The sequence below is a fragment of the Pleuronectes platessa genome, chromosome 19 (genome assembly GCF_947347685.1).
Source record: "Pleuronectes platessa chromosome 19, fPlePla1.1, whole genome shotgun sequence".
In the NCBI taxonomy this organism is placed as follows: domain Eukaryota; kingdom Metazoa; phylum Chordata; class Actinopteri; order Pleuronectiformes; family Pleuronectidae; genus Pleuronectes; species Pleuronectes platessa.
Window position 1 is genome coordinate 5,693,610 of NC_070644.1, and position 143,682 is coordinate 5,837,291.

Here is a 143,682-nt window from a genome sequence, read left to right on the forward strand (position 1 = left end):
CACTGTAAATTCCTAGATTAACTTCAGTCACCTCCGTTGCAATGTCCCTGGTCTCTACCTGATTTGTGGACACACATTTGTTTTCTTTTGAAGGTTTAGGCAACGTGGCGTCTTCATCAATTCCAACTAGGACTGTATTTTCATGAGCAGAGGTATGGCCTTGTCCTAGCCTAGCGTGCAAATGTCCACCCTTGAGGCTTCTTTCCAGTGCCTGCATCTCTTTAGTCAGTTTCTTGAATTCACTTAGGTTGTTTGGGTCACTCTGCACTGTGTGTCCCTCTTCTGTATGCACCTTAATATCAGACCTTTCCATGCTATCAGCTCTCCTACAGATCCCATCGTTCATGTCCTCATTGTCACTCTGGTTCTTGAGCTGAGAGTGGAGTTGCCTCTTTTCCTCCTGAAGGACTGATATTTTTACCTGGAGGATAGGGATGATTTTCACCTGCTCTTCCAATTCCTTCAGCCTCTGCAGAGCTACCACCATCTGGTCACGGACATGCTGCAGGTGCATGGAGCCGGGACTCGGAACTGGAGTTGTTCTACCAGAGCTCTGTGGGCTAAATGTCAGGCTCCCTGTGCTGCCTCTGGTGCCAAGGGATGAGCTAAGGTGAACATTCATGTCACTCCCTGTTCCAGTAGACTTGTTTCCACTGTTGTTCTGATTATATGCCACAAGGCCAGTGAAGGGGGAAAGTGACCCAGGGGAGCTTACCCCTCCAAAGCTGGCCAGTCGTCGCCGAGGTTGGGGCTGAGGTGGAGGCTGAGGTGGAGGCTGGCTGGTCACCGCCTGCTCCAGGTGCTTGTGGGTCTCCATAGCAGGTCTTTTTATAGATCTTACAGTAGGTTGAGGCTTTGACTCAGTAAGTATTTGAGAGTTTCCTAGTCCCTCATTCTTTGTCAGCTTAGTATCCAAGGAGGGACCATGTGGCGGAGGAAGTGGTGGTCGACCTCTCGCTGTGGCAGATAAACCCAATTGTCTTGTATCATCTGTGCTTGATGATTTGAAGGATTCTTCAGAATACCACTGACTGGATGAAACACCACTCTGCGTTTTTTCTGCATTATTGACAGCCGCTCTGGGCCGCCTCTTAAGGCTTAGCCGCTTAATGATGGTGCAGTTTTGGAAACTGTCCACAAACTTGAGGTTTCCCACGTCAGACTGATGAATGTAGTCAATCCCAAAGTAGTTAGGAACACACTCTTCAGTTCTTTGACCTATTAGAATAGTGATAGATTATTTTTTTGTAATTGTCTGAACACAGGGCTAGAGAGAAGAAACTCTAAAATACGTGTCTCTCTGAATGCATGTAATAAAAACACAAGTTATCATTACTTTACGGAATTTTTAACAATAAAATTAGACAACAAATTCGCAACACTATTTGTATTGATCATTTCAAGAATTTTGAAATCTTCATAATAACTGCAACATGCCATGCTATATCCTCGATACCCTTACAGGTTTTTTTTCCCTTACCTCAGTGTTACACGCTCATCAGGAACCATCTATTTGAGTCTAGAGTCTTTCGTCTGTCACCTCGAAAGTTGTTTTCTGACTACAATCTCTTTCTCTCTCTTTCTCTCAACAAGAAGAGGAGGGATGGAGGAGGATTTTCCAATCGTGTAGACAGTCTGTTTTCAGTAGTCACTTCTCTGCAAATGGTATGTCTCAACATAGACTGAACCCACTCTATAATTACTTTGCAACTTTCCCTCTAAATGCCCAGCCATACTCTTGGCAGGTTTTCTCAACCACAGACCATCTTCCAAGTATTTTCGCCAGTGAATAAACAAAAAGTAACAGAGATCTTACACATTCAAGAAACACTTGACACAATAAATATTGTAATTCACTAAAAAACAGGTATAACTGCACTCGTATGGCTAGAGTCAAACAACACATGTTGATGGAGGCACTCATTTCTTGGCAATGTTAAGTTTTAATTTACATTTGAATACATTTTGTGAATCACACAACACAAAATGTACAATTAATGTCAAAATGATTACAAATTTCAGAAATTAAACTATTGTAATAGTAGACATTGAAGTACCTGACACAGTTCTTAAGATGTCCTGGCCTTGATCCATGAATCCGTTTCAAAAGGAGCCAATTAAAGAGCAACCCTGTACATCCAGTTAACTGAATAGATATGGAAACATAACTTAAATGCTTCCCATCTTGATTATTAGCTTTTCTTTGTAAGGTATCATTATACCTTACATAGAAAAGCTCTCTCTCTCTCTCTCTCTCTCTCTCTCTCTCTCTCTCTCTCTCTCTCTCTCTCTCTCTCTCTCTCTCTCTCTCTCTCTCTCTCTTTCTCTCTCTCTCTCTCTCTCTCTCTCTCTGCCCAGGTTCAGCAGTCTATATTCTAACCTTGCAGTGCTTACACAAAGGAAATAGTATACCAGGCCATTAGATCTTATGGTTAATGCTGCAAAAGTCACAGTGGGCAAAAGCCTATAAGCCTCAGCGCACTACAGTGACTCACATCATTGCATTGCCATATCATGTTCTCATCAGTAAGCACCTTCTGTTTTCAGCATGCAGAGGTTTAATCTCGCAAATAATGCACATAGGCTCCAGTTCTGTCTTATTCAGCACTTGTGAACAAATCCCTAACAAAGCCTCAGTTACAGAATGTAATGTAATGTTATGTTATGTTATATTATGCTATGCTATGTTATTTCATGTTATGTTATTTCATGCTATGCTATGTTATGACATTCTATCATATGCTATGCTATGTTATGGTATACTATGTTAGGCAATGTTAAGCAATGTCATGCTTTTTTAATTATGAGTAACATCATTTTGAAACGTCGGCTAAAAAGTTACCACTGATCATTAATAATATGTTGGAGGTGTATATACTACGTCGTTTATTCTGCCCACTATGTAGCATTAAGTGTAAGTTTTATGTGTTTATATGTATGTAAGCATTTATTGTTTATAAAATGAATTCTCATTGTGCATTAAAATGCACATAGACGTAACCCAGCCCTCACTCTGACACTCATCTAGATTCTGTGTGTACATGTGGCCATGACATCAGCAAATTGTCTTTAGATTCAGCTACAGTGACCCTAAGTGTATTTCTGCTGTTGTCAGATTAATGTTACAGAGACATTTAAACATCTGACTGACAGGAGAAATGCATCATAAACTCAAAGTGGAAAAAACAGAAACCATTTGAAATGGGTTAGAAAGACGAGCATGAAAATATTAAAAAAAACTATTAAAAAAGCAACTCACATATCCTCTACAATCATTCTGTCACTAACTTGCACAGTAGTGACAGCAGACTGACCCATGGGGACCATTGCACGTGTCCCCTCTAATGCCCCTGTTAGAATAACACATAACCAAATACAATTTGCGTCATTTATTTCTTTGCATCTACCAATAGCCTGGGATAAAATAGGTTTTACATGAACTTGGTTATCATCTATATTAGATTATTAAGAAATGCATTTTTTTTAACTAATTGCATGTAAGGAAAAACATAGCCTTTGATCAGTAGGAAGACAAATTGTTCGATTACTGGATTTGGCCCAGAGGCTGTTACCAGTCCGTATTGGCTGTTTTTCACTGAGCAATAAAGATCCTGGAAAATTAGCTCAACTTTTGCTAAATATGTCAGGTCGTCATCCTCAGTAGAATCACATTGTGATGCAGGTCTGGGGCTGTTGGTCTTAATTTAGACAAAATTTATTGTAGAAATACAGATAAAGTTTTTGTTTTCAACACTTATCTCTAAAATTCCTCCAGATTTTTCCAAGTCAAAGTATGATTAAAGTAAAACAGAAACCTGGTACTAACTGATAAACAAATGCACCTATAACAGAGGGTCACAAGTAGGCGCTGTTTTATCCAAAAGGGTCACAAGCTGAAATTACTTTGTGTGAGTTTTAAGAATTTGCCTGATTATTATTTAACTTGTCAGATACAACGAAGCAAAGAATCGCCCTTACATTTAAATAAAAGTTCTGTTTTGTATATTTGTATTTATAACTTCGTTTGCATTTTGAGTTTATTATTTGCTGTTTTACTTTGAAGCTTCTTTCCTTTACTTCCTATCTTTGTCTGGTTTCCCTCCTTCTTGATTTTCTGCACCTGAATCGATGAGTCACACTTGAGCTCTGGTGTCTTGTCTCCTTTACACTCCTGGATTTCCTTGCACTTCAGTTTTGCTGGTTTGTCTCTTGTTTTTTTCATTGTGTTTCAGTTTTTGCTCCCTGTATTGCTTGTTTGTTTTCTTTTACCTCTTGTCGTAGTTTGAGTTGGTTCTTTTGCTTTGCGTGTTTTCATTTATTTCCACACATTATGGGCTTCCTGTTTTGAGTCTGTACAAAATCCCTAGACCTAAACATTCAGTCAATGCTAACTTCTTTAGATTGTTATAATGCAATTTCAAAATGCTGTCATCATCAAGTCCATCCTCATCTCGTAAAAAACATTTAATTACCATTACTCGTAACACAAACATCATGATCATATGTCCCACATTTAAAAAAGAGTGGTACTCTATATTTTGACTCTTTTATAAATGATAGCCCATCACCTACAAGTTTAAACTTAGGTTATTATTTATATAGTTTTCGAAGAATACTCTATTTTGCTCCACATCCCCATTCGTCAATTGCTCACTGGAGGCCAAACATTTTTATTGACAAAAAGGATAAATAAGAATAAATAAAGTTAGTTTATAATTTATAATAAAGTTTGTTTTAGGTTTTACTAAGTTTGATCTGCCAGAGATTCCACAGCTTACGTTAATATTAATTTGACAGGTCAGTCAGGTACAATTATTGATGATCTTAAAACAGTTAAACAGCACAAAAACGATATGATTTTTGTCTATTTACTCCAAAGCCATTAGTCATCTGACAAAACACCATATAACATGTGAACTGGCATGCAGCCTTAAACAATTGTTTGATTTGTCATAGGACATATTTTACTTGGTGAATGAATTTTTTTCAACAAATATCCTTCTAGCGCATTTTTAAACCCCCCAAAAAGCTGATCAAATATCACTGTCAATTTGTTAATGTTGTTAAAAGTCTCAGGATCCCAGATTAAAACTAAATGGATCATGGATTTCTGGTTTGAACTCTGACACTGTCAAACAAACTCCCCTTCAAAATCAGATCAGCAGAGTGAGTAGCTCAGTTTAAAAAGCGGTTACAAAGCTATTCTGCAGTTCAAGTTTTCCTTTTATATTCTAGTATTTACTATTATTTCATTGTGCTTCCATCTGCACCTTGTAACTCTGGTTTTGAAAGTGCTATAGAAATATAGTTTATTTTTATTTAGATAAAAAAACTCTAAACAACAATTTACCCCAGTGACATATGAGCTACACCTTCCTAGAGCTGAGTGATACTACATGTTTTTTTTTTTTTTATTCTGTAGCTATTTGTAGGATGTTTCTTATGGACCTGACCTGCTCTAATGCTGCGGGTTCCAGTTACAAGCAGCAGGAAGTGCCACGCTCCTTCGAATTTAGTCTTTTCCTGAACCTCCTTCATATCCAGCAGCTTGTAAATTGCACAGTGACATCATGTGGACACAGTGGAGAATTGCATTTTACACATTTGTCATACCAGAGCAAGATTATCTAAATACTAATTCAGAGTTTCGAGCAGCAGTTGCAGAAGCATTTTAACTGCACTTGTACCATTTACCATCAACAACAAGAGGAGCGTGTGTGTCAGCATCACACATGACCTCATAGTAACGGCTGTTGTTTTTCCTGGTGCCTTGCTCAAAGTTCAAAGTTCATCTTCAGCTTCGTGTTGTGAAATGGGTCCTGCAGGTTTACAGTGTGTTGTAATTCCAGTCACTTCACAAGCCCCTGTCTTTTAACCTTATCATGTTTGTGTCCCACACAGAGCCAACGGATTACATGCACACACTGCGGTGACACAGTAGCTCGGAGACGACACTCGGCAACGAGCTGAATGTTTATCACAACGAGGAACTATCAGCACAAGTGAAATTAAAGGGATTATACAAAACCAGAGTAAAGAAGGACAATGAGCCCCATTACTTGGACTTTGCCCTGGATCATGCAGGGAAGGCATGTTTTTAATAGTTAACCATGCTGAGTGCTAAATCCTTCATGTCCAGTACAAGCTGTGATGACACTTGGTAAAAAGAAAACAAAAACAGTTTGAGTGAAGGAATTTATTTTGCAAGCAAATGGTGTTTAATGTTACTAAACCAATTTAGTAAATCTCAGAATTGGTTGGCCCTAATGGATGATTATCTACCCACTAATTCCACTAAGATCTGTCTGTATGTGGAATGTGAAAAAAGCTTTATCTAATAGGTTTAACACTTTAAACCTGCCCAGGAAAGTGCACTGTCAAACTTGTTGTGATTTGGACACACAATATGTTTAATATAAATAAGAACTTAATATACAAGTGACCAGAGCTCTGTAGCAGTCAATGTGGGCCGGGAAGTGAGCCTCCATTCTGTGGACCAAGTTGAAAATGTTTTCTTCTACTGTAGCAACTGGCAGTTTGCGGCAAATGACATGTTATTTTTATTTCACCAAATCAAACTGACATGGACATTCATGGGAGTCACGGTCCTGATCTCAGTCATGGCAACAATATTCACAGAATCACTTACTCTAGACTAATCTTCAAAGTAGAAGCACAACATTCATTTTGTTGTTCCGATGTAAAAAAAAAATCTTTGTAGCTGGATTACAGAGCTTTTATTTTGTAAAGTTGTGAATTCGCTTAACAGACCTGAGTCAACATGCAATGAATGAAAAAAATAAGAGTAAATGATTCAAACTTGTATACAAACTTTGACTATAAAACCTTGGACTGTGTATAGAAAACTCTGCACACAAACAATGAAAAGTGTCAGGATATATCGTAGAACTGTTTGATGAGGACTCACTAATGACAAGGAATAATTCTGAAGTCGCTCCGGAGCATTAACACAGACAAAGACAACATAACATTTCAATAAGGCAGGTTTACAACAGGCACTGCACTAGAATTAGAAAACAGGGATAAGGCTATAGTTGAATCATGCAGTGCTGCGTTGCAAACCCTGCACACAATGTTCCAAGAGTCAAGTGTGATGGTTGAGACCGATTGCTATTTCAACTCTAACCTCACACAATTTTTTACCTCTGCCAAGGATGTTATGTTTTCACCCCTGTCTGTTTGTTTGTTAGCAAGATTACGTGAAACTTGATGGTATGGGTCAGGGGAGAGCCCATGCCATTTGGATGTGGATCTGCATTAAGGGCCTGATCCAGGAATGTTTTTTTTCAATTTCTTTAACATTACAAGATGGATTCTCTTAAAAAAATAAGAATTCATGGATCTTGATGAAGAATCAGGCACATTTAAGGAGCTGACATCTGTGAGTGTGTAATCTTTGGTGCAGCTTGACTGAATCTAAGCTGACTGCTGGGCCTTGGCAGAGGTATGAACCCAACTGAGTGCCATTGAAATGATTAATAGTTCATTTTGAATTCTAAACTTTGCTTACAACTTGTAATTAGCTTAGTTTAAAGTGCAGACTGATACTATCTCGATCAGATGGATTCAGACTACAGGTTAACACAAGAAATTACCACTATCTTTGAACTTTGCTCTCGTAGTAACAGAAGCGATCAAACCATTCCCTAGACTGGGAGAACAGATGCTTGTGATTGGTTGGAAGAGCTGCACACCCCTGCCCCTGCCCCTATCTCTGTTCCACGGTCTACTTTTTAACTTGGGGCCAACGCTCACCTGTTTCACTTGAGGCATTAAGGTCCCGGTCCCACGCCTGACAGCAACATGTCTGACAAGGGAGTCTTCGATACCAACGTGTTGACCCTCACCAGGTTTGTCCTGGAGCAGGGCAGGAAGGCACAGGGAACAGGGGAGTTCACCAACCTGCTAAACTCCATCTGCACAGCCGTCAAAGCCATTTCCACCGCCGTCAGGAAGGCTGGGATCGCTAACCTGTGAGTAGTGTTTCATTTCAAATGTGGCAATGAAAACATAACAGTGTATCTGACTATGAAGCTGAGGGAAATGAATGAGGGAAAACTATGAACTGATGTCCATGACTTTGACTGTGACACGTTATCTTGTGTTATTTGTAACTTATGACAAATAACAGGCTAAGTGTACTTTGGACAATCCAGCTCTAGTGTTTAGCGTGTTGCAAATCTCTCCCCTGGTGCTTTTTTTATATATCTTATTTTTTAAATTTATACCACAGCAAATTCCTTGTATGTATAAACCTGCTCTGCAATAAGACCTGATTCTGATGATTTGCACAATATTAAACCTTTACAAATTGATTTTTACTTCATGATTTTCATTTTAACATTTCTTTGCTTCCCGCTCTATTCTATGTCGAGACATTTATTTGTCTTACATTTAATTGTCTGTAAAGCAGGACATGTAGCATACAGTCTGGAGTAGTACATGAGAACCAGTTTTGACTGAGGCCCTGGCCAAAGGTAAACTCTGCACATGTTGTGCATTATCCCCCAGGGCAGAGGTCGTCAAGATAAAGGGCTTTTCAGACCTTCCTCACAGTGTGGAAAAAAATCTATTAACAAGCATAAGAGGACAGTTTGTAAATGGATTTTTCATCACACTATCTTACCTGTGATTTAGATTTACCTAGAAATCCATACTTTTAACCGTAAAGCTCTAAAATCTTTAATCTTGATATCTCTCCTACCTTTGAAGATATGGGATTGCTGGAAGCACCAATGTGACGGGGGACCAGGTGAAGAAGCTGGACGTCCTGTCCAATGACCTGGTCATCAACATGATCAAGTCCTCCTTCTCCTCCTGTGTGCTCGTGTCGGAGGAAGATGAGAAGGCCATCATCGTGGACCCAGACAACAGAGTATGTGCATCTGTACAGTATACACATGCATGGCTGCTCTCTTTCTTTATGGAGAGTTTTATTTTGCCAGTATTATGACACTTTATTATTTGTCTCCTCCGACAGGGAAAATACATTGTGTGCTTCGATCCACTGGATGGTTCCTCAAACATTGACTGTCTTGTTTCCATTGGAACAATTTTTGCTATCTACAAAAAGGTAAGTAATGATCCTGCATGTTGAAACCATAAAGTTATTAAATCAGCCTATTGTTACCAAGGTGATAAATTCTTTACTCATATCTTTGTCTATTAATGTGTCAGCACATCTAATCAAAAGGGTTAGCGCACATTGATTCATACAGTGCATTGATGTTAAGCACTTTCTCTATCACACATCACTCACACTGCCGGCAAAGCCATCAGGGGAAATTTGGGTTTCAATATCTGGCCCAAGGACACTTCGGCAAGCGGAACGGGAGAGACTGGAGTTGAACCTCTGGTTATTTAACAACACAATTTAAATTTTAGTGAAATATCTTGCCAACTGTCATGCTGAATGACAGTTGAATTCCAATAACTTTCATTGCTTTACTTTCCTTAAATGTCTCAAATGTATTTTCCTGTGGTGATATTTTCCACATCTTGTTCTGTAGAGCACGGACGATGAGCCTTGTGAGAATGATGCTTTGCAACCTGGAAGAAACATGGTTGCTGCAGGTTATGCTCTGTATGGCAGTGCCACCATGATGGTCCTCACCACTGGACAGGGAGTGGACTGCTTCATGCTCGACCCCGTAAGATGGCGTCCAAGACATTACCATTACCTGTTTATCTGCTGTATACATAAACTTTTTGCTGCTGTGATCACGTTTGATGATGTGAGATTTCTCTGCAGGCAATCGGTGAGTTCATCTTGGTGGATCGAGATGTGAAGATTAAGAAAAAGGGAAAAATCTACAGTTTGAATGAAGGATATGCGCAGCACTTTTACCCAGATGTGACCGAGTACCTGCAAAAGAAGAAATACCCAGAGGTACTAGCAATAGATGAACTGTTAGTCATTCTGATTTTACAAAGGACAAATGTTAAACTGGCTTCCAGTAGCCATCTTTATTGAATTGGGTAAAAGTTTAAAATCACGAAACTGACTAATAAATTCTCCACATTCTGTTTTCCAGGATGGTTCTGCTGCATATGGCAGTCGATATGTTGGCTCAATGGTAGCTGATGTTCATCGTACTCTGGTTTACGGAGGAATCTTTTTATACCCTGCTAATGTCAAGAGTCCAAAGGGCAAGGTGAGCAGACAGAGCTTCGAAAAATGTCAATCACATGACATTTGTTTTAAGTCGCTGTGAAATGCATGTTATTTGATATATACGTTCACATCGAGTCTGTCTGCCCCTCATTTTCAGCTGAGACTGCTGTACGAATGCAACCCCATGGCCTTCATCATGGAGCAGGCAGGAGGCATGGCCACCACAGGATCCATGAACGTTCTGGACATCCAGCCCACCAATATCCACCAGCGAGTCCCTGTGGTCCTCGGATCCCCTGATGATGTGCAGGAATACATTTCCATTTACAAGAAGCATAACAAATGAGGTGCTCAGAACTGCTAAGTATAAAAGTAACACACAAGACAGAATAATATCAGTGTAAATTGGCAAAACGTCTGGGTTATTAAGTTATGGTTTCCTCTTTTAACCCAGCAGGCAGAGTCTGGTGCTGAGCAGACACAAGACTCAATCAGGACATTTTCTTTCTACTCATTCCATCGCTGCACTGATGAAGGAACCTGGAGCCTCAATGGACTTATGACCACCTCACACTGTCGTCAATACAAACATTTATTTAAATAAACACAAATTAAAACAATTCTCATGTTCTTCACTGAGTTTCCAAAGTTGAATATTTATGTCTGTATTGAGGATTATGTCTCTATGTTAGAACATTTGTATTCTTACATACCACAAAAACTGTTGGTTGGTATAACGTTTACTTATTAAGTGCAAGTGACTGTAGGTGTGTAGGATCCTGTGATATCCTCTCTCAGTGAAGAGCGCCCCCTTCTGCCACAAATACTTTTTTGAAGTGCAGGGTCTTCGTTGTTACAGATTGGACAGAAGTATAAACGTTAATTTTGTGTGAGACAATGGAGGACATTAATAGTGTGTTCATTCCATAGACTGCCTATAAAGATAGATATCATCTCATAACATGACAGCTCCTCAAAAGCAAATTCAACACTTGGTCGCCACCTGGAGGCCGGTTGCAGTATAGGTCAAAATCCTACCTCCTCTGCGTTTGAGGAAGAGACATGGGCCAAACTAAAGTCTCTATTTTAATATAAAATAGTAAAAAGTCCACAGACTATCCTGAGGAGCAGATATGAGAACACAGCAGGAAATCCTTCGCATAATTCACTGTGAGCATGTGGGTGTGTTCATGTTTCTAACATGAGACAGATGCAAAAATAAAAAAATAAAAGAATACAAATATCTCAGGATGAAAACGTGGTGCCATACATGTAGAAGACACAAATATTTAGAGGACAAGAGCCGACATATCCCCCAATCACTCAAGTCCAAAAGTGTTCCACCACGAAAAAGCTTTTTACTCTTTGGTTTTTGGATGGATTAAACAAGAAAGAAATATGATAACGTCTTTTATCTTGCGTGTTTAATCTGTACAATGATCCAAGAGCAACTCAAAAGTGAGCTGTCAAGCTAACTTGGTTCTGGCTCCAGCTTCATATTTAATGGACATATATATATATATATATATATATATAAGAGGTATTGAGCTTTGTATTTGACTGTCTCCAAGAGAGAATATTATATCTCTCAGAATATTGAACCGTTCATCTTTCTTTGTTGGAACCTTTTGTCCATTCGCAGCTTTCATTTCTCTCAGACTCTGTGTTGACAGATCTGATGGTTTCTAGTATCAGCAGGAAACCCTGACAGGCCTCAGCGGCGGCAGAAAGGTTTTGGCTGTGGCTCTGCGCTAATGAGCCGAAGAAAGTCACTGAGAAAAACCAAAAGATCCAGCAGTGTGCTCGCACTCTAGCCTCATTCACTCAATCAAGTTTATTTAGGAAAGCAGTCATTATGGTGCGTAGAACAACAACAACTGCAAAGACCAGTGTGCATCTCTCCCAATATGGTCCTGTGGCTTCCAGCAAAGGAAAACATTAGATTGGAAGTCTGATTTGAAGCTGAATCAGATTTTAATAATGTTGAAACACAATAATAATAACCCAGCTGTGTTGCTCACTGGCTGTGTCACTTGGAAACTTGGCAGCGTGGAGCCGAGTGGAATTTTTATTGCTTTTTTTAACTCACATCTTGGCAATTTAAAGCCTCTTAATGTCAGAATATTGTAAGTCATATGAAAGTTAAATCATGTGAACTGAAAGCAGATGTTTGATCAGACATGGAAGGTTTGGTCGAATTTGAAAGGAGTCCTTTGTATATAAAGCACACGCAAAATAACTTGTGTTGCTCCAGTGTGCTGGATGGAATCCATATTGTCTGGTGTTCACAGAAAACTGAACCACTTCCCGTACTTTATGTGTGTTTGTCAGTGTCAGCACTCAAGGGTCCCGGTGCCCATGAGACTCACAAACACTTACACATTACAGGCGCACATGTTTATTTCGATTCTGTTCAGACTGCGTATGATTATAGGTTACTGAGTCAATATTTAGATGTGCAGGAAAAGCAAAACCCAGGCTGTTTATTTTACCCCTGCTACTGTGTGTGGTGAGTGTGTTTGTGCTGCGTGTACATGCGTTTACTCGGTTCTAAAGGATTCGAGAAGAAAAAAGACGAGATGACGTATCTCACTTTGAATTAGTCTTACTGTAGGAATAACTATTTAAAACTAGGATGGCGCTCAGTAGTGCACATACCTCTGCCAAGGCTCAACAGTCACTTATGAAACCCCAGTTAATGGTTGAATAAATGTCGGATCTCAGAGAGCAAAATCACGAGTGAATAGCTCCTCATCCTGTGCCCGTCTCAACTTAATACAATTCAAAGTACTGCATAGAATGCACTTCAGCAAAGCAAAACTAGCTAAGATTTTTCCTGGCAGTAGTGAAGCTTGCAATAGATGTGCCTTTGTTCCAGCTTACTTAGCCCATACTTTCTGGTCATGCTCGAAGCTAACAGGGTTCTGGAAGAGCTTTTTCAAGATCATGTCGGAGGTTTTAGGTGTAGCTATCGCTCCCTGCCCGCTCACTGCTATTTTTGGAGTTCCCTCAAACTATTCAGAATTCAGTAAGCAGAAATTAAATGCTTTAGCATTTGCCTCTCTGATTGTCCGCAGGCGTATTCTTCTACAGTGGAAACTGCCCAAACCGCCGGCAGAACAATCATGGCAGACTGACCTAATGTCATTCCTTAAATTAGAAAAAATCTAATTTTCACTTCGAGGGTCAACGGAGAAATTTTTTACTATATGGCAACCCCTCATCTCATATTTCGATAATGTAGCTACAACTCCTACGGTGTAGAGGTGAACAACACATTATGTTTTGTTTTTTGTCCAGCTGTGCTCTTACATCAATGTGAATGTACAAATGCCGCGACCTTCCACGAGATTTGATTTAAATTGTCTGAGTAGTTTTTCTAACATATGAATGCAGATAAAAACATAACAGAGGTAATACGGTGGAGACTATAACGGCCATTGTTGAGTGTGTTAGGCTGGACTTTATTCTTTGCCATACTTTTCAGAGTGGCATTTCTTTGTTCTGTTTTTCTATCCGCGTCACTTTCTGTCTATTAAATTGTCCTGTGAACAACAGAGGCTTGAGACGATGGCAGTATAATTTAGCCAGATAATTGTGAATGTGGATTCATAACATGATGAAATGTACCTGATCCTTGTCTTTCTGTTATTTAATTTGGTTTATGTAGCTCTGTCTTTCCTTCTAACAATGACTGGTCAGTACCAGCTGTTTCCTGCTGTCACCCTCACCGTGTGTCTGATATCCGCCCCGTGTCCAGACAGGCTCTGTTTACTTTGCACTCTGATGAAGACTGTGTTATTGCTGTGTGTCTGTGGTGTGTCTTTGCGGTTGACAGCTTACTCAGTCAACAACCGCCTTTTCCTTGTTGGCCCATCTCCGTGTTTCAGACACTAGACTTAAGAGAAGATCCCGAAAGGCAACAGGTCTTGATCCTCTTCATGTTCCAGAAATGCAGGAGTATAAGAGATTATCCTGAAACAAAAGTAAAGGATGGCTTAATCAGTTGGTCAATTATTTTGGTCAGAAATTAATTGTTCTGATTCACCTCAAGGTCCAAGCCGATACAGAAATTGGCCCACAAAGCCCCACATCTCACTTCCACCAGCTCACAGTGGTGGAAAATTTTCATGGATTTTTAGGAAATCTGTATCAGACATTCGTGGTCCCCAGTGGATCACTCATACTAACTTTGAAATGGGGAGCTTATCCTTCAGCATTATAAGGTTTTGGTCTCAACAAAAGGACCCTTATAAAAAAAGTTGGTAAAGAAATGATATTCCCCTCATTCTCTCTTCATCCACTTTTCCTCTGACGCCACCATTAGGTTAAAAAATGTAACGTATCCACTCTGGTATGTTGGTTTGGTTTGGTAGCCACAGAACAAATTGCCTTTGCTCTTAGTGGTAATTTTGCTAACATGCTTAATAAGAGGATGGTAAACATGGCTGCTGAACATCAGCATGAAACAAACATCTTAACATGCTGGTAGCACTTAAGACAAAGCAGTAAAATTGTGTTTGGAGCCACTTTTTCTTTATTAGACAGTAGACAGCAGACAGTAGAGAGCTGACAGGAAACAAGAGGAGAAACCTGGGAAGGAGCAGTTCGTCTTAACCAGGGCCACCAGGGCACCAATAAACATCTTATTCTCTGGTGGTCCATCTCCATCTTGTACCAAGTGAAGGAAGATATATGCACAGATGGACCCGGAGGAGCTGGCACACCATATTTGGTTAGATTTATACGAGCTGTTTCGGTTGTGGCCCCTGAATCTACAGTGATGTCATCCTCTGTCAAGACTGATACATTATTTAGTAGTCGGGGGGGGGTTGTTCTGGAATAAGTTAAATGCAATGAGCACAATTCACCAAAAAAAAGGAAAGGTCTGTAAAACAGCTGATTGCGCAACTGTGGTAAACTGTAGTTCACAAGCAAAAGGTGGACAACTTTTTAGCCATTGACTTCCACAAAAAAACTGATTCTCTGTCTGGCAACCTCAGTAACATCTTTCACCAGCCTTCATATGTGAGCTGCACATCTCTTGTTTAAATGATAAGTTCCTCTCAGCGCAGTGACGGTACGCAGACCCGGAGAGCCTCTGTTTAAATTAAACATAAACTCTGTATGCCAGACCACCCTGATGCACCCAGGAGTTCACTCCAAACTCTGTCTCAACCCCTTTCCAAGAAGGATGATTTCCCTTGGTAGTGTTACACACCACATCTCAAATTCAACCTGACTTCTGATTGACTTTTGTAGCATTTGAAAACCCTTTTGTCTTAGACGAGGGGGGTTTTAGTAGAGTCTGATGACTTCAACCTGGAATAAAAAATAAACATTACTAAAGTCTAGAACACGGGTTTTCAACTGGTTTTGTCCCAGGGACCACCATTCTGACTAGAAAGTAATCCGCGGCCCACTGATGTGCCCACGCGCGCACGTGTGTGTGTGCGTGCATGTGGCTAGAAGGAAGTTTTAACATTTGGTTTTCCATGATGGTTTTATTTAAAAACCTCAAACAAATCTAGAAAAATCTGTGTAAAAAAACAACAAAAACGGTTGATTTTCGGTGCTTAAGATTTGAAAACAAAATTAAAATGCAGTTTGTTGTACTGCATCTCAGAACCATATGTACATCAATATGTAACGTTCATGACTTAAATGTACAGACATGTAGCTGACATGTTGAGAGAACATTAAAGTAACGGTGATCAATAACAATCAACATAAACTGGGGCTACAACTGAAGAGGGAAGATGACAAAGTAATGCAGAATATGTCACAAATGATAATCATACAATATCGCATGAACAATTGAGGCCTATTTAAGTTTAACCTTATGATCACCAGCAGCAAATCCCACCTACTGCTAGTGTTGGGGGTGAGGGTGGTGGGTGAGTAGTACTTCTGTGTGTGTGTGTCTTAGAGCTCTGCTAAGAAATTGTTTCTCAACCAGTGAACGTGGTAAAGTTGACTGTTATGGCAGGTAATTGTTTTGCCAATTTATTCTTCTTATTACAAAGTATTTGTTTTTCGCTCTTTTGTTTTATTTAATATTTTCATTATTAATTCTGTCCATTTGGGCCTTATTTTGGGGAAAATAAAAATTCCCATCATACAAACTACATCTCCAAGACCTCCTGAAAGTTTTTCTACCTAGCTCAACCGCTCTTCTACATCTACCTTTAACACGCATGCACAGGGGAAAACTACTGGCAGTTTCTAGCCCCAAGCCGGTTTCAAGGTTCCCCTCATCACCTTAATATCATTTTAGACATATTTTTCTTATTTTATATATTTTTCACGATATTCCAGAGTAATCTGGAAATGTGTTGAAATATCAAAGCGAATTTCGCGGACCCCCTGCAATGCCGTCGCGGACCACCAGGGGGCCGCGGACCCCTGGTTGAAAACCCCTGGTCTAGATGACGAAGAAGTAAAATACGTTACACAAAGTTGCGCTACTAGGCAAGTCTAATGTTTGCAGTGTGCTGAGCTGGTCCTGTAACTTCCTCTAATAGCAGATTTGAAATGTCTCTGGGTTCATGTATGTGTCGTTAGCAGTGACGCTACACTACACTACATTCTGTACTTTACAAAGCTTAGAAAATTGTAATGTATCTTAACAAACTGTTTTGTTTACTGTTAGTATTGTTTGTAAGTGGTGGCTATTTTCTTTCAGAATATTGACAGGACAGGGGCACTGTTGGGGCCAATCAGATTTCAGATGGAGCCAGTGCCCCCCTGGCCCCACCCCAGGATCTGCCCCTGGTACTTAGCAAGTTTATCGTCTCCCTCTCTCTCTCTTTATTTGTTGTGGTTACAATTCAGTCTTTTTGTGGTATGTATGCATAGAAATTGGAAAAAGTCCCTGCAGATGATCTTGATTTATTCGATGGCGTCATGGATGGGGAAAGTTGGACCAGACCACCGCTGCTGCCGCGCCTTACAGAGGGTGGTGTGCTTGGATTAAAAGCATGCATGTGGTTACTGTCATTGAAGACAGTCTCATCCCAGCCCTGATCACCAGAAGCGAGTCCCTATGTCTTTGCTTGTAGCTTATGTGTATAGTAACTAGCAACAACGACTTTAACCACATAGCCACCAAAGAGCGAGGCCTTTTCAGCCACAATAAAAAAAAAATTACAATATAGGATCTTTTGGAGTATGTCTTCATTTGTATTATTTGCACGAGGGATTTGTCACCCCTTCCGTGTACCCATCTTCCCTAACATACAGTTCTGCAGTCTTTGGCAACTTGGGCCTCATTCAAGAGTCAGCCGTACAGACGGATTCATTTTTAAGTGGCATGTATGAGTAATTTAAGTAAATTCAGGGCATTCATCTGTTTTCTAGTTCTCAGAAATCTCTCTTAGCCAGTAGCGAATTAAAGTTGGTAATGGCCCCCTAGGCTACTCTTTTTGTGGGGCCCCCTCACTCGTTATGCTTTAGCAGAAACAAAACTGCAATTTAGTAGCAGCGCTAGAAATATTACACAGCGCACTGAGGTGCACTGACACACACACACAAATTGTTGAAGCCGGAGCTGCCAAAAGCTTTAAGGTAAGTAAACCAACAGGTGCAACATAACAAAAGCAAAAGCGACTCTCCTGAATGACTGAATAGGCGGAAACCTGACTAAATACTCTTTGATGGAACCATCAGGTGAAACAAATAAATGTTATGTCATTGATGAGAGGTATGATAGTTGTCCCTTGTCAGCGATGCCATATTTTTCAATATGCGCTTTCAAGAAAGGATCAAACTCTCTGATAATGTCCAGCACTCCCATGGAGTTCCCATTGTGGGCGGCTGTGGCTGAGGGGTAGAGAGGTCGTCCTCCAACTTGAAGGACAGCGGTTGAATCCCCAGTCTGACCCATCTGCATGCCGAAGTGTCCTTGGGCAAGATGCTGAACCCCGAATGGCCCCTCCATAGAATAACAAAGTGCTGCGAATAGATGCACTGTATGAATGTGTGTGTGAATGTAAATCTGTACTATAAAGCGCTTTGAGTGGTCATCAAGACTAGAAAAGCGCTATATAAATACAAAACCATTTACCATTATAAGATCGGCCTAAAATCCAACCGTGTCGCCTGAAATGCAGTCCTCACTCCAATAAAAACTTCACCAACCGCAACCGCCCTCTTCAAAACTTTAGTCTCGTACTCCCTGTCAATTTGTGTTTTTAGTTCCGGATCTATACTACTGGCATCAGCACAGCGCATACACTTTGCAGTTAAGAGAGTTTGGTGAATCCAACTTGGATCATTTATGAACTTTAGGACGAGAAATACGAAAATGTCCTTTCATGAGGACAGGAAGAGACACATGTTTATCATCTTTATCAACTGTGCATCAGCAACAGCAAAATGCCATGAATCAGTCCACATGATTCCCAAGTCTTGTCTGACGTTCTATGAAAACCACGACTCAGAGAGCGCTGTGATTACTTGGGTAAATGTCTGGGAAGCATTGGGTCATCTTCTGTCTCCTGTAACAGCAGCTACGCTTTAAAGACTGAGCTTGTGTGCCCCACATTGGCAGGACGCCAGGGGGTCTGAATTACAGGATGTACAATTGAAATGTGAAAACTAGCACCCTCATATCATGCTTCTGCAACTTATACTGTGGGACTGTATATGTTTATGTGCATGCAGAGTATCATTCCCACAGTAATAAGCAGCCACTTAGACTAGCTTAGCTTAGCACGGATGGCTTTGATGGAAGGTAAAGAGCAGTCTCTCTATTTAGCAGAGTTCAAGGCCCTTTCCCATTTCACCCCTTTGCTCCACCACTTGCTCCTACCCCTTCATTTTGCTTGAAGTGTTTTCCCATTTCTCTATGTGATGTAGGGGTAGTGGCCATTTAGCCCTTTAAATACCCCTTCAACCGAAGTGTATTCAGGACCCCCCTCAAAAAGGCTTTACAAACAGAGGAAGCTAATTATCCACTGCGGGTAAAATGTAAACTTGCTAAATAACCAATACATTTGTATTAATCCCTGCGATATATTTTAATCCAGTAGCAAATGATTATGTAATTGATTTGTTTGTGTTTCAGGAAAATTTGATATTTACGCTATCAAAACAAGCCTGTAAATAGTCTCAGTGAGAGTAATGAGTAAGGTTTGTTACTCCCTTGTCCCGTGTATGAAGTTTAAAAAATAGAAAATCCCTGTCATGTTATAATGTTTTCACTGCGGGGTCAAAGTTTCTATGGACAGGACTAACATTACATTGAAATAGCCGATGTAAAAATGTTGACTGCGTATGTATTGATCAATAGATTAATCTGTTCCGTCTGTCCTGCAGTTGTCAGATATGTCACTGTTATAATGTTGGTTGATAACGGTTATTTATATGAAAAAGTTGATATTGTATGTCTCTGTAATAACGTTGGTTGGCTGCTGATGATCCGAGGAGAAATTGTCTAGCCCTCTCCCTTGTGGCTCCTTCCCAGTGAAACACGCTTCATATCTATGGGTAGCGCCAAGGAAGAGGATTTAGGACAGGGCCTAATTAAAAAAACTAACACTATATCTCATCTGATGAGCCTAAACAAAAACTGAAGTGTAAAATGTTCCTCTTCCTCTCTGGTGTCTTCTAAAGCCTGAAATCATAAACAATGACTTCTCTGTTCGGAGGTCGTGTTGGCATTTGTGTTTTCCTGAGCAGCTCTTTCCTCTTGGAGAGATTCGTGATCACTGTTTGAAGAGGAGAGGTCACATTTCAAACAAAAACTAAACCTCCTGTCTGTCCCAGAGTTGTGTTTTCGTCTGTAGCGGTGCGCGCTTCCTTCTTTAGGCACAGATACTGAGTGGTATCACCTCAGGGGGCGTTTGCGTCGCTTCATTGTCCTCCCCTGCTTTATACTGAAGGGAAATGACTCCATTATCTTATCCTTACCTGACCTGTGTAATAGAGTACCTCTGTACTGAAGGCCTTTGCAACCCTGGGAGGTCTTCATTGTTCCTCATAACTCTGATTTTACTGCAGGTGTCATTAATCCAGCACAGCACCCAATATCAGTTACACTTATCTGTGATGGCAAAACCAACGTCTACCTCTCTGTCTGGACTGAAGCCTCCTCTTCCAATCCTTTTAACAGCCCCGTCTGCTTTCCTATGAAACCTTATGTGAAAAGGTGCATCTTTTTGTCACGTTATCCAGCTTTACCCCCTGTCGTAGTATCTGTTCCATCCCATAAACCAAAGGAATCTGAAAGTCTTATTAATGGGAAACCAGTAACAACTGTCTATCGGCTGAACCATATCATTGTATACAATAATATTGTCTTTTGCACACTCTGTCTACATATACTTACACTCATAGTATATTATATTATCTATTGTATAGTCAAATACTTATATTTATACCTCTACCTCTATATCATATCATATTATATCATACTCTTTGTATATTCTTTGTATATATAAAAGTCTATATACACATATTTATACATGTGTACATGTTATTATTATTATATTTACTATTATTATTATATATACTGTTGCTGCCATTATTACTATATGCTGCTATTATATTGGTATAATTACTATCATATATAAATATATATTATGTTATATTATATACTATATATACTGTACTATTTTTATATACTGTCTAACAATAACATTACCATCATATCATCAGTACTATTACCATCATCTTGCCACTGCACCTTATCTACCTATTTATCTTGTGTTTCTGTTTTTATTCTTTCTACCTCAATATTTTTTATTTTATTCTATTGTATTGTATTTTATTGTATTCAAATATACCGGCTGCTATGTCGACTTAATTTCCCTTCGGGGATGAATAAAGTAATCTATCTCTCATCATACCGTGTTCTACACTTTTCACTTAGACGATTCAAACTTTGAGTACTTTCAGTTAATTTACAGCCGGAGTGACCCGTGTTTGAACCTTTGGCTCTGTAATCCTAGGTGAGAGCAAAGTCAACTCATTTTCCTGCTGTGGTGTAAGGCTTCCCCCAGAGAGATGCACTTAGTCTCCGAACACGAGGTGCCATCCCAAAACATCTCTGGTTTGACAAAGTTATGGAGCGCATTGCTTGCGTTGAAGCCTGATTGTGTCACAGGCCCTGTTCGGATATGATATTAACATCCATCCTGAGAGAGTCCAATCACAAGTGGCCAGTGTTAGGTTTCTTGGTTTACACTTTACATTCAAATGCGTCCTTAATGTGTCTCCTGTAACTTATTGTGGTTGGATCTCCACTCCAAAGCTCTATATGCAAATGAGACCGTTGTTTGTAATCACAAAGACCAATAGTCTTATGTTTATATGTGTCTGTTTGCGAAAAAGAGACAGATAGGGAGATAGTGGTAGCAGGAGGGACTGAATGAGTGAATACCCATAACTAGGATGAAGTATTATACCAATTTGAGAAAAATGTTCATGTGGTGCTCAGTGTTGATATTGTAGCTACAAATAAATGAAAATATGGACACTGAGAAGAGTGAAGTTCTGTTTACACTACAGCGTCAACTGAGTAGTTGGTCCTTTGCATGTGGTCCAGGCTAATATTTGTGTTCCTACAGTAAAAAAGAATGTAGCTACATGTGTCCCAGACCACCTCCCAATGTGGTTTGAGTGATCAGATCCTAGGATACGTCAGTCAAGCGATGGAAACACAAATTTTGACCACAAGTCAGAATTCATGTTCTGGGAACCAAGAAGGTTAGTATGAAACCTTGTGCCAATTATTCTAGTCAATGTTGAAATATTTAATCACATAAATGGAAACTTTTACCTCCGGGAAAAACACGATGAAAGGTCAGGAGATAAACAACATTATTAAGTTTCATCCCCTGGGGATCATGCATCTGAACCAAATTCCATGGCAATAGGTTTAATAGTTGATGTGATATATTTCACTGAAAAACAAAAACCTCCACTTCATGGGGGCATTTAAGGAAAAACCAGGACACCATAGTAATTAAGCTTTATCATCTGGGGATCATGAATACAAATGTGACAATCCGCCCAGTAGTTGTTGACTTATCGACCAACATTATGCCACAAGGATAAATAACCTTTATCCAGCAGTGCTGGTCCGTACTGTTTGATATTTCAGTGATGTTGACTGGATAAATAATAATGGCACTCATATTCATAGTCATGTTAAAGTTAAATTCTTGTTTTCACTAAAGGATTCTTCTTTTGTCTGAAAAGCGTGGAGAAACACATGAACATATCTTTAATAGAAGTTTCCATTGGCCACAAAGAAGTGCAAAAAAGAAGGCAGAAAAACATTTGGCAACTTTTGAATATTGACTTCTCCCCCCTCCTCTGTGTGTGTGTGTGTGTGTGTGTGCGTGTGTGTGTGTGTGTGTCTGTGTGTGTGTGTGTGTGTCTGTGTGTGTGTGTGTGTGTGTCTGGGCTTGGAAGCACTTGAATACAAAGTTCAGTGAATTGTTCTGGCAGGGCAGCTCGTGTGTAACGACTTCTGACAGCAGTGGAGACAAACTGAAGAGCATGTCTGTCTCTGCACGAGTATTTACAAATACACTCTCGGGAACAACATTCCATTTCTGGAAACCCTATTACATTGGTCAAAGTCGCAATGAACAGCCGCACGAACAGGATGCATATCGGAACGTAAACTCTTTTTGAAATGAATGGACGACAAGACTGTAAAGGAAACTGAAAAGACCTCATACTTGCCCCTAGTAAAGGCTGAGACATTTGGTATAAAAGGAAAAAAGTGCAAGTGATGTATTAGAGTAATTTAAGAGGTCCAGTAAGGGGGGAGAGCAGCTGCCTGCTCCATCATACAGAGCTGCTGGCTCCACTGAATCTGGCCCTTGTTTTTATCTGGCTGACGTCCAGCACTGATGGGATTTTGGTTCTGCTAGGCATTATGAAAAGCCAAAATCAAGTGTGGCCAGGGTTTGTGCTTTAGTTTGTCCTCGGTTGTTGAAAAGAAAACTTTGTACAGACTTGTGTTTCACTGTAGCTCTACAGAAAAAAACCAGACTAAGCAAAAGGTACAAAATATGTAGACACAGCAGCCTTATTTATACATATATCTCTATGTTGAGTACTGTCTTTGGTCTCGGCTGACGTCAGCTTCTTTGCAGTTAATGGGGAGCATAGAGCAGTTCCCCATTTGGGCTTTCTCTATCCACCACTTTGATGTTGCTCTAAATTGAGTCTGCAGTCACCCTGTTGCTCTGGTATGCCAGCTGTACGCGAGGGAGTGAGGTGGGTGTTTCGTTTGTTTGGCTAAGAAACTCTTCGGCACTTGTCCCGACTCTTCTCTAATCTCTCTAATTGGAATCGGGGGCGTCCGAGGGTCCCCCGCGAGAGCTGCCAGCTCTTTGTGGGTCATGGCACAGTGATGTGCCGGGGGTCAGGAGAACCAAGTGGTTTTCTTTCTTGGTTCTGTTGGCCTCAAATGATCCATTCTACGTCCTTCCCTGCTGGCCTCATGCTCGATGTTTGTTTACACGGCGTGCCTGTGATTGCAGTTGCTATTCACACTTCTTTTTCTTGTTAAGTGTTATTCTTAGGCAATAGGAAATACCCTACACCAAAAGGTAAAGCGCTTGGTCATTTTCACACCACAGCTTTCTCACACTCGTAAAGAAAATACCAAATGTGTAAGTGTGAAGGCCTCTGGTGCTTTCCCAGCTCCCCATGTGGAGACGATGGCTCTTTCAGCTGGAATGCCTTTATTGGTGTGTGTTAATGTTCCTGTGCACCGTCGATACGTATGTTGTAGCAGAGCGAGAAGACTTGTCATGTTTCATGGGGGAAAGTGTAAAACAGGAGCCCTGCGTGTGTTCTAACAGATGCTGTTGCTCCCTGCGGACAGGAAGACCACACAATTCAAGGGATTTATACACACAATTATTACAAACACAATTTTAAGAATCACACCACTGTAGTTGAGCTGTGTTGTAAATCAAAATTCATGATACAGATATTATAACTCCAGAACAGTTTTTGGATAATTTGGACTATGGGCTGGGAGGTATGTCCCAAAACGAGTCAGTCGATACAATTATAATAATCATGATAAATGTCACTGACTTTTACTGCTGAGCGAAAGCTGTGGTTTTAAAGTCTTTACGAGCAGAGAATGACAAACACAAATCTGAGATACCTCCTCACTGTGCTCATACGATGCATAAGCATTATATTAAATGGTCTATATATAATACAACTTTATTGTGATAATTATGAATTGGCATAGGGTTAGTTCATTTTATTTTTTATTCTTAATTATACTTTTACATGTTCTCTTGATTTTGACGTTGAGGAAATAAAAAAGTAAGGCAGGAGAAATCCCCTGTTGCCTCACTTTAAATAAGGTGTTTTTTTCTAACTTTATTTACAAATGTGTATAAATAAAGATGTTGCAGTAATTAACAAACGGCCATTCAGATAAATAAATAAAACAGTACCTACATTATATCAAATGGTTATATTTAATATGATACAAAGGAGACCAAATAAAAATAAAAGGGGAAACAGTTTCTTATAGGTCATTGAAAAGTTCATTGCACATTTGGACAGTTTTGTAACTTTTTTAGTGTCTATACATTTTCTATAGTCTTGATATTTTCTCTAAATTCGATAAGAAATCCTGGAAATTTGTTAATCATCTGCAAACAATGGATGTGAAATTAACCCAACAGTACCATGACGTTTAAAATGACGTCCGTGTTCTCATCTTTCAAATGTGTAATAATAATTTGAACAGTCAAATTACCCACTAAGAATAGATTCACACAATATACAATCCAGTCTGGAAAGTAATTTAATTAAATTATTTTTAAATGATTAGGTCAATGATTCGATATCATCGTTTAAAATGTTATATTTGTTTTCAGTATGAAACAATTTGGAGAGATATAGATCAGTTGGATATGTATTGTGTTCAACTTTTGAGGTGCACTTCTTATGTCTAATCTTATTGGCTAACCTTCAGAACTACAGCCTCTGCCAGTTCAATAAACTGTCCCTATACTGTTTGTATTTCTTCTCTCATTAAATACATATGTTTATAGTTGCATTTAGTGTTTAGGACATCAACACCACTCATCCTCAAGAGCCACTCTATTCTACTTGATGGGTTGAACCATCAGGAGGAAATCTTCCTGTTGTACCTCAGTTTAAAAACAGTAGCTTGCGTCACTGGCCCTGTGTGACGAGCGAATCACAACAGTGTGACGGACCAATGGGACGTGGTGGTTGCAGTAATCATCCCATCACTACGCAGCCCTCATCACAAAGCGGCGGGGCTCGGGGTAAAGAGGAGGAGGAGGAGTGCAGCAGGGAGCGGATGAGTGACTTCGGGACACTTCTGGAGGACTTATAAGTCTTTTTTGCAGGACATGTTGAAGTTTGGACAAGTTTGCTCGTCTTTGCGGTTCCTCAACGACACATAGACGATCTGAAGCGATCGGCCCTGGACATGACCGGCTCCGTGCAGCCCTCCGGGATGAGCTGCTGCTTACTTTGTGGCCCCTCGGTCGCTCCGAGCCACCAACGGAGTCATGATAACAATCCAGGAGAAACGCGTTTTTTACGCAGCGTCGTGGAGTTACAGAAGTCCATATGAAGTTGGACCGTTTTAATATTCATTCTTCCTGGAAATGGCAGGTCGTGCCATTTTGATGGAGCGGGCAGCGGTGTTGATCTGCAGCGTGTTCATCCTGACCGTCGGTCTCTGTGTCGGATCTCCCAGCCACAGCCGCCGGCTGGTCTGCTGGAAAGCCATCCTCAAGTGCCATGGAGAGCCGGAGTGCCATTACGCGTATGACCAGTACCTCTACGCCTGCGCTTCTGTCCTCACCGGGGAGCGCAAGAAGTGCCCCAGCCACTGCATCTCATCCCTGATCCAGCTCAACCTCACCCACAGCGGTCCGGCTCTGGAGGACTGCGACTGCGCCCTGGACCCGGTGTGCAGGGGCACCAAGCAAGCCATCGAGCCGTGCCTGCCCCGGACCAGCACCCTGGGCTGCACCGAGGCCCGGCGGCAGTGCGAGACCGACCCGGCCTGCAGCTCCGCCATGAGGGATTATTTATTTCACTGTCGGAAACTTTTCGGAGGGGAGAGGTGCACGGACGGCTGCCGCAGGGTGATCGCCAACATGCGCTCCATATCCAAGGCGCAGCAGCTGGACACATGCGTGTGCGACGGCGCGGAGAGGAACGTCTGCGAGTACATAAAGGTCAGCATGAAAACTTTCTGCTACGACCCCGACGACAGGTTCGCGGGAAGCGGCTTCTCGGACACTGAGGACGATTCGGAGGACGATTACGCGGACCAGGCGGATTATCAATATGTGGAAGACTCCGGTGTCTCCATACCATGTCGGAGTGTGCTGCAAGTCCTGACCACCATCTTGGTTTTAACCATATTATTGTGAAAAGCTGCAGCCATCCAGGGCAACTACAGTCAGTGGTGTTGTTCTTTGTGAAGTCAACCCACCTCTCTGGCATCTGCTTTGTTGGAACCAAACACTTTTGTCACTAAACTTAAAATCCGCACAAATTTATATAATTCTAGACATTTGCTGTTTAACTGCTCATGTCAGGATCATGCAGATGACAGTTTGTGGGTTATAGCACATAAAGCCTTGTTATATTATCAGTTGGAAATTCATAGATGTTAGTCATCTTGTAAAGTTGGAGGAGCCTATTTTTGTATGTAGTCAATAAAAGGATATATTGTACAGTATATTGTGTAAAATTATTTTTGGTCAAAAATGTTTGTATATGTGATTTAAGATTTGCACTGTAGGCGAAGAGCCGAGTCCCAGCCTTACTGCATTATAACCACAGAGGCAGGGGGAAATGATTTGTGTAAAAGTGCCTAAACGTCTTAATGTTGGTTTTTTATTCACCATTAAGTGAGCGGCTGTGAAAGCAGCTCTCTCCACAACCCATTCATTAAATAACCAAAGGTGACGTGCAGCCAGTAAAACCCTGTGGATATCTTACATCTGGATAAAAGAAGCTCTTGAGAGGCATTGACTTGACCCTGTAAACATTGGTGTTTGCAGAAGGTATTATCTGTTTGTTCCTGGAAACTGTTCAAACGTGAGAGAAAGGAAAAAAACTCCTCCTCTCAAATGGAGCTTTTGGTAACTTTCTTTATCTTCACCCTGTGTATCTGTTAGAAGTCGTCACTTTATGAAGACACTCCTCTGAATGTACGTGCACATTAAATAAATACGTTTTAAAATCATGTTAAACTTTCAATCTGTCTTGATTCCTTTTTGAAAAATCCAAACTTCACAGTTTCGGGTTAATGTCAGTTCATTTACACACACTTTAGTGCTTGATGGGTTCAGCTACTTCTTAAAGTAATTATTTACCATGTGTCATTTCAACTCCAGCAATTTCAGAGCCTTACAGTGGTTTTCAAAATATTTTCATGCAGCAGCCTTATTTTTGTATCTGTACCATGTGTGCCAGTGTGCATGTTGAACATCTGGCAGGAGTCCTTACCCACAATGACTCTGGCTACATCCATCAAATATGTTTTCATTTTAAAACATCAATTTAAATCTAAAGTATTCTCATCCACATGTGCGTTACAGCTCTGCATAAAATCCTCGTCCATATTAACCCACCTTTATCATGTGGACTGGATATGTGCGTAAACAGGAAGCAGATTGCCTTTACTCTGCAGTTGGTGGCTTGGTTACAGAAAATACAGCAAATGAGAAACCAAAAAATGAAAAGTGAGATGAGGGATTCATTTTTTTCTCAGACTGACGATTGGCTGGAACTGAAGCTGACAGTAGGTGTTTACAAATAATGTTATTCATTCCAATAAGAACTAATCAGAAAGTGGATGTGCGTGACTGTGTCATCTCTGTATAATGTAGTAGTGTGGATGTAGCCTTTGAGTCACAGCTCCTCTGATATTCTTGGTAAGCCGATTTGCCAACATTACCTAAGTGCTCGTACTACTCAGAACAGGTAATAGTCCTCGGACCAACTCAGAATCCAATGTTACCAACTTGAAATGTTATAATTCACCAGTTTAAGGGCTCACTAGGTTCACCACGGCTGTGATAATATGTTTGGTTATTCCAACAAGCAGTACAGGCCTGATTTGTGGTGACAGCCTGTGGTTGTCAAGAAAAATCAACTGTTACACATTTCATTGAGGTTTTTGTAACATTTGGATAATCTGTAACAGTAGTGATAATGTAGGGAACATGCATTTATTCTATGTTATGAGTCAGTCGGCTCTAAAAAAAAAACACAAAAAATGGTGTCCACTCCTTCATTTGTGATGATGGGTCTTGAAAGCATTGATGGCAGCCATATTGCTTTTCAAGGCAAAGCGATGGGCCCTCCAGCCCATTGATTGGAAGAGAAGTCGAGTGGCACCTCTATTATGGAGATGCAAAACACACAATGGTGCTGCTGCACAATGTGGGGGCACTTCATTCACACTGTTCCTCTGTCCCCCTCTTCAGGGAGTGGGGGAGTGCGGGAGGAGGCGGCCGGCCACGAGGAGGACGGAGTGTTGTGAGAAAGTTCTGGTTTATTGCTTCGTCTAGTATTCTCCCCACAACTTTCATTTGTGCAACAGGTAGTTCTTTCTCATCTGTATGTTTAGTTGTGTTATCTTCTCCCTGCGGCCGTTCGGGTTAACTCACGTCATCGTAGTTTGGCTTTCGGTTTTGACTTGACTCTGAAAAACCAATAGGCTTAAAAAGAATGACCCCAAATAATAAATCCTACGATGACAGTGAGTGTTAGAAAAAACAGACAAACGAAGTGATGTGATGGAGCCATTTCTGGGCCCTTTGTTGTGAGAAGCAAAATAGCCTGCCACTGTCCCTTTAAGAGAGAAGGCCTCTCTCTGCTCCAGCCATTAATAATTGTAATGCCTTTTTATTATTGTTAGGGATAATGAAGGGATGAGAGTCATATGGGGGCCCCAGACCATACTTTACCCTGAAATGTTTTCAATTAACTTTTGGCACCATAGAAAAATAGGAATGCTGTGTGTTTTTTCCATGCTGAAATAGAAAAGAGTCAACTGGGGCTTTTGGTGCCGGGACTAGAAGCTCATTAAAATTGCCTCATCATTACTCACTCTGTTGCTGGGCCGACCTCCCCTCTCTCACGCCTGAATCCTCCGTCCTCTAGGTTTCACTGAGGAAAAGCTAACAGGGCTGCGACTTAAACTTTAGACAATATTAAATCAGACCAGTGATGTTCTCACTTAAATATTTTTTAATTGACTACTGGTGTTAATCACCATCTTAAACTCAACATAATGTTTGGGCTGTAAAATGATCTTGTCAGACACTGCTCCTCAGTTCCATTGGCATCACAGGCAACAAAATAACTCCCTTCCTCTCAAAGTCCCAGTGGAACGTTGCAAGACATTTTAAAAACAGCTCGGCCACCAGACCGACTTATTCTTGGTGAGGACATTTGGAAACTCCCGCTCCTGATATATAGAGAACTGCTTCTAATTCAGTTCTGCTCATGTGAACCCAAAGAGACGTGCAGGGTGAACAAAGAGGACAAAGTTAGATTTACACGGTGAAATCAAACACATTTTCTCCACAACCTGATATATGCTGACATACAGCTTAGAGAAACTTGTAACTCGGTCAGAAGGCCGTTTTCATCCAAACAGCAGAATAGTAATGTCTTACATTTTGCAGATGTTGTGATGTGCGATCTTAGCTTTTGATTTCTCTAGCTGCACTCATTCAGAAAGCTAAAACAATCAACTGATTTATCTATTTTACCATCATTGATGTTTCTTTGAGTTATTGTCAAGGAGATATCCAGTCTTTGCTGATCCCGTTTTCTAATGCCACATCCACGTTAATACGTTTTCTTTCGAAAACACAGGAACTCTCTAGAGTTGCTAAAATAGAAAAGTTTGGAATTGCTGCTGGATCGGTTTTAGTTTGAAAACTCTGCCTCTATTTTTTTGTCTTGCCGAGCAAAAACTGAGATGTTTGGGAATGATGACGTAGACACTCATAACCTTCACTGATTCGTCAGGTTCCTATCACATGACCCCTTCCAGAACAACCAAATACTTCCTGTTTACACTCGCACGCGCATGCTCAGTGTATGTGAGTGGTCACGTAATATGAATTTTTCAAGCGTATTGGTATGAACAGGGAATAAAACGGATACGGAGCCAAACCGCTCACGTGGACTGAGATAAATATTGTTTGTAATTGCCATTTTCAAACAAGGAATTTGTTTTTTTATCTTTTAGTTAATAATTGTTCATCCAATATCTTCCAGGTATTTGACTTTTAGTTGGAACATGCAATGAGCATTTTCCCTTTCTTTTTTATCTCATAAACAAAATGGTCAGTCCAATAATCCAAAAACACACTGAATAAACATTAGACAATAATAAAATAAGTTTTTGTTGCAGCTCTACTATATCTTGATTGGGCAAATGCACCTGTCGGCAGCTGTAAGGGAGAACATTCATTCATTGTCATTCATTAAAACTAAATACCTTAAAGTTATAGAATTTAAAAAGAATAAATGCTTGTAACGCTGAATTTCACTTTCCCTTTCTTCTTTCCAAGGTTTTCTTGCTTATTTAATTATTGTGATAATAACCATTTAGGTAAAGTGCTTCTCTGATGTAGTAGTAAAAAGAGGAGTCACATAAAGTAAGTTACATTTATATCTATATGTATAAACTAATATTATCTATCCACAAAGCTGCTGGCCTCATCACACCAACTGAGGCTGTTGCAGCAAAACATCCAAGTTTAAAATTCTTTCAGGCTGTGTTTTGTTGCTCATACATTTTTTCTTTTCTTTTCTAAAGGGAGGTTTGCTTTACTACTGTTTTCAAATGCTAAGTAGTTCCTTATCACGTCACTAGTTTGGGCGACCAGAGCTCAGGTTTGACTATAAGTAAACAAACTTGAGCAAGAGCAAAGTGCAACGCATGAACCCCAGAGACTCACAATAATTGTAAGGTTGGGGGTTGGATTTGAAGTGGGTATTTGTATCCAGAGCTTTTCGAGAGGTGGGAAAGGTGGAGGAGGGGCTGATTTATGATTGGGGGTTAATGGGGGAAGGGTCTGGTTTGGGAGAAGGGCTGCGCTGGGCCTGAATGTCAGGGATTTCAAGGCTGTCTGATTAATGATGCAAAGAGGGGAATACTTAATCGGCCAATCAGAGCAGGTTCTCTCCATCTGCAAAGGCTGGACAGCGATTGTCCTTTAGTGGCCTCCTCTGTTTCCCCCCTGCAGGCCAACCAAAGAGCAGTGGTGCACAGTTTTCATGGAGTGAGAGACGAGGAGGAGGAGGAGGTGGAGAAGGAGGACACAAAACATAGCTGACGAGGGGCATAACTTCATTTCCACGGTGCTGGGACAGCTGTGTGGAGTAATCTGCCGTGGCAGCCCTCTGAAACTTCAATGCCTTTAGTGACCCGGGGAAGTGGGGAGGGGGCAGCTCCTACTGTGAGCAGGCATTTAGTAGTGCGAAGGGGCTCCTTTCACACCCTTCTAAGGGCTTTTGTTAACAAAAATATCCCTTACCTCTTCCTCGCTGAAAGCAGGGACTATATGTTTATGAGATGAGGCGACAATGGGCTGCACTTTGAAAGCAAATGCAGTTTCCTACAGACTGTGAGAAACAAGTCTCAAAGTGAGGAATTCTGGGACTTAAGTTATTACTTAGTGGAATGAACTGCGTTTTCTCTATTTATGTTTCTCGCAACGTGCTTCATTAAAGTGTGAAGAGCTTATCTTTGAATACTTTTAAGGCAGAACAAAATCAAGATGAAGTAATGTGCAGTCTAAGTTGCTTCTTCTAAGCACATATAGGGTAAATTATTTGTTTTGGATTGGTAGATTTTTCAAATTGATTTCAGATGAAATGGAAAATGTGCTCTCTCAGTGTTTAAATTGAAATAAGAACCTGTTATATGCCAGCATCTCCAGTATCTTGGACATTAAGGCTTCAAATCTCCCCTTGTTCCTCAGTTGAGTGTGAACTAATATTAGTAAAAGACAATCAGGCAGTCAATCGATGAAGAGGGGTTCATTATTTCGCGCTAACTGTTCCGTTGAAGGCTTGAGGAAGAACAAAACATTTTAGGCTAAGATAATGGCCCGAGCCTGGGTTTCTTTCTGGAGTGAATGGGGTCTTCCCAGAGCTCAATAAGGTTCCAAAGTTTTACTCCATTATGCTGACATCCCAAAGGCCAGGGGCCACCACCCCCAGTGGTTACTTCTCAAGCATGCATTTATCACCCCCCACAACACACACACATGCATCTGTAGGACTTCATCTCCACGCCATTTAAGAGGTGTTGTTCCCAGAAAACTTGCTGAAAGAGGAATAAGTGATAAATGAATCAGAATGACCAAAACTGATGAGGTCATTTTAAGCTATTGTTTATTGAAAATAGTTAATTTAACAAAGCCCAACTCAATGATACACACTATACAAAGACCCTACACTCAGACCTGGTGCATTATATGTTACTACCTCTCAGTCTCTCTTTTATTAAAGTCTGTTGAGGATTTTTTAAATCCATCCCCTCATCCATACTGCTTATCCAGCAGGGTTGGGGGCGAGGGCAAATCCAGCAGACTTTGGTGAAAGGCGGGTGGATTTTATTTTATATTAAAGATCACAAAGAATTCGTAGTCTCATTTTACATAGGGAAAATGTCACACTTTTTATAACATGGACATTTCCTCTTTATTCCCAAATACTGTGCCAGGCTGTAGTAGTAGTAGTAACCTGGCTGCTGGGTCACTTAATGCTGTTTACTTTACGGGGCCTCCTCTGACACAAGGATCTGCAGTCATGCCTGCAGTGTTGGTGCTAAATGACTGAGTCTAAGTCCGAGAGCAAACACAAAATCAAAGGCCATTAAGTTGAGCAAATATGCCAGGCAGCCTTTTTTGCCCATTGTGATGGCAAATCAATGAGCATTAGAGCAAATACCCAGTGGTAAGTATTCTTACCAGTAATGATTAGAAGAGGTTAAACACACTTCTACAAAAAGAGAAGAAATCAATATGACAAGAAAGAAAAGATCAAGTGGGTTGTAGCACAGGACGAGGGCGAACAGTCCCTTGGAGACTCGTTTATAAAGCTGCTTTCAGAACAGCATGAAGGTCCAGACATTTTCCTGGAACTTTCTGAAGCTTTTTTTTAAGTGTGAATCAGTGGCTGCAGACACACAGAATGTCTGAATGAGCCTGTGTAAGAATAGCAAGAGATTATCTGGAGATTTCACCTTGAGCAAATGGACGTGTTGATGACGATTCCAACACACGACTGACACAGAAGTGAACCGCAAAAGAAACCCAATAATTCAGAATGACAAACGCCCGTCATACCGATGCAACCTGCAACCATTACATGTAGAAGAGGCAAAGACGTCAACCTCAGAAAGACAATTAGATTAGAGAGCTTTGGCAATGAGGGCGATGCACCTCCTGCATGCTCTACCCAGGCTCCACCCCTTTTTCCTGTTATGAACGCGTTTGACTCAGACTCTCTCCTGCTGTGTTTTTCATAAGTGAAAGACAAGCTCATTTTTCCAGAGTAAAAAGTGTTCTAATGGCAGCGTGAAAGTGAGCCGCCATGCAAATTAATATGATGCATTACTTATGATGAATGAGAAATAATTAACTTTACCAATATTTCCTACTTTGCCTGCTCCTTTCAAAAGCCTATGTATTATTGACAATGTGGGCTGCCATGTTACACGGCCTATTCACCAGTAGAGGGAGCAGAAAGTTCTGCAAAAAGCAATAATCTGCATATTATGTATTATTATTTTCAATGTCTGAGTTCCAGACTTCCAAAAGTGTCTTTCTGTTCCCATATTTCACCATTTGCACCATATATTCAAATTGTTGCCGCCTTTATGAATAACATGTGTTCAAACACACGTACATGTGTGGAGGAGTTTTCAGCGACACCCAACAAAGGGAAACAAAACACACACATAAACTGTCTTCATATAATGTGATCTATATGTCGAGTTTACGTCTAACACCTTAATCTCTGATCTCTGTCCTCCAGTTATCCACTTCTCCCTCCACCCAGTCAGCGTCTGCTCATCTGGTTCTTGTTTGCACGGCACATCCAGATGGAATGTGTCTGTGCTTTTAAAGATGAGTTATTAGCCCATTAATACACACTGCAGCCTGCGCCGTGTTCAGAGTGCTACAGCTGAAAGACACCCAGTTCTGTTTCGGCGTGAAAAAGCCAAAGTTTAATTGATTAATGAGTGATCAGGACACACTGTTTTCTTTCCGTCCAGGTTACTAGTGTCGACTGTAAAAGCCAGCGCTGAACCTTGAATGAAAAAGAGAAATTGCTCTTGAATTCATTTATTGTATTATTATTGAGCCATGAAGTTGCTAACTATACAGGTGTGAGAAGAGCTTAAATGACACAGGAACTGAAATCAGCACTTTTATTAAATTTGTGTAATTTCTACTAAAAACAGACAGCTTGTGTTTTTAAGTTGACTGGATCATCTAGTTTGATTGTTTTTTCAAACCAATCCATGTGTGAACATATTTACATCTTATATTGCATACTGACACTTCACATTTAAATCACAAAAGAACATGAACTACTAAAAATAACAAAGACAGCATTATAGGAACTGCATTATCTATTAACAACCTCAAGGCGGTACTGTTCTCCAAATTCTCCTTAGAGAGAGAGTGAGTGAGTGTGTGTGTGTGTGTGTGTGTGTGTGTGTGTGTGTGTGTGTGTGTGTTTGTGTGTGTGTGTGTGTGTTCATGTACTTATATGTGTGTTAGGACCATTGTCAGGATAGACCCTACAGAGTGAGGATATTTTTGGAAAGTGAGGATATTTTGTTTGAGGGCTTAGACTTGATTTTAGGGTTAAAGTTGTGTGTGTGTGTGTGTGTGTGTGTTTATGTGTGTGTGTGTGTTTATGTGTGTGTAAGAGATCGTGACAAACTGATCATCTTTCTGTTCAGCAGAATTCGTCACTGTTGGTGTCGCCCCTGCACACAGCGCCCGGGAGCCCGTCTGCATTGCAGCTGCGGGTCCTGGAGCGTTTCCCTCCGTTACAACTGGACCAGGCCGACCAGCACGACCAGTTACCTTCCTGATTAACAGTTGGTCTCGTACCTGCGAAAACATTTTCCAAATCAACTCAGAAGAAGAAAAAGCTTTATGAGTGGCCTTGTTGGGATGTTGGCACACTGTATTCTTTGATTTATTCTCTTCTTACCTGGGTGTTGAGCTTTATCGCCCTTGAAATTCTGGCAGCTCATGCCCTCAAACAGGTGAGGGCATAGACACATGCACTTTCCATCGAGCAGAGCGAGGGTACCTCCGTTATGGCAGGGCTTACACTTGCACACGCTGTACTCTGCTACATACTCTGCTGTGGCCTGCTTCAGGTTTGCTATCCTGGAGTTAGCACCAGGCATGTCCAACGGGATCAACATGTAGATGGGCTCTGGCTGCCAGGTACAAGAGAATATGGGCTTTAATTCACTTGCCATTACACTGTGACAGAAAAAACATATAACATCAAAACAAAATTGTATGATTTTAATAAGACTTAAGCCGTTTTCAGCCTTGAACACCAGAGAATTGGTTCAATTAAAGCGCTGTGAGGCTGTGCTATGAGGAGATGTGAGTCAACCCAGAGCTTTACAAGTTACCTCTGAGCAAGACATGACTATCTGTATTACATTTTATGGAATTCTTAGCTCATGGGAAATTTCAATAAAAACCTAAAATATGAGTTTCATCAAAGTCATTACGATCTATCCTCTGGAAACCAGGAATACTGATACATTTCCTAAACAACCAATCAGTTGTTGAAGTGTTTCCCTCTGGACCAAAGCGGTGGACTGACACAACATTGCGTGATCAACAGTTCCTACCTCACTGTATAGCAGCGCTGGGGCCTCAGCGACAGTCCGTGCCCAGTTCTGATAGGTAGCGAGGTCCATCACCCCATCCCGGTTTAATTTAGCTCTCATTGAGACTGCACTTTCTAGAGTGCCTCCTTTGACCGATGTCATCACCTTGTCCACCACTGCTTTGCCATGAATACTTCCTGTATGCCAGGAGCAGAGCATCTTTTAGTGTCTTCGAACTATTGATACATTTGTGTAAAACTGTAGATAAACTCATCACAGTGTCTGCGCTGAGGAAAGTAGATTTTAAAAAGTCTATCTTTTAACCAGCGTACCAAAGTTACAAAATTCCATCTTGGTGTTCTCCTGACAGATATTTTTAAGTCAATGTTAAGGTCTATCAGCAGATAGATCACTGACAGAGCAAAACCTGTGGTTTGCGAGATCTTTCTTTAGAGTGCACATTTGGTCAGCAAGTATTGTACTAAGACAGGCTTGAAAAATCCTGTGATATAATCCAGCGTGTAATCGTGAAGAACAGGGAAAGCAGACCTTCTTCTTTCTTGGTCACGTCACCACACTTGTCGTGGTTAAGGTTTCCTTTCGTATCTTCTCCCAAATCCGCTGAGATGCCTATTTTGACGCACTCTTGAATCGTTCTCTCCGTCAGATCTGCAGGGATTCAAAAAGCAAAGACGAGCACTCATGACATTTTTATCACTTTATCAAGTTTCACAACATGAAAAAGAGCTGAGGATTTGAAAACACACTTACTTTTTGCCTTGATGGTGTCCTGGTTGAGGACGTAGATCAACTCGTATTCACCGCCAGCCTTCCCGTTTTTTGTGTAGTGGGTGCCGTAGTCTTCCATGAAGGCAAAGTAAATACCCTTCTCATACTCCAAGGGTAAAGACTCGACGTGCGCAAGGAATTCATCGGCCACTTTGAAGTCACGAGAGCGCAGCCTGTAGGTGCTCAGCTGTACTCGGCCTTTCACCCGCATGAAGCTCTTGTTCTGAGCGTGTAGGACAGAGTTATTCATGAATACAGATGTTTTTGAAGCCTTCTTGCCTCAAGCATTGTGTCCTTCTCTAGTTTGGTTAATGGTGCTGAACTGCTATATACTGCTCTGTGAATTATTTCATTTACCTTAATGGTGCTGTACTCTGTGACCTCCTTTATCATAGTCTTCTTCTCGTAATGGTAATCTAAATTCAACTTTGCAGGCGTTTTGGACATGGACTCCTCACTCGCACTGAATTTGAAGGAAAGTCCAGCATCCAATTTCACCGTCATCTCTTTCAGTATTTCCCTCAGAAGGCTATGTGTGTCTTCGTAGATTTCTCTCGAAACAGTCTCCTCAGCCAGAGTCTGGAAAAACAGTTTTAGAACCATCACTGCCATTATATTCATCCCCATTTAAAGCACACAGATGTGGTTAACACATCCCCATTGGAAAAATAGTTGCGGCTCACCTGATAGTCCAGCACACCAACATTCCATGGAAGCCTGTCATACAGCTGAGTGTTTGGATTCCTCACTACATCACATCTTCCATTGAAGTTGTCATTGTTGAAGGGGTTCATACGAGGATCTGCACCCAAGATGTTGATTCTGGATTATGGACAGAACAGACACTTTCAGACGGTTTAAGTTTGAGGAGCAGGCATTCTTTTACTTGTACTCAAAGGAATAGTTAGATTTTTTACCTCCGCTAAGGAGGTTATGTTTTAACCCCTGCCTGCTTTCTTTTAAGCAAGATTATGCAAATGCTATTTGTCAGATTACCACTAAAATGTGTGGATGTGGTATGTGTCAGGAAAGAACCCATCAAATTATGGTGCAGATCCGGATCAGAGTTTTTTTTTCACTTTCTCAATTAAAAAAATAGGTCACGTTAAGGTGACAAATATTTATGATTATGTACAATTTCTTTGCCATCAGAATACAAATCTGGATCTCGTGTATTGAATGTGGTCTCATAATGGGACTGTTGGGACTTGGCGGAGATATGAACTCCACTGAGTTCCATTCTAGTAGAGAAATTAATATATTTTCTTTTATTAACTGATTCTTGCTAGATCCTAAATAACAATAGCTCGCTCTTACCCATATCCTGCAGTTCTGCCTTGCTCATTGTTTTCAACAACCCTCGTCCCACATGGTTTGCGAACAGGATCACAGTCCTCATCTGATCCATCCTCACAGTCATAGTCTCCATTACACATTAGTCTCTTCTTAATGCAAGGACCTGTTCAGATGAGATCAGATTGGGGGTTCAATTGCTGGAGTTTAATATCACAAAGAGATATCTACTGTAGGTGGAGCACAAGTACCTGTCTCACACTGGAACTCTGAGTCCAAGCACTGAGGGGGCGGTGGTCGAGCACATTCAGTATCTGGTATACAGTGCTCCCTGTCCCCGATTGAACCCTGGCACGAGTCACCTCCGAACTGGCCAAACACTTCAATGGTTCGAGAACGTCTCTGCGGAGAAGAAAGGTTTGAAATATGACAAACTGTATAACAGATGTTGTGAACCTTGATTTTATGCATTTTCTATTTTTGATCATTGTTACAGGTTTTTTACAAAGGGCCCAGAGAAAACACTATTGGTTGTTTTTTCTTTAGCTTTCTCGTCCAGATTGTTAGGGAAATCTTGCTGGCGGAAGGACTGAAGTATTTTCTGAAGTATTTATTCTCGATTCCAGATGTATCAGGGAGACCAGGCTGATGAGGTGGAAAGAAAGTTAACAAGTTCATAGTTGTATTGTCACGACCAAATCTGACCTGTCGGTGCCACGTTGGCCAGACTGGCTACATACCATTAGGCTTTAAGTGGAGCTACTCTATTGGACCAATTAAACCAAATAAACCATTATTGTGTCTTCTCTATTCGTCTCCCAGGAAGTCAGAGTGCCCACTCAAAGGAATGTTATTATTTATAGCCTTTTATTCACTCATTTGTTATGTATCTAGCTTATCAACCAAACCTTGGTTCATACAAATACTGCAATAGAGAACAGGGTATTATAACATAAATATTATATGGCTTTAGATAACCTTCCTTTCACTTCACTCTATGCTATAAGACATACTACGTGAAAGGGAAGAACACTCTAATATTTAAATACAATTTTATTAAAAATCAAGATTTAAATGTAATTTAACCTTAAGTTAAGATTTCACTTCTGCCTTATTTATGTGGCATAACATACAGAAATACTAAGCTGTTAAAACATTAACATTTATTTATTTGTGTTGCAATACTTGACCAGGTTTCCCTTGTCAAAGAGATATTTATACTCCAATAGCACTAACCTGGTTGAATGAAGGCTAGTAAATAAATAAATAAATATAGATATTTTTCAGGTTTATGCGAGTATGTAACAAACTAACCAGTTTGTTACATACTCGCTGGTAGACTTCTCTGATTAGACTAAGTTCAGACTTGAGTTTTGCAATCACTGGCATCCAAAGAGTTTCAAATGGTCTCACCCTGGTTTTTGTGCACGGATCACATGCAATCCAAGGTGACCAGATGCCCCATCTACAATTCACTGCTGGGGGGTCAGGAAGCTCCACTGCCCTGAAATACACACATTAGATACAAAGAACTAAGATTCACAGTTTGAATAAAAAACAACATCCTCATATGTCTCGTATGTTCAGGCTCAAATGAAGCAGGACGCATACATACATTCCTTCTCCAAGAAGAGCCAGAGTCAGACACAGGCCACAGAAGCCCAGCTGGAGGGCGACCTCAGTCCTCATGATGAACCTTTGAAAGATAATTGGTGTTGAGCGTCTGTTCTCTTTTAAGCTGCGTGTCTGTCAATGATTATCAAACTGTCGAAGGACCACACTGTTGTCAGGAAAGTCAATAGTTTGGATTTCAGCCGCAGTGACATTGAGTCAGTGTTTGTTTGAAGCAAAAACGTTTTACTCATCCAGTCTCTATGTTTTGTTCTTCACAGCGAAGCCTCTTCATAAACTTAACGTTTCGTAAAAGTGATGATTCATCTGTTATCATTGACACTGCAAGTTCTTTTAAATTACATTTATCTGCAGGAAAATAAGAAAATTGTTGGACATAATTAAATAAATTACTTATACTTCAATTAGTAACACACAAGTGAATTCAGTTTGCTCAACTTAAAGTTATATCAACACGATTGCTTACTTTAATTTAGAAAAACCCAAACCTTTTGTGTTAAAGTACCTTTATTTATTTTAACATTCAGTTACATTCATCCAAACTAAACTGAGTATACCAATAACAAATGAAATATTAACTTTCTCTTCTCCCTAATCAATTAGCACTATTGCAAAAAACTTGGACATTAACTACTGAAACTCTTAAAACAAATTAAGACACTGAAACCACTCAAAATTTAAAGTATTTTGAGGGCATATAACAAATATATATAATAGACTGGTTTTCTAGTTTTCTTATATAAAACTAAATCTATTTTGATCAACTTGATAATACTATTTGACAGTATAGGTTATAATAATTAGAATTTGTGTTAAAAGGCTTCAACTTGAGTGAGTTTGAAGAAGTTTGATCAATGGTACTTGCAATCTTTGGCAGTAAATATCCTGGTAAATATTATTGGAGTTTTTGGAAAGTATTATTTGAGTATTATGTATTTTTATGTATTATATTTGTATGCATTCAGTCTTCCTCAGAGTCAGGGGAAGTTGGAAAGCATCCCAGCATGCACAGGGTGAAATGCAGGGAGACGCTGGTCTCACAAAAGCTGACAAACATTTGGGGTTCCTTTTAAATAATACACACAGTTCATACACAGAGACAAAGCTCATGTAATGTTTTAGTGTTTTTAGTTGAAGAACACTCATCCTGATTGCAGACAATTTGTTCATTTCTGTGTTCCCCAGATGATGCAATTGTTTTGGCTAGTTTATCGCACAGCAGAGCAAATATTTGCAGGAAAAGGGAGTTTTTGACTGTTGTAATACATTGACAAGATTTGTCCATGGTGCATAGAGGTCATCATCAGAAGTTCGGAAAGTGAATGACAGGACCCTCAGAACTCGAGCTGGTACTTAACTGATCTATCTGCCAACGTTAATGATATTAAAGAAACTGTTACGTGCATGACAGGGGTTTTGGACACTGATCAGGAGTGCACGTACTGAAGTGCTACGCTCTGTCCACAAGATGGCGACATTGAACCGAACATTAGTATTTTTGTTTTGTGTCCACGTCTTCCTGTTTATGTATCTTGAAAGAAGCAAAACACAGACACTATAATTACTACATGTAGTGGACTGCGTGTTTGCACTAATGCAGTTCTGTACCAGGTCCAACACACACTTTTCTTATGTAAATAATATATCAACACAAGCCTCGAGTCATTTACCGGAAGTTTTAAACCGTTGCACCTAATGATCTGTCATGTGATCTCGGAGGCTGTTGCTGAGTCTGCACTTGTTGGTTCTTCAAGAGGAAGGAGTGCAGTGTGTGTAAATGACACAAAAAAAGGGAAAGGACGTCTTCTCAGCATAGGCATTACTGGATTTGTTTTTAAGGTTATGATCAAACTAGCTAATTGTTCATGATCAGGTGAGTCTTGATCCGTGGACACAGGACCGCAGCAGCGTGGACAGGCCGACGAATGTCCACTTTTATCCATCTGAGAGAGTGTGAAGCTGAGAATACTCTTGACCCGTATTTTCTGCTGACTTAAATAAACACAGTTGGACTATTCCCTGACGTCTATGAAAGTCAATGTGGGGCCTGCCCTGTCCTCTTTCTTTCGCTCTATCTGCGAGCAGAAATGGGGTAGTTCTGGGGGCTATGTGGTCATGGCCCGCTGGAGGGGCACAAATATGTGCTGAAGTCACCACTTTTAAGACGCTCTGCAGTTTCCTCCCAGCTTTCTCAGGAAACCAGAGGGTAGGTAAGGTGCTTGGCCAATATTTCTCCTGACTAGAAAGACTTCCTGTTTTTTGGGGGGGAGGAGGGGGTGGCTGGAACTGTGTGGAAACACTCACAGAGCCTCTCTTTTTACTGTGATTTACGGTAACATCCCGACGAATCTTTTCAGAATATCAGAATATGATGACGTTGCTTCCTGCACCGCCACTTGCGCTCCTGCTTCATGCTGTATTTTTAGACTGAATCGGACAAGAGCCTTGATGGCAGCTGAGAGTTAAAAAAACCGAGAGGATAAAAATCTAAGACTACCTCAATTATGGACTGGAGATAAGTGGCTATCTTAGGTTCTGGCTGTGGTGGCAGCTGGTTCCAGGAATCACGCCCCGAATGCTGTATGTTTGGATTGTGTCCTTCCTGTCATAAACGAGGGAAAGGACACTTCCCATTAGATTGTCTCTGTCAGCGTTCTGTCATAATAATAAGTCCTCTCATGTGCCATCTGTAATCTGACTCTTGATGAAGGGAGTCCCAAACTTCTCCCCGTCCTCCCAGAATCCACACTCAAGTCCGTACTCAAATTCCACATGAGTAAGTAGAACATGTCCGACATGTCCTCCTGTGTCCACATCTGCAGTTTTGCTGGAAGTTGCGCGGATCTAAACAGACGATGAATCACATTCAGAAGAACAAGGAACCAAGGGACCTCAGGATCATCGGACAGTCATGCAACGGAACAGAGATACACATCGCTGAAAGGAAGATTTCAACATTCTCCAAATCTGACTAATAGAAAGCACATTTTGTTATTGTCATTAGTATATGATGACCCCTACTCACAGTGAATAATAAATATATGATGAATAAACACATGCTAAACAACTGAATTTCCAAAGAACACCATAAAAGGCTGTGTAAAAGACAGTTCCCTTGGTTGGTGATTGTAGGGGAAAACAGACTCTCTCATCTAGTGAATTATCTGGTTTCTGTGGGGCTCATCTCCAGCAAAACCAGCCTCTGTCAGCAGAAGGCAGGATGCAAAGCCAGGAAGAACGTCCTTCCTCTGTCCCAATCCCTCTGGCTTCTTAACTCTCATCCCGCTACACACTGCTCATCTCTTTAACATCACACATTAAGGGGTTTTGTTTGCCCGAAGAAAATCATCACGCTGCCGTCTGCGAGGTGCCAGAACTATGTAACTATGACGAGGATCTGGGTTGAAGATGTGATTGTCACATCTTGCTGCTGTCAAGTTGTGGATGGCCGGCTCTGTGGCAGTTTCAGTTCCACGGCATCAACAGGTTGACACATGGTGGCAGAGATATCGTCTGTGAAATAAAAACCTTCATGTTCATTTCTCATAATTATTGGTTAAATACTAAGAGGTACAGAGCTTGTGAGATGATTTTGATAGCTGCCTTTAAATCCAAGCTCAAAACTTACATTTATCCTACCGCCTCCCATGATTTGACCTAATTACGGTTTAATCATGTGTTGGTCGGTCGTGCTTAAATTTCTGTCTCACGCTTAATGTTTTTTTCTTCTTTTAAAAATATTCGTATGTATTTTAACTTGTGTTTTTATTTTAGAGGCTGTGTCACTTTCTTTTGAGAAGTGCTCTATAAATAAATATAATATTACTGTATTATTATTGTTGTTTTTATTATTATAGATTCAAATAAATATACATAGGTACAATAAATAAAATCATAAATCTGAGTATAAGAGAAGAAGAAGTTAAAGCCTTATATCTTTTGGTCTTATGAAGGATTCTGTGGCTCCTCATGATGTCAGTAATAATATACACACATTTCATTAATTGAACAAAACACACCACAGCATCAGCTGGCATCATGGGATTAAGTTAGCATCAGTGATTTTAAAGTCCCCTGTGATTCATTGTGATACACGCACATTTAGAGAAGTGAAACCAGATCACAGGAAGAGGCCACATTGACATCACTACTCATGTCGCTGCACATCTCAGTGTTTATGTTTACTCTAGCTTTTACATACGGGTCTTGTGTGTGTTCTTTTGTATTTTCTGTCCACAGAGCGTGCCAACCCCTGCTGACACAAACCACACACTTCATCTCATCATTATCCTGAATAAACATCCATTGGTGCTTCAGCAAACGCGACACAAAACACTTCCTGTGTGACCTGAGGATTTTTTCCTCCTGGGAAAGTCATTATTAAAAGGCACCTGGTGTTTAGAGCAGCAAATATAAAAACTGTCATTACATGGGCCATTCATTTCACGGCGTGGTGAGTGGTAAAATGGACGTTTATATTGAGGAAGTTGATGACCCATTTTCAGCCGTCAGTTGACTGTGGCAGGACGAGTTCACGGCAGAGGAAATGTAGAGCCTGCTCTTTCAAAAAGAGATGTGTCAGCAAAAGTGGAGCTTTCCTCCCTCGCTTAGGTCCTTCTATCCCCTTACTCCTGCATTTCATTTTAAGATACTTGTTGAACTCTGTGTTTAGCTGTTTACCCTTGTTATAGTTTTATAATTTGAATGTCACCCGGTGTTGTGGAGGAGGAAGGATAAAGTCATAGATTTACATTTATTACTGACAGTAGAATATTTGGCTACACTCATTGAGCAACAAAGGATCTTTGCTTCATCTCAGTCAAGCCCATTTTCTACCTTCTGCAGCTTTCGCAGACGACAACCACATGTTTCAAATGAAGTCTCATATTTCACTTTTAATAAAATTTATGCTGAAAGATATTTTGTTTCAGCAAACAATAACAATGCAAGCTGACAACTTTCACCGTATACTTCCATTTGGCCTGTGAGAAGGGACTTGATTAATTGAAAATTAAAGCTGCAGTAAATACATTTTTGGCCAATTGAGAGCAGCAGTGACAAAAATATATGAGGGAAATATCTGTCTGGCTTACTATTTTCTAACTAATCTCTGTATTGCCAAAAATCTACTATTCTATTCAGACACAGCCCACCACTAATATGTTGGATTACCAAACTTCATAACAAGCAAATTCTACTGGAGAAAGAAAACACCCAAACTCAAATTGATCACACTACCACACTGTCACCCAGTCCACATATCACATGGAGTGATGAGACTTGGGCGGTCTGCTCCTGTTTGCCAGATCTGGGCCACAAGAAGGCCATGGCAATACCGCATGTTAACCACAAAGGTGCCAAAGGTGGCCCATATTTGTTTTGTGCTATTTGGGCCATTCACCATTTACCACATGGCCCACCTATTTGGTGGGAAGTAACGAAGGGCAAATACTTTGTTAGAGTGCTCAAGTACATTTTTCAGGTATCTGTTATTTAACTGAGTATTTCTTTTTCTGCGAGCTTTTCATGTTTACTCCCTAAAAATACACACATTTTACATAATGGAGCTCGGGCTTTCAGATATCAAGACAGATTTCTACCTGAATGGAATATAACACTTGTTCTGTATCTATCAAACACAACATATGTTACACGGCGTAAAGAAGAGGGAGACTCATGCACAGAGAAGAGGCACAAATATGTCCGTGAAGTACATGGAAGAAAGTAAAGAATTGGCCCACATTAGTGATAATGTCCATAACATCTCAATGTGAAGCAGAGCAACACATTTCCGTCCCCGGCCTTATTTACATTTAGAATACTTCATTAAGTGACATTTGCTTTGCACAGATACAGCACGAAAACCTTAACGTAAAGAGGTACTTGGGATTACTTATAGGATATAGATAATTTAACATCTCTGCAAAAAAAAGAAAACTTAGCCACATTTGCTATTTAACAAGTGGGGCACGTAAGTCCGGTGATTCAAATTGGACTCCAAACGGTATCATCCACACCACGTTTGGAGTTATAGGCTGAAAACATGGGGTGGGCTTCCGGACACTTGGATGACACCACATGACCAACAGTTTGTTTCTGGTGTTTTTTTTACTTTTTAAGAAGTGGTCCCCATTTACTTCAGCTGTATTGGATTTTGCTGCAACTCTGTTCCCACCTCAAACTCCCAAAAGTGGGTTTGGGACTCACACCCTTCGCCCCACCCTCCATCGGCACAGCAGTGGGTAGATGATCAGTGAATTTTCATTTTTGGGTGAACCATCCCTGTCGGGCTAACATTCATTTTGCACAGGAACCCCACTTCTTTACCTGAAGTGGCCCGTATCTCCGGTGACAAGTCAACAACTGCAAACCTTACATCACCCAGTGGAGTCATCCAAACCAAAGGAACGACTCCTGGCCCCCAAAGAAAAATTCATTCTGTGGTGTGTGTGTGTGTGTGTGTGTGTGATGTAGAGTATAGAGAACAGACCACTATTGTCAAAGAGTGTGCTGTATGTTTTTTGGGGGAAATGTTCATGACCCACTTAAATTGAGCAGGACTGGTGATGTTTTCTTCCACGTGAAGAGACCGCCCCTCTCCCAGTGGAAATGTGCGGACTGTGAGTTGGTCTGTGTGCGTCAGGGAGGGAAGGGGTTAACCCGGGCAGCTCTCAGCAGCAGTCCCTGCTTTCTGTCCGCTGCATTGAGCGGAAAACATCTGACTCCTGCTTCGTTTTCCCGAAGCTGGCTTTGATTCCTTTTTTTTTGTGTTACTGCTCACTTCGCACCGGGGGCCGCGGAGGCATCACGGGAACCACACGCGAAAAAAATCAAGCCACAAGCAGCGAGTCCCACAAGACGGACAGCAGGAGCCCACCATCCCTCCTCTGCGCGCATTCACACAGGTACCGTGTTTGTGTTGTGTTTTACCATCCGTGCGTAAACTTGGGATTCGTTCGTGGTGCGCGTGCGAGATCCGCGGTGTGACTCGCACGTAAGTTTGAGAAAGTTGAGTTTCAGCCCTCGAACCGACTTCACCGCGGCGCATCATTCCAACTTTATTCGCTGTTTCTGTCTCATCAGTGACTCAGATCCTGGGTCTGTTCCTGTCTCCGCTGCAGAAATAACAAACACTTTCCCAGTGGGTTTGCCCTTTTTCAAATCACTGCTTAAGCCAAATAACGTTTTTTCCCCCTTTAAAATCTATTCTACACTTGTGAGTTTGAATGTGCATCTGATCTGATATTCCAGTTGTGTTCAGTGTGAAAGTGCTGGCATGCTCCCTGTCCACAGTGGGCCTGTGGTATTTCACCATCTCATTCACTCGCAGACTGAGTCATTCCCTGATTTCCTCCAGATGTGCACTAGTTTACGTTTCCTGACGGCCCTGGATTGTGACATTTCTGCCTCTTGCTCTGCAGCCGTTCTGCTGACAAAGAAGAATTCCCACTTGTTCCTGTAGCCTAAGGTTTTCTTTCTTTTTTCTGACACTGGCTGGATTGCTGTTAAACAAACAAACCTTAATGCGGGAGCTGGGAAGGCCTCTTGTTAAAAAAAGTAACCCTTTAACTAAAATCTGCAATGAAGTGCTAACGCTTTGCAGATTTTTATTATCCCTTTCCCCCCAGTGAGTGGGACTCGGACACCACTGCCCTGACTGGACGAGTGCAGTCATGTGTCCTGATCGTGTAAATGGAGCATCAACAAGTGTTTACGGTCTTGTTTTTTCACGCTTGCTTACACTGCTTCTCTCCCTCAAATTAAAACTGCCACCAAAATATAAAATGAAGCTTTTATTGTTTTACAACTCAGCTGTACAATAGCTGCAATCCAAAAAAAGGTGATTTCTCCATTACAAAAACATTTCCAGAAACACTATCTCCTCAGCCTTGGTTTTGATTTTACAGTTCCTGCATAATTGTATAATCCTAGTATGCAACCTAACTGGGAAGCCCTCGTTGACCTGGACGTTCACACGTGTTATCTCATCCTGTTCAGCTCTCATTTCCTTTATAACTCAAATTAATGGCCTGCTGGATTCATCCATCATGAACAACCGCAGTGTTTTTGACAGTTGTTCTGTCTTTTCGAGGAAAACAATCCAGAATTTGCACGATCACACAGGTGCATTTGCACTTTCTCATGATTCCACGTCGCCATTGTGTCCAGTACAATGAGAGCTCGTATAGGCGTCTTCATAATGACAACATTATGAGTAAATTATCATTCCCGAGGCTCCAATTTCTGTTTATAGTTAGCTGGGCATCACGGGACCTCTTGCTTCGCTAGCGTAAGATTAACCTCAGGTAATTGCTCAACCTTTGCCCACTGACAACCTTTGGTCTCGTCCCACACTACTCACAACCTCATTCCACCGGTAGTTGAGCCAGGGTAGCCGGTGGATGTGGTGTTGAAGGTATGTACGTCCCTTGTGCAGAGCAGGACTCGTTTGTGGCTTATTTTTCCCAGTCTGAATTTGTGTGATTGTCAGCATTTTCTTGTGATGGTTTTATTTATGAAGTGAGCAAATGGTGATATTGAAATATCAATATTGTTGAGTTTTATCGTAGCTAGGAAGAAGTAGGTGAATCTGTGACCCATGCCTTGACTTCCCTGCACATTCTTTTGTGGCCGTCACTTAAATTGATGATATTATTGTGGATGTGCAGATACATATGATTAGCATGTCGCTTGTTCGAGCCGCAGCTTTGCACAGCTCACTGGATTTTTACGGGGTAATGCATCACATGATGTGGCCGTATGATTTGCATAATGTGTTTTCCTTTGTTCATCCCTCGCATCTGCAGTGATACTGACTTATTCCATGTGAGATAAATAAAGAGTTCAGTGATGTGATTCATGTACATTTATGAGGAGGTCAGCGTATTTCGGGAAGTTTACTCCTTTACGAGGCTGAACAACTTGCCCAGCTTGTATAAAGCTGGGTTAAAGTGTGGGTTTTCTGTGCTTGTGTCCGCATGAGGCCATGATGTTTTATTGGTCATGTGTTCTGTTATGCATCTCCCTCTGAAGGATGTTTCTGAGGTTGTAAATGTTTACTGTGGATTATTAAAGGAATATGATTCTGAGAAAATTAGCTGCACATCACAAAAAAAGTATTTTAATTCTAGTTATTTACAGTCCAACACCAGGAATTATTGCGTATTCTCCCTTTTCTTCCTCACTTCCCATACTGTCCCCACTTCACTTTTTTCTCCAGCAGACAAATAAAAAAGAGAAGCATGTGTGGGTGTTGAGTCATCTGCTCCCTTTGACCTCACTGCCGCTGAGAACGCCTCTGTCCGCTCTACCTTGCCTGACCGTCCACTCGTCCAGTGAGGCTCACTCCCCGCCATGTCAGCCGAGGTGGCGAACAGCGTGCCCGTCCCTGCCGATGCCGGCGCCACCTCCCCATACGCAGGCTCGACCTCCAGCACTCCGCCGGCCTCCCCTGCTTCGGCCACATCCAAGGTCCCGTTCAAGAGAGAGAAGAAGAAAGGTGAATGGTGAAAGAAATCACACTCATGATCATACCTTCTTCTATTTTAAACTAAGATCCGACAAAAATCCCACTTGTCTTGATTTTTTCTTTTTAACAGCTCCAGAGAAGACAGATGAGTACCTGCTGGGCAGGTTTCAAGGGGATGGCGTGAGGTACAAGGCCAAACTGATCGGCATTGATGACGTCCCAGAGGCCCGGGGAGATAAGATGTGCCAGGACTCCATGATGAAACTTAAGGTGCAGCCTGAGACATTGCTCTACTAGCTTTAAGAATCCTAAAAGTATGAGGAGAATGGATATATAAAGGTGGTGTCTGTGATGTTTTCAGTTAATCGTGACATCCGTTTGGAGGGTATCATAGTCAATTAGAAAAACATGCACATATCCTACTGTTACCTGCATTTGAAAAATGTTGCTGATTCAATTCCAAGCCTGCTTCCCACATTTGGAACCATGTTTGCTGATGATGTGGTCTTCCTGCAGAGGGCGACATTGTGCAGGAACTTGCAGCACTTCAAATCTTCTCATGCTTGGTTTGCTTATATGTCTTTTAAAAACCCTTTTTATTCCAGGGCATGGCAGTAGCTGCCCGGACCCAGGGTAAACACAAACAGAGGATCTGGGTCAACATTTCCATGTCGGGAATAAAGATCATCGATGAGAAGTCTGGGGTGAGTCTGACCGTTTCCCTCCACGTCTCTCAGATCAAACACTGGAGATCCTGAGATTTTGTTTTCAGTGTTAATTTACACTATAACCTCCTCACACAGGTGATTGAACAAGAACACGTGGTGAACAAGATCTCCTTCATCGCCAGAGATGTGACGGACAATAGGGCGTTTGGATATGTGTGTGGTGCCGAGGGACAGCATCAGTTCTTCGCCATCAAGACTGGACAACAGGTAACACTCAGTGCCAAACACACAGCCGATAAACTCTGCTGACCTGGGACACCGCAACACCGCTCTGACAGGACTCTTGTGAATATTATGAGAAAAGATCGGGGAAGGAAGAAGGAAAAATGGGGGGAAATGGAAAAGGAAAAGGAAACAAAAGGGGGGGGAAACCGCACTTACGCCTGTGCACACACATAAATGAATTCGCAAAACGAAATTCCTAAAATAACCGCAAAGTAATGTATGAAAAAAATAACAGCCCACCAAAACAACAACAAAAAGTGAACGTTTAATGTTGAACTGTTTTAAAAAGGATTCAACATAGTTTCTCATGATAAACACCACAGCACAATATCATGTATTCCCACTCTGTTACAGGCGTTTGACTCTGTGCTGTCTGTTATTTTCAACCCCAACAGGCAGAGCCGCTGGTGATTGATCTGAAAGATCTCTTCCAGGTCATTTTCAACGTCAGGAAGAAGGAGGCAGAGGCCTCACAGAAGGTGAGCGGCTCAGGAGCTTTTCACTTCACACTGGAAAAAGTTGCTTTTTTTCTTTTTTCAAGAGTTGGACAGTGAGAACATTTTCTTTCTGAAAAGCTTTTATGTGTTCATGTGGGAGGACTGACGGGAAACACTGTATATACCTCAACACTGCCTCTCTGTGCTCTCTCAGGGAATCACATCTTCCCATGAGACGACATGAATGACACACGGCTCAGGAAATTACGAAAATAAGTACAATCATTAACAGTCTACTTGTGTTTACAGGGTGAAAATGGCACTGGGGTGGTTGAGGTAAGCTCTTGGAAGAACTTGATTTTCTTCAAATAGTTCGCTCCCTTAATTCAACCTTAATTTCATTTCTGTTTTGTTTCAGAATGGAAACGATGCCTTGTTAAATATGGAAAGTCAAGTAAAAACTACCCAAGTAAGAGTTCCTGCTCTGTTTTAAAGCCCAGTATGGATGAACGTATCACTGTTATGGTGGTTTTAGTAGCTGGATAAATACAGTATGTTTCTGTTTCTTTTTGACATCCAGCCAGTGGAGCAGCTTGACCTTTTTGGAGACATGTCAACCCCCCCAGACATCCAGGCTCCAAATGTAAGTGTGGTGCCTGCCACAGTGTCAAATGTCCCCTATATCCACCACGTACTGGAATTATACTGTATAAACAGTCTTATACTTACTGTGTGTTCTTTTAACACATCTGAATCATTACAATAGGGTTTTTATCCAGTGTTTTCTCTATAGCAAGAGTTTTTAGCCAGCAGAAAATAAGTGATAATATTGATACAGTAGGTGCAATGGTAGAAATCAGTTTTGCTATGTGCTCCACTAAATAATCTCAGCAGATCATTCTTTTGTTTGTGTCTGTGTGAGTAAACTCAATTCTTAAAAGATCTAAGTTTTGTGTTCAATATCATTCTTATGTATAAATTGGCAATTTTAGGATTAGGGCAAACAACTTTCTTAAGAATTGAGTTTATTCTTCATGTTTACCAATCTCATTGTTGTTCATCAAACCTTTTAAAGCTGCTACAAGTTGAATTTAAAGATGTTTTCAGACATGATATCTGGAGAAGGTCTTCCAAAAAGGGGTCCGGACTTTCTCCGGTGTTCAGCGTTTGTCTGAAAGCAACTTAAAACTGAATATTTTTGTTGAATTTGGGGACCCCCTCAGGTCAATACTGGTATTGCTTTTGCAGCACTGTTGTGACAGCACTCCTTCTTGAGTTTTAAAGGGATAGTTCAGTTGTTAAATAGCATACGTGGCCCAGTTTTCTTTTTTCAGAGTTGTTAAGTATACTATTTACTTCATTTGTATTGGATTTGGCTTCCATGCTGTTTTGTGGACTCAAACACTCCACCCCTCTATTGGCATAGTGGTGATTTTCATTTTTGGGTGAACTATCCCTTTAAGGTCAAGTTGCTAGTGCTGACTACCTTGCTGTTTTCGACAGTATTCGGTCACTTAAATTTCCAAGCTGGAAGAAAGTAAATTCCATTCCATCAATTTCAAATTAAGACTTATAAGAAATATTCAGGTAGCAGGTTTAAATCTTAACATCCTCTCACACCATGTGATTCGCTTTTCATTGTGATAACACATATGTTTACCTCCTTTTTGCAGACATGATTTATAAATCCTTTTTTTTCTCTCCCACTGTCCCTCACATGTTAACCAGGACTCAAATGATATTCTCTTGCTGGACTTTTCCGCTGAAGTTGACAGCAATCAGAATTGCATAAAGGGGAGCTCCTTTGTAACGTCCTATGATCCTGACCATGGGCTGTATTCCCACACAGAGAATCCATTTTCCTCCACCTTTGGTTATTTCCCAACTCCAGTCAGTGACCCTTTCAAAGACGACCCCCTCTCTAAATCACCTGATAATCCCCAGGTATTCCTCTCCAGCAGTCACCTAAACGGCACTGCTGGCGACACTAGTCAGGCAATTATTAACGGTCCTTCGAATGGAAACTCTGAACACCTTAGTCAGCAGATGAATGGGTTAACCAGCAAGAATATGATCCTTGCTCTCAGTAACGGACAATGGCCACTAGGGGGCAAAATATCTCAAGGCAGCACCACTACCATGATGGACGGAAATGACTCTGGAGTCCTCTCGACCAAAAACCCCTTTTTTGACTCATCTTCGGACACGTTGCCCGTTACTAATGGCGTAACTCCTCACCCGCAACCCCCTGTGACCCATAGCAAGGACTCAGTTGTCATAAGCCCCCCTCCGCAGAGCTCTAAGGCCGGACGAGGTCGACGGAGTGGAAAGGTGAAATTTCATAGATGAAGTATAGCTGCATGTGCAATGCCTGAAAATGGAGTGTCTGTACGTATTTTTTTTTTTTCAAGAGAACAAAAATAGTAGTTGCTAACATCTCTCACTGAGCAATTGGGTGATGCACTGATGTCAGACAGGGCGTGTTATGCTGGAGAATGCATTGGCAAGGCCTGTAATTTCGACCTGCGGTTAGGGGCCTCGTTGTTTGGATCCGTTCTGTCTTCATGCATGCTCAGGTGGTCACGTGCTTCTCTAACTGGCTTTGGTGAATGACACTTTAACTTTTAATCAACTTCTCTCTGTTTCCTCTGCTCACAATCCCTTTTCTAACATTCATGCTACAGTGAAAAAAACAATGGTGAGTGAAAAAGCATGCGTTTGTATCAGTTTTCAGGTAGATAGTATATATTTCTGACATATACATATTTATAGTAAAGTATTTGTTACTGCGGTTTATGAGTAACCATGTATATTTGCCATGTTGCTTCATATTTGTGTTGTATTTTATGGGACTAGTCTGCATCCAGTGACCTGTTTGGAGCAGAGCTGTTTGCTGCTCCTGCTCCATCTGAGGGTTCATCTGGCCCAAGTGACTTTTTCAGCAGTGCACCTGCCAACTCCGCTCCCTCCTCCTTAGCTGCCCTGGGTAACACACAAGAGGGCAACTTATGCAAATGTATTTCCCAGGCTATATTTTTCATTCCCTCTTAATTTCTATATTCGGTTCTTTCCTCATTCAGGGAATCTTCATCTAAGTCCTCCAGCTACCACAAGTATCCCTGCTGCAGGCATGTGGGGAGCCCCCACTACAGCGCCCTCCATGTTCCAAATGCCAGGAATGACCGCTCCAGGCCCTCTGCCTAACTTCCCACAGCCGTCGGCCTTCGGCGGTCTACCCATACCACCCACAGCCTGGGGCCAGCCAGTGCCATCACAGTTTGGCGTCCCGCCCCACGCCTGGGGCCAGCCTCCACCACCTGGCCAACTCGGAGCTCCAGGTTGGGGTCAGCCTGCAATGACCAATCCTTTCCACGCAGGCCAGTTCTCTGCGATGGGCGAGCAGCAAGGTCCGTCGCGCCCCCCTCCCAGGCCACCAGTAAAAGAGGCCCCTCCAAAGGTAGAGAACAGCGCCTTCACAGCTTTGGACCCTCTCGGCGATAAAGAGAAGAAGTGTGGAAAGGACATGTTCAAGGACTTCCAGATTGCCAAGCCTCCAGCCATCCCAGCGAGGAAAGGGGAGCTCGGGACCAACTCTGCTCCGGCCCCCATCAGCAGTGAGCCAGGGTCTTTCGATCAATACTTTTCCAATAAAGTGGGCCTGGCTCAGGATGTTGCAGATCATGATGACTTTGATATCCAACAAATGTCAGCAATTAATGGTAAACCAGTGGACTAACACATGGAGATCAACTGTACCAGTTGGTGTTTGAATGACCCTTAGATTTGTCTCTAATTTTGTCCTCTGTTGTATTGTGTTTGCTCAGATGTCCCCAAACCCGCTCCTGCTCCTGCTCCTGCTGCAGCTCCAGCTCCAAGCTTTAATGCTGGGCTCCTCGATGCCTTCTCCTCGGCCTCCATCTCAAATAACTCAGCACCAGCCCAGGGACAAGGCCTCAATCAGGACATGTTCGATGAAGCATTTGGGTCTCCAAACCCGAGTCTGTTCGGGGGGCCGCCTGTAACTTTGGTACGGAGATATTCACCTAGAGTCATATTTATACAATAACAAGCAGCTTGTAGTAATTATGTTTTCATGTGTCATGTTTTACTTTATCTTACAACAGATGGCCACTGTTGGTCAGACATCTGGTTCAACGGCTGCTTTCGGGGATCCCTTTGGAAACCCCTTTGCTTGACCGCAACTTTATTGCCAGGTAGGTGTTTTCCTAACTTCTTATCTCACTTCGTCTGCTTTAGTTGGTGACAATTTTCACAGTTTTCTTTTCTTTTCTCACAGAGGATTAAATGGAAAACGGAGATCTTCACGTCCCACCTTTGGGACAATCAGCCCGAGACAATGCCCGAGACAATCCAACAAACTCTTTTCCCTGATGTTTTATTTCTATCCAATCAGTAGTGCCCTTATTTTTGAAGACCACTGATCTGAGAAGTAAATGTTGTGTCATGATCTGCTGAAGATAGAAACAAGGTGTGTGTGTGTGTGTATGTGTGTGTGTGAATATATGTCAAAAGAGGCTCACTGCTGAAGCTGTGTGTATTAAAGAAATAAAATAATTCAACCATGATGCTGCAAAGTGGTGACAACTTCCTTGTTTCCCTCAGATTGAGAAAGTGACTCAGCAGCTAATTGCTTTCCAATTGGCTTCAGCTATCAGGCAGATATACTGCTAATGTAAGGGAGAAAAACAATTACGCCCCTACATGGTATCAGCAGGTGGAATGTAAGTGACAGTGTAAAACAATTAGCAAAATTTAATTCAATTTGTATTAAACTTGCGCAGAAATGTGTCAAACACATTTACGTTCATATACAATTGAAATGAGGACCTGGCATGAGCTGAATACATGGAACCTGGTATGATTACTGGAAATGATGTGTGTTATATTAGATCAATTGGTCAGATGGGGGTGCCGTAAATAAGGATCCAACATTTTTATTTTTTAAATGGCTATGCCCCTCTCCCTGTGTCTGGCTGGCTTGAAATTTGACAGATAATCCAACTCAATGTTCTGTACAAAAAAGCTTCTTGGACAATAAAAGTACTCTAATAATCCAAATATCATCGAAAAGGCAAGGTTTGAAAATTGTTGGCCATAACTTACCTTCTCTTCAACAAATCTTGGTAACTACAGGCTTTGGTTGGGAATACACCTTTTCAATTCAAGGATTGAAGAAATTATTTTTGTCACATGCACAGATAGACAAGGTACAAAATACTGCGAGATGTGGGGGTTGCTCTGTTTCTGTTTCAATGTGGCCATATCAAGGGATAAAAAAATAATAGATTAAATAAATAAGATTAGAAAATAAATTATTATAGATTACTCGTGCAGGGGAATATGTATATATGTATATATCTTTGTAAGTAAATTAGGATAAACATTTTTTTCATACAAAGATCAAATGGGATCTTCTCATTAAATGTTATGGATTATCAGCAAAGCTGCCCGATCCACATTAATTCCCGGAGACATAATGAAAAAACTTGCATGCATGTTTTATTTTTTTCTCAGTATGCTTGTTATTATTTCCATAAGAAATACACCAAACTGAACCAAAGCAGATATGGTAAAGTGTACTTATTAAAATAAGTAAAATAAATGACGTACAGCATAATAAAAGCCGAAAAGTACTCCAAGAACAGAACTAGCAAACAAATACATTGTTCATATATAACGATTGAACAAAAAATGTAAATAAGAATAAAATACACAAAAAAATACAATAAAATACATACTCTAACAAATTTAATGTTATTTTAAATTAAATATCGGAATATGTCTCTAATGCAACGCTCCTATAGACAGTGAGGACCAGTCTTACTCATGAACTGAGCAATCTTGCCTCATGTGGCTCTTTACAGCCAACCTGACTACATTTCCCACAACCCCCTTCACACACGAGTGTAGCGCGTCATATAATTAAACATGGCGCTGGGATGTGTGCGTGAAGTCCGCGGTTTGTCACTCCTCGTTGAATGAAAGCGCATTTCTCGCCGCGGAGGACATATCGCGGAGCTGCTCCGTTATCGTAAGTCACACTACACATGTAGACGTGGTTTAGAGGGGAATATGGCCGCCACAGCTGTCTCCACGTTGACACGAGCTCAGTGGGACTGTGGACTCGCAGCAGCAGCAGCAGCTCGGGTCGTGTGTGTGTGTTTGTACTTGTTTAGTTCAGAATGAGTCCGTTCACTGCGTCTCGCCCTCGTTGGAACAGCCTGCGTCTCTTTGTTCAACTTGCTGATGGTTCCTGCTGATTGTTTTCTGTGCAGCCGGAGGTGACGGCTGTCAGCCCCTCTCGTCCTGTCAGAGGTCTGCACCACGTAACGTAAATAACGTACTCTGGCTGGGGCGCCACGCATGAACCGTTGTTCTGGCTAACGTCACAATCACAGGGTGAAAACTTCTCTAGCACTTCTTTTACTGTGTGTGTGTGGGTGTGGGTGCTAGTTAGGTATCAGGTCGATTTTGGACCATTAAAGATCATTGAGGACATTCTGTCTCGTCCTCATAATTGAAGCTTAAGACTTGGTTGCAGGGTTAGGGTAAGAATTAGGTTAGGGTTAGGAATTTAGTTGTGATTTTTTTAAAGGGAACCTTCACCCCTACATTAAAATCCACTGATCATCTACTCGCCACTCTGCTGAGCGAGGGGTGGGTGAAGTATTTGAGTCCACAAATCGCTTTTCGAGTTTCAGGGGTAAACAGTGTTGCATACGAATCCAATACAATTGATGTAAATGGTGACCTTATTCTCTGGAATTTCCTTCTTTATCGTGCAATTTACTCTCATAATATTACTCAGGTTAGGGTCTTTGGTGCAGGAAACAGAAGTTTTAAAGTCCATGAAATTTCATTCCCTCTGAAAACCTACATACCTGAAAGCTGCAAACAGATGTGATCAACACATGCAGGCACTCAATGGACAGGATGGATGTTTAAACATTATGAAGACAGCGAGGGCCTTAATCCACAGAAGAACTGTGGCAACGCCTCTAAGAGGCTTAAAACAACTTGCCTGACGATTACCTTGAAAAACTGTGCCAGTGTAACTATAGGATAATTGGTGCTGCTATGAATAAAACAGGTTGACACTCTTAATGATGACCTGATTGAGTTCTTTCTCGGTCTATAATACATGTATAGAGTTATTTGACTTGTAGAAATTATGGTACAAAAAAACAGCACTGTAAGCCAGACAATTCAAAATAGTGAGAGCAACTTGTACTTCAGGAGGAAATTGTTTTTATTTCTGGAATACTAATGCAGCTTTTTTATTTTTAGGTCAAAATGTTTCGTCGATCAAGGTTTAGTATTCGGCCTAATGTCGGTACGGCAGGCAGAACAGCAGCAACACCTCAGGAAGCACCTTCGTCAAACCAGGAGTCCAGTGAGACCCCCAAAGACATCAGTGAGAGCAGCACTCCCATTGCTGTGACAGATGTCAAATCTGACGGGACCCCATCTGAAAAAACAACAGCCCCTGTGTGAGTAACAGACATTAAAGGACTTCTGAATGCAATTACTCACATTATGTATAACTAAATCAACTTCTCTCCCTGCTGTTTAGGGATGGCAATGACCAAAATGCGGAAGGGGCCAGCTCCTCGGCTGCAGTCCAGAGAAGGAAGCGGTTTTCTGTCAAGCCTAAAGTGGCTCCTGGCCGCCCCTCCACCCTCGCTCGGACATCGAGGTCCCTCGCCAAGGCAGATACTGAAACTCCTGTTGAAACCCCCGGCTCAGACCTTGAAAAGCCATCAACATCCATCCAAACTGGGACAACGGCTGCCCCTCAAGGACTCCAGTCCCCAAGGCGAAGAAGGCGTTCAGAGGAGAGCAAGCAGCCCAAAGCGCAGCCTAAACCAGCCCCTGACTCCTCTGAGCCCTCAGCTGTCCTTCTGCCTGAGGATTCACTAGAACAAACAGATCAGCCCGTGGACAGTGGCCTACAACTGGAAAGCAAGTCAGGCAGTCAAGTTGAAGAAGTTCCTCCCAGACCACCTGATAAAGTGCTCTTCTCTATACCAGACAGAGAAGCAGTTGAGTTATCTGAGAGGGCCAAGTCTCTTGTGTCATCTAAGAGTGGAAATTCATTGTCCCAATCAGCGCTCTCTTTGAGTAGACTCCTAAATGACCCATCCGATCTACAGAGGCTCGCCAAGGCCCAAAAACTTAGAGAGCTACTCAGACAAGAGAAGCACAAAGAAAAGGTGAGTTCACATTGTTCTTCACTTATCCTCACTGTCAGTTGATAACAAATGTATTCAAAATCGTCACCCTCTTCAACTAATTTAGATAATAATAATTTTGTCAATATTTTCAGAAAACACAATTTTTTTTTACAAAATATTTAAAATATGATATTTATTAACAATTTCACTCAAAAATTTTAAGACAATAGATAACTATTGACATACTAATAACAATGTCTGTCAATTATGTAACATAAGAGGAATAAATGACTTAGGCACATTTTTTAACATGCGTTTGTGACTTAAGCAATTTTAAACCTTTAACTCTGTCAACAATAAAGCATAACTAACTAAACATATTGCTGGGGAGGCATGTGTATCTCCTGTTCTAAAGAGGATCCTTTGTGATTTTTTAGTTATACACATGATTTCTAGCTGTTAGATTACAATACGGTATTCAAATCATTCTTAATTAGATCATGTAATGTGGAAAAAATGAAATAAAAAATGTAGATGAAATATTGTTTGAAAAGAGTTAGTAGAAAGCCATCACTTGTAACAGCCACATTCTGGAGCTTTTCCTCTCTTTGTTAAATGCTAGCTATACTGACCTAGCTATTTTGCTGACTAAAGTGCTTACTAAAAAAAGACTATATATATTGTCTGTTGCAGAAACTCAAGAAAATGAAGCCGCATGTAAAGGAATATACTTTAGATCCCACCAAAATGACCATGAGGGACCTTATCCATTATCTACCGCTGTCCAACCCCATGACGTAGGTCTCTTCAGTGTCTCTATTGTTTATTTTTGATTAACATTTAATCCAATTATTTGGAAAAATAACATTTGTGGTTCCTCATCTTGTGTGAATATAATTTGCTTTTTTTCCAGATCGACTGTAGAAGACATTACTCAGGAAAATGAGACTGTGCTCCCACCCTCGCCAGCAAGAGAACCGTAAGGATATCTCATCCTCTTATAAATACCTGTCATTTTATATTTTCTTGATATTGTACTTATTGGGCAGCGAAATTAATGTTGGCTTCTTTCTGGCTTTCCCCGTTTATATCTAACGATCAAAAATGAGTCGTTCTTTAGACGAATATAGCAGAAAGATGGCTGAACACAGTTATTGGTCATTGAAAATTTGACGTGGCATTGAGGATTACAATTTCGGATTCGGATACAGTATTTGTTTCAACGATTGCAGAAGCAGCATTAGCTTTCAAAAAACAAATTTCAATATGTATTAACTTATTGCACATCTCATAGAGATTGTTTGCCTAATTTATAAAGCCCTGGATAAAATACAGAAATTATCTAGAGGGGCTGTAGGTGAGAACATAAAGGTCCAACTTAGAGGCTCCGTAAATACAGTTTTTCCTGTCAGTCACCAAGTAAAAACACAGGATAATGTCCGAACTGTGAGCCCACATAAGAAAACAGCAGGATATTTTCCATTGAATGGATGTGTCGATGACGTTTCTAACACCTGAAATACTAAAACATACAAAAACGAACAAAAGAGCCATACACATAGAAGTCACCAACAAAGACATCAACTTGCAAAGAGGATGAGATTGGAGAGGTTTTGATAATATTGGCTGATGCCGGTATTGATGTGCTGTAAACAAACTCATGTGATCTCCGCAGCAGAATTGATATGTTATGACCGGCCTCCTGCATGCTGCTCCACCCCTCATCTGAATGTACTGTGTTGCTGTGAATGCGTCCGATAGGAGAATGTCCTGCTATGTTCTTTATTTACGATAAGCAATCTCTGGAAAAAGTCCTGACCCCATTGTCCAGACATCTTTAGCAGTTCACGTCTGAAAACGGCCTAAATTATTGACTGAAAGACAGAATAGTCTAGATTATCTTAGTCAAAAACCAGTACAGGTTGCTTGTCCATTTGTAAAGCCAGACCTATCAGTGCTGTGTCAGTGCTTGAGAATGGTGTGGCTGCCCCAATTATCTTTCTGCTTTAAGAGTTTTGGCCAGGCTTGTTTTGTATCTCTTTAAACCAATCACAAATGTCCTGGTTGGTGTTAAGCCAATTGATTCTGCCTTTGTAAAATGGTGTGAGGGGGGGCCTGTTTTGGTGGAATATTTCCATATAGGAAGGGAATCTGTATCATTAAAAGTAAATGCCAAATATCAAAAACAGTCAAATATATGTCTGCTGTGTGATTGCATGATTCAAATTGTTGTCAAAATATTTTTCAGGATGCTAGTGGGGGGCTGCGGTTGTTGTTTCCTGTACTAAAGTAGATTTTAAAGATTGTGAAAGGAGAGCAGAATGTGAGACCTGAGTCCAATGATGTGCACATTCCTTCTCTCTGATGTTTATAATTTATCGCCTGCAGGTCTCCAGAGAAAGTGCCGGAACCCGAAGCTCCCCCTGAACTGCCGAGCACCGTGGAGGATGAAGAGGAGATGGCAGAGGAAGAGGATGACTCACTCATGGTTCCTCAGGTCAAAGTAGCAGAGGATGGCTCTCTCATCATTGATGAAGAGAGGTCGGTGCATTCCCTTCATTTTTATTGACTTCTCTTTTCTTTGTTTTTGTTGGTGAAAGGTTGTACACTCCAGTTTTTCATTATCTTGATAACTAAAAATGCGAACTGTCCTCGTAGATGTGAATTGTGATTTTAGAGAGGATGGAACCAATTGTCTGTTTAATAATATCCTCTCTACCTGCATCTCAGCTTGACGGTGGAAGTCCAGCGAGCAAAAGGACCAAACCCAGCACAGGATCGAGATCCCATCTTTGAGCGTGGCTCAACGACAACGTACTCGAGCTTCAGGAGAAGCAGCTATTCAAAACCCTGGTCCAGTGAAGGTTGACATAAATAATATTAAAGATCCAGAATTACACTACCTTTTAAAACAAAGCTTTTTCTCTGATGCATTTGTTTTTAATTAGTTGAATATTTTGTTTTCAACAGAGACAGACATGTTCTACCTGTCAGTCAGTATGGTGGGGACAGACTTCTCCATGATTTGCCAACTGTTTCCTCACAGAGCTCGATCAGAGATAAAGGTCAGAGATGTTTACTATGACCAGGCTATGACTACATACATATATACATACATATATTTGTATAGTAGGACAAAGAAGAAGATTCCAACCGTTTCAGTAAATTCATTAAAACTATTTAAACTGTATCTCAACTTCCAGAACAAATTCAAAAAAGAGGAGCGAGAGAATTCCTGGAGGATTGACAAGGCGTTTAGTAAGTATTCAGTAGCACTTTGTTTCGCTGGCTTAATATGACATTAAATGAATGGCCCCTGTGTGTATTTTGATGCAATATTTACTGCCAGTTGTTTTGTAGGAGAGAGACGCAAGCTGGATATCGAGTATTTTTCTAAGCTCCTCGAGAAAATTTTGGAGGTTCAGCAAAACAGGAAGAAACTCAAGACACTTGTTAAGAAGAACTCCCCGAAGAATTCAAAGAGAAAGACAAAGGGTATTTAACTTTTTTTTAAACTTTTTTTTTTTACCATGTTTTATGCTCAGGGTTGTGGATTACAGTCTGGAGTACAGCAATATTCTCATTCCCTCTACAGGCAAAAAAGCTGAAAGCACGCTGAGTGATTTGGAGGAAGAAAATGAGGACGATGCCAATGAAGTTCCCAACCTGGAGGATGATGAGGAGGAGGAGGAGGGAGAGAAGGAGAACGAGAATATCTGTAATGAAGGAGGAACCCCTGTTTCCAAGCCTAAGAAACAACGCAAAAGAAAGGCTAAACAGGCAGCTGTGAATGAGGAAGCAAATGATAAGAAAAAGAAAACTGGTGAAAAGAACAATGAACAAGGTACAGTAGCGTTTACTTATTTCAGGAAAATGTTCATGATTTCTAGATAACCTGGTAGAATTAAATAGTAAATATTGCTTTGTAGATCCATGGGAGATGCCATTCAGTTTTACCTAATTGGTTTAACAAGATTCGTTAGAAATGCAATACATCAGGCGTTTTTGATTTCCAGGCTGTTATCAATGTAAGATCAAGGTCATTTGTGAGTTACAGAAGAATGTATAAAGACTACCGCATGGACCCGTTATTTATTCAGATTTTAGAGAAAATATATCATCCAGTTTGTTCCTATCTGATTCCACAGTAGAGTCAGCTGACATTCCTCTTTTACACCAAAATTAGCCGGTATACTTTCTTGATTTTGTCGTCCTGGGTCTGTACCCTCGTGGTTGAATGCACTTATTGTGAAAACTAAAGTGAAAACTAAAAAAAGAGTGTCCATTTTCCTTAATCAGTATATGAGTTTGTCTTTTACTTTTTTCTGAGCCTGAGAAGCTCTCTCACGTCACTCTCTTGCCAAATTGGGGCTTTCACCTTGGTTTCTCATTTCCATCAATGTCAGCCAGAGCAGATAAAAACCTCGGTCTAGTGCAGAGTAATCTGACCCAGGAGTGAATGCCAATTTAAATTATTCCCCTTGTAGACAAAAGCCAAACTTTGTTTGACCTGGCGAAAATGCACATCTTGGTTGTTAATAGAAATGCCCCATCCCAGTCCAATTGGGCGCTACTCTGTCAGTCATTGTATCAAATATGCCTCATTTTAGAGAAATGGTTGTGATTGGCTCAACCAATTTCAGAATGGATGGGAATCATCATAAACTTGCTGATTGATCTTGTTTCCAGGCTATAGAAAGGGGCCATGCAGCCCCAGAAAGTAATTTATGATTTTTAAAATGCTTAGGTGAGGCCTGCATACCTGAAGACCCTGAAGACCCTGAAGCCACTCTTGCCGAAGACCAAACAACTCCAGACATGTAAGTAAACTGTAAAAATGTTCCCTAAGTAAAGTATGTTCATGTATTTTAAGATTGAATTTAAATACATAGTTTTTTCCGAATAATTAGGTCTGAAAAGACTGAGAATGTGAATGCTTCCAAGGACACAGCGATCAAGCCAGCTAAACTTTCCAGAGGCAGAGCCCCAAAACCGCTACTGCCTTTGGGACGAAAGTGGAGTAAAAAGCTTCCACCAGACTCAACAAAGGCCAAAGATACTGCCTCAGATAAAGAAGACGAGAGTGTGACTGATGGAGCCTCGAAGGAGCAGGTTATTACCTCAGTTTCAGTTCACAGTCCTCACATTTTGCGACACATTTTTTCTTAACTGTATCTCACAAAAAGCTATGTCAAACCTTTAGGTAAATCAAGATCCATCACCTTTAAAAGAGGATGATAAGAGGAAGTCAGACGATGGTGACATTTCCTCTGAAGAAGAGGATGTCACTGCTCCCCCTCCGAAACCTACCAGGTACAAAATACTTCATGTCTTGAAAAACACTCTGATTCAAAACTGTAACCAGAAACACTGACATTCCCCAAACCTCAAAGAAACTAATATCTAATAAAATAATAGAGTATCAATATTAGAAAATAATACTTGTATACTGGTTTATAATTATTCTGACTGTTTTGTAGGTATGGAAGAGTGCCCAAGCCCACCAACCTCCTGAATTACCCTGCCAAAGAAGAGGCCACCTCTGCGTCCAATTCCTCCCCTGCCTCACCAGTGATGTCTGCTGCTTCTGCTGCCAAGCCTAAACCCAAATGCACTGCCAAGAGGGGACGGTCCTCAAAGCAACAATCAGCCCAACAGTCCAAAAAGCCCAAACTAGTCACGCTCAGGACCTCTCGATCAGATTTCAGCGATGATGATGAAGAGCAGCAGGATCAGGAAGAGATAGAGGAGGAGGAGTACCCTCTGTGTAGCCCCGGTGAGGACAGCACTGCCCCTGTGTTTGTGCCGGCCAGCCTGCGCTCCCCGCAACCTGTGATTTCAGAGGTGGAAGAGACTATGGAGGAGGTGCGTGAAACTGTTTCCCTTTCATAGACATCTTGGACAGCTACCATTCATTTGATTTAATTTGACATAATTCATAAAACACGCATTTTTGTATTGTTTTTTGCATCCGTGTTTCATTGTGCATGGTTTTGTATTCCATAATTCACACCCTCCACTCTGACTCCCCCCATCCCATCCATAGCTTGATATTTTGGCCAATATGCCTGATGTGTTGGGCCTCTCCCAAGATGTACTGTGCCCCGATTCCTCATTCGAGCTGGCACACACTGACACAGGATCAGCTGAACCATGTGAACATCAGTTGGACCTGCTGGTTGTAAGTCTCTCATGTCCAAAATGTATTACCGCTGATATAAAATCATTACCCCGTTACACTAAAAATTTTTTAGTTTTATCTATATTGATAAAATGCAATTTTGTATTTCTTTTTTTTTGCAATGTTTGCCTTTTTCAGTTTTAATGCATGTATTTGTTTGTTGCTGGATCACTATGATATTATGACTTATGACCTCATGTCAACGTTTTGTTTTAGCACACATTAAATGAAGAAACTGATTCTTCCAGCTTTTATATTTTATAATTTGCTGAGCTGGATGAACATATTGCAGCATTTTATTATCCGGATGTAATCACCTTTTTAAAGAAGGCTCATACAATGATCAATAATAATCACACTATTTGTTTCCTTTGCAGGACGTTATAGATTTCCTCTCTTCAGAACACCCAGAAGGTATGTTGAATAGGTAGTATGACTACTTGCCAGTGGATTACTAATTTTTTTGTTTTATTTCATTTTTTTTTGCGGTGTGTTTTCTTCAGTAACTGAAGACGAGAGCTACAATGAAGCTGCTCAAACTCTGTTGACCATTGGCAACCTGACTCAGCTCTCAGAACAGAGTCAAATAGTCACAGAAGACCACACAACAGGTAAGAGACCGATGCTACAAGATTTCTACGAGTGTTTTAAATTTTTTGTATTTCAGTAAATTTAATATATGCCGTTATCTTAAAATGCAGGGACAACATCAGTAAGTGCAGAAGAAACGGAGCAACCCCTGGGAGATGCTGACCAAGAGGAAAACTGTGAAATTCATATCATGTTTGATCATGGAGACACAGAAATATCTGAAATTATTGCTACTGTGGAGCCACAACAAGGCACAACAGACAGTGGTGACGCTCTAAAGGTTGAACCCAGTGAGCAGTCGTGTGGTGGGCAGAAGACTGTGTCTTATACAGATTTTGGCCCTCAGCTACAGTCAAGTCCAGAGAGTGCAAAGAAACTCTCTCCACAGACCAGGAAAGGACGCTTGTCCAAGGTTAAACCCAAACCTAACCTAGGCCGAGGCTCCAGGACTGAACAGCCCAAATCCCAACCAGATGCATCAACAGAACAGACAGCTGGAGGGAGCAACATAGAGGCTTCCAACATTCAAGTCACTGAATCACTGTCAGCTCATGAAGAAACAACCCCAAAGATACTAGAAAATACTCCAACATCATCAATAGATGACGATTCCTCTACTAAAGTTAAACACACAGAAGAGCTGCATGTCACTCAGGACAGGTCAGGTGCAGCAGCATTAGACCAAAGTGCCTCAGAACACCAGAGTCACTGCTTTTCTGATGCCCAGTTGGAAACCAGTGGAGAACAAGCCACCAGAGACACGATATCAGATAAAAAGCTGAAGTCTCATGCTGAAATAATTCAGAGTTTCTCTAGTAGTTTAGCAACATCTGAAACATCAGATTCTGTTCCAGTTCACGAAGGGAGTCAACATTCTGCTGCTTTCGTCCCACCTGTAGACGATGTACCTGTCAGTCAGAAAGAAAAGAGTGAAGCTGCATCTATTAGCCAGATCAAGAGAGGGCGGTCTCAAAAAGTAAAACCCAAACCAATCCTAGCACAGACATCAAGAACCGCTCGCTCTAAACCCCAAACTACAAAAGCCACAGTAGAGAAGGACCCCAGCCCAGCTCCAGACCACCAAATCCATGAAAATACAAGAGAAGTTGAACCAGAAGCAACCAGCAGCAAATGTCCTGAAAAAACAAATCAGAGCACTGGTCCTGCTGCAGCTTTGATACCATCATTTGATTTAGGCTCTACCCATACACCCGCAATAGAACTGTCTACAGCTGAGGAGAAAAGGACAGAAGGTGGATTGGATCAGAGTGTCTCAAAATACCAGATCCTCTCTGAACCCAGTAACAGAAACACAGGGTCAAAATCTGGATCCACAGATGAAAAAATGGCTACATGTGATGACGCAACTGAAAGTAGGGACAACCTAGCTACATCTGTCACAGTGTCACAAGTTGGGCAAGACTCTGGGCCATTCCAAGAGAGCAGTGACCATCCTGCTTCATCTGTTACACCTGTAGACGCTGTAGCTGTCAGTCAGAAAGAAAAGAGTGAAGCTGCATCTACTAGCCAGATCAAGAAAGGGAGATCTCAAAAAGTGAAACCCAAACCAATCCTGGCACAGACAACAAGAACTGCTCGATCTAAACCTCAAACTACAAATGCCACAGTAGAGAAAGACCCCAGCCCAACTCCAGACCCCCAAATCCATCAAAAAACAATAGAAGTTGATCCAGAAGCAACCAGCAGCACCTCTCCTGAAGATCCAAGTCAGAGCACTGGTCCTGCTGCAGCTTTGATACCATCATTTGATTTAGGCTCTACTCTTACACCCACAGAGGAGCTGTTTAATCGTGGATTGGATCAGAGTTTCTCACAAAACCAGATCCTCTCGGAACCCAGTAACAGAGACTTAGGGTCAACATCTGGATCCACAGATGAAAAAATGGCAACATGTGATGGAACAGCTGAGAATAGTGATAACATGGTAACATCTGCCTCAGCGGTCACCAAATCACAAGTTGGGCAGGACTCAGCCCCAAAGATCAGTTGCAATCCTGCTCCATCAGTTACACCTGTAGACGATGTACCTGTCAGTCAGAAAGAAGAGAGTGAAGCTGCATCTACTAGCCAGATCAAGAGAGGGCGATCTCAAAAGGTCAAACCAAACCTAGCACAGACAACAAGAACTGTTCGATCTAAGCCTCAAACCACAGAAGACTCAGAAAAATACTTTAGCCCGACTCCAGTCCCCAAAGTCATTGAAAAATCTATAGGAGAATCAGAATTAATCTGTGGCACATCTGATGAAAAACCCAGTCACAGCACTGGTCCTGCATCAGTCTTGATACCACTGTTCGATTTAGGCTCTACTCTTACACCCACACAGGAGCTGTCTACAACTGAGGAGAGAAGGACAGCTGATTCTCTTGTTGGTCAAGTGTACTTGCAAAACCAGAGCATTTCAGAAACCAGTTACATAGACACGGGGTCAACATCTGGATCCACAGATGATAAAATGGCTACTGGTGATGCAGCTTCAGTCCAAGAGAGCAATGACCACCCTGCTTCATTTGTTACATCTGAAGATTTAACGGTCAGTCAGAAAGAAGAGAGGGAAGTGGCATCGACCAGCCAGATCAGGAGAGGGAGAGCTCAGAAAATCAAACCTAAACCAAACCTAGCAGCGATATCAAGAACCGCTCGGTCCAAGCCTCAAACCACAAAAGACCCTGTCATGCAGGTGCAGCTTGTGGAGACACCCTCCAGCCCAACTGTAAAGCCTCAATCCACTAAGAAGACAACAGCAGAGATGGAAACTCCGCCAATTTGCAGCATCTCGCTTCCAATTCAAAGTACTGACACTTCTACGGTTTCTGTACCATCACTGGAATTATGCTCTACTCATAAACCCTCAGAGGAATCATCTGCAACTATGGAACAACAGACAGAAGTTGGACTAAACTCAATCTTAAAAAGTTCCGAACCAAATGTACCTCATAGAAGACAACAGTTTTCCAAAGTCAAACCGAACTTAGGATCATCCACCAAAACCACACGGATAAAAGTGCAGCCGAAGACAATCATTGAACCCTCAGTTATGGACACCTCTTCAAATGTAGCATCAGAACCATCACCTGTGGACAATTCACAAACGGAAGTGAAACTGATAGAGGAGGACTTAAAGCTCTTGACATCCTCGCAAAAATGTTCACCTGCAGAGTCAGAAAAGACAGAAGGTACATCTTCTGATGGTATTTTGATGGCAGCATCATGCGTTGCTGAGAATCAGTCCTTGTTGCCAGACACAATCCCTGAAAGTGAAATCAGTGAAATGTCCACGTTTGAGAGGAAATCCACGGGGGACAAAATGTCAAATAATGACAGCGTGGGGGCTGGACCTGCTTCACAAGTCCCGGATCCAATTACGGCCTCAGAGTCTCAGTCTCCAGAAGGTGGCTCCACAGAGTCAAAAATATCGTCTGTTTTGGCAACAAATGTTTTCTCCATAACAACCGTCCAAAGTTACTCGGAAGTAAAAAGTCAAGATGCAGCCCAGCAATGTTCAGAAACAAGAGAGACTCATCAAACATCAAATGACAAAACTCAATCCGCCTCAAGGTAAGATATGAGTTTTATATTCCTGATTCTATGAAAACGTTTACTACTGACATGTACTTTTAGACTGGGAACGTCATGTTATATAATTAGGTAGAAAGTTATCTTGTAACTGTTTACTCCCCCCTATAGAACTGAGTTAGAACTCACAGACTCTTCCAAGTCTACAAAAAAAGGCCCTCAAAGTCGAAGAGGAAGGCTTGTTATTCCCAAACCCAACCTGGGACGCAGCAGTCGGCCTCAACAACCCCAACAAGTCCGGTCCCCAGCACAAGCACAAGCAGGTTTGAAACCCTAAAAGAAATGTTTTCTTGTCTCCAATAATGGTGAGCAGTTTTTTTTAGAATTACTGTCACTTATGGTTCTTCTGTTTTCACAGATACCGGTGCTCAATCAGAAAGTTTGGACGCTTCAGTTTCCCTTAACCCCATGTCTGAACTCCGACCCGACATTCCAGATCCAGTAGAGGGAGCTGTTGAATCACAGAGTCACCAAGAGTCCTGCCCAAATGACGCTCAGTCCTTGATGGGTTTGACGCAATTTATTCATCAGGAGAGTGACTCCCATTCAAATGATGCCGTTTCCTCTATGGGTTGTGTGACACAAGCAGTGGACAATTCTTCTCAAGTAAGATATTTATCAATATGTGGCCCAGGAGGCGTATCATGTGGGATTACATGTATGATTGCAGTGTATTTTTGTATTGAAATGCTTGTTTATATTGATATTGTCCAGATATATAACATCATGCTAATAACACATGCTAAAAACTTTATTCTTATTGTATTATTGTATGATACAGATTCCTTACCATGCTTGTACTCTGCAGTTGACAATTTATTACAGTGTTATGAATGCTTTATTTTAGTTTAACAGTATCCAATGTAATATAAAGAATGGTGTTTAGTGACACCCAGCCACATTTAGAAGCTGAGTTATACTGCCTCAACATATAAAAAGACATCTGTCTGTTTTAAACAACGCAAACGTCCCTGCCCTCATAGAGCTCTTCCATGCATCCTAGGGAATAGATCACATGAATACATCCACTAGAGGGCAGCGCAAAGTCACAAGTGTCTGACAACAACAAACATGGCAATGGTGGAAAAGGTTGTGTGTATCTCATAAGAAAGAGGCATCCTCTGTTGATCCATGTGCCCAGGAAAAGTAGCATCATATAAATTCCTGTAGTTTCTTACCAACTTGCTTTGATCAGAATATTCCACTTTCGTCTTGCTTGAGCGATTGGCTCCACTGCCCCTCAGGATTTCCAGTGGTACTGCTCCATTTCGTGTCAATCCATAAGCTTACAGAAGACGTGCACAAGATGACCGCAGAGTATAGATAGAGGGCTACATCCAAATCTGTTTACGTATCTAACAATGAGTTTTATAGCCTTAAGGAATTATCCTGAAATACTTTTCTCTGATTCCTTAAATCCTAGAACACGTCCACATTAGGCACAGAGGGGACCCAAAGTCATCCATGTCTCACAATATTCCCAGACTGTAAGTCAACCATGGATCACGTTCCACTCACATCAGATGATTTGTGTTGTGCAGTGTGTGGTCATTATGGGGTTTGTGAAAACCTCTCTCCCTCTGCTCCTCAGTGACGTCCGAGCCGATGCCTCCAGGTTCAGATATACCGTTTTTCATCCTTTCACTGAGTGAAATCCCAGTCTGCTCCTCAGGGGAGCTGATGGACAGTGCAGCAGGGCACCTACCTTATCTTCAAGATGGAGATGCACCAATACAGCAACTGAGGTTTGTGCAATCCTTTCATCAGCTTTCTAACCAGGCAGACTTGCAGCCTGTTTTGTAAAGCGTATGGATCCTCAACCGTCCTTTAACTTCCCTGCAGTGTTCCTGGAGAGAGTCTGGCACCAGAGGAAGACACATCTCTCTCTAATGTCCCTGTGTCCATGTCGCTGGAGGGGAGTGGTGAAATGGGCTTTCTCTGTGTAAAAGATGCTGGGCGGGTCTCGGCTGTACATAAAGTGAGTGAAGCTGAAAGGTACCCATTGTTTTAAATGTCAATTGTTATCTCACATTTTCTTTTACCCACACCAGGTCTCGGTCATGGAGAATCCAGAGGATCCACAGGGTAGAGTGATTTCATCATAAATATATATTCTTTAACAAGTGGTTCATCTCATATTTCTGATTGTTAATGTTGATCTTGTGTGTTTTTTGGAACAGAGACAGTCCAGCCCCCCACATTACCAGAAACTGTAGAGAGTATTGCCAAGACTGAAACCCACCTTGCCAAGAAGAGGATATCAGGAACTGGAAGACGAGGTATGCAGGGGAAACACAAACTCTTCATAAACTCATCCCATGCACTCTTAAATGGACACGTGTATTTCATCATGTACTTGTGTCTCTTCAAACCAGCCAAAGTGCAGGTGAAGCCCAATACTACAAAAAAGACACAAGCCAGTAAGACGGTTGCTGCGAACACCAACCAGGAGTCAGGCCTTCCCGGGCCCTCCACGCAGACAGAAGCCTCTGATGCAAAAACAACCGCAGGAAAGGTCGGTGTCACTGAGCCTCGGGAGAGAAGTGGTGACCATGGAGACATAGGAAAGGAGACTCTGTCGGTTGGGAAGAGTCCAGAGGATGGAAGTCCAAGAGCACAAACTAAGACAAAGACCAGAAGAATGATCACTCGGGCAAGGTGAGGAAAAGACATTTAAAATGCTTAAATTTAACAGAACTAAGGAGTCTGCACCATGTGAGCAGCTTTGCAAGGCTGTAATTAATTGTCAACAGTAGCATGAAAACACAACATAACATTGTCATCGAAAATTTTTAATATTGATGTTTAACAGGTTATATTCCAGGGGTGTAAATCAACAGTATTTATCACAATATGATTTGATATAGATTCTTTGGATAATGTTATGATGTTTGCTGCTATCACAAAATCTGCCACAATACAATTTAATTCAGTATGATTTAGGGGCATGCGATTGTTACGGGACGATATTTCATGTCCATTTTACAAATTTACTTACATTTATATCAACTCGCAAAAAGCTACTGAAATATGATTTGAGTTCAGTTTTGACTTTGATTCCATTTTAATTAAAACCATGTCACCTATTTCTGAGCATTTCATTGCGTCTTTTTCAAGAGCCTTTCTGTCTTTCATTGTCTACCTCCACATCTCCTCTTTTGTCTGTGGCTACGAAGGTGTGAATCGATGTTTATTAATGTTTGATTGTCTCCAGGAATTGGGTCATATGTCACAGTATTAGCCAAGATTAGATGTCCTCATTGTGATGCTGGACAGAGAACAACCATCATGTTAATTCGACATGTCTGATGAGGATCATTTATTTAAGTTTTTTCTTATTCTTACAGAAAACCCGAGGATTTCCCTTCTTTCCTCTCGGACGCCAACACCAGGGACCCTCCTCTTGGCAAAGCAGCTTCCAAGGGCCCTAAGGTCCAAACTCCACGCACAGGAAAACACTCCACCTCGACACCTGCAGCTTCAACCTTCACTGTCGCTCCCTCACCTGGTCACACAGAGCAGTCACAGAAACTCAGCCATTCAACCTCTTCTACCACATCACCAGCACTGACCTCTCCCAGCACGTCTCAGTGTACAGCTGAGGTAAGGAGGGCTACAGAGCTGCGTGGACAGTCATCTTTCTTCAGTGGAATTGTTACATTGATTACAGCTGATCCGTTATTCTTCTTTGTTGTAGGTTTCAGCTCCGCATCAAGGTGACTGCGTGGAGAGCAGCGCTACAGAGGTGGAGCCCACCAGTGTGTCTCAGTACTTCTTAAGTGATATTTTTACTGAAGTGGAGTAGGGATGAAAGGGGGAGTGAAAGGAAGGACCTGCCAGCGGCTCAGCTTTTTCTTCATTTTGTTGTGTAAAGTTATCTCTGTAAAGATTTATTTATAACTAAAAGGCTTTTCTTTTCCCTGTAGTGAAGTCAAGCTGAATTTACTATGTTTACAAAAACGTTTTCACTTTCACAAGCATTTTGAACGTATAAACATTATACTTGTATGTTTACAACATTGACTGCATATAAAGATTCATCTCCACGTCCTCCCACTCCAGAAACAAAGCTAAAATGATCCAGATCTGAATGCCACCATCTTACGGAGACATAAAAATGAGCACTTGGACATTCATCAGTGTGATAATGATCACCTAAAATGACAGAAACCATCTTTTAGAAAAATGTGTTCCGTTCAGGTGTTGCATCCTTTCGAGGACATGGTCTGAGATGGTCTCGTCTACAGAGGATTTCGGTGCACCAGCCTGTCCCGCCCTTGCTTAGCAACAGAGCTGTAGTTGGACGTGAAAGTGTCAATGTCCCTCTGTGTTTTAACACAGGAACTTGTTGAACTTGTTGAGTTGAAACATGACACTCAAGCATTGGACGTCTGGATGCCATTACCTTCATGAAAAACATTTTGTCACTGAAGCTCAATGAATCCTGGGACAGTTTTGGCCGGGAGTGATACACCCATTACTGCTTTCGACGCTCCTGGTTAAGGATGCGTTTGTTGGCAGCCTTCGAAGTGGGACAGTTTAGCCGCGCCGCTGTGACACAAGCGCTCTTCAAATGCAGCCTTCGAAGGATGCTGCCCCTCAGAGACACACTGTTTGACTTTTATTTTGGTCCATGACCTATCCATCAAAGAGGAGACGGCAGCCAGACACCAGGTGGTGATCAGGATGCTTTGGCTTCACTTTGGGGGAGCTGCAGTGTCATCCACCTTTATTTACTGTCAATGGTTAACTTATTCAGTGTATATACTACTTGTGCTTGCCAAGATGTGTTGGTCACCTACATTGCAAACACACGTAAATAACCAGTTCGAGGGAAGGAGGGGGCAGCTTTTTTTCAACAATTCATTGTTTCGAGCCTCAAATTTCTTACGTTTTTTATTTACAGCTATAATAATGTAAATATTGTAGAATAACAAAGAGTTCTTTAAATGTTTCTCCATATTGCTTTCCATACCACAACATGGGTGACACGACTGGATTAGGTGACAGTGTACAGCTGTACATTTAAATGCGCTACGTTTTTAATGTTTATGCGCATGTGTATTTTTGTAATGTTTTAATTTATTTTAATCTCAACCAATTTTGTCTTTGTATTTGATTTAAAAAGAATAGCTTAAAACTTATTTCATTTAGAAAACTCTAGACAATACATACAGAATGCAATTGCATTAATATATCCCCATTCCGAGCAGAGGTAGTCAAACTTTTTTAGTAATGACAAGTTACTTTGTAATATTGTGAGGTTATTACACACAGCGTTCAAAGTGCGTTTAATACTTGAAACAAAACACCGTGTCCTTAAATATTTCATTAAGAAATTGAAAGTAAAAGATTGATTTTTATAGCATCTGAATAAAACATATTCTTCCACCACCACTGGATTGAGAGTTTACTGTGATGTACTAGCAATATTCAGAAAATACTACTCATATAATACGATTATAGACAGTATTGTGTATTGTATTTCTAAGATAATGATCACTTTGAGCTGTTAAGAACATGATGCAGTTTTTGAAGACTGATTGTCAGTTGTGACCTGTTGTCACGGGGCTCACGTGAAAGGCTGGGGTCACTCAATGAATGTTTTAATGATTCTGCTTTGAATGTTAACATCACCGCTTACGTGCTGGTTGTGCACCACATGAGGGATTTACACTCTGAGGGTTCAAGCTATTGCACCATACAATAATCTCATCCGATTCACGCCGTCACACCTCATGACCTCAGAAACCCTCAGACACCATCACTGTATATGCTATAATCAAAATGTACTTTAATCTTTTACCGTTAAACTCTGTGTGAATCACTATATGTTTAACATTCACCGGGGCCAGTGATGGAGCTGCGGGACCGAGACACATTAAGGTCTGAGACTCCTCTAATCCCTCCTGCTGCAACCTCTTGTGGTGAGGCTTAAGACCGTTTTTTGATCTGTGTGTTGAGTAATAGCGGCTCCGTCTGCAGGTCCACTCTTAACGCCTGTAGTCAGCTGTAGGATTAGTCAGTCTGCTCACTGCACCGCCTGCTGACTGTTCAGGGACTGGAGCCGACCTCCGAGGCACAGTTGAGAAGGAACATGAATGAAAACACTCAGGTCAGTGAAAAGAGATTTGCTTTCCCCTGTTTTGTATTTCTGATTAATATGAGCATTGTGCTCCAGTATAGAAATTCATTCTGGTGATGTCTGTAATACAACTCAACATTCTTCAGAGCTACGAGGTACATGTCAGATCAATGATCTTTGCATTGATGTGATTATTATTCCAATTCAATGAATTCTCTGTATGTGGGAAAAACCTGTCTTGTAAAACATGTGTTTGCATATTTAACAACTAATATTAACTTCTTAATCTGAATTACTGTTAATTTATACAATAATGAAAAAAGAAACAAACAAAAATTAAATAAATTTAAGGTCAAAAGTAAAGCACAGGTTTTTGTAATGGCTAATTCGTAGGGAACTTCATAACAAAGACACAACACAGTATCGATGCTTAAGCTCCGAATACTTCACTGAATTATGTAACAACCCTCTGATCCCTGAAGCTGAACTTCTCCTCACGTGTGCTGTTCGGCTCTTTAATACATGGTAAACCCCAAAACACTGTGTCCAAGTTTGTGGGATCCACAAACAAATAGCACACATGTAATGATATCCGCAGTGAAACAAAACTAAGAAACATTTGCGAGACATTCATGTTCAGGCTGTGTTTATCATTTGAAAGTTTTCTTCCTAACTCTGTTGAGCAGCGTTGGGTCCCTTGGAAGGTGCAAAATCAATTCAACCTATTATTATTAATATGAAACTTTTATAGTCATCGCACTTGAAAAGATTTAGAGGCTTATAACAGTTTGTTTACAAGACATATTTCACTCATTTTGAAACATGCTACGATAAAAAAAAAAAATTCCACACTCACATGGACTTTGCAATCGTTTTTCCATCGCTCTGTTTTCATTCTTGCTCACTTTATATCGCTAGAAAGATTACATTAGCCTCATATTATTGATCTCTATCCAACTCTCCTGCTATGACAGCTGGATTGTATCCAGGGATTTAATGTGTTGAACTTATTCCAGTGTGGTAAACACTGATGTATCCTACACCAGTTCCGAGTTCTCGTTATGTAACCGCGCTGGCTCAGGATGTTCAAACCTACGTGCCAAACCATTCAGGAGCTGTCGACTTATTTACGTCTGGACCAAAGTTCTGGATCAACTGACGGTCACTTACATCCCATAGGTCTACAGTGCTGTAGCCTGGGCTAAGAATGGAATGTGTTCATGCTCTGACACCTTTACTGTTTGGGTCCTGAAGGCCTGATAAACCTCACTACCATCCTCAGAACACTTTGAGCTTCCTGTTTAGTTACAATATATTTTTCCAGGACAAGGAGTTGCTAAGGCACATTGAGAGGGAGGTGCGGATGCGGGAGGGCGCCAGTAAGCTGCTGGCCGCCTGTTCCCGAAGAGAGCAGGCCCTGGAGGCCTCAAAGAGCCTGCTGGCCTGCAACGCCCGCATCCTGGCCCTGCTCAGCCAACTGCAGAAGAGGAGGAAAGCTCAAATCCTACGGGGAGTAGGACGCAGGTCAGATGGCGCACAAAACTGTATGCATGGGTAAATACTGTGGAAAATAGATTGGTGGGTGTAAAGGGAGGTTATACAGGTATACAGGTATGTGAGGTGATTGTGGATATTGTTATGTCTGCTATCAGCCACTAGAGGGCAGAGATTTATCAATGTTATACAGTAGATGTGAGGGTTTACCAAATTAATTAGCCTATAATTTATATGTAACATTACACATGTACATGCAGAATCCACACACGTGTATGTGTGTAGTGAGACTCACTCCATGTTATTTCCCCTGACTGTTTGTGTGGGTGGTTGATCAGTGATCTTTACCTGCAGGTCATCTGAAGACGCAGTGCCGTGTACCGGAAAAGTAGCCCTTTCAGGTGAGTGGGAGCAAAAGCATCTTCCAACAAATGGACAAAAATAACTGATGCTCTTATCTCCTAACTACAATTTTCACTCTGCAGACCTTCGGGTCCCGCTCATGTGGAAAGACTCAGAGTACTTCAAAAACAAAGGAGGTGAGTCAGAACTCAATGATGTGAATTTCTGAAATCAATTTAAATATAAGATATTAAAAAGTTAACGATACAAACTTTAAATCGATCCTGTGACAAACACGAAGCCAGTGGAGGTAGCTCAACACAGGTTTTATATGGTCCCTCTTTGTCTTTCCTGTCAAGAGGCTAGCAGCAGTTTTTTGGACGAGTTGCAGGCGTTGAATAGACGACTGGTCTGGACCCACGTAGAGGGGATTGCAGTAGTGAAGTCGAGAGGTTATGAAAGCATGGATCAACCTCTCTAGATCTTTTAGTGGGATATAGGCCTTGACATGAGTCTCAGTTTAAAGGACAGAGGAAATCTGCTAGTCGAATAAAAAGACCCAGTGTCAAAATGAACCACAAGACTCTTCACAGAGGAGTGAATATGAGGTACCCACATCCAGCAGGTCAGGGTGACCCAACACTTGAACCTGAGTCTTTTTTCATTTAGTTTGAGTAACTTTAAGTTCATACATGATTTGATGTCATTTGGGCACTCAAATAGGGGCTGAATTGAACTCTTGGTTTTAAGATTCAAGGGCAACTCGATACAGGGATTGTCCAGTACATGATGAAACTATTTTTTTTGCCTGTACTGTCCTGCCTTAGACGGTAACAGCATAATTGTGATTGTATGCTCCTCATCAAATATCTATTCATTCTAAAAATGTGTTGTATAGCGATGATCTTTATCAATAAGTTCAGAGAGAGACTGATATGCCTGTGTTCAGGTCCTCCCTGACTACCTACATACATGAATATCAACGATTTTTACTGAATATATTTGGAGATTTTTCAAAGTAAAGTCCAACATTTTCACTGTGGAATAGATCATTTCAGGATACTTCAAAGTACTATAAAAACACTTTGCTCAATAAGTTCAGAGAGAGACTGATATGCCTGTGTTCAGGACCTCCCTGACTACCTACATACATGAATATCAACGGAGATATATATTTGGAGATTTTTCAAAGTAAAGTCCAACATTTTCACTGTGGAATAGATCATTTCAGGATACTGAAATGTCTAGCTAATTTAAGTGTTTCCTTTTTGAGTTTATTTCTGTTGTATTGGGGATGCTTTTGCTGTAGGTAAAAAACTGTTACAGAACCCGGACGGTAGATGGCGACACAAAGCCACACAGCTCATGACTAATAACTCGCTATTCTCTCCCCCCGTTGCAAACTCACTCAAAAGCAACACTTACTCCAATTACTTCATCTGATTCTTGAACCTCAGTGTGATCGTGGATGAGGACGATCTTTTTCCATTCATCAGGTCACATCACTGTCGCTCTGAACCCCTGGCATGGCAGGTTTTTATTTTGCTGCTATAAGATAATATCAACTTCAACGAACACGGCTCGTCAATTTAGATAATTATAAATAGTGAAAATACCACAAAGGTTATTTTACATTGAATTCCTGCTTAAAGATCCATTTCAAATAACACATTGAACCTATAACAAAATCACAATTTAGGCCTTCAGAGTTAATTGCATTGACAGTACTGGAAAGACAGTATTGTGATTAAAGGCATTACTACTGCGTAAGATTCACTCCTCAGGTTTGTATTCTTTTAAATGAAGGACGACTACGAAGCTTAGGATACGCTGACGCTACCCTATTGTCCAAAACAATTAAAAATGAGACTGGGAGCAGCCAATGAAAACCATGTTTTAAGAAAGAACGACAAAAGGATGGACCAATAAAATCCGGCTTCTTCCAAAGAGCAGTCATTTCGTTGACCTGTACAAGACCCACCACTAAGTTTCCTGGTAATCCGTCCAGTAGTTTTTGTTCAATGTTGCTGACAAAAAAAACACTTCATGCAGACTGGTCCTTTAATAATATCACTATAATGCAAAGTCTCTTTTTCTGGACATCATGGAAGTTTTTTTTAAAATCTTTATCACAAGCCCTGACTTCAATGAATGAATATTATTACAGCAAAGATCTTTTGGGTAATTTTTCCACCTTGTCCTCTTCATCTTCGTTTGCAGAGCTGCATCGCTGTGCCGTGTTCTGCCTGCTTCAGTGTGGCACAGAGATCTATGACACCGGCCTGGTGATGGTGGACAGGACCTTAACTGACATCTGTTTCGAAGACACGATCGTATTGTATGTCACATTCACTGGGAGCTTCTTAGAGTTTCAGACTTTTTACATGTGATGCAGAAAATGTCTCCCCTCCGCTCTCTGTGTTTGTGTGAGCAGCACTGAGGTGGATCCAGGCTTCCATATTCGCGTTGAGCTCTACAGCTGTTGTGTTGTGGAGGATTTCTCCCCCGGGGCTCTAGGACCCAGGAGAGTGACCCGTCTGGGGGGCTCTCTGGGATGCTCCTCTGGGAAGAAGATCCGTGCTGCGTTAGAGTCTGCAGCTGTTTGTGGGTCTGCTTCCAGTGGAGGAGACGTACACCAAGGGTACTCGTCGCCGCCTTTATCCACTCATCTGTCTAAACTGTGAGGTTTGACAATTTCCCCTCAGAGCCACATTAGAGAGGAATCGTTTGATGGATGAGTTTTACTCACACAAAAAAATTGAATTAGATTTGTCCCACTGCTTTCTGCCTGAAGGGGCCCAAAGTACAACCTGCTGGCTCACACCACATTGAGAATCGAACATGTGCAGGAGGGTTTCAAGACCCATGATTTGTCCTTAGCGGCAGCGGGTGAGTTATACATCCTCTCCTCTTCTCCTCCACTACTTTACTCTCCTTTTACTTTCTTGTCTCCTCTCTCCTTCTCATCTCTTCTCTTTTTTCTCTCCTCTGCACTTATTATAATTACGCCGTTGTTTCCTCTCCTTGAGCTCATCGCCCTCTCTTCTCGTCTCCTCTACTCCCCTCTCCTTTTTTCTTGTCTCCTCTGTTCTTCTCATCTCCTCTCTTTTTTGTCTCCTTTACACTTAAATTATTGTTGTTTCCACTCCTTTATTTCCTCTCCTTTAGCTCATCTCCCTCTCTTCTCCTCCCTTCTCCTTTCTCTTCTCACCCACTCATCTCCTCTATAATTAGTCTCCTCTTCTCTTACCCTCTTGTATTTTCCCTGTTACAAATCCTTTATCTCCTCTCCTCTCCTTTCCTTTCCTCTCCTCTCCTCTCCTCTCTGTCTCTCCTGAAAGTCAATCCTTAAATCTGTGTTCTTTTCCAGAGGACAGTCCATACTGGTTACCTCTCTATGGAAATATGTGCTGCCGCTTGGTTGCTCAGCCTCTGTGCATGATTCAACCAGTCATACTTGGTCAACTCGATGTTAAGGTGATTACATTTTCTTTATATTTTCCGATCTGCTGATGTTTTAGTGAACAGTCACTCACAGTGTAACTTGTTATCCCGGCTCTCATTCAGCTTGGAGAGGACCTCGATTGCTGGGAAAACCTCTATGGGGTCCTCAGGGGACAAAGTCTCCTCTGCTATCAGAGTGGAGAAGAGCCGGAGTCCGAGGAGAAGCCATTACTCGTGATCCCCATCAGAAAGGTTGGTTCTGAACGAGCAGCACCTCATGAATAAAGAGAAGACATAACATGCTGAGGCCACCAGAGTGCACTTGTGAATTAATTAAGGATTTCCCAGGCGAGAAAGCCCATTGTAGTGGTGAGCATCTAGAGATTGGAACATTGTTCTTACACTTTAAACCAGATTTATTTATCTTTCTGTGACATAAGTTTAAAATAATCAAGTGGTGCTTTTTGACCATCAAACCATTCCATCATTTTCTTTAAGGGTCTCAGGGAAACTGGAGCCCTTTTTGAAAGGACAGAGTTCAAGCATGAAAGGGAAGAGACATGTAGCAAGGGTACAAGGGTTGGACCGTAGCCGCTGCAGAGGACTTGCTGGATCTTTGACCATAAAATGAAATAAATGACTACTCTTAAGTAATAATTCTTCATTAAAATGTCTAAACAGTACCAGACCTATGTTATATATTTTATTGACATGTTTATTTACACTCTCCAAAATGTTTCCAAAACCCAGAGAAATCCACAAATTGGATTCAAGTTACATTTTGGTCGTTTATGGCATCATATCCACTTCACTTGTGGCTTTGCGTGTCTCGGCTAAAACTTCAGGGGCAAACGATGTATGACTAGGTCTTTTGCTATTGTTTTGATTGAGAGATCCCTAGTGGCATATTGTACATATAACAACAAAACAACATTACAAATAGAGTGGTGGAAAGTAAATTGACTCAGTGAAATACTTCCCAATGAGAAATACTGTACTTTTTCCTTTTATATTTGTCTGCCAGGGAGAATAACCAGTAACTTTTCATATGAAGGTTTTACATGTCAAACATTGTATGAGTTTCAGAAATACAAGGCATTGTTATAGATCATGTTGTACAGCTGAATTTGTGGAATAGTATGAAAAGAACTCACTTATTATTAATCCAAAGAAGACAAAAGATATCATTTCTTGAACTCATATTCTCCACCGGTTATCGTCCAAAGCACTCAAATAAAATAAGTTTCCTCCAACAAATAGCTTGGGATCTATGTGGACGCTGCTTTAACATAGAGTTCACATATGGACAACTTTGAAAACTATAAGGCCACTAGGAGCAAACAAACACATTATGTTTTTTTATTTTTTTATCTTAGTGCTGCGCAACATCGAATCAGTATCTCCTCAAAGATTGTGGGTCGACTTGATTCAAGCTTTCAAGCAGTATCCACCTCAACAATGTTGGCACATCTGACCCATGTCATGTTCTATTCGAGGAACATCAGCTTCTGCCATCTAACCACTTTACAAGAGACGCAAGTTTTATTGGGGCCTTGCATGTGTTTCATTCTATCTGCAGGGAACACCGCATTTGAAACAAGTTGAACATGTTGAACACTAAAGCTTTTAGGTAATCACACCTGACATTCATATGAAACCTCACAGCTGAGAAGTAATCAAACCTTTTTTTGTGGTCTAGGTCTAAGCACGAACAGCATACAACGCAACTTCCTTCTGTTAATGACGTAGGATCACCTTTATTTATTTTACTGTTTTACTGTCTTATAATCACTATATATATCCTTTCAAAATGTCCACTTGGACTAATTAACTAACTGATTCGATTTTTGTGGTCAAAGGTCAAGTTCACGTGACCTCAGAGAACACCCTTTTGTCCTTGTGAACATGATGTCGCAATTTCTTTTGACCAGTTCTCACTTGGACTCAAAGAGGAACTGATTGGATTGGTTAAAGGTTATTGTATATTATTGCGAATGTAATATTACAGGAACACCTGAAGGAACCAAAACTGCTGGTTGGCTGAGGCATACAACAACAGAGCACTTTCTAGTTTTGTAAAATGCGGATGAAACCACAACAACACTGACTCACTCCGACACTTTCCATGTTTGTGTTTTCTTATTTCTGTCAGGATACGCTTGTCTGTGCGTTGGAGAGAGATGCTGTTCATACCCAGAGAATACACATGACTACACAGTGTCAAGGAGAGGATGCATCCTACACACTGACAGTTCACATACCTGAAGACACGCAGCGCTGGAGCGAGGCCCTGGCGCAACACATCTACAACATAAGTGAGACCTGGTTGAACAACAGCACAAATGTTTATTTTAGCTCGTGACAGCACTTATACATTCATTTTTCTACATCTACTGAAAACCTGATGCTCACACTGGGTCTTTCATCAGGGCATGGTTTAATTTTCAGTGTAACATGAGGTTGCTTTCTGTTCCCTTATTTTCTTTAAATAGTTTTAGGTGTGAATTTAGGCAGCGGGGCCAAGTAATCATCTTTGATTGTCATCTTTAATTGGAGTAACTAGATTATGCTTTGACGGCATGCAGAGTGTTCTGACAAGCACACAAAAAAACGTTGGCACCTTTGTTCTACTGGCAAACACTCGTACTTCGGCCAAGGTTCCACAGCCGGGTGTTGTCTTTGTTCTTCATCTGCATTGAAATGCATATGTACAGTTCAGTAGTTCATGCCTTCGCAGTTATCCACATTGATCCATATTGTCCCCCAAAGCACACAACACACCACACTGCTGACACTTGTTCTGTTTCTGAGTCATGACCTGAGTTGGCAGCAGTTTTCACTCAAATATGTGGGTAGGTTTTTGAGATTGCGGACGAAAGACAGACGGAAGAAAAGACGGACTGAAACCATAAACTCTTAACGTGCAATAAAGAAATACAACTTCATAACTGACGGTCAGGAATTTGGATTCAACATTCTATATTAGTTTGGAGCAGATTTTAGGAAATGCTTTGCCTTTATTCGTGTTGCGTTAGTGAGACGTTTTTTTTTTGACTAAGCACAGTGACATCCTGGATGCTTGTGAAAACCCTTGATGACATGAGAGCGGTATCAGTCTTCATATCAAGCTCAAGACAAGCAAACAAGAGCCAAATACAAACACACACATTAAGACAAACACACTTCTGTAATCCTTTGAGAAATACTTGAACATTAATCGTTTCTTTCACAATAATAAGTCTTTCACGATAAACCACTTTTTATTTTTGCAGGAAATGTGGAATTGCTGCCAAAATTACGACAAGAGTCTTACGCCACATGTTTCTTTATGACCCCAGGAGAAGTTGCCTACCGTACATCTTAACCTAATTCACTCGGTCTTGAATTGTATAATGTGCTGCAAAACGTAAAACAAAATGTAACTGCAGATTCTCGCAAGACAACATTCTTCCATGTTGTATGTGTGGTGCAGTGTGGAATGTCACAAAGAAAATATTTGTCCTCCCGTCTCCCCGAAATCATTTTTTATTATTTAGCACTTCCTGATCCGCTCTACACGAAACCAGAATTTAATTATGTCTCTCTCTCTATCTGTCCAAGCATGCAGTCTGTCTCTGTGCTGGTAAAAAGTTTACACACACGTGTGACACAGTCCTGTGGAATTGCTAAGATGAAATCTCTGAAGTCAGTTTCTATGTATTGCAGTATTAACTTACAGTAACTATATATATTTAAGATGTGTGACGTCCAGCCATGTGGCGGAATAAAACCAACTCCACATAGAGGAAACTAAAGGTTAAGTATGTGGCGTTTTGACATTTCATCTAGAAACAATATCTTCTTGTGCTACAATCAGACATAGCTACAACATAAGGTAACATTTAGCACTCTAGGCATCATTACACAATGTGTTGATTACTTTATTTGATTCAGGTTTTTACAAACTTTGACACTGACAAACTGGCCTGTCATCGCAAGGTTCATCACCTTTTTGTGGCCCCTGGATACTCAGATATCTGTCTCACTTCTGACGCATGTTTTGTCCATCGTCCAACTGCAATTGCAAAGATTTCTATTTGCGCCACATACCACCAACCTGCACGCACACAGTTCACCTGCCACACCCAACACGAGACGTGACATGGAGCTCATAGCCAAGGCATCAGTGTTAAAGTGACCGGAAAGATAAGGATTCATGACACACACACACACACACACACAGTACTACTTTCTGCAGTCTAAGACGCAACGATGCGTTTTAACATGATCGTTGCAGAAGAAGCAACGCCCCATTTATCCATGAACATTAATATGAATTCAGCTGGTGTGAGAGATTAGATGAAAGCAACTCAACAAAAAATTCCCAAATAGTCAGCTAGAGTGGGGGCGGAAGACAACTCACTAACAGTCCAGGTGGCTAATGACCATGGAATGGAAATGACAAAGATGAAGACAAGCACAATTCAAGAAGCTCCCATGACAGATTCAGACAAGAAGCCCCAGATGTGTCCCTGTGGCTGAAGGAAAATAACATTGGCAAAGGACCTAAAAATAAACCAAGGAAAGAAGAAGTGCTTGATCGAATAAGAGCAGGGAGCACGCATTGATCAGTACTTTTTAAGAAGTCAAGCAAGTCAGTCGATTGAAGTCCAGCGACCATACTGAAGCCAAAGTTCGCAGGACATCAGTCCCCTGTATCTGAGAAAGTTATCTCAAGCACAGATGCAGCAGCAGAAGAGCCAATAGAGCCCACTACGCCAGGAAAACCAACAAGGGAGAAGAAACCTTTACAAAACAAGCCAAAGGTAAACTGGCCTGGAGCATCAGAAAAAGCAAAACGGGAGGCCATAAGCACTGTCCTGGAAAAGATAAAGGGCAAAGTTGAGACAAAACTCGAAAGGATGGGTAACGTCATCTATGTCTACGGAGCGGAACATTTTGTAAAGACACAGAAAGAATGGATAACACAACAAAGGAAACCAAGTCCAGAAGGCAGCTGGCAATAGAACGCCTAGTACAAGAGATGAGGCAGCTTAAAAAGCAGTGGAAGAAAGCTTCAGAGGAACAGAAGGAGAGAATGAACATACAGCAGGAGAACATCAAGAACCGACCGTCAACCGTAAGTCAAGCAGAGTGCCTAAGTACAGCCCGGAAAAGAAAAGAAAGAGCAAGAACACCTTTTTTTAAAGACCCCTTCAAAGTTGTGAAATATCTCTTGACCACAAAGAAGGGAGGAACCCTGAGCCCCTCAAAGCAGGACGCAGAGGAGCACCTGGAAAGAACAAACTCTGACCCAAAAAGTAATGATCCGATAGCTATTCTATCTAATATCCCACCCATTGAGCAGCCAGAACACCAAATGGAATTAGGTCCTTCGAAATGGAAAGAAGTGGAGAACACGGTGAGGGCATCATCAGCCCCAGGCCTGAACGTTGTCCAGTCCAGGGTATACAAAAATGTTCCTGATGTTCTACGCTTCTTGTGGAAATTAATGAGAGTGGCATGGGTGAAGCAAACAATACCCAAAGCTTGGCGCTGAGCTGGAGGACTACTGATACCAAAAGCGGAGGAATCCTCAAACAACAGCCAATTTCGATCAATCAGTCTACTCACTTTAGGAGGCAAAATCTTCTATAGCGTCATAGTCCAAAGGCTGACAAGCTATCTTGTGATAAACAAGCTGCTGGAAACAAGGGTCCAAAAAGCTGGAATTCCAGGGTTCTCTGGATGTTGGAACACTCTAGCATGATCTGGCACAAAATACAATCAGCCAACAGTGAGAAGGTAGATCTACGTGTCATCTTGCTTGATCTCACTAATGCATTTCGGTCAGTACCACATAGTGTCCTCTCGGCTGCTTTCGACTTCTCCAGAGTACCAAGGCCTATCGCAAATTTGAACACCAAAAGGTGCAACTCAACAAGCAAAAGCAGCACTCAAGCACACTGACATTGTGGGCCATGTTCAACAGGGAAAGGAAGGTTTGGGCCGAAATCAGAGTAGATCCCTGTGGAACAAAGCAACTCCTTCAGAGCGGAGAAAATTGGTATTCCCGGAAATCCAGAATCAGGAAGTGGCAGCAAGATGTGCAAAGGCTGTCACTCAAGCCAGACAGGGGCATTGTATGAAAGAAAAGAAAGATGGCAGGACCTGTGGGGAATGGAAGCAAGTAGGATTAGCTTTGTGCTTAGAGCAACATATGACGTCCTTACCTCACCCAAAAACCTACAGCAGGGGGCGAACAAAGATCTACCTGCCCACTAGCTAAACTTCAGCTTCCCTCAGGCATATCCTCACTGGTTGTAAAGTGAGTCTCTCCCAATGTAGGTGTACATGGAGACACAACCAGGTACTCAAATCCAAAGGACAAAATTTTGTCCCTGAGGGAATACAGGGACTGAAAGGGCCTCCTCCACTGACCAGGAGTGGTCAGTTGGAGAAAGCCAGAGACTGGGAGATGTTGGTGGGCCAGCGGCTTTCAGTCCCATCACATATTGTCACTACCACCCTGAGACCTGATTTTACACTCTGGTCCAACACCTTGTGCGTTATCTACTTCGTAAAATTGACAGTACCCTTGGAGGATTATGGTGATGAAGTGAATGAGAGGAAAAGGCAGACATGGCATTTGAGGCAGAGTAATGAGGCTGGAAAGCAATAGTTTGCCCTGTTGAGGTTGACTGAAGGGGTTTCCTTGAAACATCCACCATCAGGCTGCTCAAAGATCTAGGGATCCATGAACAAGTCCTGCACCAAACCATAAAGGAAACATCGCACACTGCAGAAGTTATTGAGGTAGTGAGGTAGATCTACTAAGTGGGCCACATGGCTCTCATAGTACTACCTTACAAACCAGTAGCCAGTCAAATTTACCTCTAGCTTCAGCGTCCTCTCAAGTTCGGCCTGTATCATAGATTATAAGCCCAGTATGTCCCTTACATCTGCTGGTGGCCACTAACACCTGCTTACATCTACTGGTAGTTGGTAACCTGAATTGTGGAGAAGACCTTCAAACGTAAAAGGGATATTTAAAATCTCGTCCTATATTTTCAATAAGGTGTCCTCGGGTGTTAAGACCCCATGAAACTAAATTGATGATACATTTCCTAGTGGGTATATTTAGGAGAATCATATTAGGTTACAGAGCAACTATAACTGTAGTGTATGGCCACTATACAGCATGTTACTTTATTTGGTTGTATTGTCTGTCTGTCTGCAGTCCTGTTTTGGATGTTTTAGCTTGCAGTGTCTCGATCCCTTAGGCTCTAAAGGCCTGTGCAGTTCTTTTATTTCGCCTTGCGTCATGATTAGAGAAACTATTTGTTTGACAACTGTTTCAGATGCTTCACTTTTGTTAAGCTGACTGCATGGATAATTAGGTCTTACCGTACACACCTAAAGCAATAATAAACCATAGGCTGTTTCACGAATACCAAATAAGTGTGTTTGACTTTTTTTTTTATCCAAGAGACATACTTAGAGACACACCCTCTGTGCCAAGGGTGTGTCTCTAAAGAACAAGCCTGTTAATGCTAAAATAATTAAATACTTTGCACCTTGGGGCTATTATTGTACATATAGGGAGTATTATGGGATCGAATGTTCTATAATGCAATCATTTGTCTTATAAAAATGAATTGGGAAGTATTTCCAAACTAATTTTGTTGTGTCTTTTGGTTAACATTCGAGGAACATGTTGGAGTGTTTCTCTGAATCTGTAATGACAGCAGTATCGTGAACAAGTGCTTGTCTGCGCACTTGTCATTTTAGCTTGGAGAGAAATGATGAAGTACACTGATATTCAGGCCTTTACAATGCACATTGACAAAAACGTGGGAGTTAATTCTTGCTATTTTTTGTCCTTTGTAAACGTATCTTACATTGCATGACAGTGAATACAGTTCCCAGTGTATGGGAGCCTTATTTAGATTTATTAACATCCCTTCCACTGTTTTGATGATATGTTGGAATGTACAGCTGTCTGTGTGCACCACTTTTTCAGGGATTATAGTTTATCCTGTGAAGTTAAATAATCTGCTCAAAGTTCCATCAGTTTTTAAGGCTGCAGGGTTGCACATTTTACTCAGACACAATCCCAAGGAAAACCGAAACTGTTATCGTGCAGCAAAAGGTAAATTTCAATACCTGGAACGGTATGTCGTGATATGTTATATAATATATCACCTCAATTGGTAATGTCACAGAATCTTAGGCTTTACTAATTCTTGGGATTCGACAAGCACGCAAATCATGTAAACACAATGTGACAGTTTAATGGAGTCAGAGAGAAGCAGGTTGTAAATCAATTGCTGACAAAAGTTTTTTTAAGTCCATGCTTTTTTAAATCACCGCTCATACTGTTTGTTGCAGGCCAGTGGAGGCAGTGTTGTCATCACCTCATGAAGATTGAAATGCCGAGCCCAAGGAAGTCCATCGCGGTGAGGCAGGGATCGCTATACCATGAAATAGGTAGTGTAACACAAGCAGAGTGATGCTTGACATATTCTCACACTGGCACCTCCCAGTGTAATGTCAATCAAACAAAGTCCTAAGGGCCTTTACCAGCAGTTCCCCCCTTTCAAATTGTATTCGTGTTAAAGTTTCACATCCGCGTGAATTAAAAATTGAACTGCATAAATATTGATATCAGGGTGGAGTTAGTTGTCTATCAAAATGTGGTTAACTTACACCTGAACAACTCTTCACTATGCTAGTCAGACATCCTAATAAAAATTCAAATGAAAATTTGTGCAGGCTTTGTCTTACCCTGCAGAAAGCAGGAGTGATGCCTGGCAAGAAAGTCGACGGGCAGGTTTAAGCAAATCACAGGATCTAAAAGCTATAAATGGCTCAACAACAACCTGGGACAACAGGGCAGATGCTCCAGACGTTAATACAGGTTGACAAAAACATAGCTTGGCAAAGATAGCTTGAGAAATGAAAACGGTCAGAAGGAAGAGACGGCAATCTATGCAGTAAATCTAGTGATGTTTCTCAGAATTCCCTATAATCAGTAATCAACTTTGACATTCAAGTCAAAAAGGCATATTTGAAATACTCGATGAAGAGTTTGACATGATGTGTTTTACAATAAAATTAAGTGATTAAAATGATTTTTCTTTTTCTTTTCTTTTATTTAAGTGACACCCTCGTCTCCCGGAGACGGTCTCGTGGCTCCGGATTTATCTTTAGAGATCCGCACTTTGCTCTCTTCCTACTACAAGGAAAGGTAGGCTTTCATTCACAGAGCACTTTTCTTTCAGCATTCGTACATGAGCATCTGCATGAACTTGGCAGTATGATTTACATGCCAACCTCACCTTCTCATTATAACACACATAGTTGACTGTAATAACTTGTTTGTTGTGTTACTCCAACAAGGTTAGCATCACAACATCTACTCTGGAAATAGTGAGGGGTTGCCCTGAAAATAGCTCTAAAAGTGAAATATCATAACTCAAATTCATTGTGTTATGGAACACACTGGCTAAAGTTAGCTTTTTCCGAGATACAATTAGCAAAAATAGAGGTAATGCTGAATAATCTGAGAGCAGATAAAGAAAAGGGGACATCATAAACTAGGAATGCAAATGGTGTGAAAATCAGTGGAAACATTTTAAGAGACCAGTCAAATTTGCTTAATTGAAAGGCTCTATTGTTTTTCTGTGAGTAAAGAAAACACAACTAGTCCATTGGAGGCTGCGGCCAAACTCAGATGTTGGGAGAGGTTTTTGCCTATGAAAAACCAAATGGTACATGATCACAAGGATGGAATGTTTGGTTGTTTCACAGAGCTCTGCATAAAGGCAGTATTGAAGAGAATTTACATATAGGACAATTGACTTTCTAATTGTTTTTTAATTTTAGCGCCAAACGTGCTAAACAACTAGTTGCTTCCTTGTAGAGAAGCTTAAATCATGTGTGGTATTGTTGGAGCTGTGGATCGCGTGAATAAGTTTGTGTCAGAGACAGATAAACATTGTGTTTTACTGCAGAACAAACAGAGAACACTTTCTTTCAACTGAGTTTTAGTTTTTTCCGATGAATTTATGTCAGTTTCTGTATGCATTTCAAAATTAGATCACTCCAGCGTATCTGTTGATGGAATCTATTCTTTTGTTTAAAAAGGGTGTTTATTGTGAAATATTAACAGTAGCAGCTCCTCTGCAAAACACATTGCTGAACTGAGAAGCTAAATATTGTGCACTTAACAGATGGTGTAAATATGATTTGATTTGAATGCGAAAAATTGTGCATTGTCCACAACTGCCGTTACTTTTGAATATATTTAAGCTTGGACATTCAGCTGGTAACAGAAATTGCAATTTTTTTTAAATATGACCCACCTGAGTGGGTTTTTGGGAAAATATCCGGGTGGTAGATCTTGGTTTACGTCTGGAATTAAAAGTGATCTTGAACTCTGAAACGTTGGTGACATCTTCTGTAAACCCTGCTCTCATATTTTTTTAATTTATCTACTTTTAGTTTTTCCTCTCGATGACAGTAGTCTTCTTGTCTGATCTCAACAGCCATCAATCGACTTCTCTTACTCACCCACAAGGATCTATATTGGGCCCTCATCTATTTTGTACATTACATGAATGTAATAGATATAGATGTTTGATTTGATTGGAGACTCAACTATTTACTGACAACACTGTAATATATTGTATGTACACAGAAAGCCAGATTGTGTCTATCTTAACTAATGCGACAGCCCATATCACTAAACAGCTGCTGTCTACAACATCTTATGTCCAAAACCCTTAGCTTTTACTTCACAAAGACAGCTGGCAATACATTTGAGCCACGTATTGTTCCTTGAACAAGACAAGGAATTCATAGAGCCTTTAAATACCTTGAGATTGTGATAGATTCAAGTATCTCGATTATAACTGAGGTTTGCATAAGCGTCAAGTATAACTTTCACTTTTCACCATTGAAAAATACTGTTAATCTTTGAGCTGGGACAATCTAATCTCAAAATCCAAATACATGTCTAATCTCTCAAATTGTTAGTTGCTTGGACACTCCCCCACTAAATTTGTTAGGCACTGACAATACAAGTCAGTGTCGAATACAAATTATTTCTAGTCAATTAAGACATTGGCTTCCAAGCCAATAAACCTGTCAGCAGTAGTACAGATACTGTCATCATCTAACAAATGGCTGTCAATATATAACTTAGATGCAACTAAATGTGCTAAAGGTTTTGTTTCTGACATGTCTGGTTTTGTGTCTATGCTCATGTCTATGTCTGTTTTTGCAGAGCTGTTCTGTTATTTAAACTGTAACTGGTTGTTGCTGTTTTGTTGAACCAGTAATTTTGCTGTCTACGTCTACCTTAAAAATGTCCCATGTTTTACAAGATGACTTTTATTTCAAACTTGTGTCTTGATTCTAGGCTTCCAACTTTTCACAGGGCCAAGTACAACATACGTAATAAATACTATATATTGCCTTTAGGCAAATCATGGCGTATTTACATAAATGTTTTTTATACGTACTGTACCTGAGATAAATAAACTGAACTAAAAGCAGTACAACACTAATCGGGACATGCTTCTGGTTCCGAGGCATGGAAATAAATGCTGACTCTTCAAGGAAAAAAACAACAAAAGAAGCCTACAAGAATTTAACTCTCCAGCAAACACAAAAGAGTGTTGAGTGAAGAGCTTCCCACCCACAGTTTACCTTAGAATTCCATGAAGTTTTTCCATTTCATGTTTTCCTGTCAGTATTTCACAGGATAAAAAGTCTCAACAAAGGTGTCAGCTATATATGAGATAAAAGATTAGAAATATCTATTGAGATATCGCGTCTCATCCTTGTTTTGTTGTTTTAACTTTTAATTGATCCGAGAAATTGCCACACACAGCAATGGGATTACTGTGGGTGGTTAACTACTCATGATGTGCAGCTCTGTGTCAAGCTTTATTAAGAGGCTGTAATTATACATTTGGCTAGAATATCTTGTTCCGTCGGTTCATTCTTTATCGTGGAAAGAGCAGCAGAAGTCACGCACTGTTCTTGCTTGTACCCACTGAGGTCAACAGGGACTCACATGACTGCAGGTGACATCAGAGCTAAGCAAGATAAATACCGCTGTGACTCAAAATACCTAATGGTTCTATTATATAATGTGGGCTATGTCATCAAACACCAACTGATAATTTGACTGATTAGAACGGCAAACACAAAAGGTTACAAGTTTAAGTCGGTACATAAAGCACCTGGGTGTCAAATGCTACAGATATTGTTCAGGAGTGTGGTTGCTTGTGTACAGAGGAAGGCAGGAATTTGGTCAAGAGATGTCCCAGAGAACAGGTTGTGCTGGTGACTTCATAGTATATATGAAGAAACAAGCGAGGAAGTTGTCCGGGTCCAGCTTTTACAATGGTGGCTTTGTGTAACTTTGTCTTTGCATCTGTGTTTCCAGCAGTCGTGAATGTTTTTCTTTTTTTTAAACCATGTTACCAGTGACTTATAGACAAGTCACAATAAGTAGATTGATCTCCTCAGGGCCGCCCTCATATTCTCCAACAGTAAAGTCAAGTCAGACATGGGAGCACGAAGAATGCTCTCGTCTGATCCCTAACTCTAAAATTGATTCTGGAGCCTTTGTGTTGAATGCTGTAAAAGTCAATCATATCTATCAAATCTTAAAATCAAATCTGAAAGGAATTGATAGCCAGTGTGGTGCGCGTAATGTGTCCTCTTCTTTGAGAATTAGTATAGTCTAGCAGCTGCATTTTCTTCTAGTGTGAGCCTGTACAACGATCTCTGATTAACCATCCGTTAAATGATCGCAGGTTAATATGGCCAAGACCATATATAAAGATAGACAACATCCCTCTGCTTAAATTAAGCTAAAATATCCCTGATACAGGAACTGTTATCTTTCCATTTTTACATCATTTGGAGACAGATTCCGTGCAGAAATGTTGGCCCCATGCTATCTGGGTCACGCCATTACACACGCTTCACCATTCGCGAGTTATTCTCGATCAAGAAGCTACAAACTGTTTTCAAAACATCAAATAAAAAATATTTATTTGATGTGTTGATGTCCCATCCACTATCATGGAGGAGGTTGAGTTTAGGACATAAAGTGCAGCCATCCCCCAGAGGGTGATTAAGACTATTTGGCTTCACTCAGGCGATTAATCCAGAAAGGACAGATCAGAGGTTTCATTATGTATTATATGACCGAAGGGAGGTCATACAGTGAAAATAAAATTGAGCTTCACATTTTATCAGTGCCAAAGGTGATACGCTGACAACCAGGGTTGGATACTGAAATCTGTTGCCAATCAGGCACCGGTTCTTACCCTGTGTTACCCACCAGACCAAATCACAAGCCAGATTTCAGCGCCTGAGCCATGCACTGAAATAGTACCCTACTTTCAGGCAATATAAAAATCACTACACATGTCTAGTTAACCTTACACTTAACTCTGGTGGCAACACACACTCTACATGGCTCCGGCTGCACGTAACATTAGCCTGCGGTTAACTGGTAGCTCCCTCAAACAAGAGTTGAAAAGACAACAAAATGCCGTTTGAAGTTAAACGTTTGAAAGTGTGGCAGTATTTCACGTTAACATGACAACGGAACTAAAGTATAAATTAATCACCAGTATGGGAACATCTAAAAAGAGAGTGCAGCATTCAGGATATTTTTGATTCCGAGAAGAGTAGTTTTATTTGTCAGTGTCAATTCTCTTCAATATCACTGTCTGACAAAGCACGAGTGGAAAAGTTTCAACTAAAATGTCATTTTAGTTCAATGAAAAATTTTAAAGTGACCAAAATTATATATATATATCTAAAAGCAGTTGTGGGTCAATAATTGTTAGAAATAATCAAAGCTGAAGAATATTCCACTCTTTATTTTAGAACTCATTGTGTGATTGCAGCAGTCTCTTTTTCTACTGGACCGTAAGTCGACCGTTTTCCCAGCGACGCTCCACCCTTCTCCATTGTGTCATGGCTTTACAGAACATCTGATGAGTCACTGCCAACTTGTTTACCCTCCACAATGAGAGTTTGACATAATCTCAGATGTCAACTCAGTGAGGCTTGAAATGTACTTTGCAGAGACGGTTTAAGTAGAGTTATGAAAATTACAATCAGTATAAAGTATAAACGTGTAAGCCTCCACACCTTATCAAGGTGCTTTTCTGCTTCAATTTGTGAAATATATTTCCCTCTGCAGCAGGTGAATAAAACCAGTACCAAGATGTTTTCACATCCTTGTTGCAGCGATCAGAAAAATACAGCCAATGTTTGTTGCATAGTCTGGTTAGTAAAGGGACTATATCCTCATACCAGTAAATGCTGTGATAAGAAATTGGCAAACCTCACTTGGTGAGCTGTTGTTTTGACGGATACATGTATGAATAGTTTCAAATGACAAGGGGGTGTGATGCGTGCTGTGGTTTCCAACTGGAATTTTAATTGTGCAGGTGTGCGCGTGTTACCAGGAAACTATGTCCATGGCAAGACATTTTTATTGAAGACCACTTCTTCCTGGAAGCCGCTTCGACAGTACTACATCTGATTGGATGTCACTTCTCTGCTCCATTTGCAAATATTCCCAGTCCTCAAATGATCCAATCATAACCCGTAAGACGATCTCAAATATCCAAGCAAACTATATTCATTACCAAACATACAAAGACTGATTATAGGTTTATCAGTCCGACTGTAACAGACAATGTGTTTGTGTCGGTGTTTGTGCCAGAGATATGGGCAAGGTAGGGCTGAGTGAACAAGTGTGCCGTACACAGTTTAATAATGATTTAATTTGATTTAGAGTTGAAACTGTGTGAAAATGTCATACCACGATTATTCGAAATTATCACGGTTAACATTATTGTCATAATATTGTTCAAAAAGTACTCGTACACAAACTGAATTAGGTTCACAAAGTACACTTTTGTCCTCAGGGCGCTTTAGAGCTGTCCACTTGTGACTATGATAATGTAAGCGCACCAGTATTGAGCACACCAATGTCTTCTTTTTTTTTACTTGTACTACAGTTTTCTCTGCTTTTATTCTTCACAGTTATTGATGACCCTACCACAGTTGCACTGGGGGAGTGAGAACCCATTCTATGCAGTTACCATGCCTGATCAAGGAAACAAGCATGGACCTGATAAATGGTGCCATCTCTGAATCTGCAGAGGACGCAGCCGAACTTTCTGTGACATCAGATATGTTTCATATCTCTTCCTCTCATCCATGAATCTTAACTATTTACCCACGATAAAAGTAGAAAAAGGAGTGACGAGCGTGAGCCTATTATCGGAACACAAAACTGATTGTATGTACATAGAAAAATCCAGAAAAATCCAACTGTACCACTCTCTGCTTATATAGACAATATACTAATAATGATTATATATATTGATGCAATACATTTTCACCCATACCACATCCTCATGGTTTAAGTGTATGATTACAAAAATGAACCCACTGTCACTCTCAAATTGATTGAGATAGATAAATCATTTATTTATTTAATTCATATTTATTTAAATGCGCAACAACATTTGAATCCAGGCATGTAGTGTTTTCTCATGGTGTAACAGCCATTTTTCAACATTATGATGTAATAACACATGTATACAACATTTTTTGTCAAGTTAAATCTATCTATTACCTTACTTGACAGCCAGTCATTAGTAATTACATGCTGAAAACAGAGAAGAAGTTTGCACCCCTCAGACTGTCCACCGGTGGATTCGTGCCGACATGATGATGGACGATGACCTTCTATTGACTGTATAAAAAGATGGTGGAGCCTGTAGCCAAACTTCCTGAATGCCATTCTACCTTTGATACAGTGCATGTAGCATCCTTGTGTTCAGCTTTCACAATCTGCCTCCTCCCAGCCGTGGTGTTTTGATCATACGGAAGGAAAACAATTGTTTATTGCTAACACACAAATTAATTATGGTTTTTCAAATTACAGTTCTCAGTTGCGTTGATTTAACCTGTTAACTGTAAGTTAAGATGATCTCCTAACTAATGAATGAGTTTGTTTACTTATGTCAAATAAATTAAGGCATTTGAACCATTTCAAAATACAATGTAGTTCTGTCAGACAACTCACGTTTGATCATGTAATATTTTTATTACAACAGATTTAGTGTTTGGCGTCTAGGCTCCAACTTAATCACTCCCCCATATGATTACACAGTAATGATGGGAGTGATGAGCAAATACTTGTAACCCCCGTTGGAGCCTACAGGTGGATGCTGGGCCTACAGGTGGATGCTGGGGTGGTGGAGGGACTGAAGCAACAGGTAGCAATACTGCAGCAGCAGTGCGAGCAAGAGGGGTTGATGGGAAATGTCTCTCTGGTTAAATAGACAACCTGATAAGGTGGGTGTGTATTAAGATGGTTGTGGAGATTGAGGTATGTCACATGATGTATGTCACATGATGTATGACACCTGATTGGCGCAGCGCCGCTCGAGTTGCCTGCCAGAACTAGCTCGCAGGCGTCGCCATATTAATTTTAACATGTCAATTTCAACATTATTTAATATTACTTACACGTACAGTACTATGTATTTTGAAGGTTCTGATTATTGTTAAGTTTGTGTTGTTATTTTATAACATTTATTAAGGTCTTGCTGTTTCTAGTGGTGTAAAAATGTTTCCACATGTTTTCCTTTGCAAGTGAGTTGAAGCCTAGACTACAACGCAATAAAGAGCAAGAATTAACGTCACAAAGAAAAAGGGTGAACTATGTTCGTGATTAATTGGCTTAGTTACTATGTTGACGTCATTAAGTCCTTTTCATGTGGCATGTATTTATAATTATACGTGGTAACATGACCTTTACGTAGTTAGTGGAAAAATCTGTACATAACAATGACTCAGTACTGTTACAGATGGGCAGTGTCCTATTGCACCTTCATGTCACACCCTGCAAATTCCATATATCCTGTTTTGAATCTGAGGACATACTGATTATAGTATTTAGCATAATAGATAATAGATGTCTGCATATTTAAGCTTAAAAAAATGCAAGTAACAAACACAAAAAGTGATTACTTGAGCACAGTTGGTGTGTCTGTGTTCTACCGGATGGTTTACACACAGTAACACAGTGCCCATATCATGTTGTTTAAGACCAGGAGCAGCAACTGTGAGATTTGAATTTGGAAGATCAGACTGAAACTGTCTCCATTATTATTAGTAAACTGCATAAACCTGAAATGTGCCCCTCTTTAAGGAAACAAAATAACATGATTAATTGGAAACGTCAAGCTATGAATGTTTATTGTTTACTGGGATGTCGCATGAGGTTTTCCTTGATTCACCCCTCTCGTGTTGGTGACATGAGTTTTCGAGCAAGACTTTTCAAGAATGAACCAAGGTTAACTCAGTCATACTTGTTGAGCGCTGTTTGCTTTCTCGTTTCAGGTTGAACAAGTTTGGTAGAAATCTGTACATGGCTGGAGTGAATGGGTGTTTGAAATTGTGATCAATCTGTTGCAGGGTCATTCCAGTCAACATGCAATGACTTTTGAGTACGCTCCACTCTTTGAATCAAAAAAGTCTCCATCCAGAGAAGAGCATAAAAACGGCTACAAACATTCAAACAAGCATGCTTGGCCAGAAGGTGACAATTCCATCTACATCAACTATGCATTAAATACCAAAGAAAAACGTTGTGGTCAAAAATCTCCCAAACATATGACTTAGGAAACCCTCAAAAGAAGAGAGATTGAGAAGCTTGACTAAACATTCGTTTGACTGGATTAATCTTAAGAAGCCCACAGTAGAGTGATAACAGTAGGATCAACAGATGAGTCATGAAACATTACATTTATTTATATATCTTAATTTATTTAGATTTACATTATTTGGTTAAAATGTATTATAGTCCAACAAGTAGGAAATGTCTGTACAAAATGTATTAAAAAAAGAATAAAAAAAAAGGAACTGTGCATATTATACATCAAATGAGGTTTCATCTCATATTTAAATTATTCATTAAATGATCAGTTTATGAATCCAAAGATAAGTCATTTTGAAACAGATAACTTATGGTAAAAGGAAAGCAACATAACATAACAGTAACGGTCAGCTTTAATGTGATGTTGGAGTATCTGTGGAATAATCTGAACGGATCTTCATGATGAGTTCGAGATGATTTTCTTCAGCTTCATCACCTCTTCAGTGGTGAGATGCAGCAGAGAGCTGGAATTCACCATTAGCAAGGCTGAGGGCGCCATCTCTGACCTTTCTTTTCCTCCCTTGGGTGCGTCTTGGTACAAGGACTTAGTAGTGAAGTTTTGCTGAACTGTGATGGAACTGGATGCGACTTTCCCTCGGATGTGGGCGGCGTGGGTCTCTTTGTCGTAGGTGTCCCAGCATCGTGAGACTTGGGAGCCGTACGACTGAATATTATCCTGCTGGTCGACTGGGTAGACATCTCGGCTGGATGCGTGCTTCAGAATGCCACCTGAGGGCAAAGGCTTGTAGCTGGTGATATGGTTTTGGCTCGTGCTATTTGCCTGGATGGTTGGTGTGGGGCTTGGTGCTGCCCTCGGCCTCAGCCTCAGATCCTCAGCAGCTGGGCTCCAGGGTTGGGGATCTGAGCGTAGGGAGAGATTGGTGGGGAGTATGTCTGGATCCGAGCAGTTCCTCTGTCCTGATTGTGTCTCCAGTGTAGGAGGTGACTGTAGCTGCTTAGCTCCAGGAATCAGGGCTGAGGACCCACAAAGCCTGAGCCAGCTGTGGAACATAGACAGCGGTATCTGTATTTCCATCTTGCCTCCGTTGTCTTGAGGGGGGCTGGGCCGAGCGTAGCTGATATTAAGCCCCCCTACTTCTGGACTGCCCTTCCTGTCTTTTTTTAGCTGGATTGTATAGTCTGTTTCCAGAGAGCTGGGTTTTGGTGCCATAGTTGTGATGCCTTCATCTGTCGTCAGACTAGGTTCAAGGTTGGGGCTGCTTGAGTCTGTTAGAGCATCGACATCAATGACATACTCCTCCCCTTCTTTAACAGGATACGAGTACGGTGTGACATTTGCATCGCCATCTGGAGCCTCGCATCCGTCGTTTCTCACCACCGGAGGGTAATGGGGTGCGTACAGAGGTGAGGGTTGGTTCAAAAACTTTGGGTTCTTGCTGGATGAAGGGGGAGCGAAGGATGAGGCAGGATTTCTGTTGGCCTCCTGGCTTTGGGCTTTGACACTCAGGTTCAGGGGCTCAGCCAGCCCGGACGAGGTCTTGTACTGTTCTGCCAGGTGGCGCAGGTGCTCCAGTGGCTTCTTGACCCTGTCTGTTGGATTTGGATGAGGTGGACAGAAAGGGAACTGTGGCTCGGGGGAAGGGGGACTCTGCGATGTCAACATGGGGGGGGACATCGGGACATACGGTGTCAGAACTGCACGGTTTGGGCGATAGTACTGAGAGTAGTGGAGTGGCAGAGGGAAGATGTTCCCATGTGCATCTGACTGGAGCTGAGGAGCGCTCTGTGGAAAAGTAAGTGTTCCATCAGTGGTCGTAGGAATAGTTTTGGGAATTATTTTTGGGCAATACAGTTATTTGCTTCCTTGCCCAGCTTGTGAACAGCCAGTACAACAAAGACAGGAGAGTGATATCGAGATCTTTCTTACTCTCTGCACTTGGGCGAATGTATTGTTCAGTGCACTTATTTATTCAATATACATTTTTGGTGTGCAAAAGTGCTGGGTAGACCAACCTGTTGCAGCGGCACTGACAACAGTTTGCGTTTGGCTGGTCTCTGGCCGTCCTCGTCGTCTTTGTTGAAGTTGACATTATGCAAGAGTCTTGGCTGATGCTGAGGCAAGGCATTCATCACAATTCCTCTCTTGTGACATTCATATGTCAGAAGTAGCCTGAACACGGATCAGATGAAACAGTTAGAAACAAACCACCCACACTCCACCTGATAGGTGTGTATACCCTTTGTTGCTCTCACTTTTCATAGTGTCTGCGAGTGCACGTGGCTGCACTCGTGCTTCTGGGGTTTCCTCCAAGCCTGTTGTAAACTTGCTTCCACAGCTGCTGCGCAGTTACCTGAAGAAGTGCAGGGGACTATTAGTTTATAATTGGATAATTACCAATTATTAACATGACCTTTATTTTATTTAAATGGAATGACAAATGCCCCACCCCACAGCAGTTAAAGCCAAAGCATTTCATCTTGTCCTTGTACGTCCTTGGTATGATCAATATTATTCATAGACATTTCCAATGTAAGATTATTTAAACATATACATATATATATATATATATATATATATATATATATATGTATGTATTAAGACAAACCTTTGTGTTGCTATAAAGTGTAAATTGTTTATACCATTAAATCAAAAATATGTAGTTACCTGGTGGTATCCTCCCAAGTCCTCGACAGTCTTGAACATCACAAACAAGTCAACTGAAAAAGAACGAAAATATACTAAATCAATTACCCTTCATTTTTGAAAATTAAGTCTTGTGGAATCTCGATTGTTAATTGTTTCTTTTGTGAAATTTCATAAAATATAAATGTAAAAACACCTATCAAGATTACACAGAGCCCATTTAAAATGTTTGTATGTTTTTTTTTTATCTTTCTTGTTAAAACAGAGATTGCGCAGATACATTGACATAAATCAAAGACATGTTATGATAATGTGATGCTCATATTTGAAAAGCAGAAATTAAGGACTTTTCTTCTTTAAAAGTTAGTTTTGTAGCATTTATTGGCATCTAACAGTGAAGTCGTGGCTCTCAAATAACTCAAATAATATGTTGGATTTATCCGTTCTGGGCTACTGTAGAAACATGGCAGAGTGTGTGAAAGTGCTGCTCCTAATAAATAACTGATTATAAAGGGCTCAAACTAAGGAAAAGAAAACTCAGTGGTTCTTAGTAGCAGGCGATTATACACTAATGGAAATATAATGATCTTCCATTTCTGCAAATTAATTCTCCAAAAGCTTTCACACTGGTCCTTAAAAATGTACTTAAATGATCATTGATTATAAGCTGTGGATTAATTTTCTGTAAGTTAACTTCTCAGTTTTTAGACTTAATTATTTAAATCTTGAATTCATTAACTTGTCATAGACATTTGTGAAGAATCACTGATCCTCATTATTTCCTTGTATCCTGGATGCTGCTTTGCAACTGCTCATTGACCTACTACACATGCATTGTGTGAACCATAATTTATTTTTGTTACATAACACAAATAAAACCAATTAAAAACAGCTGTATCTCACTAAGAAACTTTATGAAAATGTACGAAACTAATACTTCTTATTATAGATATCTGTTGTGGATTCAATATTTGTAAGTACTTTGTTTGAAGCCCAGATGTGGGATCCTCTCTATCGGCATGTCTTTCTTCCTCATGAAAATGTAGAGGTCTTTAAGAAACTGTTCCTCCTTGATCTCGTCCACCAGCGCTCTGGTTTTCTCTGTTTGTGCCATTTCCTTGTGTGCCTGAAATGACCTGAGCAGAACGAGGAAACATGTTAAACAAATCATCCTCACGACAAATGTTTGATATCTTGGTACTTCAAAAATGAATCCTTTCCATTTTTGAACCAAACTGAGATGGCATGATTAGCGTTAGCGAATACACCGATACTCTGGTGACAATGCCTCAGTGTTTTCAGGTCCCATCATCTTTGATTGATGATTGTCAAACATGAAACATACATCAAACTCAACACACATTTGCACTGGCTTCACTGGTGTCAACCTCGTCCCTTAAAGCAACATACCATAAATATGAGTCTCAAAAATGACGTGACGTCTATTCATTACCTAATTCTTTGTTTTCTATTTCTTCACAATAACGTAATGACTGCACATTATACATCAGTTTATGTCAGTGTTTATATATATTGAATATGAAATCATTTCTTATTAAAAAAAAAGGTTTCCACTTATAATTTCAGTATTTACAGTACTATCACATTACTTCCATTTAGTTTTCATGTATTTCATTGTTTACCAACAGGTGACTGTCATCACATTTATGCTTTTTCAACACATAAATACAGTGATGCAAATATATAAATAAAGCAAAAACTTTGGTATCCTGATTTTGATGTTTTGCGAAGTTACAGAATAAGAGTTAAAGGTATAACCAGTGAAAGCAGCACATCGTCATAGAGCAACTGTGATATCTGATGAATGAAATGTTGATCCTCACCTGTGTTTCACTTGCAAAGAATATGGATAGAATGTATTATATCTTAGCCCCGATGATCAGAGAACAAGCTACTGCATCGTACAGCGCCGGTGTTCCCTCCTGTGAAATTTGAAAGAAGTAGACGAGAAATCACTGCTGCCAGGTACTGATGCCGTCTTAGTCCCACACCCGTCCTCAGTGTCTGTGTGACAATGAGGCTCACAGGAGAGAGGGGGGTGTTTACTCCACCGTCCTCCTGCTGAGATTCCTATCGTCAGACCGGTTCAACTTGCTCCTGAGCATGTGCCCCAAAAAAAAAAAAAAAAAATAGATACACTGACACTGTCAACATATATTGGCACAATGAGAAGGAAACTGCAGGAAATGTGTCATCTTTTTTAAACAGGGCGGACACTATCTTCTCCTCGTGGTTGACCTGCTTTTAAGTCCCTTGTTTGATGACAATCAAATGACACAGTCAACACATGGTCTAGCAGCTGCAATTAACTGAAATCTTGTTGTTTTTTTGGTTTTCAGTAACAATGTGTTGAGTGAACTTATAGCAGCTGGTTAATCTCAATCACTCACACTCGAGGAGAGGAGAATCTCAGAAATGTGATATTTGATTGGATTTTCTTGGTCCAAATGACTGGGACACTGTATATAGAACAATGAGGACAGCACTCTTTGGACTGACCACAAAGCTGAACAACAGAAAATATTTCTGAAGGTTTTTTAACACTGCATATTATATTCAGTGGTGCATTTGGCCTAAATAATTCGAACACAGCCTCAAACTTTTGTTTTGAGCAATAACGTATAACTGTGAATGTTTCAGCTGAGATTTAGCCTGATTTCTTTCCGGAGCGTTTGGGCCCTGAACGCACTGTCTCTCCGAGTTTTCAGCAAAGAGTCATGAAGTGGCAGCAGACCATTGCCCGGAGATTGCAATCTGTGCAGAGCTAAACAGAAAATTAAAAGAATACCATGTTTAAATCAATCAGAAAATAAACTGAGAGCCCAAAAAGATAGAACAGGTGTTAAGTCAAAAATCTAGCTAATAATCTATTTTCGATTGAATTTCCTGAATTCCCAAGATGCAGGGGCCGAATCCAAGGGGGCACTGGCCCAAGCTGAATTCAACTGGTCCTTGAAGTGCCGCTCTCCTGTCAGTAGTATTTAAAAAATAAATGAATGACTTATTAAAAAATTAACTATGTTAAGATTGAAGTGAAAATCAAATCCTAGATCTTCCACTGCCGTGCTGCCCTTCTGTTTGAAAACCATTTTGAGAACACAGTTTGCCGTAAATGTTTTGTTGTAAAGTAAAATAAAATAATAATAATAAGGACAACAAAAATCCACAAGGAGAATCAATATTGTATACCAGGAACTACTGCGTAATAATTTTGATTGCGCTTTGTCCTCTGAATGAATCAGCGTTTGCAGGAATGTGTTTTTGTTGGCCTAGGACATCTGTCTGGAATAGATTCTGGGTGTGGCTCTGCCCTATCAAAACAACACGGTGTAAGCTATGTTCACTGCTACACAACAAAGATAGAAACCTGACATGGCTACTAGAAGACAAAATGAATCGGACCAGTCCTCCTCGGCTGTGGATGACTGGAAGTCTAAGTTGTGAAATCCTCCCGTTGTAAAGGACACATGGAAGTTTAATACCGATGCCTGTAGTTCATTTATACTTTTGCTTAGAAGAAAGTGTTTCTATTGTCACTGCTTTCAATGTAGTAATACTAGTAATAGTAGTAATAGTTCAACCGAATATAGAGAGAGACAAAACTTGAACCCACAAAAACTTGATTAGGTAGGAAAAATAAGTCCTGGTCAACCTTGTAAAAATAGGCAAGGCACAACGTTTTTATTTAAACAACACATTTTAATGTTTAATAGATTCAATGTTCTGCACGGGGACATGAAAAAATATTAAATACATTTAAACTCAAAGGGCATAATTCAATAGAATAAAAAGAAAAGGGAAATAAAAGACATGTAAAAGAGCAGAATAAAGAGATTAAAAGGGGGTAAAATAAATAAAAGGGATAGATATGAATGCAAAATTTAAAGTAATTGAAATAATACAAAAGAATAGATAGAAATATGTCCTGTTTCAAAGCTGCAATGGATGGACATGGAAAAGTTAAAACTTGTGGAAGATAACCACTTGATATTTCTAAAGCTCATGCTAACCCTGTGTTAACTTGCACTTGACGAAACTTGAGCTATTGTTAGACTATTAAGACTCTGATTATCTTCATATAATCAGAGAAATGTGGAGTATGTCCCCCGTAACTGAGTTTTGACGCTGAACTGAATATCTTCAAGGACTGTATGATCAGGAACAATGATTACAGCGAGTAAAACCAGTTTCAATGTCTATGTAGGAACTTGACTACCGTGAACCATCCATCTATATACAATACGCAATACCGCTCCCAATATAACGTAAAGCTCCATATTTTCTTCAGCCCTGTAGGCAGAGCAGAGGTGGGACCACTATGTCATCGTCAATACAATGACATAGTCTCAGTAAGAAGTTACCAGACCTTTGACGTACAACATACTCCCTCATATGGTTTATTTTAATTTAATTTTTTTTATTTGTATTTCTTTCTTTCGAAAAACAAAACCCATGAATGTAATATAACAAAAATTTGCATGGGGTGCAGTAGAAAACAATGATAGTTTATAATCCCTTGATAACCACACCCAAATATAACAAAATCAATTGAAAGGCAAAACATACAAAATCCTCAACACAGGTTAAATATTTGTATACATTAGAATACTGGACATATATTAGCATAACAGAAACAATGAAGAGGGGAGAACATATGCTATGAATACAATAATAATTATAGAAATATATGTTGTGTCTTAGGTTAGAAGAATCGGTCAACATTCACCCACCCTTGCATCGGCACAGTGGTGAGTAGATAATGAGTGCATTTTAATTTTTGGGTGAACCATCCCTTTAAGAGAGATTTAAAAGAGATAAGGGTGTTTGGAATTTGGTAGTTTTGGAACGGCGAGTCTGGCCTATATCCTGAGGTTACGACCGGGCAAAAGATATAAAAAATGTATTAGAACGAGCCTTAAAAGTCAATTTTTAAATATTAATATCTAAAATCAAAGTAAAGTCAATCTTTTAGCTGATTTAGTGAGAAGCCTGGTAGCTGAGTTTTGGACGAGCTGTAGCTTTATGTAAACTGTGATGGCTCAGGCAGGTGAAAGGAGAATTACCGGAATCCAAACTAGGAGATATGAAAGCACGATTTACAATTTAGTTTTTTTCCCTTTTTGATAGAAATATTTGATCTTTGGGAATTGCCTGAGCTGCAAACACAAAATCGACATATTTATTTGATGTTTAAGGTTGGTTTTGCTTTTCTTTAGAATCCCTCTGCTCGGTGAGAAAAGAGCAGACCAGATCAAGCAGCCAAGCTGAGCTGTTGGATGAATGTGCTTGTGAACGCCACAGTGCCAAGCACCAAACCTGATTCATGTAAAACCAGAGGCCCTAGTGCCTGTTGCCCCACCCAGGCAAAAATAAAAATAAAAATCCCCAGCCGTCACAGCGGACCTCATGTGACACGGTACAGTATCTCTTCAGGTGCGACTCACTCCCTGGCAATGTTGGGTTACCTGTCTGTCAGCAGGAGGAGGACCTGAGCACTGGAGCATATATTCAGAGCTGGTATGAGCAGAATCCAGAAATAAAAACACTCAGAATACAGAGCATCACTATCACTTCATAATATTATTTCAATCAAAGTCTGATTATTATTTTATCCATAAGAAAACAGTGATTGTTATGATTAATATACGGCCACACAAAGGGACGTCATTTTGATATTTCACCAGTAGCAGTTATAGCAGTCGCAGATGTGAACAACTGCTTTTTGCCTGGTTAGAATTCCAAGTCATGTACAGTGCCTTGCATAAGTATTCACCCCCCTTGGACTTTTTCCCATTATGTACTGTTACTAACTGGAATTCAAATAGACTTAAATAAACTTTTTCCCGTTTGATCAACAAAACATGCATAGTACTTTGGAGGTGCAAAATAAAATTTTATTGTGACACAAACAATAATGAGAACAAAAAAGTTGACATCTGTTGGGTGCATAAGTATTCACCCCCCTGTGTCAATACTTGGTAGAACCCCCTTTCGCTGCAATTACAGCTGCAAGTCTTTTCGGGTATGTCTCTACCAGCTTTGCACATCTAGAGATGGAAAGGTTTGTCCATTCTTCTTGGCAAAAAAGATGAAGCTCAGTCAGATTGGATGGAGACCGTCTGTGAACCGCAATCTTCAAGTCTTGCCATAGATTCTCTATTGGATTGAGGTCTGGGCTTTGACTGGGCCATTTTAAGACATTAACATTCTTTAATCCAAACCATTCCTTTGTAGCTCTGGCTGTATGTTTAGGGTCATTGTCCTGCTGGAAGATGAACCTCCGCCCCAGTCTCAAGTCTTTTGCAGACTGCATCAGATTTTCTTCAAGGATTTCCCTGTATTTGGCTCCATCCATCTTTCCCTCTATTCTGACAAGTTTCCCTGTACCTGCTGAAGAGAAGCATCCCCACAGCATGATGCTACCACCACCATGTTTCACTGTTGGGATGGTGGGCTCAAGGTGATGGGCAGTGTTGGGTTTTCGCCACACATAGCGTTTTGCATTGAGGCCAAAAAGTTAAATTTTGGTCTCATCTGACCAGAGCACCTTCTTCCACATGTTTGCTGTGTCTCCCACATGGCTTCTGGCAAACTCCAAACGGGATTTTTTTATGGATCCCTTTCAACAATGGCTTTCTTCTTGCCACTCTTCCATAAAGGCCAGATTTGTGGAGTAGACGACTAATAGTTGTCCTGTGGACAGATTCTCCCACCTCAGCTGTGGATCTCTGCAACTCCTCCAGAGTAACCATGGGCCTCCTGGTTGCTTCTCTGATTAATTTTCTCCTTGTCCGACTCTTCAGTTTGGGTGGACGGCCTCCTCTTGGTAGGTTTGCGGTTGTGCCATATTCTTTCCATTTTCTTATGATGGATTTTATGGTGCTCAGAGAGATGTTCAAAGCTCTGGATATTTTTTTATAACCTAACCCTGCTTCATATTTCTCCACAACTTTATCCCTGACCTGTTTGGTGAGCTCCTTGGTCTTCATGATGCTGTTTGTTCAGTAATGATCTCCAACAAACTCTGAGTCCGTCACAGAACAGGTGTATTTATACTGAGATTAAATTGCAGACAGGTGGACCCTATTTACTAATTATGTGACTTGCAAATGTGACTTGTGAATGCAATTGGTCGCACCAGATCTTTGTTAGGGGTTTCACAGTAAAGGGGGTGAATACATATGCACTCAACACTTTTCAGATTTTTATTTGTAAATAATTGTGAAATCCATGTAATATTTCCCCCCACTTCCAAATGATGCACTATTTTGTGTTGGTCCATTACATAAACTCACGATGAAATAAATTTTAATCTGTGGTTATACCATGACAAAATGTAGAAAAGTCCAAAGGGGGTGAATACTTATGCAAGGCACTGTATATAATATAATATTGACAAGTAGAAATTCTGGTTAAGACATATAGGCTACACTCCCTTATGATGAGTCATTCTTCATTCTTCTATCAACAGTTCAATTCTTACCAGTGGAAAAATCCAAGGTAGATATTCCAAAAAGTTCTTAAAATATAGATATAAAGAATTTAAGCTATCTGGAATTAAATTGAATTATTATCAAACATTGCATATAAAGTGTCTTCCAGTTTGGGTGATTTATGCAAAGATAATTTCCAAAATTATTTATTGATTTATTGAAATGTCAGCATGACATTTGGATCTTTCATAAAATTTCCCAAAAGTCCAAAATAGTTTGTGTAATAATGTGTAAAATAAAAATGTAATGGCAAATTACCTCTCCACACATTTGTATATGCACAAACCTGTTCACACACAAAGGGGAACAGTAGTTTAAAAGCATATAAGTATTTGTGAGGTATGTTATTTTTGACATTTTGCCAATTATCATATGACACATACCTGGTTGGCCTTTTAAGACCATCTGACAACACTACACAGACACACTCCCTTAAAACCACCACGTGTCATGTTTGGGTATCACAATGCACACCTTTACTGGGGACATTTTCTGGTTAAGACAAAATGTTGTATTGGACAAATTGATGAAAAAAGTTCTTCACTTGTCTTTTTCCGTTTCATGCAATTCCCATCTACTGGGCAAAAACAGACCTTTAACAACTATCCAATCTTCCCCATTTCTCACATACATAGATCACTCCAGTGAGACAATGTTTGTTGTGATAGGTAATGATTTCTGGTCTTAAAAGATGAGTCATCAACACAACATTAGAATCATGAAAGTTTAAAAAAATCATAGGGACAAAACGTTTGAAGGCGTCTTGATGAATTGACATTTACAAGATGTTGCAAGTGGAGACCAAGTAGAGAGAGGGACAAACGAAAGTCCTATATTTCTCTCTATTATTTGACATAGACAAATCATTACCTGATGTATGTTTACTTTGCAAATTAGATATAAACTAGAATGGCACTCAGTGGAGTTCATTCCTCCACCAAGGCCCAATTTTAAATGCTGCACCAAATTGGGAACACGCAGGATTGTTTCATCAGAAACCACATAGGCCCTATCGCTCAACATTAAAGAAAGTGACTAACATGTTCCTTGATCTGCCCCTTTTACTGGATCTGTGGCAAACACTTAATTGGGTTATTTCTTAACCTACAGTAGGTCCCATCCTTCCACCAAGTTTCAAGAAAATCAGTTCAGTAATCTTTGCGTTATCCTGCTGACAAATGAAGCAATCGAACCACAATCTCCTCGGCAGAGGTGAGGAGACACACACCCACACAGATGTGTTTCAAATGAAAAGCTTCTCTTTTTTCTGCTCACCAACCCCAGTGGCACTTCCCAACATTTGTCTAGACACAGTGGCATTGCTTTCATATGTGGTATGCAGTTTAACAAACACTTCCACAACAGGCACATGGCATGTGATTGCCGATGAAGCGGTATAATTCAGTGTGACTTTGTTGCACTGCTGACGTCTTTAGAGAAGCCAACCACTGAAAATGCTTTAATTAAAAACTGGAGGAGACGTTGAACAGGTATTATTAATCACATTAACTGCAGCCTCCTTACGCACACCAAAGTATAATGTATCCTCCACTAATAATTATATTACTTGCACCACCAGCTGGAATCATTTAAGTTTCACCTGCCCTTTTGACACACAGCCGTGACAAGTGTCTCCAGGAGAACTAGGCGCTTCCGACGCCTCTTCGTCCATTTACAATGGTAAATTATAACTATCTCTCTGTTCGTCATTGTCACAGACAACGCCTTTAAACCTTTGATTACTGTACATTGGAAACTAGCAGCATGTGTATGTGACCTGAAATGAATGGGCTAATTGGAGAGTCATTTGTTTTTACAGGGCAGTCTATCAAGCAGAGGTTAAACAAACAGACTCAGCTCAGCATTAATAGTAGCTAAGAAAACCAATATATATTCGGTAGCAAGAGATCAAGCACTGATCAGAGTAAAGCAGAAAACATTTCAGAGATTTGCTTATTTAATTATACATGTTAATATGTTATTATATACTCTAAATAATAATACAATTAAATTAAATGTAACCTTGGTGCTGTTCAGTTGGACTTTGTTCTTCGCACATTTTAAAAGTCAGCCATGATGATAAAATAAAACAATTAAATACAGACATCTCCTCCTTAAACATGTAAAAAGTCATAAAGTGGAAAGAGTAGGTCAGTGCTGCTCATCACAATCACTGTATTGCATAGCTCTAGCAGCCTGACTGTGTAACACAGACAGACAAGAAAATATCCGTGAGAGGAATGCAGGCGTGCAGCTTATAACGCAGACTGGGTGATGAACAGGTTACGTAATGACTGGAGTACAATGACACGTCATGTAGTCATTAGTGGTACTCGGATATCGTCGTCATTCAGATACAAACACCCAGCTTCAAAGGTTTGGGCACATTGCGATGTCTTCTGAGAGGGTGTGGACCTTCACACTGGTGCAGCAGGCGTTAAGAGTGCACCAATTCAATCTCAGTGATGGATACATGTGGGAAGTTAAGAGGTTCCTGAGACAATGTTGACTGTTGACAAGTTAGTTGATTTATTGACAGAGACAGTTCTGCATTCCATGTGTGATTATAGTCAACGCTGGTGAACAACATGACGTACTTCTAAGATTGCTTTCCAGAACTTAACCTTCTGATGGCTCCCTTCCTAAAACACAACTCAAGTCTTTTTAGATGAAGTCATTTTAGTAAGTCATTATTTCACAGTGTTAACAAATGTGGCAAAACAATTGGATCGGCCCCTTAGTCTGAAGCCAGCCACCCAACCAACCAACCAACCAACAAATCAACTAACCAACCAACCAACCAACCAACCAACCAACCAACCAACAAATCAACCAACCAACCAACCAACCAACAATCCTGCAAACCAACCAATCAACCAAAACATCAACCAACCAACAAACAAAGATAGATAGATAGATAGATAGATAGATAGATAGATAGATAGATAATAGTTATATGTTCTTGAACCATCTGATTATCTTATATCTTACAAACCGGTCGGAGGCGTGGCCCTTCGTCATCTTCTCCACGACTAATCCGTTTTTATTGTGTCTCACCTTTGTGCTTAAATGACATCCAACACAAAACACGGTTGCAATTTTGACACGCATGCTTGCATCTGTGGTAGTCGTGCTCAAGCACAGTGACAACAGACAGACAGCTCATCACAAAAGGACAGGAATTTGTACAAAATTAGTGCAAATTAGGTGGTTTCTGAAAGGAAACAATGAGTGACTGATGCTGAGAAAAGATACATGTGCTCATGTGGTACAGATTTGCAAAAGGGGAGTCTCAATACTGCTGTCAAATGAAGGTGTCAAGATCCACATACACAAAAGAATCTAAAAATGTAAACTGTGCAGGAAAATGTGTTAAAAATGTAATGTGTTTACAACTTGTTTGAAACAGAGACTGTATGTAAAGATGGAAAACGTGTCTCCACTCCCTCCTCTTGAACAGATATGAAGCCAAAATATTGTGGATATGGGTAACACCATCTTGTGCTTTTTTTCTGGTATTTGGAGCCAGAGAGAGATCATTCTATGGTATCAACGTCATTCGCTGTCGATCAATTACAAGTCTCTGCTGTCAGTAAGTTTCACCCTCTTATATAGCATCAAATAAATAATGGAAACCAAACTTAGCAGAAGAATTAAAACTTAAACATGCATTAGTGTGTACCTGCTATCTAAAAAGACTGAAATCAGTTTTTAGACATTTGAAAAAAATGTAGTATATGTATGTATGTATATATATATATATATATAATGACTTAATTAAACATTTGCTTCTGAAATGCCTGTTCTCTAGAAGTGTGACAAAAATTAAGTGCATTTCAACACAATTGTCCCCTATGTCTCTGATTCAAATCTGATAAGAATCTAGTGAAAGCCTTCTCACACTTCCAGCAGTCGCCCTGCACAAATATGCATCATCCCTGCATGCCAGCGTCTATGTCCTCAGGTAAATGAGGACAACCGAGTGGTGAAAAACTCAAAAGTAATTGTCTCTGCAACAACTACACTTCCCGTGCTCCATATTATAACATTGACAATTAAATCACATCGAAACAATATATATGCAGAGGTACATTTTCAATCACTTAATGTGTAAAACAAAATAGCAAAAAAGTAAAATAATTGGAGTACATCCAATTCATATGTCAATCTCTAGTAAAAAACTATTTAAATTAAAAAACAATTTTGTCTGTCGGTGTGTCGTTGTTTTCGCCTCGTTACAAGCCCACATTTCTCTGGAGACTCACTTTAAAAAAACAGACAGAAACCTTTTGTTGTATCTTGAGAAATATAGACGGGCAAACTGGTCCGGTGAAATGTGTCTCTCGTCCTTGATGTTTTTTTCCATAGCTTTGACAATGTCCTTGGCAATGTGCTGCTGTGGCTGTTTGGCATGAGTCTACATACATTTGTAGAAACTGTGAATGTGGGTGTGACAAATTGACTCATCCTCTGAGTGCGGCACGAAGGAAGGAAACCAGGTGATCAGGGAAATAACCTGGAGTGCGTGCAAAAAAACATGGTTTCCTGGAGTGTTACGTTACATGATCTTATTGTGGTAGATTAGAATAAAAAATATGTTTACTGTGGCTTTCTGTGTAACGCAATAGCCCTGGTGTATTGTTAGACGGCGGAGTGTGTGTGGGGAGGGGGGGGGGGGGGGGGGAATCAGTGAATGAGGATATGAAGACAATGAGCCCTTCTTTTCATTTTTTTATATCGCCGTCATTAAAACCTGCGCATCCACTTTTGCAGACAGTTGCTGGAATAACCTGTTGCCCAGGATTCTAATATGGTTTGTTCCAGAGGTAAGTAGTCAGCGCTTATCCCTGCAGCTCTCAGCAGTGACAACTATGAGTTTATGTGCTTGGACCCATTGTATTTACCATTAAACAGTATATGCTTCCTTTGGACTATATTGTTCCGTAAATGTTCATTTTTATGTCGGACATACTCAGTGAATCCGGAGAAAACCAAACAGTTAAAAATAATATTAGGTTATAGAATTTTCAAGCATGCCCTAGGACATGAAGAATTGTATGACCCTGCTATTTTCTGCCATTACACTCAAACAAGACAGAGGTTATTGTACTTGGCCTCAAACTGCTCAAAAACACATGATCTAATAATGGCCATACCTGTAGATGGCATTGCCCTTATTTAAAACAAAGTTTCCTTCTCAGCTATGTGACATTGCAAATCAGACACAGGTATATGCATTTGTTACTTGTCACAAACTTGGACTATTGCTATTTCCTATCTGCATGAGAATGGACAGGAAATACGAATCTTGAGCTGTGATTGCAAACCACCCACTGCTCACATGATCCTCTTCAACTTCAAATTATTACAGCTAAAATTTGATAATTTGATAATTTGATTCTCTATGAGGATCATGCATTGTATTGATTCTGCTCAAGAATCTGTGAAACAGCAGTTTTTCTTGCCACCATCATCAAGTACTTGTGTTGGGTCATTCTAAAATAATATAACATATATAACAGAAAAACATATATATTATATAACATATGGTATGTTACATATGTTATGATTTGGTGATATATAGATACTCACTTCACTTGCATTGAAGGGCAAATATTTGTTATTACTCATAAATGAGGATCAATTCAACTTGAAGCCACGATCGTCTTTTTATAATTTCCATACATGCATATATACTTACATAATACAGTTTGCTCAACACACTGGTAACGTCATCTCTAATTATCAGTTTAGATTTATCATACACAGACATTTGTGAAACACAGTGGTCGAGTGTCTCTCTCTGTGGAGTTTACATGTTGTCCTGTGTCTACGTGGGTTTTCTCTGCTTCTTCCTCCTACAGTCCAAAGACATGCAGATTGGAGTCAGGTTGATTAATGTGTCGACCTGCGATACAGGTTTAAATGATGGACGGATGGATGAATCTTTGTATTTCCTATATCACTGCTGTATTTGCATGTGACTCCCATAAAAAACTCCTCAGTCTTGAAATTCTGGTAGTTCAGGACCTCACCACACAGTGGAGCTGTGGCTCAAGCTTTCACATTGCTTTTCCTGCACTGACTCGCCTGTGAGACATGGCATTCAGATTATGGATGAATATAATAAATAAAAATAAATAAAATATAAAATAAGATAAAAGATAAAATATAATATTCAGTATGTCTAATCTTAAATCGGAGTGTGTGTTTTTAATATTTCATTGTGATCCCTGCATGTGTTGGTATCGATCTGGGGCCGGCAACAAACAAATGTCAGCCATGAAGAGGATTCGTATTACTCTTGCAGCTCGTGGTGCTGATTGTATTTTTCTGCTCATAGATAACATTTTGCATTTTCTGTCACAAGGTTTTCTGCCCCAGCATCCAAGGAAGACTGAGTCGGTGCACAGGAAATGATGAGCATAGTTCTGCTGTTTCACATCTACAGACCTATTTTTAATGCGACTGCTCAGATGATGGAACCTCGCCTTTGTTTTGCCGTGACGCGGGAAGACGCTGCTGCTCCTCGCTCTGCTTCAAAAACGACGTTTTAATTTCAGAGGCAAACAGTTAGATTGACACGAGATGCGTTCGGTGAACTGCTGCAAAGGTCACGCCAAAGAGGCTCCAAATGTCAGTCGTCTCTGAAGTTTAAGCCTTTGTAAGACCTGATGGATTGATACTCATTTCCAGACTTGAAAAGGGTCACTGCTGATATTCAAATTCGGAATAGACTTTTGCGTCTCCATATTGCTAATTGATCATCGATGAACATCTTTGGAAGACACTGGTTCACTGAGATGAGCCTCTGATGTGCACACGTGTATTTGTAACAATACTGGAAGTCTCTTTTAGAGCAAACACCCCTGAACTTTTTTACCCTCTTAGTGCCCTTTCAAACCAAGATCGAATTTCTAACAGCGATAACCACCCGAGGCACTATAAACCAAAAGGGGCATATTAACGGTTTGGACGGTATTTGCAATGTAGCAAATGTCACTATTTGCATGCCAGCGAATCTCTAAGGCAAGCTACTGCTCAACAAAAAAATGTATTCTGGAGGTTTTCCACCTGAAAATACACCAACCCCTCTCAGTTTTTGGTTCTATTGTCTATTAGGACATACTTACATAAATTGAGGTGCTGATATATTCAAATCACTAAACGCAGTGCTGACCATTTTATCTAAACCTTAAATTCCCTTTTATGATGATTTTTAACTGTTGGAGGAGCATTCTGAAACTATTCTTAGTGTACTGTATAAGGTCCATTAATGGCAGGTGAGTGCTTGCAGGTGAAGGAAATGCAATTTGTGCACAAGATGCAATCTGGGAAACAAAACAACAGGTTCGGAAAAAGGTTTGCACCATTGAAGCTCCAAATTAAAGCAACCTTTCTGGGTAAATGTTTTTGTATGGCCAGAGCTAGGAAAAGTGAAGACATTTGTTTTTTAAAGTGGGGAAAACTAAGGGTTGATTTATTTTATTCTAGAGTAACTATGTGTAGAAAAGTGTCTGTATGTGGAAAAAAAGTAAAAATCCTGGTGCATTCATTGCAAATTCTTTGTATGATCTATAATCAGGGGATGAAGCCGCAGTAGTGAGGTCACATAACTTACTGGAGTCATTAGCACTTGAACATTTATCAGTGTGATGAGAACAAGTTAAACTGACAGAAATCAACTTTGAAATAAACTTAATTGACATATATTATGTCAATGTCCCATCCACTATCACAAAGGAGGTGGGTTTATTACCTTATCTCCCCCAGCCACCAGTCATATCCTTATATATATCACATATATAAGTAGTGTGTTTTTTACACACACAATAATTACATAGCTAAGCATCCAAGGCTTAATCTTGTGAAGAGCTAGCTAAATATCGACTGTACGTTAAACGTTTAAATATACGAGTGTGATTTTTAGTGCGTTCACTGCACTTGATGCACATATTCAACTTTATTCATGACATATTAAAGTAAACAAGCATTCAGGAAATAAAGCTTTCCAATAATTTTGCATAAGATATAGGTTTTTCCTTCATATAGTTACCATTTGGTGCTAAATGTATATATGCAGACATGTCCGTATAAAAACTATTAGATTAAAAAACGGTATGCTCCTGATTGAAGCTCAGTGTTACAGCAATAGACAGGAGCGCACTTCTAAATGCTTTAATTTACAAATTTTAAATTCAGTAAATCATCTGATAACACTTGCGACAAGAATACAAGCTGTAACACTTTCAGAAATGTGACACCAATATCTGCTTTTGTAATGTCACCACTGACTGACAACCATGCTTTCATTGATTTATTGCATCTGTGTGTTTGGGTGTGTGTTTGATTAAAATGTGCAGCTCTGCCAAAGAGGCTTACACAGCACTTACAAATAGAGGAAATCAGAGTAGGAAAAAGGTGTTTACGTTTGTGTGTGTATGTGTGTGTGTGTGTGTGTGTGTGTGTGTGTGTGTGTGTGTGTGTGTGTGTGTGTGTGTGTGTGTGTGTGAGTTTGTTTGTGTGACTGTTTTTGATTTGATGCTGATTTGAGAGTTTCTTTCACCTTGGACAGAAACAAACAAGGCACCTTTCAAAAACCTTTTCAACTTAAATTGTGTTTTGTTTAACTTCCCCCCCCCCCACCCCCCGAGCCGATACATTTCTTTCTCAAACTCGCAGCGTGAAGGGAATAGTTTTGGGCCTCAAGCAGAAATGAAAAAGCTTACAGGAGTTAAGTGGTAATGAATTTAAGTTTCTGCTGTTGAGATCCTTCATGATCATTGATGTGTTGCGTTGTGGGTTGAAGGGTTGTGTGAGAAGAACTGCATCAGTTATAAAAGTGGAAAGTTTGAGCATTTCCTCCTCCTCTTCTTCCTGCTTCTCCTTCCACTTGTCCAAACATTTGCTGCACCCCCACAACCAAAAATGGGGCACAGATGGGCACATAGAATTTGTGTTTTCAGTGTCAGAGAAATAAAGAACATTTTGAAAATATCACACCGAGGAAGTTTTGTTTTCATGCCCATCTGCCTGTCTGGCTGTTTAGCTATCGATTACCATAAAACTTGCTGTTTGTGTCAGGGAGGAACCCAGTCAACCTAGCTGCAGATCAAGAATTCTATTTTTTTTTCACTTTCTTTAACATTGCGAGTTTGGACATTTTTCAACATTTCTGTGGATTTTGAGAATTTGAGAATAATCTTAACTTAAAAATAAATGAATTTTAAGATTTAGATACATTTATTAAGATACATTTATTTATCCCAAACACATGCACAGACATACTCATGCAATTGTAGGGAAATTTAACCTCTGCTTTTGACCCATCTGGTGCAGGACACACAGAGCAGTGAACAGCCATGTACAGCGCCCGGGGAGCAGATGTTGGGGGAGTAAGGTGCCTTGCTCAGGGGCACTAGACAGGGTAGGGAGAATCCTCTAGGATTTTTGGACAGATCGATCCAGGTTCGTCTTTTATTGTTTCTCCGTGGAGTCGAACCAGAGATGAACCAGAGACCTTTTCTGCCCATAGTCCAAGTTTCTGCCACTAGTCCACTGCCTCTCCATCTAGTGGATCTAGATATAGAATCTGGATCTAGTGAATTTAAATGTGGTTTCATTAGGAAGCTGGTGGGCCTGGTTGGAGGTAGCCTACACGCTTTCTCCCTTCAAGTTAATTATTTTCTCTGTTGTCAAGATGAACAACATACAAAATGATTCACAATGATATGTATCTTTTTCCCCCCTCTCTTTATTCAAGAGTGAGGATCTTTCAGTTTGTAAGCAGGACTTATTGATGTCAGATTCAGATTATGCAATGCTCTCGCTCAAATCCCTGCACTCGCACTTTAATAGCCCCTGCTTGTGCTTAGACCCTCTGTAGTCCAGCTTCAGCTCTTCTCCTCGCACTCAAACTCACCTGAATCGCCTGCTCTCAGATTCATCCTGTGCTCGTGGATTTTTTCTTCTGCCCATTATTTTGCCTGTCAAAATTCCCCAACCAATAGAAGTGACATTGTCCAACCCCAGTTGTGGGGTGCTAGCTTTGTGACTTTAAGAGTCCCGTACATGGGAAGAAATGTTGACTTTATGCATTTCAATTACATATTTAAGTTCAACATAACTGTATTGCATAGTGGGTACGACATAGAGAAAAAAACGTTTTCAGGGGGTAACTTTTACAGAGTTCCTGCACTCACGCCCTCCACCAGCTTCCCATCGGTACTTGAAAGAAAAATAACAACACCTTCATTGAGCAGGAGTCCAGCAGATCCCTTGTCAACATGGAAGGACCAAATGAAAGATCTCAAGTTTTTTATGTTTTGGGATTGCTGCCCCCCCCCCCCCGTACTACACTATACCTGACATTCTTGCTGTTCGGTGGCTATAGCCAGGATGCAGTAATACAGCACATCTATTAATACTTTTTGTTTACATTAATTTGAGATGATCTTTCCAACTTTTCATCACAGAGACAAAATAGTCACAAGTGTCATTTCTATTTTAGTATATCTTCTTAGAGATGTGTTAAATACGTACACAAACCTCAATTATGCAAATGTGTGTGTCTTATGATTCCTGTGTGGTACTCGGTATAATCACCGTGAAGAAGTCGTGATATCCAGAGTGATTTGTTCTGAAGAAGTCGATAGACCCTCGACAGACAAGCTGTCGACTTGGCCAGCAGGGGCAGCACTTCTGAATGATTTAACAGAACTGCAGAGCTTAACATTTGAGCCACAGCACAGAGAAAGAGATGTTGAACATTTTGACAAAGTGAAACAATAAGTAAGCAAATAAATTGTTTAGTCAGTGGGCGACAGAAATGTAATATTACATCATTATTTGTGACGTTCTGAGAGACTGTTTGTGTTTGGACTTTGTGCTATGCCCTCCGAATGCCGTTGTGTCTGGACTTTTTGTGTGTATTTGGATTTGTCTTTGTTTGCACTGTGAGCTCTCTTTACCTTGAATTGTCTTTCCGTGTGTGTCCCTCCTGCTTTACTTCCTGTCTTTGTCTTGTTTCCTGCCCTTGTGATCGTTTGCACCTGTCTCACTGTGTTTCACCTGTGACTCCCGTGTGTATATGTGTCTGTTTCCCTTTGTCTGCACATCTGTTAGGTTCAGTTCTGTTCAACCCCCGGTTTCCCTTATGGTCCCTTGGTCTGTCCGTTACCAGAGTTTTAGATTTCTGACTTGCAGATGCACGGCTTCATACCGTAGAATCCTGGCATTTAGTTGAGTACATATAGGCCTAGTTGTATTTCGAGGAGATGCAGTAGCTTGAACCAGAAACCTGATGTAGCAGGAACGTTCAATGTGTGAACAACATACCAGCGCAAGACGCAGCAGATCAGCAACGCAGCTTTCACCCTCCGCACACACACCCAGTGGGACCCAGACGTATGGTGTTCCTCCCATCACTTCCTGTGACAGTAAAGGTTTGGGGCTCAAACCCTGATTTGTGAGGGGCTGTTCTGTGAGGAGTCTGCATGTTCTCCCACATCTCCAAAGACATGCCGGTCAATGGGTGTCCCTATATTGCCTGTAGGTTTGAATGGTTATTGCGTGTCAGCCCTGTGATGAACTGGTGACCTGTCCATGGTCTCACTCAATGTCAGCTGGGATTGGCTCAGGCCCCTGTGTGACCATCAGTTCAGCTAATGGACAGATGTAAAGCACATACCTGTTTATGGCCCTTCCCCTGTAAAGCACAATGTGAGTTGTGATATCCTCTTTCAAAAATCTTTTGCACCATGTAATAATACATTATGTCCCCCCCTCATTCTCATTTACAGCTGTGAACTATTCTAACAGTCTTCATGCAGTCTGTATATCAACGTGCACTTTAGTATATGATGGTGCTGCCAAGGACACATTGAGGAAACCTCACTTGGCCTCATACCTTCAGCCACACGTCGAGCTCACACCATGTTGCTCTACAGCTGTTGGAAATGGGTGAAAGTGTGTAACATGTGAGAAAATGGTTAAAAGGGTTATGTACAGTGCGTTAGGATAGTGTTGAATCTGTATTAACAGTACGTGTTGATGTATGAGTGACTGCATGAATTAATGGAATTAGAATGTGTTGCTCTGGGTTATTCTGGCACTCAATGTTTTTTTTAATGAAGCACATTTTTTGTGTATGTTGAATATCTACTTGAGATGAGAGGTTATTTATTGTAATTTCATGTTGTCTTGGTGGGATGCAACAAAGTACATGTACTTCCTTACTGTACTTAGGTACATTTTAAATGTGCCTGTGGTTCACATATTTATTTTAAGACAAGAAGCTAACTTGGTCCTTTCTTTCCTAAATCCACAATTTGTATGTTGGCTACAAAGTGTACTGTTTATCAAACTGATGTGAACCTCAAGTTGCCGGTCCAGATTTCCCCTTTGACCAGTAACAAGTAGCCTAAATGCTAAAAGCATTAACAGAAGAAAATAATGCAAAAGCCACAAAACAAGTGCAGGAAATAATTTGTTGTGTATTCTACAATCAGGGATTGAAATAATTTTTTATATCTGTGTTCACTTCTGATTAAATAAAATCTGTATTTGTTCTGATGATGTTATTGCAGGCTATAAGTTTGCTTGTTTTCACCTTGACTGTCAAATGTTACAGAGAAGAAATTATGTCAGGAGAATTAAACAGTTCTTTCTAAATATTTTTTCTGCTCAGGTGCAACAGCAGGGTTGCGTCATCTTAAAGGTTGCTGCCGCAATGAATTGTGGGATGGCATATTCTCCTCTCCTTTCATAAAGGATGGTCCAGTGTTCCCTTTGCTCAAGAAGAAGAGACAGAAAGCATTAAAGCTCTTCTCCTTGTCATTTATGGTGGCCAATGAAATCCAGGAAATTTCACTCAGGTTTTCGAAAAGGAATGGATTTATCGAACACAACTCAAGTAACTCCGCTTGTTTCATTGTAAAATATGTTTTCACTCACTTTTGATTGTGTTGTGTTCCATTGTGTGGCTTTTGTGGTTGTGTTGTGGCTAAAGCATTTGTGTTTCCTGTTAATGTGCTTGTGTGAGACGTCTTACGGCTGCTGCACACTAGAGAATAATCGGGGCCAATTTTAGACCCGAATAGTCTCTTCCGATATTGTTCCTGACTGAGGATCACTCTTTGCCGATTATCTGCCCAAATAATCCTGAAGTGTGGGGGATTCACAAATAATCTTATTGCTAATGTATCATCCTGCCATGACTACATCCATATTTGTTTTTTTGCAGCAAAACAGAACCACAGAAGTTGGCAGTAATGTTGTAACAGTTGTTTGCAGACCGCCATAAAGTAACTAAAGAAGAAGAAGAAGATGTTGTGAGTTTCTGCGGCATTTCAAGTCGTTGGAATCGCCACTGAGAAATCCTGTGTCGTCTGGCGTTCTGGCCAAATCTCCCAGTGTGTGTGTTCTGAAGATTATAAAATAAAAAATCTGTTGTTATGTCTGTGGTTTCCCAGGTTTCTTTAAATCGGTCAAAAGTTGAAAATCCTCTGGTGTGCAGCAGGCCTTAGCCACCATAACTTTTGTTGTCCCTATAGCATTTGTGTTGCACGTTCGCATTCCCGTTATGTGTTTTCCCGTTGTGTTCTCACCTGTAGTGGCTTTTGCATTCAAGTATTCTTTAATGCGCTTATGTGAGACGTCTCGGCGGACATAGTTGACAATATAGAATGTCAAACTAATTCAGCGTTTGTCTCTGCTTAGATCACCTAACAAAACGTTGCTTTGCCTTGTGGCTGAGGTGCAGACTCAGACCTCTCTAAAATGAAAATGTCACTCACTCCTGTCAAAGGAAGGAAAGGTCTGTCTGATGGATGTAGCCAACAGCGGCAGGATTTATGTGCGTTATCCTCACCGGGAGTTTATCGGACTTCCTTGGTTCACACTTGCGAGCTGTTCCAGGTCAGTGCCATTTGAAAAAGTAGCACCGACCTGTTTGTCTGCTCCTTTAACAGGTTGGGGATGATTTATGCCAAATCTCCATAGACATTGATATATCTGAGCAATATCAATATTGGGCTCCAGCATTACAGCAATGTCTACAGTAGACTTTGTCTTCAGATAATATGACTCAGCCATATATTTCATTCATCCAAGTCCTGGAAGAGAAACTTTTATTTTTGTCAGTGCAGCAGTTTATTCAGTTTAACTCAACATGAGTCATTGAGACCTCGAGTAATCTCTTTCAGTCGATAATCATTTTCTTTTTCATTCAAACCTATGACGTTCAGTCTACTGCTTACACAACCAGCGTTTTTTACCTGATCGTGGAATCCATTAACCAGATGTGTTTTTCTCCCCAACATTAATCAGCTCCCCATGGCCAAAGTCACACAATGCAAGTGGTGAAAAATGAAGCAAATCTTTCCAAAATGTATTTTAATTTCATAAATGTAACTTTTTATGAAATTAAAGCAACAATAGGGTCATTGTAGTCACGTCTAGTCAAGTCTAGACTGTCAGTCAGTGGAGCGCATATACCTCTGCCAAGGCCCAGCAGCTGTTATGGAATCAATTGTTATGAAATGTTAAAAATCGAATGAGAATGAGAGTCATTTTCTCATAAGCTTTTCATTTAAGAGAATACAGGATTCAGGCACTTCGCCATTGGCTTCACTTTCTAGACACAGAGTCCATTTATAAATGCAGTCTGTGGTCCAGGAGGACAATGAGAACATCCCCCAGGGCTCTCTCACAAGTAGACACAGTGTGAACGTCGTGGTTCAGATGACCACCATTAGATGAGCAAAATATAAAAATCTTGGTATATTTTTTTATCAGATCTCAGATTCTTCGTGATTCGCAAAGTAAAGAAACCAACACACGGAGGCTGCTTTTTCTCTACGCCGTACAGTTCAGTCCTTTTCGCTCAGGTAGACAGTGGAGAGTTCTGAGGATATACCATACATGCAGTAATTGCGTTCTCAGTAAAGTCCTGTTAGGATGGAAGGTCTCTGTGACACAAATTAAATTGGAAGGATGAAAAGATTCAGAAAAATATTCTTTTTTTTTCTTAACCTTGAAGGGGGAGAAGGGACTGCTCTGATGGCACACTCACGCGGGCGCCTCTCTTGTATTCGTACCTTAATCGTGTTGGAGGGAGATATCTAATTAAAAGAGCTTCTTTTTCTCGCCCGCGATGTGTATTAGAGGAGGACAGCCTCATTATAAAGGCATTGAAGAAGCTAGCATGAGTGAACTGCCGACGCCTTTGTAGTGATGCCGCTTTTGACAGAAGGTTCGGGGATTGAGCACTGACTCGCTCGCTTTCCTTTCAATTACGGACCACGTCGTTTTCAAGTTAAGGGCTAAGTGTCCCCTCCTTCTCCGTGTGTGTGCCTCTTTTAAACTTTGCCTTCTTCTGTCCGTCGCTTTCCTGCTCGGCTTCCCCCGTCAGTTGCCAGGAAAACACGTCGCTGTGGTAAATACTGCTCTTTCGACGACTGCCAGTTAACCTTTGGCTGATATTTATCGTCTGTTTTGTTGATGTAAGTTGAGAAAAAAAAGGAGCTTGTTTTGAATGACAGGTACCTGCTGAGATGACAGTGATGCAAATGACTGTAGCTCCATTAGTGTGATTTTCTAGACGCTAATACATTTTTCTTGTCGTCCACCCCTGACATCAGGACCCAGCGATGCACATATAGATCCATCCATCCATTATCAAAACCGCTTTGAGGGTCGCAGACGTATAAAGATGTTTAATTATAAATATGTGTGCAGTTTTTCTGCTGCCAGAGGACTGTCACTGCTATAATCGTTATGAACTCATACAATAGATTTCCTCTATATAGGGTCTGTGGGTGAGCAGAGTAAAAAGTTCTGCTACAGATTGAAAACATGTTTTACAGTTAGATTCCCTGTTATTCTCTTTTATTAAACATGTCATGAGCTTGAAATCACATTTTATTTTTTAGCAATTCTTATAAAATTAGACAAAGCCAAAAATGAAGTATCACAGTGATAAAGGTCCACGCATGAAGTAGACACATGCACATTTACTTTGAGGCTGAGCTCTGTCTGTTTCCGTGTCTTTCCTTGTTCTGTACAAGTTGGATGAAGGAACGCGTTAGCTCTGAGTTGTGCTGAATTAAATTCTACATCTTCAATCGATGCGACAACAACACAGGCGGATGTTAACAGCGTTTAGACAACATTGGCTTTCAGACAATTATATCACACCCGTCACCATTCATTTACATCTCTAAACGAAGGACAATGAAAGGAGGAAATGTCCTCCTAGGGTGATGTTTTTCAATATACATTATGAGCAACTGCAGATGATTTAAAAACTGGCCAATATTCTATCCATTATATACACTGCTTATCCTTTGAGGGTCAGCATGGAGGCCGGAGTTAATTCAGCTGTCAGCAGGCGAGAGCCATCACACCATAGACGGGTCGCCAGCAAATCGCAGGACTGGCAGAAACAAATAAGCATTAACACTGACACCAACATTCAAGTCAGAGTCTCCCCAATCTGCATGTCAAAGGTGGAAGCGGGAGTGGGAAGTGGGAGGAACCCGGAGAACTTAGAAGAAACCCCACTCTGACACAGGGAAAACATGCAAACTCCACCTTAACCAGTATCCAAACTGGGAACCTTCTTGCTGTGAGGCGACAGTGCTACCGATATTTATCGAGCACATTTACGTATCTTTTTGTGTCTGATTCCCAAACTTACATTCACAGATCCCAACACATATATGTTGTTGAGTGGAAAAAACCCAACCTGTGTTGAAATTATTCTTTTGAGGACAGAGAAGCTTTCGAGAGAATAATGAAGGCCCACAGGTGACGGCCATGGACTCAGGTGTCCAGCTGAGTCCTGCTTGTTGTTCTACCTAGGGAGTGTCTGTGTGTGACCTCAGAGGTCATGTGTGTTTTATGAGTGGGCTCTGTGTGGGACTATTGACGCTGACAACAATCTGACTCCACCTGCAGAGCTGTCCGAGAGGAAAGGCCCGCTCTGCAAACACTGTCGGTCACAGCTGGGGAGCAGAATAACAGAACGGCCTGATGCCTCCTCCTGATACTTTCACTGTCTGTGGGACTCAATGGGAAAACACACATTTCACTCGAAATAAAAAATGTATTGTTTAATTTGAAAGAATAGGGTGGCACCTAGGTGTACTGAAATAAAGTGGTGACTGCCGACGTTCTGTGACGTTTCCTATCATCAGTAAAGAATATGGATGCATAACAACAGGGTTCTCTCTGTGTGATTTAAAAGGAGAAATGAATGCAGGAGATAATTCATTGTGGAGCCGGGATTCAATAATACAGTTAATATGATTCTGTTTCTTTGCTATAGACATCTAAGGGAGCAGGAATGTGAAGGGTAGAGAGCAGTTTGTATTTTACCTCAACCTTTTCACATTTGCCTTTCAGCAATACAGTAACAGCAGCCTTTGAGCATCAAATGGAGACCTAGCGACCCTTACTGAAAACGGAGTTATTCTTAATTAAGTCGTCAAACAACTTAAGTTCTGCCAGACACGATAACACCCTCACCTCTTTCTCTACACAAACATGCTGGACAAGGAGGATGCAGAATCCCCTGAGGCCTTTTCAAAAGATCTTTTTCTTTTTTTAAAAAGCAGTTGGAAGGCTGAGAAAATGAAAACTTGCAACATGAAAGTCTTTCATCACGATGTGCTCATTTGTGTTTTACATGGATAATCTGGAAACAGAGACATTTTGGTCATCTAGTGTCTTTACTTGTTGGTTGTATTTATTGAGCTAAGGTTAGGGTACATTATTTGGATGAACTTGTGCAGGGCCTGTTCTAAACCAGCCTGTTTGCAATGTTCTGTTTTCTTGTTCTGTGTTAATGCTCTGGAGCTTCTTCAGTCATTAGTGAGTCCTCCTGTTCTGAAGTTCTACAATACACTGTCACTTTTTATTGTTCGTGGAAGCATGTTTTGTGCAAAGCTTATTATAAACAGTCTATGATTTAGAATCAAATTAGAAATCATTGTGTTGATCCTACCGGGTATATCTTCAATGAAGATTTTAAAGTCAGTGTTTTTCAGTGGTTTTATAAATTAATTCTGAACGATTTGCTGAACCGCTGTTTTTTTGCATGTCGGCCATTTACAAGGTCTTTTAAGCAACAGACACAATCTTGAGACCCATCTTCACAACTTTTCAAAATAAAAGCTCCATATTTGGCATCGCGGCAACATACATTGAGTTTTTACCTTGAAGAAAACTTGCTAAACAGGAAGTGATTTCTATGAATGTTGTTGCCATGACAGAGATCTGCCCCTGTTGAGGGTCAGTCCGCCTGTCTGTATCTCAGTCTGATAAGATGAAAAGGAAATAACCGAAATGATCTAGCTGCGATTGTGACCTACAGTTTGACTCAGTTGTTGACCACTGCCATGTTTAATATTAGGATGTTAAAGAAGACACATTCAACTTGGTCCACAGTTCCACTGTTAAGCCCCACCCCTACTGACTGCTGCAGAGTGCTGGTTGCCTGTTCAATACAAGTACTGAACGTATTATTTGTCCAAATTGCACTGCACTTTCGCTGTCAATTTTACGATACACATGCAAAGTGTGAAGCTGATAACTTGAACTGTTCGTGTACTATGCGTTCCAAACAGAGACAGAGGTTTGTAGACTAAGTAAATTGAATCTATATGCTAAATATTATATGTTTTCCTTGTTATAATATTCTGCACATTACGAAAGTAAGTTGAGAAATGAACCAAAGTGTCGGTTGACTCAGGAAGACTCTGTTTCATTCATGTACAATTCTTTTTTACTCCCCCCCCAACCCTGCCTAATCAGCTGACTGTTAGATTTGTATGGTAATCCAATCAGATTTTGCCATGATCTCAATCAGCCGTGTTGTGTTGTTCAGTTAACATTTAATTTCCTCCTTTTCCAGAATAATACAATGGCGCAGTGTACATTCCTGTTAAACTTCCTTCCAGCAGACAATAATCCTCCAACTACTTTACACTGAACACAGGAACATTCAGTAATTCAGCCGGTGCCTATTTTACATGAACAAGCTGATCCTCTCAGCAGCCCCCTGCAGGATTAATGCAGCGGTACTCACCAGCACAGTGTCACTTCCCAGACAGGCGTTCTGCCAGGGCCTGGCACTGGAGCACATGTTGGATCTGAAAGGTCCCAGCCAGTTTCTTCAAAATGTCTTTTTGTTTTCCCATGATGCAGTTATTATAGGAGTATTTCGAGGTAGGCTCTGTGTGTGTGTGTGTGTGTGTGTGTGTGTGTGTGTGTGTGTGTGTGTGTGTGTGTGTGTGTGTGTCTGTGTGTGTGTGTCTGTGTGTGTGTGTTTGAGGGGCTGTGCATCAGCTTTAAAGGGTCCCCTGTGGATCCCTCCCTCCTTCAGAGCGCCTGCCACTCTTAAACACATCTCCACCGGCAGTCGTGCGGTTGCTAACCTCCTGATCTGACTTTCTCTCAGACTCTAGTTCTCTGCACCACTGCCAAATATGAAAGTGAAGCTTTACCATTTCCTCTCAAAGCTACCTTGTGTTTACCTTAATTACCCGACACTAAAACTACAGCCTTCTCCAGTTAAAACGTAGGTCTTTCTGTGCATAATGGTGCAGGTTTATCAAGCAAAGCCATTCATCCTGAGGGACACAAAGGGACAAAGGCCCTTTTCCCAAATTGATCTCTCTTCAATAGCACTTCACCCTCTCAGCTGTGGAGGGCTCTCCACATTAAGCGGTCATGTATTAATAAACAGGTAAACTGTGGGATGCACACAACACTCTCCACTGCAAGTAGGAGGAATCAGTCGCCATGGATACTGATAGATACCGTGCTCACCCAACCGTTACGGCTATTGTGTGGCGTGTCCCTGTGAATGTACTTACTGCTATCTACTTAACTATGGAGACATTTTGACTCTCATTTGAAAGATGAAGAGTCAGTGTGGTTTTAACATTGACTATGTTTATATTGACACTAATATTCTGATATTTACCTGATTAAGAGCAGTCTGAATAAAACCACTAGGTACACAATATTTATTAAATACCTTAACAGGTACAAGTTCACATGCAGAATAAGAAAACAATAAATTAGGACATGAAGTATTCTGATCTAAGTCACATTATGTAAACGGGAATATGAAAGAAATATACTATTAGCAACTACAGTGAAAACTTTGATCAAAATAATGTCCTTTACTGAATTAGTGTAACAGACCAAATATTGGTGTCCATGTTTACATATTGTTCTTATTCTTATTTAAAAGTTAGTTCAAATGGAGCATCTAACAAAGATGTTTGTCTTTGTGTCCTTCATGTTTTGGACTATACAAGAAAAATGTGTGTGTGTGTGGGTGTGTTTGTGTGTTTGTGTGTGTGTGTGTGTGTTCTAGCAATTAATAGTTATCCAAACTCAAAATGAAAAGATAGGATAAGAAGTCCTGTATTAGTCCTTTATGAGTAATTATGGCAATAGGGAAATCTATCAAAAATACATCACATAAGTAGCATGTAGTACTTGGTTGAAGGAATATAAAGAAATATATAGAAAATATTTTTTTAAATATAGAAGAAAATACTCTAATTACACCGGTATATAGAGTGTAAAGAAATATATGATCTGTGAGAATGAATATGACACAGTAAGTATTGCACAGTTGAGAAATGTTAAAGTTCAGTCTGTAATGGTGGGGCATGTAGTATCACTGGGAGCAGAGCTTGCTGTACAGTCGTTCTGCTGAAGGAAGGAACGATACCTCTCCTTCAGACACCTAGGGTGAATCTGTCTGTCGCTGAAGGAGCTGTGATGGTGTCCTGCAGGGGGTGGGACTGGTTGTCCATCAGAGAAAACAGCTTCGCCATCATCCTCCTCTGTCCCACCACATCCACTGGGTCTAGGGGTAATCCGTATGTCCAGTCTCTTCCTGTCAGCACTTGAAATGCTGCTGCCAGTAAGGGATATTGACAGTCATGACAGTTTTGCGTGGCCAAAAGATCAACTGTCACGACTCTGCAGTTGAAGTGAACCTTTGAAGAAACTCTTGAGGATTTTTTGTTGTACTTTTTATGGAGCTTTTATCTATTGTTGTGGATATGATGTCGGACTCATGGATGTTTGGCCTTGTTTTGATTGCACTTTGCAGTTTGTTATTTTCCCGTTTTGTTTTAGACTCACAATTCAGAGCACTTGTCTGTCCTCCCACCCTTCTTGATTATCTGCCCTTCCTTGTTTGGTTACCTCCGCCAAGGATGTGTTATCAAGCGAGATTAAGGAGCAGCTACTGGGAGGATCCCCACGAAACTTGCTTGATTTTCTTTCTTCAACATTTGGCATAAATATTGAGAGGACAGATATTTAGGAGCATGTGCAATTTGGTGCACATCCAAATCAAAATGCAGATCAAGTGAATTGAAACGTGTTTTTTTTAGTTAGGGACTGTTGGGCCTTCTGAGAGCCATTCGAATTTCACCTGTGCATTTAGTCTGTTCCTCTCGTCAGTATTCTGTTTATGTGACAGCGCTTCTCCCGGTGTTTATTCCTCCTGTTTGTATGATCAAGTTAAGTTTTTTGACCTTTTGCTTTGCCCTTGTGTTTTTGGACACCGTTGCCCGATTTAATTGTCTACCTGTGCAAACCCAGGCCCTGTCTGCATTCTGGTCCATATCTTGCTATCCGTTCTGACACAAACCCTATATGGTGTTTACTCCCCATGCAAACTGTCAGGGCTCGTGGAGGGGTGTCAGCACCAGAGGGTTTAGTTTGCCCCTCACACTATCCGGTAGCTGCTCTGGATCATCTTTGATTCAGTTAAGCCTCCACAAATCTTGTAAATGGCAGCAGAATCAATCGAGTGAGGTCATGGGGGCTAAAATGAGCCATAGTGTTGCACTGTGAGTAAAGCTATTCCATTTCTGCCAGATACGATTACAGGGCACCATTAGTGATAATTAGAGAAACACTGTGATGTAGGTGCCAGGGGTTTAAAAAATGTGAAAATATCTCTGCTGCTGCATTCATTTTAATGCATTTTCTCAAGCCGTCCATGATGAGTCTGTTATTGTGATAGAAGTGCAATGCCTAATCAGATGAGTCCTCTTTTAATTACTCTAGTTAACAGTGCATTGAGCTCCCAGTGCACATATTTCTTAAGATGTGCTTAATCAAATTTTCCACAATTGAGCTAATCCAGCCCTGTGCTGGATACCACGATTATATGCGGAGGAAATCAGGGCTGGTGATGAAGGTTTGGCTTGACCTTGCAACAAACGTGTTTAAACGTAACTCAAGACAAAGAAGTATTTAACCTTCAGTTACTTAAGTAGCTTGTCAGTGTTAATCTTTGCATAAAGCACGAAAAAAGAAAAAAGGAAGAGGTGTTTACGCAAAGATACGTTTTTCACCTTGCTGTAACATTCAACCATTCTCCAGTGAGTGTGTGTGTGTGTGTGTGTGTCCGTGTGTGTGTGTGATATCATCATCTCAGAACGCACCATAATTAAGACGTTCCCATCTCCTGCTTCGTTCAGCATATCAGTGCAATGGGAATGGACTGCAGAGACAAACAGTGATGGTTTATCTCGGATATTTGTTAAAATCAGCCTGAGTTGCTGTTTCGACACAATGCAGAAAACACCCCCAGGATAACCCCAATTAACGAATGTATTAAAATACAGCTATTTTCACTAATCTAAGTATTTATCTAAGATTTTTTATTTTTCCGCCAGACGTTCTCTCATGAGGCTTCTGTCTTTATATTTGTTTTGCCTCTTGTGTAGTTTGTGTTTGTAGACTCACCTTGAGACAGAGGAGGAGGAGGAGAGGTACAAGGGTGCGATATCCAGAGCTCATCTCAAGCTTATATCCCCCTGGTAGAATTTCAGTGAGCCAAAACAAACACTCAAAAAACTGCAGTATATGTTTGGGAAGATGCTCTTTGATTAAACCGAGATTAAAATGTTTGCTCGTGATGAAAATACACAGTAAAATGGATCAGGAACATCTATAGTCCTTCATTAAATATATGCCTCATGCCTGCAAGACAAATAGATTTTTCCAATGTAAATCACAGTGGTGGTCACTTTGTTTACCCCAGTGAGGTTATCGTCAACCTGATTATGACTGCTCGTCTCTCTCCGATATTGACCTAGGACCAGAGGGAGGCCTGGGCCAATCTTGTGTTTGCACTTTAAAAATTAAACAAGCACACTCACCGTTTATTTTTTTATATCCCAGGGCTGGATTCATAATGCATCATGCCGTGCTCCGTGTGCAAAATCAAATGTGGTATATTGCTCCTCATAAAACCACGTGTAATGTGTTTCAGGGGGGCCGATGTAATGTTTACGTGGCTGAGTGAGGGGAGACAAAGGTAAGAGACAAAGATCAATAGCATAAGCTTATTATTAACAAAGCCTTGATTATGCCTGGACGTCCTCCGCGGCTTCCTCTGAATAGAGCGAGTTTCCATTATCGCTGGATCGTATGAAAATTCACGGCTAATGGTGGTGCTCGGTGTGTGTGGACGCTGCCAGGAGAGTGGCACCGCATTAGCATAACATCAATGTCAGGCTCACATGCCTGGATCCAGCTATTCAGTATTCATACTGTCATATTAGCGTGGCACTCAGAATCTCAAACATACAGGTATCTGGTAATATCACCAGTCGAACATGCCTGTGTACAGTAGACTGTGCCGCAGTCACACTCAGACGGAACTACACACAAAAAATGTAAAAAGGCCACTTTGCTGCCCACAGAGATAAATCATAAACAAGAAAAGGCTGGAAGAGGTGATGTTCTTTAATGAGAGTGCATTTTAGCTCCACGGTTGTGGAGGACAATGGTAATGTACAGTATGTTCCAATGGTGCGCGCTAACTTTCACTCAGAGGCAAGCAGAGGTGTGGGGATGGTTCACCGTGGGTTCTGTGAATTTAATAAATATGGAACACCAAGGTGGCGTGATTGTGAGGTGGAACAGTTCATGTGAGATTTTGAGAGCAGTGTGTGTTTAGTGCAAAATGAGTCATTTCATCAATGTGGGTTTAGAGCATGAGTGAATCACAAGGAATATTGGTTGTATACCTCCAACATGACCCAACAGTCCACTTAAATACGGACGGGTTTGGTTCAGGGGGTAGAGTGGATCGACCTGTAACCACACAATTGTGGGTTTGATCCTAGTCTTCTTCTTCCTTCCTTGGGCAAGATACTGAAGCTCAACATTTCTCTGACCACTGTACTGTTCTCATAGAGCAAGTGCCCCACATATAATGCACTATATGCAAATGCTTGTGTGAATGGCAAAAAAACTAGAGACTATAAAACGTTTTTTGATTACTAAATTGCTTTATAAATACAGACCATTACAATTCTGGTCCAAATTTTGACACATAGAAGAAAACATAAACATTTAAATACAATATTGCAGAAATATAAAACAAATCCTGGATATGTCCCTTTGTCTGGATCCTCGCAAAAAATTGAATGAGTTCCTCCTTGACCCATGTCCCATCCTTCCACTAGGTTTCGTAGAAATCAAACAAAAGACAAACAGACGGACATAATTAAAAATTAAATATCCTTGTGGAGGTATAGTTACCATCCTGTGGCCGCAGTTGCTGTATTTGATAGCAGTTGTTAATGGTGAACAAAGTCATGTGAGAGCGATTCTGTTAGCCCTGAGATAATGTGCATAATAATGTGAGAATGATAACTGAGCCCAGAAAGGTGGAAGATGAGTCGGGGGCAGCTTGATAACACGGCTCAAACTAGAGACAATGGCCTGCTGCTGCCACAAGGGGGCAGTAAATCAAAAAAATTAATGCAGACAGGCAATATTAGTAAGTTTGTTGGGAAGAATATTACCTTATCAGATGTAAGGAGATATACCACTTTGACTTAGGTACCATTACATTTATGTTTATTTTTAACTGTGACAGCAGTAGAGATATATGGAGAGTTTCTTCGTGGTTCACATCTGGCTTCTTTTGTCTTGTTATGGAGAAACGCTTGCTTGCAAATGTTGACAAATTCGTTAAATACCAGAAATAATAAATACAAATACAAATAAATGACAAAAAATTTAAATTTATAATTAAAAACACTTTATGTAGTAGCTGTCCAGTGAACACCATGAATTCACCATAAAAACTGAGATATTACGAGTTCCTTTATGGGAAGAGAAAACTATCTCGCTTATTAAATAAAGTTGACAACTTTCTTCTTATAGCTCGTAAAAAGTTGATGTTGCAGAGATTCACGATTTTCATAAGACTTAAAACCTCCAATAATAATTCTGTATTCAGGAACATACATGCTCAAATGGAAACTGTGTATATACAGAGCAGAGTTTTCAGCATGGCTTAATAAAACCACTAGAGAGTCTCTATACTCTCTCTGTGAGGAGAACTTATATTTCACTCAGCTTTACTTAAGTGCAGTTTGTGATGAACACTTTCCTGGCCTCCCCTGAATGTTCATAATAAAGCTCTAAATGGTCCAACAGTGATATTTCATTTAACGGGTTTATGCAGAGGGTAGAATAAATGTGCAGCACATTCACACATTCCTCAGTCCCCATAGCTGCTTGTCAGATATAATGAATATGTACCTTTTTATATAACTAATAGGAACAATGGTAGAAACATTCAGAGGTAATGATTTCTGGAATTGAATATGAGAGTTTATGCTGCTGTTAATTCAGAGAGCATGTACAACTAAACTGCCCAGAAGCAGTTTATATATGTGCTGTGGTGAGTGACCAGCTTGTTTGCCCTAAGCTCCACATTATGCATGAAACATACAGAAAGTCGTCTGCAATTTATTCTTATGCTGAATGCAAAGCAAACACATTTACTCTTAGGCATGCTTATGCCATACAAATATAAAAATCATGTTTGGCATAATAAAATCACATGGGAGGAGATTCATTATGGTCCATGCAATAAAAAGCATAGGATTTTAAACACGCTTTAGGGCCACTTGCAGAAATGCAAAGCCTTGCACACAGATGAGCCACATTAAAAGCTGTGGAAACCATATTAAAAACACATGTATAGATGCACATTTAATCAAATCTCACCTACAATATTCATTTTCACAGATAATTGAATAATTATTGTCTCGGCATTGTTTTTTCTGCACTGTTAGCAGTGAATCCTCCAAATCAAAATGCACAAACCCACCAGTATAACAAACTAGTGGTGAATAAGCAGCCTGAGGGCTCAGTCACACCCTGCCCTGGCAGTTGAGTCCGAACCAACAGGTGTGAAGTGTGCGTCACACCATGGTCCAGACCAACCGACAGAGGTGGTCTGATCCAACTGAACCATGGTTTAATTAATTTGCTGTATGAAAGCACTTTTCTAGATGGTTTTGACTTTCAAACCCTTTCAAACCAATTGCAGGAATTTGAGACAGTATTAAAAAAGAGTAGAAGAAAAAGAAGCAGAAGCGGCGTGATTGCATGTGGTCTTTGCCTACGACGACATGTTTGTTTGTAATACTATAATGATCTATGATCCTATTCTCTTGTCATAACTGTAGGGTTTTCTCCGGGCAATGGAAACCCCCCCACAGTCTAAAGACATGCAGATTAGGTTAATTAATGACTGAAATTGCCTGTAAGTGGGAATGCAAACTGTTGACTTGTGCAGGTTGTACCCTGCCCCTCACTAATGCTAGGATTGGCTCCAGTCACCCCGGGACCCTCTAAAGAGAAGGGGTCCAGCTAATGGATGGATGGATGTGTCTCTTTAACAATCTCTGACTCCATTTTCAATAAAAGCAAAAAATCAATACACAGGAAAATGGAGATAATAATACGATTGAACCCTTTTTGCAAGATGCCACCGAATCCTACGCACTCAAACTTTTAGGCATTTTGAACCTTGCATGTAAATTCAGTATTCGTTTCTTCATGTGAGCAAAAATTATTAACAAAAACAGTTTATATATTGTTTGGTTGTTATAGGAACACATTGGACCACATTGCCAGGGTAATGATGGTAATATCACACGCATAAGAACACCAGTTAGTAGACAACATAATGTTACCACTGGTGGGCTTTCATTGTTCCCTTTAACGATCATGTGACAGAAACACGCTCACTTATCACACTCTTAGTTCACAAACATGCATAATGCAGAGTGTCAGACTGAGAAGGGAAAGAATTACAGAGGTCCAAGACTCTGGGACCTCATATCTGGCTGTCGGGAAACACCGGACAACTTGTGTAAGGCTTCAAGAATACAAGATAAGGGTCACAATATGCTGCAAAGCATGCTGGGGCAGTGCAGTGGTCAACACAATGACACATCAAGCCACTTTGCTGCCTAAAAGGATCGAGAGCCACTTGTCTGACTGTCACTTGCAAGGCAGCTTTGCCCACTGGCAGACAACGCTTATTGCTTAGCATTCTTTCAGCTGTCTAGAAGCTACTGTGTATAATATTGTTTGGCTGTTTGCAAGGCTCATTGTCATCGTGGTGCTTAGCGATGTCCTGCCATATTGTTTCGCTGCTTGGCAGGCGTCTCGAATTATCTGCAGAATTTGTTCCAGTCTGCCTCCAAGCTTTGTATTATTGTTTTCTCTGTGGGAGATTTTGTGATTTTGCTGCCGAGCTGCCTGTGGTGCCCACATTGTCAGGTCCTTAGATTCAGTGGAAAGTGCCCCCAATAGGCCACCATCAGAGAAACATAAACAATATACTGTTTTTGCAATGTAAAAAATATAACAGGAAAATTACTTGGCTTGGAACTTCTATGATTTTAAATATAGTGAAAAGAGCATATTTAATGGGCTTTGCAAACTTCCCTTCAACAAACTTAATTAGGTTTAACTTTTAATAATGTCCCCAAAACACGAAATTACAAATTTTGACCTGTGTTGAGGCGAGACAAGTTAAAAACGGGGTCTACAGAGCAGTTCTGCAGGGGGTGTCCACATGCTGAGCCACCTCTCATCTCTCTTCAAGACAAACCTCCTCAAGTCCTTGGACAAGACACTGAACCCCATATCCCCCCTGGCCACTGTGCCAGCCGTGTATGAATGATGTGTGATAGAGAGAGTGCTGCATGCTGCATGGCTCCTGGCGCCACCCCCCCTCCTCCCTTCTCTCCCTTCAGTGTTTGACTTGCCATTTTGCTTGAGTTATGTGTGGGTGTGTGATGCCTCACACTTGATTGGACAACACTGCTCCGATGTCAGATTTGATTGGATCATCCAGTCTAGCTCTCCAATCAAGACTGAGACGTTTAAAAGCCGAATCATCTGGGCAGCTGAAGCTTGGCTAGTCCGCCAGCCGCCTCGTCAGTGCTGGCTAATTCAATAACTGATTCTTCAGATCTCACTAGAGATGAGGTCTGTCTTGAAAGGAGCAGGTGTTCTGTTTTGTTGTTTGGTTTTTAAAGGTTCTGTGTGTAAGATTTAGTTGAAATGGAACTTTTTGCAGAAATGGAATATGTTTCATCTAAATTGTACAAATTGTTATTGTCTATACCCTAGCATGGGCCCTTTCTATATTTAAATACTTTATATTCACATCGGGAGTCCTCTCTAAGGAGGCCGCCATGTTTTTTTACAGTAGCCCCGACTGGACAAACTAAACACCTTATGAGTTTTTAATAAGAAGTGAAGTCTACCACAGGTCCTACCCCATGTTTGACCGGGGGTTGGGGAGATAAGGGTCTTTCAGCTGCAATATGCAACACCACCACTAGATGTCACTAAATTCTACGAACCGAACCTTTGTGGAGATATCTGATTTTTGTTTGCATTTTGTTCTCAATATAGTTGAATAATTGTAACTCTGTTAATAAATGACTTTTTACCAGAAACACATTTACACGATACATTGTCATTTGATAAACATATGTGATATTGTGAGTAACAATTTTTACATATAGAATAAAGGATTTTTGAGACTACATTCACTTTTCCTCAGACCTTTACCCTTTGACCTTCGGCATATGTTTGAGTCCAAGTGACAATTGTTCAAAATTTGAAAAGTCCCTAAGAGCGGACTTGAGGTGTGATATTCAAGAGGCCAAAAACGTGGTTTGGCCTTGTTAGATCTGTTGATCTGTTGACATTTCCTGGAGCTGTTACTGAGAGAATGGGAGGGACAGACAAACATATAAAAACATATGGCATACCCAAAAACATAATGCAGCTGGCACGGAGGCATAAAATACTGTTGCTGTGAAACCTGGGCCACACTGGAGTAAAATCTTTTTTTACCACAGTTTCAGTGTGTCACGTACACTTCCTGGACCTGTTTAAAGCAATCTCGCAATTCTGTTGACTAAATCCATCCATTTTTTTTTTGTATTGCAGCATATAGCCATATTTTTATTTAAGAAAATACAATAGTAATGACGGAAACCTTGCAGCTCCCCAGCAGACACGCTTCCTGTGTGAATAGATGATCAGGTCACGCAGCAGCTCATGCAGACAGTGTGGCCTGGGGCACAAGTTCCCTTCAAATTATGAGTTTTCCTAACTTTCAAATTTTTCATTGTATATATGTCTGTATACAGGCTGTGGTGATATCAATCATCTCATCAAACTCACTGTGAGAAAGCAAATAACTTATTTCCCCCAAATGTCAAACTATTCCTTTTACACACTGGTTGAAATCCCTGTGATATTTTGTGCGGATGGTGTGATCTTTATCATGTGGATCGCACTGACATTGTAAAAATGATGCCTGTGTGAGAACAGCATTTAAAAAAAAAAATCTAGTCCAAAATATTTATATTTTCATAAGCTTTTCCTGGTTTCTTGCATATATAGTGCATTCACACATTGAGCAAGTAGCACAGTATATTTCCCCAAATTGATTCATCATTAAAAAGTTCCATCTTCATGCTAAATTCAAAATCTGAAATAAAATATAGATTGTTTTACTGATTAAAAGAAAGTTCAAGAAAGTTCAACCAACACTCTGGATACAAAACCTGGCTGAGCATGTGCATTATTTTTTAATAACTGCACAGCTTGTAATGGATCAAATTCGAATAGCTGCCTATCTGTAGACAACCCTTAGGCCCCGTCCACACACTGCTACATTCTACCTTTTATGCTGCAAGAATATCCATGCTTTTTGCATAAGGAAAGTTTCACAGGTAAATTGAGCGTATGATTCTCCCTGAATGTCTAATCACAGCTAGACGACTGTCAGCAAATGGTATGGAGCCTGAGAAGGACCTCTCGCTGACCCCCACCTGAATAATTTCACCGCACCGTGTCGGAGCTCCGTCTGCCTCCTAATGATCAGACACGGTCCGAACATGTGCGCGCACTAAGTGGAGTCAATTAGAGGTTGGATTCTTTCTAACCTGTGGAATCGACGGAGGCAGAAAGGCAGAACAGACTGGATAGATGCACTTCAGCAACAGAAAGAGACGATCTGACAGCCGGTGTTTAATCTGTCCATGACGATCCATCAGCGTCAGACATCACTGTCACAGGCTTACACTCAGGGCGCATGATGGAAGACGGAAACAAAATGTGTGTTGAGGGCAGCGCATCACAAATTCAGCTCTGCTCAGAATCACAAAGTGCATCAGGCATCATCTTTTAATGCGTTACATTTATAATATTTGAATTTTCTAGTACTGTCCTACATCACATCTGCAAAGTCTGAAAGAATCCACTTTGTTAAATGTATCTTTTGAGTTTTAAAGAATGTTTTTTTTATTATTAATTGATGGAAATCAAAGAGACCAAAGGCTAAGAAGAAATGACTGAATAAAGAATTCAGATTAAAATGACTCTAGGAAAGGGTGAGGATGAATGAAATAATAATTTAAACACTTCTATTGAATAATATTTAATAATTTTTACGACTTGCAGTAAAAAGAGGGTAAAAGATTGAGAATATTAAACTAAACAAAACAAAATAGCAAAACATAAATATCGTATAATCAGCATACAATAAAACATTTTTATTTGGGTGGCCTGTATGTTAACATGGAGAACATCTGTGAACAGCCTTTTATAGCATAAGACGGCCGTTGAAATAAAGACCGTGACCCAAAGTCAGTGACTGCGCATTAAAAAACTATGCACCAAGCTTCCAATTCTGTGCAGCAGCAGAAGCTATTACCGTGACCAAACAGAGAGGGGTGCAAATAAAAATCTCTCTGTTGTGTCAAACCGACCTCAGCAAATATGAGGATACGTTATAAGCTTTCGCCTAGTGAAAAATTAGGCTGCGGTATGAGGCCCAGCAGGAGGTGATAGAGCTCTCAGCTCTGACAGTTTGTCTGAAGGGAGGGTGCGTGAGCGGTGGGCGCTGAGATGAGTCACTTTTGACCTGAGGCGTCTTTAAAACAAGGTGAAGACGTTATAATGTCGTCTGTGTCGCTTTTTAAGTCCGTATGATTTAAAATGATCCGTCATGGTAAATTGAGTGATAAAACTCGAGTGGCAACAGTGTTTAACTTTAAGTGTTGTCTCGGCTAACAGCCACAACATCGTCAACAATGAACATTGTCCTGGGGCCGACAAAAGCACAAGATGAAATGTGATTGTGTTCCTTCGTTCCGAGGTGATTGCAGCGAAGGAACTGTCTTCAGGCTGTGTCTGGAAAGCTTCCTTTACATCACAGAGGTGGTTTAATTTACAGTCCTGCCTGGATGCATGGAATAACCACACACAGTGTATGACAGACTTCATGTATCATAACACATGATACAACCCAATCATGTGTGATGGATCAATTTTTTTGTGCAGAGGTGTTATCCAGTGAAATCTGAAGTATAAATCAGCACATTCGCCCGTGTCGTGTATTCGTTAGAGTAAAACATGTTGGCATGTGCTTAAAACATAATGACAGGGTTACATTTATGATGCCAGCCCTCTGGACTCTCAGACATTCTCAGAGAGTCCTCTCTACCTTTTTGGGACGACCTTTGACCTAAGGAGTTGTTTCTTGACCAGCTGGTGGATGGATGCAGAGGGAATGTTTTTGACCAATGTGTCTTCATGTTCGGACACAAAAACTTGCCCTTATTTAGTAAGTCATGGGAGGAACCAACGCCCCTATATAAATGTGTGTAAGAGCCTCGCACGTCAGATTTTCACCATTTGGCTGTGTGACGTCTCCGGGTATCTAGATGCCCGTCCCGACCTGTAATTTCTTGTAATAAACTTTGATATACTGAAAGTACTAGGTCCTCGGAGTCCTTCCTTCATCATCAACAACTTCTACAACAACATCCATCTCTTGGCTGCATAGAATATAAATACCCACATCCAGCAGTTAACCTGTTAACCACTTGTATTAATTATACGTGCACAGTGACTGTTACAATAGGCTGTTGTTTGGCTTGTGTTGTTGCTGGTCTCTTCTGTCTGATACACTCACCCTCAAAATGATCACCAAAGCATGATGCTAAGCTCCCTGTATGAACTTTTATTTTGAAATCACTGTTCCCATTTGTATGTCGTGTGCTTGACTTCCTTTCTTAGAGTGTTTTCCCTCCAGTTTCCTGTTGTACCTGAGTCTCATTAGTGATTAGTTGCAGTGTATTTAAACCCACCTTGTGTTTCCTCTTTTCGTCTGTGACAGGGATGCTCGCTGCGTGTTTCTGTTCTCTTCCTCCCCGTGTTTACCTGTTTGGACTGCTCCCTAATTGGTTTAACATTCTGATGTTTCCTTTGGATTCCTGCGTACTCCATTTTGGATTTGTTTTGTTGCCTGTTGTACTGCTCTCCCTGTTTTTGACAACTGCCAGCCTTGAGCTACAGTAAGCCTTGTCATTGTTGTTGTTTAATTCAAGCACTGAACTGTTCATCTCCGCCTCAACGCCTGCTTTTATGTCCCACTGTGGTTCCTGTGGAACAAGAAAATGACTTTGAACTGTTGATTCAAAAACTAGAGTTGTCCTCCTTCTGAAATCTGAAATGTTGTCCTGTGTGTCTGAGAATAGGCTATTATTTTATCATAGATTTCATTTGGGGGACTTTAAGTAAAGGGAACAACTTTTTAAATAGTATATATATATATATACATTAACATACTGCATTAAACACTATTTTGATATAATCAAGACACACTATTTATTTCAAAACTTTAAAAACAACGAGGTTAAATTTAAAAAAAATCCCCCTTGAGGTCTTGGAAAGTGACCATTCGCAATGGTTTATGGGATGCATAGTTATTTCACTCTTAAAATAATAATGCCTGAGTCATTTTTAAGTGGGTGGACACCGTCACAGTCTTTTATAAAATAAACATCTCGAGTAGCCAGAACCTCAGATCCTGCTACCATGCTTTGACCTTTTTTTCCCCCCAGATTACACTGTCACCTACAAAGGGCTGGTTGCACTATTCCTAAATGATTATGTTGCGTTCACTTGACACTTCTAGTTTGTCTTCAAAAACACACAGCTACATTAACGTGGAAGCAATTTTGCTTTTGTAACCCATCGCTCGCTAAAAACATTAGTGGCATCTGCTTGCAGAACATAAAATGAAAATGAGACACATTGCTAATTAGTTTTTCTTTCTTTCTCATTTCTTGAGTGCCGTAAACTGATGATCTAATTGCAGGTCTGTCCTTCCACGCTTACGCCTTTTCTAGTTTACTGTAATGGAGCCCTCAGTCGTTAGTCTGCTGCAAATCATAATGTTGTTTACCATAAAAAATGTCATACAAACCATCAGAGCTGTTTAAGTTGTGGATCTCTGCCAAATGGTACAATTTAAAAGAAACAGAAACAATAAAACTCTCATATGTATTATATTACTGACATTTTGGCATCCTGTTAAAATATAGCACCAAAAGACTCCAAGGAAGTATGACTGTACGACGATGGGGGGGAAAGGATTAGTATGAAAAATGTTTGTACACAACAGTGTTGAGTGGATAATTGTCAGTTTAACAAAAAGCCCAAACAGCAGATGTTTCATTCCTGAGATGGAAAGCCTCATGGCTATGATAATGAACATAAAACTAGGGGAAAAATGGAAAACGCACAAACAAAAGCTATTTTGAAGATGGTGAGCTCCTTCTAGTTTCTGCGGAGGGGTTGTAGATGCCAGTTGGTTTTTACTAAATTACCATCAAGATAAGGCAGTGGTCCATCAGACCACAGGTGTTTCCAGGAAAGGTTTTCAGCCTCTAAACGCGACATTAACATCAGCTATAACAGTCGTGTTTGTGTCGGCCTCCTGCGTAACCATGATTACTGAAGCCTTTGAAGACAGGTAGTGCGTTAGGTTCATTATCATTGTAAGCCAGAAGTGCCATGTACGAGTACTGTGCTAAAGCAGTTAGAGCACTGGGATGAAGGACAGCCTGAAGGTGTTATTTTAAGACCAAGGCCTAACATGCGCTTTAAACTCAAGCAAACTGCACCACATTGCAAACACTCAGAGATACGGTGCCCTTCATATGCCAGATTTCCCCCCCATCAAGATCTTAAATTCATTTTCGTCGAAATCTGGGAAAATGCATAATGCATAATGTCGTGTCTTGCATGTTGTTTATGAAAAGTGAAAGAAAGATTCCAGATCCCCCCCCCCCCCACCCGATCCAGATCCGCAACAAAAGGTAATGGTATCTTCTCTGACCCATACCACATCCTTCCACCAATCTGCCCTGTAGTTTGTTTAATGCTGCGAAGCAACAGTGAAAGAAACAAACACAGAAGTGAACATAACCTCCTTGGTGGAGGTAATGATGAAAAAAGTAATTTAGGACTAACTCCAAGTCTGCATGTAACACTCTTCACTCTGCCCTGCCTCTCTTTTTTCACACAATGAGCGGTCAGATTGCTATTGTACTTGATTTCTTTGTGTGTCCTTGTTGAAGGCTCAGCTTGGTCAAGTGCAGCCGGAATTTCTTAATATACACCAAAGAATACTTTGGTGTTTTTTGATATGCTCCACACCTTTGGATTTTCCAGTTTTCCATGCTATCAAAACATCACATGTAGAAGAACAATGAATCTGCATATTTGTATGTATTTTTTTTAAGGTACCCTCATGGTGAAATTATGAACAAGTTATGCAGGAGGGCAAGAGATGTCTCTCTTTGTTGAGTGCAAACACAACCTGGCGCCTGCATTACCCAGAACACAACTCAAGCCCTTACAACTCAGTCAAAGAGTCCAGTGTGTTAAACTAAAAGCAGCTAATGTCGCCTCACTTGAACCAATCATTCGATTTTGCTCAGCTCTCTTTGAAGCCACAAAAGGCTTAAACTGTTTTCACATATGCAGCGGTACACCCCATGACTTGCATACCCACTTTGATGTGAA

General features: G+C 40.7%; 8 protein-coding genes across 15 annotated transcripts in view; 5 read left to right on the forward strand and 3 right to left on the reverse strand.

Annotated features, from left to right (window-relative positions):
• Nucleotides 1-2,094, reverse strand: part of LOC128462333 (KN motif and ankyrin repeat domain-containing protein 1) — an 11,771-nt gene extending 9,677 nt beyond the window's left edge. The window contains exons 1-2 of the mRNA XM_053447691.1: nt 2,058-2,094; nt 1-1,218 (exon numbers count right to left, since the gene is read on the reverse strand). The exon at nt 1-1,218 is cut by the window's left edge and continues 1,269 nt beyond it. Of these exons, the coding sequence (XP_053303666.1) occupies nt 1-1,218; nt 2,058-2,094 (1,255 nt within the window). The remainder of the gene's footprint in view (nt 1,219-2,057) is intronic.
• A 5,612-nt stretch (nt 2,095-7,706) lies between these two features.
• LOC128462338 (fructose-1,6-bisphosphatase 1) lies at nt 7,707-10,755 on the forward strand. Of its 5 annotated transcripts, none has more exons than XM_053447696.1 (8): nt 7,707-7,994; nt 8,734-8,896; nt 9,002-9,094; nt 9,531-9,671; nt 9,773-9,910; nt 10,056-10,175; nt 10,293-10,482; nt 10,590-10,755. In XM_053447696.1, the coding sequence occupies exons 1-7, from the start codon at nt 7,825-7,827 to the stop codon at nt 10,479-10,481; spliced, it is 1,014 nt and encodes a 337-aa protein (XP_053303671.1). In that variant the 5' UTR covers nt 7,707-7,824; the 3' UTR covers nt 10,482; nt 10,590-10,755. The 5 variants fall into 5 exon arrangements, with proteins under 5 accessions (XP_053303671.1, XP_053303675.1, XP_053303674.1 ...); XM_053447700.1 differs by having other exon boundaries at nt 7,708-7,994; nt 10,293-10,507; XM_053447699.1 differs by having other exon boundaries at nt 7,708-7,994; nt 10,293-10,499.
• A 14,637-nt stretch (nt 10,756-25,392) lies between these two features.
• Nucleotides 25,393-27,382, forward strand: LOC128462341 (growth arrest-specific protein 1). The gene has a single exon (XM_053447704.1). It carries the CDS (start codon nt 25,771-25,773, stop codon nt 26,545-26,547), a length of 777 nt encoding a protein of 258 aa, XP_053303679.1. The 5' UTR covers nt 25,393-25,770; the 3' UTR covers nt 26,548-27,382.
• Nucleotides 27,383-34,490: 7,108 nt separating this feature from the next.
• c9 (complement component 9) lies at nt 34,491-39,888 on the reverse strand. Its single transcript, XM_053447694.1, has 11 exons — nt 39,730-39,888; nt 39,528-39,618; nt 38,366-38,516; nt 38,139-38,280; nt 37,505-37,643; nt 37,179-37,400; nt 36,804-37,044; nt 36,582-36,701; nt 36,054-36,229; nt 35,390-35,624; nt 34,491-35,286 (listed from the first exon to the last, which is right to left on the reverse strand). Exons 1-11 carry the CDS (start codon nt 39,801-39,803, stop codon nt 35,129-35,131), a joined length of 1,749 nt encoding a protein of 582 aa, XP_053303669.1. The 5' UTR covers nt 39,804-39,888; the 3' UTR covers nt 34,491-35,128.
• Nucleotides 39,889-46,003: 6,115 nt separating this feature from the next.
• dab2 (DAB adaptor protein 2) lies at nt 46,004-55,191 on the forward strand. Of its 3 annotated transcripts, none has more exons than XM_053447706.1 (15): nt 46,004-46,651; nt 48,967-49,245; nt 49,346-49,485; nt 49,821-49,919; nt 50,019-50,150; nt 50,564-50,647; nt 50,915-50,941; nt 51,024-51,074; nt 51,186-51,248; nt 52,334-52,936; nt 53,462-53,591; nt 53,686-54,324; nt 54,430-54,632; nt 54,730-54,819; nt 54,903-55,191. In XM_053447706.1, the coding sequence occupies exons 2-14, from the start codon at nt 49,101-49,103 to the stop codon at nt 54,799-54,801; spliced, it is 2,388 nt and encodes a 795-aa protein (XP_053303681.1). In that variant the 5' UTR covers nt 46,004-46,651; nt 48,967-49,100; the 3' UTR covers nt 54,802-54,819; nt 54,903-55,191. The 3 variants fall into 3 exon arrangements, with proteins under 3 accessions (XP_053303681.1, XP_053303682.1, XP_053303683.1); XM_053447707.1 differs by having other exon boundaries at nt 48,970-49,245; XM_053447708.1 differs by lacking the exon at nt 52,334-52,936 and having other exon boundaries at nt 46,121-46,651.
• Nucleotides 55,192-56,538: 1,347 nt separating this feature from the next.
• zgc:162472 (uncharacterized protein LOC553495 homolog) lies at nt 56,539-74,563 on the forward strand. Its single transcript, XM_053411229.1, has 29 exons — nt 56,539-56,657; nt 57,914-58,116; nt 58,200-58,839; nt 59,494-59,597; nt 59,714-59,779; nt 61,189-61,341; nt 61,531-61,664; nt 61,771-61,865; nt 62,004-62,058; nt 62,161-62,295; nt 62,396-62,644; nt 63,548-63,620; nt 63,711-63,912; nt 64,004-64,113; nt 64,281-64,665; nt 64,847-64,981; nt 65,359-65,395; nt 65,485-65,592; nt 65,683-69,151; nt 69,281-69,432; nt 69,528-69,775; nt 70,593-70,656; nt 70,761-70,914; nt 71,012-71,147; nt 71,221-71,254; nt 71,350-71,448; nt 71,545-71,827; nt 72,517-72,772; nt 72,867-74,563. Exons 2-29 carry the CDS (start codon nt 57,920-57,922, stop codon nt 72,972-72,974), a joined length of 7,881 nt encoding a protein of 2,626 aa, XP_053267204.1. The 5' UTR covers nt 56,539-56,657; nt 57,914-57,919; the 3' UTR covers nt 72,975-74,563.
• Nucleotides 74,564-75,266: 703 nt separating this feature from the next.
• On the forward strand, nt 75,267-96,816 carry LOC128424823 (rhotekin). Of its 2 annotated transcripts, XM_053411230.1 has the most exons (13): nt 75,267-75,284; nt 76,579-76,778; nt 77,103-77,149; nt 77,234-77,287; nt 79,311-79,428; nt 79,525-79,770; nt 79,885-79,979; nt 80,461-80,567; nt 80,658-80,786; nt 82,687-82,849; nt 88,905-89,003; nt 89,676-89,763; nt 95,604-96,816. In XM_053411230.1, the coding sequence occupies exons 1-13, from the start codon at nt 75,267-75,269 to the stop codon at nt 95,608-95,610; spliced, it is 1,371 nt and encodes a 456-aa protein (XP_053267205.1). In that variant the 3' UTR covers nt 95,611-96,816. The 2 variants fall into 2 exon arrangements, 1 of the variants encoding a protein (XP_053267205.1); XR_008333060.1 differs by lacking the exons at nt 75,267-75,284; nt 76,579-76,778; nt 77,103-77,149; ... (6 more) ...; nt 82,687-82,849; nt 88,905-89,003 and adding an exon at nt 89,411-89,509.
• Nucleotides 96,817-98,381: 1,565 nt separating this feature from the next.
• Nucleotides 98,382-102,973, reverse strand: arid6 (AT-rich interaction domain 6). The gene is made up of 6 exons (XM_053410997.1): nt 102,742-102,973; nt 101,879-102,033; nt 100,919-100,971; nt 100,507-100,604; nt 100,267-100,423; nt 98,382-100,036 (listed from the first exon to the last, which is right to left on the reverse strand). The coding sequence occupies exons 2-6, from the start codon at nt 102,009-102,011 to the stop codon at nt 98,690-98,692; spliced, it is 1,788 nt and encodes a 595-aa protein (XP_053266972.1). The 5' UTR covers nt 102,012-102,033; nt 102,742-102,973; the 3' UTR covers nt 98,382-98,689.
• Nucleotides 102,974-143,682: the final 40,709 nt, after the last annotated feature.

Coding starts and splice junctions, on each gene's coding strand:
- LOC128462341 (XM_053447704.1), top strand. CDS start 25,771: ATGGCAGGTCGTGCCATTTTGATGGAGCGGGCAGCGGTGTTGATCTGC.
- arid6 (XM_053410997.1), bottom strand. CDS start 102,011: ATGGCACAAACAGAGAAAACCAGAGCGCTGGTGGACGAGATCAAGGAG. Junction 100,972..101,878: donor ACATCTGGGCTTCAAACAAA/GTACTTACAAAT, acceptor GTTCTTTTTCAG/TTGACTTGTTTGTGATGTTC. Junction 100,037..100,266: donor TGTCAGTGCCGCTGCAACAG/GTTGGTCTACCC, acceptor ACTTTTCCACAG/AGCGCTCCTCAGCTCCAGTC.
- c9 (XM_053447694.1), bottom strand. CDS start 39,803: ATGAGGACTGAGGTCGCCCTCCAGCTGGGCTTCTGTGGCCTGTGTCTG. Junction 37,045..37,178: donor CAGAGTACAGCACCATTAAG/GTAAATGAAATA, acceptor CTACACGCTCAG/AACAAGAGCTTCATGCGGGT. Junction 35,287..35,389: donor CGATAAAGCTCAACACCCAG/GTAAGAAGAGAA, acceptor ATGTTTTCGCAG/GTACGAGACCAACTGTTAAT.
- zgc:162472 (XM_053411229.1), top strand. CDS start 57,920: ATGTTTCGTCGATCAAGGTTTAGTATTCGGCCTAATGTCGGTACGGCA. Junction 69,152..69,280: donor AAAACTCAATCCGCCTCAAG/GTAAGATATGAG, acceptor TCCCCCCTATAG/AACTGAGTTAGAACTCACAG. Junction 71,449..71,544: donor ATCAGGAACTGGAAGACGAG/GTATGCAGGGGA, acceptor TCTTCAAACCAG/CCAAAGTGCAGGTGAAGCCC.
- LOC128424823 (XM_053411230.1), top strand. Junction 79,980..80,460: donor TTTGTCCTTAGCGGCAGCGG/GTGAGTTATACA, acceptor GTTCTTTTCCAG/AGGACAGTCCATACTGGTTA. Junction 89,004..89,675: donor ATCGCTATACCATGAAATAG/GTAGTGTAACAC, acceptor CTTTTATTTAAG/TGACACCCTCGTCTCCCGGA.
- dab2 (XM_053447706.1), top strand. CDS start 49,101: ATGTCAGCCGAGGTGGCGAACAGCGTGCCCGTCCCTGCCGATGCCGGC. Junction 50,648..50,914: donor AGGCAGAGGCCTCACAGAAG/GTGAGCGGCTCA, acceptor TTGTGTTTACAG/GGTGAAAATGGCACTGGGGT. Junction 54,325..54,429: donor ACAAATGTCAGCAATTAATG/GTAAACCAGTGG, acceptor GTGTTTGCTCAG/ATGTCCCCAAACCCGCTCCT.
- LOC128462338 (XM_053447696.1), top strand. CDS start 7,825: ATGTCTGACAAGGGAGTCTTCGATACCAACGTGTTGACCCTCACCAGG. Junction 9,911..10,055: donor AAAAGAAGAAATACCCAGAG/GTACTAGCAATA, acceptor TCTGTTTTCCAG/GATGGTTCTGCTGCATATGG. Junction 10,176..10,292: donor TCAAGAGTCCAAAGGGCAAG/GTGAGCAGACAG, acceptor CCTCATTTTCAG/CTGAGACTGCTGTACGAATG.